The sequence below is a fragment of the Aptenodytes patagonicus genome, chromosome 7, assembly GCF_965638725.1.
Source record: "Aptenodytes patagonicus chromosome 7, bAptPat1.pri.cur, whole genome shotgun sequence".
NCBI lineage: Eukaryota > Metazoa > Chordata > Aves > Sphenisciformes > Spheniscidae > Aptenodytes > Aptenodytes patagonicus.
This window is the reverse complement of record NC_134955.1, coordinates 63,866,970-64,011,148: the sequence shown is the minus strand read 5'-3', so window position 1 is coordinate 64,011,148 and position 144,179 is coordinate 63,866,970. Positions and strand designations below refer to the sequence as shown.

Below are 144,179 nucleotides of genomic sequence, written 5' to 3'. Positions count from 1 at the left end.
TCTCAGCTTGTTCCTCCTTGCACAGCATCCACGTTGAAGTTAGCCTTGCAAGCATTAAGGATGAGATGTGAAATGACCTTTCCACTAGGTTGGAAGACCCCAGGGTGCCACCACCATTCCCCGATAGCTGGGGAAGACAGGGAGTTTCGGCACGTAGCAGTGAAACTCTGCCCTGGCTCTGAAGAAATGGATGCCATGGCCAAATACCCTCAGAGATGAGAAAGCAAAGTCAGAGGATGGTGTGGGGCTGGCAGTGTATGCAAAGGAGGCACGGGGAGCTACGCCAGCTGGTCTTTGCCATGATCCATGCTTCAGGATCCCCCCTGAGCAGCTGGGGAATAAAGATAATTACAGAGGCGGAGGGTATATTTCAGCCCAAGAAGGTCACCCATGCAATCTACTCTTCGTTATCAAGCAATCCCATTGTTTCCCATCTTTTGGTTTATACCAAGTGCCAAAATGATGGATTCATTTGTGGGAATCAGCCACGTGAAATCAAGCCTTTGTTTTTGCATACCTGGGGTTAAGTCACTTCTCTGTGCATTAAAGCAGGTTTTATCTATCTGCCTACCAGAAAATAAATTCACAACTCTTGACCAAGATCGATTGCCAGGTTGGGGGGGGCTGCACGAGCAACACCTTGTTCCATTTCATGCGCACACTTAACGTTTGGTTACATTAATCACACAAAACTGATCACTAGGCCATTTCTTCTGCCAGGCAGAGGCAAAACCCCCTTGCTCCGTGGTTACAGACTGCAGAACACTCTCGGTGCTGAAGCCACAAGCTAAGATAAATACGTTGCATAGATATTTCAAACATTTGCAATGGCTCGAAATCCAACTGTTTCCAGGACAAGTTTCTGTATGAGTTTCACTTGTTACAGACAAGTGTCTGTAAGGCATCTCCACGGCTTTTATCCTGTGCACGCTCCATCTTTCAGATGACTACTGTGGTAAATCAGCACGAGACATCTACTGTAAAAATCTGCTGCATGACAATTAGATGTGTTTGCCGGTGCCACTCATCCTCGTTATATTTAGCAACACGAGCACCAGGTGGACCAGCAAGGGCTGACCCGCTGCAAGGGAGAGCGTGGATGATCTCACTACCCTGCAGCCCAACAGTGCGGGAGGGGAGGAGGAGGCATCAGCGGAGGCCAAGGCGAACAAAGGATATATGTCGTTTTTCAGTTATTCTGCTGTCTTTTTAATTGTTTGGTACAGGTCACAGGGAGGCCACTGGCCAAGACGAAGAGACATCTCTGCCCCCTCTCTGGGGAACATTTCTCTGCAGCATCAGTAGCCTTGATCCAAGTGGTACTCTCATTAGGAGCCCACATCTACAGGCGGCAGCTGGATATCTTTAAACAGGAGAAAGAGCATGGTCCAGCAGTTGCACCCCCAAGAGATGATGGGATGGGGCACGATGTTGGAGGAGGGAATTGAAGCCTGGAGAAGGGTGAAACGTGCGCGAGGAGTTATGGACACAACACAAGCCGTCGAGTGCCATCTGCTGCTATCTGGAGATCATGTTAGCTCTGCGAAGGGCACGACAGTTAGGGGTCTGCCTAATATGGAAGGAAAAGCAGGAATGAGCTCAGTCGTGCCGCATCTGCTCTCCCAGGCTAAGGACGAGCAAGGAAGGGGTCTGGAAATTGTATAGATCCACCAGCTGGCTCAGCACAGCCCCGATGCAGAGTGCAGCCGTGCCCCTGCGCTGGGGAGGAAAGTCTTTCCCAGTGATGTTTTTCTTGCCACCAAATGTTAATAACACGGTGTGAGGTCCTTGCAGACAGGCAACTGCTGCCCTTTCTCCTCCCGCTGCAGACCTCTCTGAGGTGACGTTTTTTGCTGCTGCAGGGACGGCTGGTTTTCATGGCCCTCACTGACACCGTGCAGGGCCTCCAGCAGCGGAGAGGGCAGAGCAAGGCTGGCAAATGGCTCGCAGGAGCAGAGGAGCAGCTGTAGCTCCCAAAATAGTTGGGTTGTGCCGTTTCGGTCCCAGTGGGCCAAACCCAGCATCCATGCAGAGCAATCGGGAAGCTGTTTGGGCAGTGTTCGCTGCTTGCAGAACCCTTCATTGTCTTCTCCTGATGGATGGAGCTGCTGCACCAGGATGTGACCTATGGGTCACCAAGGGAACTTCATCTCAAAGAGGGTGTGTGACACACGGTTGCCTGCTCTCCTCTCCCATAGCCCACAGCACCCCAAATCATGCCTTAAACATGGCAAGGCTTTGCCAGAAGACAGAGGACACACCCTGCAGCAGCACCGTAGCCAAAATCCTCTTGCCTGTGCCTGACTCAAGGAAATGCAACCCCTTCCCTTGACTTCCTCCTTGACCTCTCCCTAAATGCAAAGCAAGGTCAGGCTCTGGTGTCCATGCCTTGTACACACAGGGCTGAGGCTGCCAAATCACTTTACTCTCAGGCAATGCAAGATCTGCAATTTTTGAACAAGTGCTCCGGTGATTATTTCATTACAGCATCGTGTGAGTTTGGCCCCTCCTGTCATTCCCTTAAGAAAGACTGACTCGGTTAGGAGGGCAGGTTCATTTGTCAGTGGTGTAACAGCTGCAGCTAAACCCAGTTCTCATCTGCGCCACGCAGCTGACCGACTTGTTCACAGGTCTACCCTGATCCCCGGCCGCAATACCATAACCTGCTCCATGCAGTCCTCAGTACTGAAAACGGTGATTTCTTTAGAAATATGGGTGCATCACAGAAATGATGAGACAGTTTCTGGGTGGAAAATGCTTTGTTTTCTGATGCCAGATTCCCCTTGTGTACTGCAAAACCCTTTCTTCCTCCTCGAGAGGTAAAGCAAACAGTAAAATTGCTTTTTTTTCACCTAGATGGGTTTTTGGGTGTCATGAGCTACTTCACAGCATCATTTCTCTGACCCCACCGGCAGCAGGACAGGTCTGGGCAGAATCCGTCCCCGACACTGGGGATGGGGGATGCTGGGGGAGCAGTGCTGGGCCTCAATACGGAGGCAGGGGTGGAGAAACCAGCATGCGCCGTCTCTGCCAGCAGCACCTGCTCGCGTGTGAGTCAACTGCGGAGCGGGAGCCTCTTGAGAGAACATAAGAAGGAAAGCAGATATTTAAGAAATTAGTCACAATCATAATGGCTTAATCAAGAGCCTGTTGGAGGCAGTTGGGCTCTGTTTCACCAGAGGCTGCTCTGGCCACCTGGGCCAAGATGCAGGGATGAGGGGTCTCGTTCAAGAGCATGGCTGGCTCTCGGCATCCCTGCACCTCTCCCTGCCTTGTCCCTCACTAGCGCCAGGGAAACCCTCCCGCCACGTACCTGCCCACGCAGCATCTCCGTGAGCCAGCCCAGGAAACTGATCCAGCTGGAAAATAACACAGGGAAGGAGAAAATTTTCCCCGCAGCCAAATCTGATCTCTGCCGCTGTCCTCACCAGACCCCGGTACCCTCCCGCAAGCACAGGGCAGGAGCAAGTGGCTGGGAGAGAGGGGTGGGAAGGGTTGGTTTGGCAGAAACTCAGTGTGGCTGGAGCTAGGGAGCCCAGAGATGGGTGGCTGGCCTGGGCCGGTGCATCCAGGCAGGGTGTCACACCACCCCATACCACGCCGGTACCTGGCCCACCACACTGAGCCATGCAGGCATCACCTTCAGGCCTTGAAAGTCTCCAAAAGAGACAACGCGGTGGTGGCCTCCCCTCCCTCGCACTGCCTGATGTTCCTTTAGCTGTTGCTGTTTATCATAACAGCAGGTCATATATGTATTTATAATGACAACCTGGGTGTCGCTACAGTACAAACCAAGGGAACAGAGGGATGAGATGCTGAAAAGCATTTGCATGTTTATGCTGTTCGCATTTGGCAACTGATTAGGTCTTCAGTGCAAAATGGACATTGAAGGTAAACTAAGTGCATCTCCCAAACAGGAAAATAAGGATTATTGCATGAACAAAGAAAATTTAGACTGAATCATCTGAACGTAAGAATTCAGAGGCTGAAACTACTTTGTATTAATAGCTGTCTATTTAATTTCAAGTACTGACTGGAATATGACCTACTAATAGATAGGAACAGGGGGCACACTGCTATTAGTAAATTTAGTTGAAACATTTCTGCTGAGACATTTTTGCTAGCAGAAACAGTAATTTTTACATAAAAAAGTGTTTCTCTATTCCATAAAAGAAATCCAGGTTTTCCTGAGGAAAGCCAAAATGCTTCAATGCAGCTAAAACATCATTTTGTCAAAAAATATCTCAGTTGGAAAAGGGTAGGAAGAGTTAAGGAGAGGATTTTCCTAGTCCAGTCTAACCATTAGCGACTTTGTTGCTTGATATCTTGATTTCATGACCTCTAATAAAAAGTTAAGCTACAGGACAGGGAAGAGTCCCTGCACGATGAAGTTATTTTTTCTGTCGCTACAAAATGCCTCAATAAATGTTTGGCACAATGAAAGAAGTTCTGATAAGAGATATTGCCAATAAATTCCCAGCTGCATTAGGATGTAAACATAAAAGACAAGCATTACCAAAACAAAAAAAAGAGTAACAATTTATGTTAAGAGCATTCAGGATGGAAAAAGTAATTGCTATAAACAAAGCTAGAGGTTTGAATTAGATCCTTAGTTTGGTTAGCCCACCTACTTCAATCTGGCTCAGGAACTGAAGGCAGAATCTGGCTTTTTCAGTGTATATCTACCATTTGCATATCAGTTCTATGAAAATGTGCTATCAAACTTAAATTGTTACTTCTCATCTGTTGCCTGAATGCGAACCCTTTGCATAAAGAAGTAAGACTATGTGGCCACATTTTCCTTACATTAAAACAAACGAGAGCAAGGAGGGAAAAAAAGCCACCAGCAAAACCCACTCCTTCTGTTTAAAATTATAGATGTAAGCAAAGAGCCCAGGGAGCAGCCCATATTAGGCAAAGTGCACTCTTTTCTTGTAAAAAGTTTGAAGAATTGAAGGTCTGCTGTCCGCACTTACAATCGTCAGCGCGCTTGTGTACTGCAAATGAAAACAAGAGAAGATGCGAGGATACCAGAGCAGAAGGAGGGACTTTAAACTCCTTGCTGTAGGGACTGAGGGGTGGAGGGGGTGACGAGATGTGCACAGAGGGAAATCATGAGGTCACCCCGGTTTTGGCTTGGTACCCTCAGCCAAGCTGGGGTTGGCATCCCCGCCACTGCACCCGCTCTGCAACCGAGAGGGGACTTTTTGGCCGGGGTCCCCAGGAGAAGGGGTAGCCCCAAGGAGAACCGCATCCCGGGGATTTGTTTGGGGTGCCCACCTCCGTGCCGCAGGTAGCGGTGATGGGCCACACTTTGCTTGGCAGCCCAGCAAACTGCGCACCGTGCTCCTGAAGCACCATCAGACAGACTGTGCGCACCCAAGACACAACGCTCTGCCTGCGATGACAAAATCAAAGCTCGTTTTAGCTCCGAGAGCCTCGCCGTACGTGACAGTGCTGGGTAACCTAGCGAGGACATTGCGAGTAATCAAACCTGTTCGAAGCACGATGTAATGCTATACCTGGGTCAGGATCCCAGGTATGATTTCTGCCAGCTCTGCAGCTGAAAATGTGCTTTCTGGTATCTGGTCTCTCTCAAGCTTCAGGGATCAGATTGGTTTATGAACCTGCTTATATTAAGAGCAAACAATTTATCACTGCAGATTTTCCATGGAGTCGCCTCGCTGTTGTTCTTCTGGTTTCACAGCTACCTGCCCCTGAGAGCTCGAACCTCAACCCACGGCTTTTGGGAGCGCTGCAGCCTGTGGTGACTCCGTGGGCACCTCTCCCTCCTTCTGCCTCCAAGGAACACCTCAAATCTGGCATTTTTAACCTTTCTTTTTACTTTTCCTGTAATTATTCCTGCAAGGTGGCTTCAATCACAAACATTGCATAAAGGGCGCCGGTGCATAACATGAGCAGGGATGGTACGCTCTCTATCCTTTACACGCAGTTTTCTTCTTTACGTGCCATGGCTTTTGGATTGGTTACACCACAATCAATAAGGTGTGTTTTGTTCCAGATAGACACCACATACCATACAGTATGTTTAAAATTGCTGCATCAACAAATCGAAGTAAACAACCTTCTCTCCTCTGTGAGATGATGAAAAACATAAATTATGTAGTCTTTAAACAAATGGTAAAGAGTTTCCTTATTAGGCTTCAGGGTCCTGTGTGTGTATATGCCCCGTGCAAAATCCTTGTCATTCCTGGGTCTGTAGGTCTGTATAATGTTCTTCACAGATGCAATTGAGTGGTCAGCATACCATGCCTGGGCTGGGGGATTTGACATAGACACACACACATGCAGATATATATATTTATAAACTGCAGTGAAAAAGTTAAAATGTCTGCTGATTCTTTTGCAGAAATTTTCTTGAGGGTGAAAGCTTGCCTTGCTTTTGGGAGATTTCCTCTTCCATTTCCCTTCTGTAGCATTTTCTCCATTTCTTGGCTTGCATAGAAATGTCTCCTACATTCAGCATCTGGCTTTACCAGGTAAGAAAGACGCAGGCTGGGGACACGACCTTGTGCTTCCCAGCCACACATGCTCTAGTCCACCTCCATATCCCCCAAATGATGGATCCAGTCACATCCTCACCCACTGCCATTCCCTGCCCACCACCTTCTCCTGGGCCACAGCCACCAAGGCACCTGAAAACCAGGGAAGACCTTGGTTGAAAACTGAAGAAGGACACTGAAAACATTGACAAAAAATGTATCGGCAGCTTTGATCAGCCTCTCTGTGGCAAGCTGGGCTGTAGCAGACATCTGGGTGAGCTTCCTGGGGGCACTGGGTAGGAAGAGCAGCGAGGAGCTGTGCTCGCTGCCCCAGGTTGGCAGGGCTGCCCACTGGCAGAGGACTGTGGCAGCTCACTGCAGCCCTGCGGGAAATGGATCCTTTGAAACAGGACATTGCTGTGACCATCAGCTACCCGAGAGTGCCTGCGACTATGAGAGTCATAGCGCCGGCCTCCCCTACGTAAATAATTTTGCTTAAACAAATAGCATCTAGTTCATTGTACTCGTTATGGGAAATATCTTGAATAAGGCAAATACTGAGGTTATCAGAGAGATATGTCTTATCTAAGGCAAATGGCAATTTTTAGGGGGGTCATCACTGTTGACTGATTAAACATGATCCTGATGGGATGTCTGGCATGTACTTATCCATAGAAATGCCTCACTTTTTCTGGGTAGCCTTTGAGAGCAAAACCCCGTCCTGGTCTCTTGCCCAACTTCTATTTCCCGTGCAATTACCTGTTATCTCAAAGCAAATGTACGACAAAGGAGGAGAACCAACAAGAACTTTGCAAAATGGGGTGCTGAACCACAGCTAAGCCTCCAAGGATTACAGCAACACAAATAAGAAGTGTGCGTAACCAAACGTACTCAATATCTCATCGTCCTGGCAGTTCTCCATCTCCTTTCTACACCAGCTTTTCACCCCATCATGTTGCTGTGTCTAATTTGAGATGTAACTCACATTAAAGCTACAAAATCTTTCAAGTTACTTTAACTGAGTCAATGAACATCCATCCTAGGATCATGCCATGAAACTGCAATCTCTGAGGATGATCTTTTTTTTTTTCCTCTTATTTCTCATGTACAGGTAAGGAACTGTTCGTATCTTTGAAACTATAAATAGGACTGGAAAACCAAGTACTGCACAGGTAAAATAGTCGGATTAAGGATGTCTTTAAATACATCATAGAATCATTAAGGTTGGAAAAGACCTCTAAGATCATCGAGTCCAACCATCGACCCAACACCACCATGCCCACTAAACCATGTCCCTAAGTGCCTCATCTACACGTCTTTTAAATACTTCCAGGGATGGGGACTCAACCACTTCCCTGGGCAGCCTGTTCCAATGTTTAACCACTCTTTCAGTGAAGAAATTTTTCCTCACGTCCAATCTAAACCTCCCCTGCCGCAACTTGAGGCCATTTCCTCTCGTCCTATCGCTTGTTACTTGGGAGAAGAAACCGACCCCCACCTCGCTACAACCTCCTTTCAGGTAGTTGTAGAGCGCGATAAGGTCTCCCCTCAGCTTCCTCTTCTCCAGACTAAACAGTCCCAGTTTCCTCAGCCGCTCCTCAGAAGACTTGTTGTCCAGACCCCTCACCAGCCTTGTTGCCCTTCTCTGGACACGCTCCAGCACCTCAACGTCCTTCTTGTAGTGAGGGGCCCAAAACTGAACACAGTATTCGAGGTGCGGCCTCACCAGTGCCAAGTACAGGGGCACGATCACTTCCCTACTCCTGCTGGCCACACTATTTCTGATACAGGCCAGGATGCCATTGGCCTTCTTGGCCGCCTGGGCACACTGCCGGCTCATGTTCAGCCGGCTGTCGACCAACACCCCCAGGTCCTTTTCCGACAGGCAGCTTTCCAGCCACTCTTCCCCAAGCCTGTAGCGCTGCATGGGGTTGTTGTGACCCAAGTGCAGGACCCGGCACTTGGCCTTGTTGAATCTCATACAGTTGGCCTGGGCCCATCGATCCAGCCTGTCCAGGTCCCTCTGCAGAGCCTTCCTACCCTCGAGCAGATCAACACATCACGTCAATTTTCTTCACTGGTTGCTAACAATTGCTCTTTGCAGTAGCTGAGCTGTTTGCTGGCATTGAGAAGTCCACCAGCATGACCCCCTGAGAGACCTGGTGGCATGACCTCTTTTTGAAAGCTGGAAAAAGGAAAAACTAGGAGACTAAGGTCAAAATTGCTAACTTCCCAATTACTAGGAGTGCTCAGCTTGAGATTTTTCTGAATGCTCCATGTTTGATAGCATCAAACAGACTTTGTGGTTTGAACATAAAGACTTTGCACCGGCTGTGAGCACTCCTGGTGCTTTCCAGGACATCTGGAAATCTGAAGTCAAGTATTAATCCAGTCTTTGTGCCCTTACATCCCTACTGAAGCACAGCCAAATCAATGGATGTCTTCCACCCGTCCCCTCTCCTCCCTCCCCCAGTGCATGCATACACAAATGCTCAGCAGGCCCATGAAAGGACAGGAGTGTCACGAGCAGAGAGCAAATAATGCAATGATCATTGATGTCCAGGGCCTTCACCTTGGCTCTCCACTTCACATGGAAGGCACTCAGGTGCTCTAAAGTGTGGTAGCAATGTAACACAGTAAAATAAATGAGTGTCTTATGCTAGAAAATGAGGATTACATTAAAAAATTGCATGCAAGTAATTTGCCATGTATTTTGTGCAACTCACATGATGGGAAAATCACCTCTGCCATTGCCACCAGGCAGGGTTCGTCCCTCACGCCCTGCTCAGCCACCCAGCCCCGGGCTGTGGGAGAAACTGGGGAGCACAAGGGACATGGACATCAGGTTGTTCACCATGGCATAGGGATACTGGCCGTGTGGGAGATATCCCAGCTGCATGACAAGTAAAGCCTTGGCCAGATGGCATGGGGTCTTGACTGAAACCAGTCTCTGAGTTTAGTTAAGGAGATTGTTTTCAATTAAATGGGCATTTTCTAAGGTGATGAGTAATTTGAAGGTGATTTTTGGCTTTGATGTCTTAGTACGTACTGCAGTTGGCTTCTTTAAATCACTGCTTTTTAAAACCGCTGAGGTAAGACAATATACAGTTTCTTCTCTGCTTTCAGCGCTATCCGTCTTTCATGGTGCCACATGATTTTTATCTGATTACTCCTAATTTTACTTGTCCCGCCTGGTGAGAATTCCCTGAAGTAATAGCCCTCACATCCTCACTCGTGGCTTTGAAGTAGAAAGGTTCATGATCTGGAAAAGTGGGTAAAGACTAACTGGGAGAAAAAAAAAGCAGCTCATGCAAGGAAAGCTAAAGATAAGCATTTAGAAATCTTAAATACTTGTCATTTTACCTTCGTCGAGATTTTCTGCCACAGGTAATTCAACGCAATTTAACATAACATTAGGGACCTGACTCCAGTTTCATTTACATCACTGAAAAAACAGAATAAATCCATTCTATTCACAGGAATTAAACCATTTTAAAAGGGATTGGAGGTCACCAGTAGGCGTATGAAATCTAGGCAAATTTACATGATGTAGGAGTCCCCAGCTTTTCAGCCACAGTGTAGCTATTAAGTGAACGATCAGCAGTTCATTATATTAGTGTTGGCACACAGTACAACGTAGCAGATGACTGGGTAACACATTTCAAACGGTCGCTGTGAATCAGATTTAGCTCACGCTTTCATTGAGGGCTGCTCACCGTTATCTCCTGTGCAGATCTTTTCAGGCGTCAGCTTCGGGGGAGCGTGCACTGAAATGCTCTCTCCCTCTAGATCGATAGATGGGGAGAGAGATGGAGCAGGAGGTCGTTGATCAGCGCGCCTATGCCCAGCAGGACCAGGCTGGGAACTGCAGAAAGCAGTCCCCACGTGGACCAGCAGAACTTCAAAGCCCCATTGCAGCATCTCCTACCCAGGGTGGAAACCACTGCCCATCCCTGTACTCCCAGGACAGTTCGTGCTGGGGCAGGACCAATAAATAGATGCTGTTTACATCTCCACTTCCTCACTCTAAATGTCAGGAGGGTTATGGGTATATTTTGCTTTTGTGTGCAGTGTTCATGAGGTGCATCCCACGTTTCCTGCTCTCGGTTTTGCCCGTGCATGCACTGATTGTGTGGATGCTGCCTTATCTTTATTCCAGCTAAGCTTTTTTATCTGGACTCTGCTGTTTATTGCTTAACACATCCCCGTATAGTCATTTGGTGGCTGAACACATGCCTTGTGAAAGGAAGGAAAGAAGTGGAAGGGCACTTCCAGCAGATTTAGAGACTAATTACAGTAACCAGCAGTTTGTGCCAGACGCTGTACAGCCAAAGCATTGAATAGGATTTCAAAACCTACAAAAATCCAAAGATTTTAGGATGATTTTTCTGTTATTTCTCTATCCCCCATTACTGGCTCAAAATAGTGCTTTTCAGTGTACAGACCCGTACCAGTACTACTTTTCCACACGGGTAAAAGAAAGACCCGACCACAAGTGCACAGGTCTCCAGCAGAGATAAGAATTTGCAGCTCTGTGCCCCCAAACAGCTCCCCAGCAGTGGTGGTGGCTGGACGAAGCACTCTCCTGAACACTCAGGGAGGAGGAACAGTGCCCATGACCCAGCAGTCTGCCACGGAGAAGAACTGCTAATGGCATTTCTTATCTCTTGGCAAAAGCTGCTGGTGATCGCAATTTCCATTTCCACCCATTCCCACCTCCCGTTAGACCAATTTGTCTCCTGCAGCAAAGTAGAAGAATAAAATATTTGCGGCGCCGGTATACACGGTCACCTCAGTGGCCAGCAAAGCCAGACGTGAAATGCAACTTATTTAGAAAGTCATTGCCATGATTTAGAGACATTCTGGCATTTTCTTTGCTTTTTCCTCACTCCTCCTTCATCCCTCTGTTTTTTGCGACCAGGACTGCTGTCTTCATTTCTGGCTTCCACCACAGGCAGAGACACCCACAGTAACCAGTTCTGCCCGGCACGTCGCTCAGCCCGAGCCGATACCTGCACAGCTCCTGGAGCAACAACGTGCACCATCTGGAACTGATGGTCAGGTCACAGTGCTCCCTCCACATCCATGGGAGGACTTGGAAATAGTGTAAATGTTGCTGTGTCCAGTATTCAGGTCCCTGGCTCCAGGAACAGGGCTCACAATCCCAAATCAGGCACCTGCCCCCTCCAGACTGCTTTCTGACCCGTCCCAGTTTGCAGGCCCTCCCTTCCCAGGAGGTGCCCTGGAGGGAAACTGAGGCCTGCTGCCAACAGGGTTGCATTGCCTATACTACAGATCCACTTCCATGTTGTTTGGTGGTGAAGTCAGTTGTGCCAGCTCAACGGATGGATGGGATGGTGAGAGTGTGAGAGCATCGGGGAAGCATCTGGGGATGTGAGGACTACGGTGACACACTGTTGTCACTTCCACTGCACCAGACAAGCCCCAGCTGTGGATCTGGCCATGCACCTTGGGTTTTTTACCCCCCAAAAGCTGGATGCAAAAGACGGCTCTCCTGAGGCAGCAGCACCGCTCCTTGCTTTCCCCCCACCAGAGGGAGAGCAGGCAGCTGGGGATCAGGCCCCCTAAAGTGAGCCACGCTGCAGAGCTGGGACTTGGAGCCCCTCAAAGGGTGGCGGTGTTTGGATGTAGGAGCTTCAATCAGTCTGCAGGGAAGACAGAGCCTGTTTGCAAATCTGGATTTCAGCAGGACTCAAAAATCCTGAAGTAAAGACATCCTGCGATTTAAATAGGGCATGTCTTACTTAAATGTTCATTCAGGAAAGAGTTTAGCTCTTAATCCTTCCTTCTCAAGCCAGAAGGGAAGGATCAGTCCTCTCTGTTTTCCTCCTATTATATAGCACCCTCTGAAAGATCATTAGACCCTTCGTGATGTTTAGATATAACGGTGACGGGCACATCACGAACTCCTTAGAAAAATAAATTTGCTTTGACTGTTGTAAGTTAATTGGGGATTTATTTTCTCTAAAGCCCAAAGCCTCACCTCTTCAGTGTCTGGGTTGGTTTGAATAGGACTCGGAGGCCCAGCGTTCAACTTGGGCTTTGAATAGGATCCCACAAAGCATTTGCTTCGTTCAGACCCCGAATGCGATGGCGAGTGCCCAAAAAGTGAGTCAGTGAGGTTCTGTGAATCTGTATCAGACAGCAACAATCATTTGTGGAAATGTCTTTTGTAGCAACAGAAGAGTCTATTTGATGGTAGCACTGACTAATGTAAATGAGGATTAATTAATGTTTTCCTGCAGTGATGTTGGCACTGATAGCGCCTTATTCATGTAATTTAATTTCTATTGACAGGCTGCTAATGGAAATGGATAGCAATGGGTGTCTCTTCCATCAGGCGCGCTCTGCCACAAAAATAATTCTCTGAACTGGCAGTTGGACTCATTCGTTGCTGGAAACGTGAGGCAGTAAAAGAGGACGAGTCAGAAATGGGAGACAAAGGGACTTATTGTCTGATTCGTAGCAGTCGTCTCTCAGGTATTTGAACCAGGATAAACTTGGGGGTTTGGGTCTGGTTTGGGCTCAGCTGCCCCTGAAGCTCAGCTTCGATTCAGCCCCAAATCATGGATGTGCAGCTTCACAGTGGGAAGGAGCATATTTAAAGTGGGCAGGGGGATGTGCAGGCAGTCCCATAGCTCAGGGCTTGGGAGGGGAGAGGCTCAGCTCCTGACCTCCACCTCCCTCGCAGCCCAGCACCACGGCCGGGGGCGGAAGGGTACAGCAGGGTTAATATGCACTAAGTCGGGTCCTTCCCTCCCCACAGGGAAATCCTGCACGTACAGATACAGAGCAGTCCCCGCTTTGAACAGGTCCCCAGGAAAGCCACCGGTGTTATTCTAAAGCAGTAACCAGAAACGACTGCTGGTGTTCAGGGATGGTGTGAGTTCAGCAAAAGACTCAGGTTGGGACCCCCTTATGAACTGAGAAAAATGGGCCAGTTTTCTTCTGGTGTTCAACTCCACACTTTCCGCAACTGTTCTCCTTAATATTTTGAAGTGCAGTTGGGGAACTGTAGTTCATCAGAAATCACGGAAGTAGGAAAGCAGAAAGAAATAATATCTGATGAAAAAACCACATTCCCTCTTACCTAGCTAATTCATGTACAAAATTAACATACAAATATTTTTTTCTGTTTAATGTAATTAATTCTGCACATTGCTTACTTCTTGAGCAAAGATACATTTTCTAAGTGTCCTTTTGACCATAGGAACTCATGGTTAATTTCAAGGGACCATGATTTTATCCTGTACTGAGGAAGTCCCACACAAGGCTGACTGAAAGGTTCTCCGGGTGAGTGGGGAATTACCACCCCATCAGAGCCCGACACATGCCATCGCCCCTCTCCTTGCAGAACTTAATGGCAAGAAACCATCTTTCAACATCTCTGTATCTTCAAGCACCACCAAATTTCTGACACTGAAGACATTTTAGCTGTTGAAGGTCTTTCATATGGTCACCCTGAAATAGTCAAGGCCACGTTTTGGGTCATACTCGCGCTCATATGACAGCCAGTAGAAAAATACTTTGAAATGTCAAATGTGCCTGGTCATAGTAAGTGGGAAGGCTGGAACAAGAGCAACATACCAACCTGCCACAACCAACCTGGAAACAAGGCACAGCAGCACCTCTCTGAGAGGCAGAAGCAGCCAAAGCAAGAGCCCTGTGGCCAGTAGCTGCCCCATAACTCTGCTTGTCCCCACCTGTACCGGCCTGCAGCTCTCCCTCTAATCTGATCAGCCATTTACATGCTCACCATTAGCATTTGCTTAATCCTCATACCTTCACTGAACTCTATCCTTGTCCCTTCAAAGGGAGAGCAATAACCTCTCCCCTCTGGGTATGCTGCTGCTGCTATCCCTATTCTCTAACCAAACTGGAGGCTCTAATTTGACGCTTCTGCTGTGCTCTGCCCTGACTGCAGCAAGAACAAGGAGAGTCCAGCACCTCAGAAAATGAATCTTTGCCATCTAAAGTCAAGCAACCAGAACCAGAGGATACTGAAGTCATGAGAGGCTGTGATGTCCAAGTGGACTGCAGTGCTACCCCATCCATCAAGGTGTGTGGGTCTGGGTGAGATCAGCTGTGCTCAGAGCTGCGCCCTGGGTGGTGGCAGCAAAACTGTGGTGGCCCAGCCTGCACAAGCCCTCCCAGGATCCCACCAGCTGAAACCATTGCTGCAGTAGCAATTTATTCCCCACTGCCTTCTGGCATATCTCCTCACTGCTGTGAGCAGGGAGGAACCCAGCTGTGGGGACCAGACCCCCCCTGGTTCTCACCATGGGCACATTCAGACGAGGAGCCAAACCCACTGGAAGTCCCCCAGGAGGGCACCCACACCTGGCTGGGATACAGAGGCATTCTCCATCCCTCCTCCCACTGATGCTGAATCAAAAATAACTGAGGCTCTCGTTAGCCAGGAGTTAAAGAGCAGAAATGGCTCCTCAGCCCTGTGCTCAGGGCAACCCTAAGGAAAGCACTCTGCATTTAAAATTAATCAGATGCTGAAAGAGTTGGGGGAACAGGGACAAGAGCACAGGGCTTTCCTCTCCCTGCCATTATGCAAGGCCAGGGCTGTATGGAGAAATAATGCCCCTCATCAGACAAGCTCACATAGAGAAAACAGGCAGGTTTCCAGGCCTAAAAGCTCTTCTTCGAGTTTGAAAGCAAAGCAGCAATTCCAGTCTGGGGATATCTGCACACAATTACTTCAGTTTAATTTTGTTAATTACTTAAGGTAAGTGAAAAGAAGAGTTAGCACCTGCACAGAAGAGAGGACTACTAGCAAAGTGATAAGGTTAGAAAAAAAAGAGCAAGAATTACTGCCTAAGGAAGGGAGAGAACTTAGTTCAAGGTAAGACCTGAGGTAAAGTGTTAATAAAAGCCTGTGGAGTCCTTGTTTTTTTGCAGTCAGCAGAGTCTGGTTTCCAGGTTCACCTTTGTCATGGAGGTATTTCTCTCCTTTGCCCTCCTTTCCTACAAGCACCTGCCTGCAGAAAGTCCTAAGCATCCCATCTGTGACCAGACAGCTATAGTGCTCCCCTAAAAGGTGAAGGGAGTGGGGCTTGAACCCGTCCCCTCTTACAGAAGTGCTCTAATTAGGCGACGGTATGGAAAGTGACTCCAGCCCACCTCCCTTCCCCTCCCTGCCCAGGGAGCTGAGCAGCAGCCCTGGCCCCTTTTAATGGGGATGCCAGATGGGGGTTGTGCAGTATGGTTTCTCTTTCCTTTTTCAGTGCCTTACAGCCACGTGCTGCGGCTGCTGCCTGGACTGGGCCCCTCGTTGCCGACAACATCCTAAACCTCAGTGGGGCTCAGGCACCAGGTAGGCAGGGGCAAGCAGGAATTCCCACCCAGATCGCAGGCTTGTAGGGGACGTGTGGGAGAGTGGGCAACGCATTCGGGTGCCGGACAGAAACTGCAGCTGTGTGCCATGGGATGCTTGATGCTCAATGCTCAATGCTCCCGGTTTGTGCTCTGGCCGTGCCTGCACGTGCCCCTTCTCCGGGGATTTGGCTGTGCTGGGGACTCATTAGCTGATTTTACAGGGCTGCCCTGAGGCTTTGCTGCCAGGGTGCAGGCATGGGCAGTTTGCACCCAGTGCACAGCACCCATGGGACACCACAGCTCGGAGAGCTTGTGCTGAGGCTGAGAATCAACCTGCTCCCGCCTGGGCAGTGGTGGGTGCCCAGCAGCACCCACGTGTAGGTCTTGAAAGCCATTGCCCTGACAGGCACTGCTAAGGAGATTGGGCAGGTCTGGGGTGGGCAGAAGAGGTTCAACCTTGGGTGCTTCCTCCTATTTTTATCACCTGTATCCTTCGCTGAACCTAGCTCACAGCAGCCCCATGCCAGGCTATGGCCCGCCCACTGGAAGCATGGGGTTGCACAGAGGCTGGCAGATGCCACGTTGCTGGAACCGAAACAGTTGCACAGATGACGGGAGGCGTTTTGTAAAAATCACTTTTGTGCTGTTATGGGTTTCTGCATTTTGGGCATTGACAAACATCCTAAAAACCACTTCCATACATTTGATCCCTGGGAGGCTGAGGGCTGAGCATCTACGTGCAAGCCTGCTTATTTTCTGCTGGGGTACCAATAATTATTTTTTATTTCCTCGTTCATTTGCTGCTTGCTAAGCCCATGAACTGACCTCCGTGAACACGGTCACTTAGATTGTCTGTTGAGGAGACGTGACCAGCAGGACTCACTTTCTGCTGGATCCATCAAGACCGCCTAGCAGTGTCTGATGAGCATGCTTGCTGATCTTCTGATAATAATAGCGTGTCACCCTACATCTTCAACACTCCTACCCCACGCAGGCTTTCCATATCCGTTTACATTTACAGAACACAGTAATTATCTGTTTTACACATGAAGATACTAGCGGCAGCCGGCATTGTTCAGCTCATGGTGTTTCACCGCAGGTTGTAGTCTACTCTCGCAGCCCAAGAGGTAAACAAACAGCCTATTTAATAAGTACCAAATTCTGTCAATGCCAGTAGTTGCTATGGTGAGAATTCCCAGTGCGGTGCTGCAGCCCTTGGTCACTCCAGGCAGACAAACGCGGGTGTTTCAGATCACAACACTGTTTACCAAGGTAGGTCTGAAATGCATCGGAGGGCAGGGGCAGAGGTTGCTGGAACGGGAAGCCTGCTAAGGAAACTGCCAGAAACAAACACTCGTGGATGGGAAGATTTAGGAAAAATCAGAAAACTGGCTCAGGTCGGCAGCACCGGATTCAGCGCTGGCTGAGAGCTGTTTGGTTTCTGTTGCATCGGTATTTTTCAGGGTAACCCAGAGCGCGTGGGGATCCAGAGCACAAAATCCCTTGGCACAGCAGCCAGCAAAAGCACCACCAAGCAGCTGCAGATGGAGAAATATCTGTTCTTTCAGCCCTCAGGGAAGGCTGTGCAGAAAAGATGAGAAGGCTGATAGCATGTTGCTTGATCTGCCTGCTGCATCCTCGCTTTGCGAGGAAGATTGCAGGCTCCAGGATTGTCAAACTGTCAACTTTCACTCGGTTTGACAACAAACTCACTTCACGTATATGGTTACATTTAAAGAAAATAAGAGGAGGAAAAAAAGAAAGCTGTTGGAGCAAGTAATGTCCACAGATGCTTCCTAGAAGTAGAATGTTATTTTGCGATCTGGCGCCAACATTTTAGCAGCCTATAAAAGGTAAAGTTGGTACTACAGCCAGCCATTTGTACTGTACAAATAAGAGCTGTGAATATATTCTGGAAGTAATGTCAAAGAGGACCAGATGGGAAATGAGCAGCATTCATTCTAATTTAACAAAGACAGCTAACCCAGAATATGTATTAACATGCAGCATTTTTCATCTGCCTCCATTCAGAACAGATTCTCGGTATCATTTCCAAGCAAAGGAAATGAAGGAATACTTACTCCTTGGTGAATTACTGTACTCTCATAATTGGAAAAGTTTGGCATCTGAAGCTAGGTGTAATATGTTCTGCCTGGAAATGTATGCAAGGACACAATACACCCACAAAACCCTGCGTTTGGGCGTGCAGCCAGCTCCGTGTGTTTTGGTCCATGCTGGATGGATCCAGGGTTTCGGAGGCCCCGGGCACATTGCTGGCCTGCGGAGAGAGATTTCATACGGCATGGCAGCGAGGGGAGGCTGCGCCGGCCGTACGGTGGGTCTGACACAGGAGCTGGGGGGTCTCTCTCCAGAGGGGGGTCAGTTTGCACATTGAAGTAACAGCAGGTCCAATTCCCTGTTTCCTTGCATACATACATTGCGGCTTGTGTGTGACATACACTTTGGACACACACTTTGAGGGCTAAAACCAAATTTGGAGGCTACCAAATCCTAAATGTACACTTTTAAAATGCAAACTCATTTTTGGCTCTTCCAGGACTGCATCAAGTAGGGTGAACCTGTTTGAGGGGAGGGATCCCAGGGTACAATAAACTGTGGGATTGCTTCATGTGTTTACTAGAACCTCTGATCCTATTTTTAAACAAAACACCATTTCCATTCCCTCTTTTTTTTTCTTAAATATTTAGAAGGGATTAACTACAGAAAACAAGCCACATCCTGAACATTTTTTTGCAGCTTGAATTCAATCTTTTTGTTCAGAATTGCTCATTACTGGAACCCCTCTCAACTTCCAAGCTCCTTCGTGTAACATTTCTTTTTTTGAAGTCCAGAACTGCTGCAGTTCCCCCAAACCCCCATCCTGCCACATGACAAAGCCAAAGTTTTATAACATTCTGCTCAGTGGAGCTCTGTGTTTAAAACATAACATTAATTTATAATAGCAATGTAATTTCAACATGTGGTTAACGAACAGGTATCTGCTCCACTCCAGAGCACTCTTCCTTTGTCCGGGAGAAATGCAGACACAACCTGTGCCGGGTCCCAGAGCTTTTTCTCTGCCGCTCAGCAGTGTTTTCTCAGTTTGCTACGCAGCCCCCGGGCCAAATCCTGCCCAGTGAGTGGCCCTTCCTGAACCGAACTCGGGGAGCCCTGCTGCACAGCCTCTCTTAATAACAGCAAACTGAGTGAAAGCCTGAAAACCAGTTGAGGTCAGACTGGATCACCATCAAGTTTCCACCTGACCTTGAAAAATCTGATCAAAATGCACAGCTCTAACTGCAAGTTGACACTGTACACAAAATGCTTTTTGTACGACTGAAGCATCTGGTTTAATGGATCCCTTTGGTCCCTTAGTTTTTTCTATGCAGAATCACATTTGGAGCGGCTACATGTAACTCCTGGCCAGTGATCTGTGTCTGCAGGGCACAAATCCTCTTTCTTTCTCTCTCAATAACACTTACAATTCATCCAGCTGGTATGTGAAGAAGCCACTTTCAGAAGCAGAATGGGATCTCCAGCTTTCCAGGCAAAGGCTCTGCCCTTGATCCCAGGGACAGCTGTGCTGGCCCGGCTCCACGGGGGACCTGGTGCACCGGGGGCAGATCAAATCCAGCAGCAGTCCCCAGCTAAGGTCTGCAGCCAGCGCCAGATCCGTCCTGGCAGATTCACCCAAATCCCCGCTCCCCCCCAGCTCTGGGATTCTGCCCTGTAGGTCCCTGCCCTGCTTCCTACGGGGTCACTGCACTAACATGTATGTGCTGTGTAATTCTCCATGAACAAGATACGGTGGAGCCTGCTGAAAGCAGTAGCAGCCTGTTTCACCGCCTGCTTCATCGCTGCTTCGTGTGCTAAGCAGGTGTAAGACAAAACTGGCGATCATCATCGAGTGAAGCGAGGTACATGCTTTGAGGCTTGCTTGTTCACGGCTTTGAGAGTTTATAAAGCAATACTCAACAATGTGAGACTGCTGCTGTGTGAGTATGCTAGGGATCATCATGGCCAGGAACAAAAACGTGGGCTGGATAAAAGTCTTAACCTGCGATTACGTGCAGTACAGTGCACCAAATCCTCTACGCCCCACAACCTTTTTTTTCCATGCTTTCAGCCTCTGCAAAGCAAAGGTGCAGGTTGTGTCCTATTCATTAGGGCTGGAGTAATGACTTACAATGGCTCCTGAAATAGCTACCCTTGCTGGCTAAGGAAAAGAAAGCAGCATGAATCTTCATAGGCAAGAAAGGCTAATAATTTCTCTCCCTTCTCCCTTCCTCTAAAATCCTCCCTCACCCCTCCTCTCCCGGAACAAACACACTTTTAAAAAGGCTTTTAAATAATCTCATGTTCCTTAACAAAATTACAGCAGCAGTTTCCTCCTTTAATAGCACTCTTCTTCTTAGTAATCTTGTTTTAGCTACAGTTTTTGATGGGAGAGCACTGGTACATGAATCATCTGTTGCCCTTCTTGGTTATTTTGCCTGGCTCCAGGAAGAAAGAATTCTGTTTTGGAGCAAGGTCTCTTGTTCAGAAGAGGAAGCTCTCATTTATGTCTGCTTTTAACTAGGAGTGATAAAAATTTTATTTGAATGGTTAATCAGGGCATAAACAGATGAATTGTGAATGTGACTCTGATCCAGCACAATGGATGGCATGGTCCTGGCTCTGAGTCACTTACCTCAAATGAATTGAGCTGTCTTCTGCAAGCTGGAGGTCTGCTCCTGCACATCGCCTTCTTACAGAAAGCGCTGGAAGGCACTGGCTGAAAGAAGGGTCAAAGACTGACCGAGATCTGAGTGTTAATGGAGACAGGGGGCACAAGTATTGTAGTTCAAGAGCTCTGATGTGGATGATCACTTCTCTGACAACCTCAGCTATACGTAAGCCCAAAGAGAGAATTTTTTAGCAAGAGATCGGATTTTATTTATCAAAATATAAGGGACTGGAGGCGCCAGTGAGGGAGAAGAAAGATTGCATGAACATGCACATCAGATCAAATTATGCATCAAGCAGCGACTCAAATAAATGCATTAGTAACTGGAAAAAAAAAAATCTATAGGAATGTCATAGCTATTGGTCTTTTTTTTTTTTTTTTTAAATCAGTGTCACTGTGTAAGTATGTTACTGGGCCTTTGCGCTGGAAGAGCTTCTCAGGCCTCCCTCTGACAGCAGATTATCCAAGATGTCAGTGGCTTAGTCTGAATCTAGATTGGGTTTCAATTAGATAAACTTCTAACTGCATCTTGGAAAATTTCCCTATGAATTTTTGATGGGAATTAGAGATCTGACGTGTTGGCAGTTGGCTAGAATCAACATATCCAGAGTGGGTTTTCTTAGCATTGGTCAGACCCGTTCATGTATGAAAGGAGGAAGGGAAAATTCCTTCCATGAATAAAGCACTAGCTATTTTGGTCACGAGTGGCATCAGCTACTTATAACTCTTTTCCTGGAAATGAATGCATGGCTGTGCAGGTGGTATCACCAGGAAGGTTTTGACTTGCTTGAAATTGGATGGATGTTCCAAGAAAAAGAACTGGTGATCAGACCTAGCATTCAACTCACAAGGCAGGAAGAGCATCTCTGTGCCCTGACCTGCTGAATTAATGCAACTAGGATCCTCAAGGACTGGTTTCAAAAGTGAACAGGTAAATACAAGCATCAAGTACTTGGGCAGAGGCGCTATAAACTAGGGGAAATACCATTACTCATAAGAAAATCATTGGAGGGATGCTGAAGAGGATAATGGATCACCTGATGAAATAATGCAAACAGCATAAGGAATAAATACGAAGCGATTAAAACCTTGATACATAATCAAAATGAGAACTGAATTTGAGTCAAATTCTAACGAAAGAGAAAGAACTGCTTATAACATGCAAGAGGAATGCAGCTTGGGTGAGAATGACCATGAAACAACAGAGTTCACAAGTCGTAGGAAAGGAAGGAAGGAGAACAGCAAAATAAATACAATGGACTTCCAGAAACCATATTTCAAAAACCTCATAGAACTGATAATCATGAGAAACAAGTCTCAGAGAAAAGAGAATTCAGGAAAGTTGGCAGCACCTTAAAGAAACAATGGTAAGGACATCAATTCAAACAATCCCAGCAGAGAAGGGAAAGCAAGTGTTCTAAGAGACAAGTGATTTGCTTAAATCATGACCACTTCATTGACCTCTAATGCAAGAAAGTGCATTCAGAAAATGGAAAAGAGATCCACTTGCCTGTGAATTTAAAGGCATAGGCTGAAGATGTAGGGACCAAACCAGAAAAGTCAAGATGTAAAAAGAAATATGACCAACAGGATCAACAGGACATTAAGAAAACATAAAATACATTAGCAGGAACATGAAGGCCATGGAAGAACTACCCAACAGGGAAGGAAAGCTAGCAATGCGTGATGTGAAGACAGTGGAAGTGCTTGCCTTTTTTACTTCAGCTTTCAGTAAAAACACCACTCACACACAATTAGTGCCACGGATGACAGAGAAAGAACTCAGTCTAGAAGGAAGAAAGAGTAAGTGAAGAATACCTAGCTGAATTAAATATTGTGTGCTTAGGCTGCTTGTTGGAGCAATCTCATGGCTGTTAGTGGCTCTCTGAGACCCCACAGAGAACCAGCAAGGTGTCAGAAGACTGGAACAAATAAAGAAATGTCCTATAAACATCTGGAAAATAACAAAGAAGTGAGTAACAGCTAACACAAATTTGTTAAATCACCCAGATCTTTTTCCTATCACTGGGGCAGCAGGGTATGCAAGAACTAGTAGATGCAACAAATCTATCCTTTATTAGGGATTTTGACACTCGCATTACATTCTCATAACTAGAAAACACAATCTAAAGCTCCAAGGGTAAAAATCTGCTCAGTGGAGGGCAAACCAAACTAAGTCAACAACATCATGCTGTTGCAAGAAAGAAAAAAAAGGAACATTAAAACAAGCATCATGCTTGCGCGCATAGCCAGGAGTGACTTCTGCCTGGTCTGTGATGTATTCCTCCCACTTCATCCAGTGCTGCTAAGATCTCACTGGAACTCCATGTCCAATTTTGGGCACTGGATTTTAAGAAAATTGAGGAACAATGGCAGAGATACTATAGTAGGACCACAAGAATGATCAAGGGCCTAGAAAATATGTTCTAAAATCATGTAAAACCAGAAAAATACTTTTTTTTTCCCCTCATTGTAAAGAAGACATCAGAGGAAGGCAAAACCAGAGTCTTCAAATACATAAAGGGTAGCAGCAGAGAGGAAGGGAATATGCTGTGCTCCACGTCCGTTGCAAATAGGTCAAGAAGTGGTATCAAAGCACAGCAATATAATAGCATACGTTTTCTGATAGTTAACCACTAGAACAGGTTATCAATCACAGCTTTGAAATTTCTATCTGGGGATGTTTTTAAGAAGAGGTCGGATACCCATCTGTAATGCAAGAAGCAGGCACTGTTTGTCCTTCCTTGTGGAATGGGATAAACTAGATAATCTCTGGATATCCCTTCTGACCTTACTTTCTGTGATTCATGCACCAGGAAAGTCATAGGTAGAGGTTTCTTTGAGGATGACTGCAACGAACCTTAAGAGCAACGGACAACTGTGGATAGTGGATACAGCATGGTTCAGTCAGTTTTGAGAAGGCTTCTCAGATGGGTTGTCTTCTGAAAATCCACAAAGAAGATAAGCCACTAGGAGAGCGAGAACTTCACTTTTAAGGGAGTGGATTGAGCCTCAGAAGTCAGATCAGCTGAGCTGGTTTTCTAATTTTTTTCCCAAGTGACCAGTTAACCCTCCACCCTCACCCCAAGTCTTAACATTTTAGGCAGGGCTTTGAAACATGGGAGGTGATCAGTTGGGAGGAACTCCCAAAGGTTCTGTTCAGCAGATCTCCTTTATTTTTTTTAATATTGCTGGCCTTTAGTACCAAGCTGTACAAACTGAGACCAACTGACTTCTCAGGCCAGACTCAGCATATGCTTCTGCTGGCCGAAGACCAGGCCCCAAAAGCAGAAAGCATGCCGGACAGCAAAGTTGAAACGATAGGAAACCACCTTCTTTTTGGTCTGGAGCCCATAGAGACCAGCACCAGCTTAGAGCTGTGCAGCCACTGAAATAGGAAAGGGTGGTGCCAAGATCTCAGCTCCTTTCCTGGCACAACTTCCATCAAGTGTAACTTTACTTTCCTAGCAGTAGTCAGGAAGGAAGACAGATACAAGCACTACCTTATGCCTTCTCCACTTGGTCTTCTCTTGGGCTGTACTAGCAGCTCAGTCCTAACTATGAGAAACCACTCCCAGGTCTTGTACTAGAAGATATTTAAAAACAACATCTTTGCAGTTCAAGTCTGCTTTGCTTCCGTGAAGAGCACATGTATGCATGTATACACTTGTGAAAGACATTACATGAGCCATACAATTCCAACAGGACTGTGACTAAAAAGTCAAGGGAGAAGACATGTCTTTACCCTGCCAAGTCCACAGCAAAGCTCAAAATACCTTGCTCTAGCCAAGTTCCACAAAGAAGAGAGAAAGCAAAATCCTTCTCCTCTGGTTACCCTCTAGATCTCTTCCTGAGCAGTCTTCTCCATTTGTACTGTTAGCCACGGCCCACAAGGCTTCTCATGGAGGAGGAAGGAGAGAAATTAATTCTTCACAGCTGGTTCTGTCCTGCAATGCCTTGCTCTCCGGACAGGCAGCTGTAGCCTTTCTGGCCAGAAAGGGAGAGTTAACTCCTACCCTGCCAAGTTTCAGATGGACAACATCCAAAATGATCTTCTTGCCTTTAACTTTCCCAAGCGGAAGCATTCTGGCCTGGGTAAATGAGATATATGCCCATATCCATATCCACACGCATGCTAACAAATGACATCCCTATACCTCTGCTGTCTCTAAGGCAAATGGATAAACCCTGCCCCTTCCTAGCTGCTATGATCCTCCGGGGATATTTTATGCAAATGATTTAATGAGCATACTTGCAAAGGATTTGCATACAGGCATAAACTTAGCACAAGCGCACAGCCAGAGCACAAAAGCAAAAATTCTGGCCCAGAGGGCTGGGAACGAGGAGTTGTGGCATGCTGGCACTCCATCCTGCCCGAGACTGGTGGTGAGCGCGTCCCTCTGCTGCCAGAGGGACCGATGTTCTCCAGCAGCGTCCCTTGTGCAGGATGAGTAACGGCTGACTGCAAGCTCAAACCCCGGTTAAAGTCAAGCATGAGTTTCCTCAGCCCTATTTCCACCCCTCTCTCATGCACAGCCCCCCATTCTCAATTGCTACCCTCAGCAGGGGTTGCCAGAGAAAGGAGAAGGAGCCGCAGCAGGAGGAAGCGAGGGAGCAGCAATGGGAGGATATTTATGGGGTTTTTACCTGGATCTTGACAGACCTTGTTTTGGTGGGGAGGGAGTGAAAGAAGAGCACCTCAAAGCTTGTGCTCGGCATAGGGAAATTTATATCGACTTCCCCTGAGCAGCAGGCAGGTGCCTGCCTGCACAGGACTGCACGGACGGCCCCACGACTCAACGCAAAGGCACAAGGACCCTTCTCTGGAGAAGGTGAGGTGAGGATGACCCCACAGTGGGGAAGAAAAGGTCCCGGCCTCACTCGCCAGGGAAAGGATGGCTGCCGGCACAGGGCGCAGCCAGATGCAGGACAGCCGGGAAAGACGGCGGGTTGGGTGACAGCAGGCTGGGCTGCAGGTGTGGGTGTAAGAGGAGACACGTTACACTTGGCAGCCAGGGCCTCGAGCGGGCCTTGGAGAGCGCAACTGATTGGGAATGAGTTATGGAGCTGGCTGCCTCCAGCGTGCTCGCTCAGAGCGGGGGAAGCCCGGTCCTGTGAGCTGTCCTGCGGCAGGGGTCCAGAGCCCAGCAAATGCTGGAGCAAGAGCGGGGCAAATCCTGCCACTGCACCCCTGGATGCAGAAGAGTTTGCTGGCCTGTTGGAAGTGTCCAAGGCACCCCCCAAGGGCTGCATAGGACCTTTTGCTTTTCATCTTATCTAACTTTATCTCCCCCAAAATGCTAGTGGGAGGCAGCCCCCGTGGGAAGGCAGGGACTACACAGGAGGCTGGACTGTCCCCCTTCAGGGCTGGTCCTGCAGGGACGGTCTGACATGGGTTGTCCAAGCTGCAAGGGATGGCTCCTCTTAGCCTTGCTCAGCATTCACCTCCAGATCTGGCCACCAAGCTTTTTTAAAAATTCAAAGTGCGTATGTTAAGAAATATTTTTGCCGCGCTCCCCAAAAACCGTCACTATCTGTGCATAACTATAGTGAAACAACTTCACATACTTGCAGAAGAAAAGGGTGATTGTCCATGGCACTTGAGAAATAATAGTAACCACAGTGAGAGAATTAAGGAGTTCAGGCTGAAAATGGGGCTGCAGCACCAAGAAGAATAAAATGAAAATTTCCCTGAGCAGAGAGAATGCCTGGAAATAGCTGCACCTCCCCTCTCTGCTCCTATGAAGTCAGGTGAGAAAAGGCATTTTTAAATGGCACCAGAGTTTTTGAGTACTGTAGAATATTTACAAAGGCGAAACCAAAGCACAAAAAGAGCATGCAGCGTGCTCAAGGTAACAAAGAAATTCTGTGATACAGCAGGTAACCGAGCTTGGCTCTGTAAAGACTGAGCATATGCTCAGATCATCTTTCTTCTGTATTACATTTGCTTAGCCTGGTGATAAAAATATATGTCTTCCTCCACAGGCATATTGACCGCATAATGCTGAACATAGATTATGAGGTTTTATGTTTGTTTATGATGATACATGCAAACAAAATACCTGTCTTGCAAAATATTTTGGCTGCCATCCACCGCAAAATAATCGTTAGGTAGAAAGCTAGTCTAAGAAACTCCTTCCCTTCAGCCACCAGAAAAAGTAATTAAAAACTAAAGCATTCGCCTGTCCATTTGGAAGCCAGCAAGCAGCACAGCTGGGCAAGGGTAGGGGCCCAGCAAAGTTTCTGATCAGCAAAACATAGTGACTTTAAAATAACACCTCAAACCAAGGCCCTGGCCCTCCCTCAGCTCCCCCTGCTTTCCCTTTGCCGCCTTCTAAAGGTGGTTATACCAGAGGTTATCTTAACCAAAAAAATGCTTGAATGCAGTTGTGTTGGGAGGCACAGTTTCAAAGAGAGGACACATAAAATAATTAAAAGCAATATTCACCGCTCCACTTCAGAGAGCTCCTGTTTGAACTCAGGAGGGATGAGAGGGAAAGTAAGGGATGCTTCCTGGAGAGCAAGTAAGGTGAATCAGGACAGCAGAGGGGTAGGCTCAGGACAGCGGGGAGATAGGAAACTGGAGCAGATTGTGGCAAGTGGGAGACGTGGGTGGGAAAGGAGAAGCAGGTCTGTAGGTGGGGAAGCAGGAAAGCAAGGGGAGCAGGGCGGACAAGAGGATTTTGGAGAGCAGCTAGCCAGCTGGCACACATATAGCAGCTGCTGCTGTGTCAGCCTAGGAGAGTAGCTGCAGCTGCACGCTGGCCATGAATAGCAGAGGAGCAGCGTGCCGGCTGGCTGCTGGAGGGACGGGAGGCAGCCGGGGCGCTGAAAAGGCAGGGGGAGGCTCTATGAAAGGTTTTCCGCACAGGGGAACATGACAGCCCTTTGATTTCTGAGCTGTTTGTTCTCCAATTGTCCACTCCGGTGGATGATCAGTACTGAAGAGTTAAAATGGGGAGAGGGGGGAGGGAGAGAAACAGAAGGAAAACTTAGGTCCTAAATGCGGATCTGGGCTTTGATAGTGTATCCATAGCATGCAGTTGTCTGGATGTATAGCTTTCATAGTTGTCAGCACGGATCAAAATCACAGGGTGCTTAAACTAAAGGAGAAATCTCTGCTCGGTTACTCCCATACTTGCTTGAGCCACCACTGGAGGAGGACATGATCCCACCACTTGGCCATCTGCTCTGTGTACCGCACATGTCACTGAGAGCACTCTATAAGCGATCCTGTGTGAACTCCTACGCAGCTGTGGGTGTGCACACCCTTTGTGCTTCTACATGAGTGTGGGTGCACGCACCCAATGCACTCCTCCGTAGCCATGGGTGCATGCACCATGTGTGCTCCTCCGCAGCTCTGGGTGCACGCACCCCATGCGCTCCTCTGGGGCTGTGGGTGCTCCCACCCTCTGCGTTCCTCTGCAGCCACGGGTGCACCCACCCCATACACTCCTCCACAGCTGTGGGTGCATGCACCGTGCATGCTCTTCCACAGCTGTGGACGATCCCACCCTGTCTTCTCCTCTACAGCTACATTTGCATGCACCATGCTCCTAGGTGGCTGTGGGCACTCCTAAGCAGCACAATCCTCCATGACTGTGAGTACGTACAGCATACTTACTCCTCCACAGCTGTGGGTGATTCCACCCTGTGCACTCTTCTACAGCTGTGGGTGATCCCACCCCGTGCACTCCTCCACAGCTGTGGGTGATCCCACCCCGTGCACTCCTCCACAGCTGTGGGTGATCCCACCCCGTGCACTCCTCCACAGCTGTGGGTGATCCCACCCCGTGCACTCCTCCACAGCTGTGGGTGATCCCACCCCGTGCACTCCTCCACAGCTGTGGGTGCACGAACTAGGCATGCTGCTACATTGCTGGGGTGCTCCCACCCCAAGCACTGCTCCTTGACTGTGTGTGCTTGCACCACCCGTGCCCTTCCGTGCCTGTATGTGCATACACCCTGCACAGTCTTACATGACTGTGGATGCACGTACACCACGTGCTCCTCCAGGGCCACGGGTGCACCCACCCTACACACTCCTCCACAGCCGTGGGTGCACATATCCCGTGGTTGTTCCTCCAACACGGTGGGTGCGCGCACCCTCCGCGCTCCTCCGTGGCAGTGCGTGCACACACCCCACCCACTTACACCCGAGTGTGGGCACGTGTATCCCAAGCGCTCCTCCGCGGCTGCGGGCGCTCCCACCCCGCGTAGGTGCACCATGTACCCCACTCGTGCTCCTCCATGCCTGCTCCCCCGTCCCCCACCACCTGGGGCTGCCGGACCCCCCCCCCCCCGCTGCCGGCGGGGCAGGGTAAGGCAGCAAGCGGGGCAGGGCGGGGGCCGCCACCGCGGCCCGCCGCCCTTTAAGAGCCGCGGCGGGAGCGGCGCTGGCCCCACCCGCCGGCCGCGGGGCCGGGCCGTCCCCCTCATTAATATGAAGGCGGCGGCAGCGGCGGCGAATGGGTAATGAAGCTGTCACTCCGGCACCTACTTGTTGGGTGTCCGCGGAGCCGAGGCGCACAGAGGGCGAGCGGAGCCCGCGGGAGGGGAGCGGCGGCGGAGCGCTCCGGGCGGCCCCGCCGGCAGCCCATGCCCTGCGCCCCCCGGCGCGCTGCGGGCGGCTCCCCCGCCGCCCATGCCGCGAGCGGCCGCCGGTCCGTGGCCGGTGGGCTCGGCGGGCTCCTCTGAGGCGGCCGCGCGGAGCAGCAGGCATGCGGGGCGCCGGCCGGCGGAGCCGGGCCCCCCGCGCCGCCGCGCTCGGCCTGGCGCTGCTCCTCGCCTCCTGCGTGCAGGTAGGGGGGCGCGGGGGGCTCCGCTCCCGGCCGCGGGGAGCCGCCGGCGGCGCGTCTCCCTCTTCCCCGCCCCGTTTCCACCTTGCGCATATCTCTCATATCTATATAAAATATTTTTTTAATACATATATGCCGCTGCGGCGGGGTTAAATCCGCAGCCGGCGAAAGTTGGAGGGGGGGAACCGCGGAGCGCCTCGCCGCAGCGCCGCGCTCCCTGCGCTGCTCCCGGCCGCGGTAGTAACGAGGCTGTCTCCCCTTTGATTTTTATTTTTAGGTGTCCCGGTCCACGGGCTATTTCGAGCTGCAGCTTAACTCGGTGCGGAATGTAAACGGCGAGTTGTTCAATGGGGAATGCTGCGATGGCATGAAAAGCCCCCAGAACCTGGACTGTACCCGGGACGAGTGCGACACTTACGTGAAAGTCTGCCTCAAGGAATATCAGGCCAAGATCACTCCGGTCGGACCCTGCAACTACGGATTCGGATCTACCCCCGTTCTCGGTGGAAATATTTTCTATTTGAACAGCAACAAATACTCCCATCAAGGCAGAACCCCCGAGACGGGCAGGATTGTTATTCCCTTTCAGTTCGCGTGGCCGGTAGGTTGATGGTCGGGCTGTTGTTATCGCCCTTTTTTTTTTGTTTCCACACCCCCTCCCCCCGTCGGTTCTGCAGCGCCTGCCCGCTCCCCCGTTAGAAAGCCGGGCCAGCTGCCGGTGCGCTGCCCGGGCGGGGCCGGCCGCCTCCCGGGGCCGCGGGGCACGGCCGGCGGAGGGGGGTGTGCGCGGCCCTCGCCCCGCGGAGGGGCGCGGGGGCCGCGACAGCCTCGCAAGGGGCTGCCGGCGGCGGGGTGCTGGCGGGGACGGCCCGGGGGTGCCGGCGCCTGGGAGCGGCTGCGGAATGGCCGGCGGCTGCGGACTGACCGCGTGACGGGCTCCCGCACAGGCTGCAGGCGCGGCTCGCAGCGGCTTGTGCGCGAAAAATTAAGAAAAAGATAGTAATAGTGAAAAACCGCCCCCGAAAACCGAAGCCCGACGGCACCAGCGCGCTCCGGGGCCGCGGAGCCCCCGCGGCTCCGCGCAGGGCGGGGCTGCCCCCGGCAGGGGGCGCCGCCGGGCGGCGCAGGTGGGGGCGCGGGGCGCGTGCCGCGGCTCGCGAAGGGCGCGAGCTGCCGCCCCTCCTGGGGCGCGGGCGGGGCCGCTCGGCGGCGGCGGCGCGCGGCGACCGTTGGCGCGGGGGTTGGAGGGGCGGGAGCCGCCGGCGGCGGCAGTGGGCGTGAGGGTTCGGGCGGGGGCCGCGGCGGGGGCTTCCCGCGTCCCAAGGGCAGCGAGCCCCCACACCTGCGCAGGGCTGAGCGCGGCGCTCTCCGCCTCCCGGGTGGCGAAGGGAGGCTGGAGCCGCCCGCCTCCAGGCGCACGGATCGGGAGGGAGCGTCCGAAGCTGAGCCCTGCTCTGATCGTGTCAGAAACCGGATCCGTGCCTCGGCTGTGTGGCGGCGGGAGCTGTGGGCGTGTGCGTGCGAGACCCTGGTGCTGCTCCCGTCCCTCTCCGCCCTTCCCTCCCCTCAGAATCTCGGGGGTTTCAGTGACTCGGCCCCCAATCCGTTACCTCAGCCCTCTCCTCCCCATGCGCCGCCTGACCGAGGGGGCACATCCGCAGGGGCTGCAGGCCAACGCTCGCCCCCGTCCTTGGAGGACGGGGGTATTTCTGTTTTTCGGGGGTGCTGGGTGCGGAGAGGGTCCTGGGCTGGGGAGTGGCGGGCGGGAGGAAAGGCCGGGCTTCCTGCCCGGCTGCAGGCAGGTAGGATCCTGCAGGGAGTTTCACAGCTGTTGCTCCTGGCCCTTCCAAGTGGGCCACGGGGTGGAAGCTGGCAAGTTGCGAGGTGCTGAGGAATGGGGATGGTGCAATGCCCTAGCTCAGGAGGGAGATGAGTATCAGAAGCCCCGGTACCTGTGGATTGCGTTTGGCACCTGGTGACTAACAGATGAAATGGCCCTTGCCGACCTCTCAAGATACATAGCTCACAGGATCTTTGGAAAACTGCTGCTAGGAATGGTCAGGGACAAAACTGCTCACTTGTATTTTGTGCTAAAGGAAACCAGTCCCCCAAAATCGCTTAACTTTCTGCGCTACCAGGGACCCTCCGACCTGATGCTCATGCACCTCTAATTAAGAACTGACCGCTATTTGAAGGTAGGGGTTTTGCTTGAGTTAGATGGTTAAAAGAAATATGGTACAACTGATATATTTCTCTGCAAGGAGACGCTTATGTTCTGATTGCCGAGTTTGGGGTGTTTTGATTGCATTTGTTGGTGCTGTGGCCTGTTGAAGTTAGAAAGATTCCTGTTAACAGGTGTAGCCAATACTGTAAAAACAGGTTATTTAGAACTCTGCTTTTAAGTTATAAGATCAAAGGGAAAATTAAGATTCTTTCTCCTCTTTATTGACCATTTAATAGAGGGTTGACGAAACCATGAACTCTTCAGTAGGAGATTTTGGTAATATTAGCACCTCAACCTTCATATGTTATCTGCATGATGAAGTAAAGGTAACTTAACTCACACTTTTACCAGTTTCTAGTATTGCTGTGTGAAACGAGGGAAGGGTTTGATAATCCTTACAATGCAGGTCCCTAAGCCCAGCCTTCTTTGGTTTTTCTCTGTTGGAATAAGCACATTCCTACCTTGCAGCTGCCGGATATTGTTGTTCTATGCTCATCAAGTCCTAAGAAAGGCCTGTTTAACCTACCTTTTGCAGCTAAATTACCACAGTGTCTCTAGCATACAATACCATGTCTGCTGCTGGTTTTTTTTATCATTGCCTCCAGCATTTTAAAGGACTTCAAATATTTTGTCTTTCTTTCCACCGTTTTTTTGCAGCTATTGTAAAGCAGCCTGTAATTTATTTAAACAGTGCCGCTGCAGTTTAGTGGGTGGCTGGCTGATTTTTGGAAGGTTTACTGAATACTCTCCCTGCCCACCCTTGATTCTAAAAATAAGTTGTGGAGTAATTGTACATTTAAAAAGAGTCTCTGTATTGCAGTCCGTGGATGCACTTACGGAAAGAAGTCCCCCCTATATGTTGTAGTTACGTCTTGAACTCTGGATGTTCAGTCTGTTGATGGCAAATGCAGCATCTCTGTGACAACTGTACATAAGCTGTATAGACTCTGCAAGGAGAGACTTAATTGTAATGCTTGTTTAATGCAAGTTTTTTTTGAAGTAGACTGAGTTCCTGGGTTAGGTTTCAACTCCGTGGGATAATTTCAAAATTATTCTCAAATAATATTCTTTTTCTACTCAAGTTTGCAAACAAGAAACAACAATATGGACATAGTCTTTTCATATGACCCTTTTTTTTTGCTATGCAACAGTAATGAAATTAATGTTCCTTTATTGAATATGCTGGGAAGGGATACGACTAAAGAAAATCAGGAATTGTGTCCTTCACTTACGAAACAAACTTGCTTTGGTGCTGGCAGTGAGCGAAGGACTTATTTCAGTAGTTCTAGATTGGATTTTTAAGACTTGAGAAATCCAACCCTAATAAAAGCCAGCATTGGTATATGTGGACTTCTTACTGAACCTCATCTGAATGATAACTCCCTCACTTAAGGAGACTAATGTATTAATGTATAAATTGCTTGAGGGAGGTTTTCTTGATGTCTGTTTGATATTGCAGTGTCCTGAGCTAGCAGTAGCTGTAAGACAAGTAGTAGCTTGAAAGGTGTTTTTTTTGCCTTGGTTTCATTATACTGATTTTTTTTTTTTTTAATTTTACATGGTAAAATTTTAGACTAAAATTTGGACAAGTGTCTCTTCTCTAAAGCTGCAGTACTGGAGTTCAGTGACTTCCACTGTTTGATACAGTGTCAGTTATCCAGTTTATTCCTATTTCCTGTCTTTTAAATACCATTAGTCTGATCTCTGATTTGCAAGAGGAGCTTGGGATATTGCCAAAAAGTTCTTAAAATTGCTACCTTGGGATACATCATCCACCGAAATCTGGCAGTGGGAGAGGCTGAGGAACAGCTAGAACAATACAGCTGTCTTCTTCACCCACCTACCTTGCATTTTTTTCTTTGCCTCCTGCTGTAAAACTTGAAGCTTAATGCTCGTTTGAGATTGTTAACAAACAAATGAGGCAATTCAATTTTATGTCCAACTTTAAAACAAAAAAAGACAGAAGAATTCAAGTAGCTTTGAAGAAGCGACTGATCACTTACACAGTTTAAGTTCATTAGTCTTGAGCACTTTTTTCTAGCATAAAGCTGTTTGTTCAGACACTGAAGCTTCAGAAATACCCTGCACAGCAAATTTATCAATAATAATTAGGTTACTGGCAGAATTTTAGATCTGCATTTAATTGAAGGCTGCTTCTGAAGATGATGTTTTAAAGTTATAGGTGTTCTGCTGGATGGGTTATGTGGAACCATTTTTATACTCCTTTGCAAGGTGGCATGAAATGGAGTTGTGTGTGTGGTTTTTTCCTCCACCCTGTTCCTTCCCTCAGGGAATTCACAGCCTTTCCTGCACCATAAATATTGGTATGGCATCCATTACTTCAGTTAATTAGTCATATAGAGGAATTGTTCTGACTAGTTGTGGATGTTGAAATCATGTATTACAGTATGCATCGTTATCTCCCCTCAGCCCCTCTGTTTTTGAGATTCTAGTGTGACTGACAGTCAGTGCAGTATACGTATGAGTACAGTATACTCTGAACTCCACAGGTGAACTTAAGAGTTCAGGGCCTTGGAGATAAGTAGCAGAAACAGGCAATTTCCGTTCTCTTTTTTCCTTGGTGCTTAGCTAGGACTCTGTGTACCTGTCTGAAGAAGGGGTAGTAGAGGTTCAGGAAGCCCTCACAACTTGCTTGGGTAAAGGGTGCCTTCCCCACTAGAAGGGGCAACTAATTTATTATTTTTGTAAGCACTGATCTTAAGTTTTTCCTATTTAGAGTGTGATTGTAGCACCTCTCTCTAAACTTCGGAAGTACTGTTAACTTTCAGGTAGATAAAAACGTGTGAAAGTATATAAATTTAATATCCAGGCTCTGTGTGAGTTTCATCCATGTGCAGTCCACATGGATGGTCTCATGCAAATGCCTGAAAGGGTTCAGTCTTGATCTAAAACATACACAGGAGCATGAACCATCAAATATGTAATGCTGTTGAGAGGGTATCTTGGCTGCAGCAGTAAATATTGAATTTCTTGGAAAGCAACCCCTCCCTTGCCAAAACCTGAGCAGGAATACTTGAGCTCATGGCTTTTATTACTTAATGGGTACAGTGTTCTGTCTGGCACTTTCAGATGTTGTCTACTTCAGTATAGGATTCTGCATCAAGCTGTCTCAATCCTTCTAATTTGAAGAACAAAGGTGGTTAGGCCCTGGAAGGCATCTAGCCTTGAAGCGCGTTATCTGGGATCCTTGGTGCCTGTAGGGAACTAGATAGCCTGACTGTAGGAAATGTTCTTGTCTATTTTTGTTTGGCTGGTAGATCTACAGTTGGTCTACCTTCTGTCTTAACACAGCCATCGCTACTCTCTGATCAGGATCTTGAGGCTTTGTAATGAAAACTTCCTGGATTAGATTACTCTGTGCTCCCTGATAGAGTAAACATGCATCCTCTCAGCTTGAATGACAACCCATTGTGACAGATATGCTTAAATGAAGCAGGTTAAAGTTAGGCCATTTAGCACTGAAAAAGGTGCTTGTACACAGCTGTACCTGAGGAACAGTATGTACGCTTTTCTCATGAAAAAGATCAGAATTTCACAGATGAAGCATCCTCAAGTGATACACAGCAAGCTTTACCTCTAAATAGTTGTTCTTTGCTCACCTGGTACAGTGATGGGCTATAATGTTCACGCATCACACCTTGTTAGCAGAGGAAGTAAGCATGGAAAAAATACTGTAGCTGATAGCCATATATTGATGAACTACATAAATGTTTAATGTCTTATTTGTCAGCAGCCTAACTTTTTTCCCCAGGTGGAAGGCTCTGCTGATAGTACAAAGCTTCTTTTTAATACTCGCCCACTTTCCCCTGCCCCCACCCCCCCCCAGGCTTGCTTACTGACTCTGCGTAATTGGCTTGTCAGTAGACTCTAGGGCTGCTGTGGTAATCGGCATGCCAAACTGTTTCTTATTTTGACAAAATACCTGCAGTCCTTGTGCTCATAAAGCCTTCCCCTGCCTGTTGCAATTAATGGACGGATGTATTGTGGATCAGAAAACATGGATCCATGTTTCCTCAGTCTTGGGGAAGTAGATCAGGGAATCATCTGCTTTCACCTACTTGGTACTGTATTTGACTTCAAACTTTTTTGATCAGAAATGAAAGATTGAGGTCGGGGGAATGGTTTATTATATAAATGACATCCCTTTAGTTTCAAGTTACACAAATGCAAAGAGTAGCTTGCAGGTTTTGTTATATACTCTTTCCTAAAAGAAGATTATCGGGTGATGTTTTAGAGACTGACTTTAGCAATGCTGGGTAGTGACAACTCCAGTTGATTTCAATAGCAGCTGCAGGTGTCACCTCTAAAAAAGAATCAAGGCCTTAATGGTGAGCACTTCAGAACCACTCTTTGAAAAAGGGATTTATTATTGGCATGCTGTGTGTGCCAGCAACTATTTGCAGCTTGCCCAGAATAGAAAGTCTAAAGACTTAAGTTTCATGTAACTATAGAAAATCTGTCTTCTAATTTTAAGCAGAAATGTTCTTTGCACTCTTAATCTTTCATACATTGATGTCACTAAATCTAGAATTTCTTAACGTCTTGGAAATAAATATGTCTCAGAGGACAGTATTCTGCTAACTACTTAAGCTTTTATACCTTAAAGTTCTGGGGGGTTTTTGAATGTCACAGAGATGGTCAGATAGTAAAGAACACTTCTATTTATACTCCTTGAAAGCTTCCTTAAATAAACGGTTGCTTATTTATTAGAAACACTGAGGCTGAACTCAAAACTTGCAGACAAATAACCTTACCTCCCAGACACTGAGAGTGATATGCTTAGACACCTCTTGTCAACTTTCTAATCTTTATTCCAGAAGGTACTCCAGCCAGCCTATCAGTGAAATGGTACTCTCTCAGCCACACAGCTGGTGCGGGTGTTAAATCTTTGCCTGAAAATGGAATAGGTTTTAAAGTAGTCAGGATTACTCTTACACTAGAGGATGTGAGCTGGAGAAGAGGGCGAGGTAGAAACAGAGTGTGTTTGATTCACTGCAGTGTGATGGAAGCTTCGTAGCACTGTCTTTGGGCTGTTTGAAGATGTTTCAAGCACTGTTTCTAAAAAAAAAAAAAAGTCTGCATATGAAAGGTTTGCTAAAGACATGACTACTTGTAGATTTAATCTTAAACAATCAGGTTTGTCTTTAACATAGTTGGTTGGGGTAAAGCCATAATTGGTTGTGTTTATATCAGACTTGTGATGTTTGGCTTAATTGGGCTGCTGTCTTCCCACTGTATTGTAGACTTTCTGAGCGATCCTGTGAAGTACAAGGAAATCTGGTGTAGATGTTGAAGCTTTGAGATGTAAAAGCTACTTTCTGTGTTTGAGGCTACTACTTGTATTCCTTGTGCAAGTCCAGCTGGCTTTGAGTTACTATTAGAGTTCACTGTTTGTCAGCACAAAAGCTGCAAAAAATTAAGCTTCTGTCAAACAATGGATGATGTGAAACAACTACGTTTTCTGGATGTAAAAAATGGCTTAGTGCATTTTTAATCTGTTTGTCATTAATCAGTTGCCACAAAGTTTTTCTTGTATGAGAAGGATTGTATTTGAGACAGATGTACAAGGTAAATGATGATTTTTTTTTTTTTAACTTTTAACATGACTTTTGTTTGTGCTATCCCTGTGGGCTGGTGGCTGGCTGGCCCCTCTTTTGAGCAATGCCATGGAGTCACTCTGTGTAGGTGATACGAGTGGAATTCGTCCTTTCTGTGTAGTCTGACTCCTTCGCTTGTTTTTCCTGTAGGTGCTGCTTTGTGTGAATGTTGGCTCTGAAATACATGCTTATGAACACACTTTAGAAACTACTCTATTAAGTTCATAAAGCAGCTATGATTGCATCGTATCCTTAGTCATCTGCAGAAGCTTTAAATTACTGTGTGCCTGAAAGCTTCCCTCCCTCCTCTTCTGAAAACAAGGCCAATGTTTTGTCAACTCTGTGTGGGTCCTATTTGCATTGCTTGCTCTAGTTCAGAGCTGCTCAGCCTACTGAAGAGACTAAAAAGGGTCACTTTCCTGCTAGCACATCAATTTACTTTCCCTTGATCCTCTCCAATCCTAGCTGCTAGTTATCATCTGATCTGGAAGAAGCTTGGGAGCAGCAATTTGGAAGGAGAGGCTACTTCAAGGAGTGAGGAATAAGGGTATACTGGCATTGCTTCTGGCTCCTTAATGCTTAGCCAGATGCTTACCCAAAGGATAGTTGCTACTGTTCCTTGGCGGTAACTCCACCATCCTCTTCCTCTTCAGCACTCTGATATGCCTTTGATGGGCTTCTTGCTAGAAGCTGCTCTGGCTTCTGGTTAGTGAGTGTCTAAAATTGATTGGTCTTTGGCCAGAGATGACTACTGGCAGTACTGTCTGCCATATCCAGTTGGTGGCTTCTGAGCTGCATGTTCAGCTGTCATGTGAGCAGGAGGTGGACATGTAGCCTGACCACTTTCCCCTTCCCCTGCCCTCAGGGTTGGGGAATGAACCAGTGTGGATGGCTAAGACCATCTGTGCTAGGTCATGTTGGGCACCTGCGGAACTTCTGCCTCCCATGGGGCAGTGGGACCCTCTTAGAGCTGCTGCCTTCCCCTGCTGTACACCCAGGGAGACCTGTCGGGAGGGAGAAAGCTTGAGAGAGCTGTGTGATGGCTCTTGTGTAGATCATCTTGAGTCAGGGAGGAGTGGCCATCCCCAATTTAACCATAGACTTTTGGTGCCTTTGCTTACTGTATAAGGAAAAATACTCTCTATAAAGTTGGGCTATAGCTTATGCTCATTTATTAAACTTTATTCCCAAGGTCATTTTTAGAGTTGTAGTTAGCCTTTATTTTGTATAAAAAGGAAGAAATGTAAAGGTTTATCTTATTAATTGCTGTTTCAGATACTAAATAAATTGTAAAAAGCATATTTGACATGAAGATCTTCTGATCGCAAGTGCTAAGAGGAACTCAGCTGAAACACATAATAAGCATGGATTTTTATCTATGGTTGAAATGACTGCTCCTCAACAGCAGTTAGAATGCTATATTAGATGGAAGGGGCAAGGCATTTCAAGGCTAAATGACAATCTTAGTCTTACTTGATTAGAGCTTGCAGAGGTTGCTAAGAAACAGCCTAATAGTCCTTGAGTAACCAATTACATGCCCCTTGGACAGATGCACAGGTGCTCATTCTCTGAAGTTTTTTTTTTTAAATCTGAGATAAGACTGGAGTATTAGTACATAAACTGCAATCTGTTTACATCCTGCTTCAGGCTTGAAAGTCCTGATTATATATCTTGTTCCCAGCAGGATGTGTTCTGGTGTTTTTTGTTCAGTACATTACTATTTGATTATTATTACACTTAAATTGTTCTTGCAATGCCTCTTCTACTTCCAGATAGTCCACTACGTCTCTAGTCTCTCCTATGCTTTCAAGTACTCTGAACATACCAGCTTAAGTAACTTTATCCAATTTGAATGTTAGATGCTTAAATTTTACATTTCCGGACTTTCAGTGAGTAGGCAATGTTAATATTGATGCAGTATCCTACAATTGGTAGGAAATGATAGTTTCAGGTAGAGCTAGCTTTCCTTACTCCTTCCGAAGCAGTTCTGTACATGCAAATTATAGTGAAATTTTGTATGAGCTGGCAGTTAACCTAAAACATCAAATAGGATTCTTTCAGTCTTTTTTCTTCCCCTGAATATGTATAATTCTGTTTATAGCATTGTAAAGTTGAAATGTCTACCTTAAAACACAGTATGGACTTTTAATGTTAAAGGTCCAGGATTCCAGCTGGAGAACTTAAGTTGCAATTAAGGAGCTTGTTCATACTTGGAAGGCTTGACTGGCATGTGCTTCAAGCAGTAAGTTGAGAAATATGTAAAAAGCTTAATTATTGATCTACTCCAATCAAGACTGAAGTAGAAGTTTTTTAGGGTGTGCAATTTTGATACCACTTACTGTTCCTATTGACTGAAGACAATTTTAATAGCACTGATCTGGTAACCTGTGCTGCTGCTTAATAGATTTTAGTGGCAGTTCCTTTCTTTTACACCATGTACAAAAGTTTTTTGGGGTGCTTTTGATAGTTCTAATTCTCTTTTATGTTACAATAACATGATTTTCTTTATATCACAACATGGAGTTTTTACTGTAACTGGCTGTATGTAATCAGCAAAGTCTAGAAGTCAGACCATGTGTACTTGGACTATTAAGAGCAAGTATAACCATCTGCTGCCCCTCACTAATGACTGGGTTTTGTACACAACAGTGAGCTGATAACCAACACAGGAGGTGCTATAAACTGTTGTTTAAACCATAGTTTTATATATAGGCCCAAAGTGTTTTAGTGTTGTATTTGGCTGTTGGAGACCTTTGTAGAACAGAGTATTGTTTTCATGATTCATGCACACAGACCAGTTCGTTCTTCTATTGGAAAGTGAGGAAGGGAATGAAGTAGAGAAACTGAAATGTTTAGTCCTTCATACACACTTAAGACATTGGTTGTCAAATATTTAGACCTGCATACACACTTAAGATGTTGGTTGTGCAGGAGCACAATATTTAGTGCTCCTGCAGTGCCTTCTGATGTTTGCTGCTAAGCTGTGATAACTTCAGGGTTGTATGGTTTATAGCTTGTAGTCACTTCACATCTCTTCTTGCTCTGTAAGAGGTGAAGGGTAAAGTGGTTGCTCAAACCTAGCTGGTGGCAATTCTTCAGAGGTTAATTTCCAGAATGCAAATCCCTTTTTTCCTAACACTGCGTGTCCCGGACTTAAAAACTGCAGACTGTCAGAATGAGATTGTCACAGGGCTTAGACAGAAGAACAAACCATTGCGTATCAACAGATCTTCTCAAGCTGTTCATATCTACTTCCAGATTACCGTGAATGTAAGGTAAATAAAATAAGCTTTAGCTGGCAGGAAAAGGTAGTCTTGACTTGTGGCAGCTTGCTATCAGTGTTAATTTGTTTGTCTCTAAGCTCTTAGGATGGATTTTTAAGATTTGGTAGTCGGTGAAACTTCAGCTTGCCAAGGGGTCTGGAGAAGACAGAACAGCGGAAGAGTCAGTGGCAAATGAAGTACTAAAGAAACTGAGAAGTATTCACTAGTACATATTCTTGAGTTATGAGTCCAGCTTTGGACTAGCAAAATTAAGTCTCCATTTTTTTTTAATGTTCGCTTGCTTTACGTGGCTTCATTCTGTTCTCCATTGATACTCATCCTTATGAGGAAAGTTGTAACACTGGTACCCACCAGAGAGGTAACTAGGGGTCAACGATGACATGAACTTGAAGACTTGCTGAGATAATCTCCCTTTCATAGCATCCAGATCTGTGTCAATGGGAGGAGAAGGGAAAAAATAGAGAAGCACTCTTAATTCACTTGCTTAGAGTAAATTTACAGGGCAAGCGCCTGCTTTCAAAGGTTGTTCCATGTACTTTGCTATACTTGTTACAAAGCTTTCCTTCCAAAGGCGTGCCAATTCGTGGGTTTTGTCTGATTTGAAATAATATAAAGCTATAGCAGATCCCCTCCAGTTTACATTAATCTGAAAGATATGATTTGATATTAAAGTTCTGATGCTACTTTGTTATGGTGGGATTGATCAAGTCTTGGTTGTCATATATTCAAATAGGTACCTTGGAATTGTAAGCTACATATACTGTTATATGCTGTGTTTATTTGCTGCTGTAAGCAGTTCATTTTTAATAGTAATTAAACACAGCGTAATGGTTGGTGCTGCAAACATGTGATAAAGTTTTACCATAGCAACAAAGTACTGTTCAGAAGATTCAACCCTGCTGCTGGAATATGATACAAGCATTTGTTTCAGGAACATGTTTATAAACTTAGTTTTTTCACAACTAAACTCTGGTGCTCTCACATACGTTTAACTAAGAGTGCGTGTCTGCAGAATCCCTATTTAATCCTTTATTCAAGTTCCTTGCGTGTGTTGATCTACATGAAAGAACTTGCACCATCTCTTACAGTGGTGACTCTTATTTAGCATGTGCAGAAATTCAAAACTGAACTGGTATTCAGTTTGGGGCTGAAATGAAGGACAGCTTATGTGCGTTATCCTCTTTCTGGATTAATGATGTTTCTGTTGCTAACTGTGAGGAAATCTATAATGTATTTGATAAGTCTCTTGTGCACATGTGAAGTTCAAATTGACTGAAACTGTCGTGCAACTCGTGTAGCAATAAAACCTAGGCATTTGTGTTCCTTACAGTGAAAAGGCCTATGATGATACCTGTGCTCAGAGCCAATGCCATTGGAGAAAAATGATGCATCTTGTTTGGAGCTATACAAATGTTTGATCAGTCAGCTGTTGCCATCACAGTGGGCCAGTGAAGCTGTTGTCTCCCCTGTTCTCTTTCAAATGTGATTTGATGCTGCCCAACTAGCTCTAGAGTTGACTTGGTTGGGTAGGACTGATGAGAGAGTTGAAGAGGACTTAGAAAACAGTGCCCTAATCTCTGTGCTCCCTTAGGAACAGAAGTTGAGTATGGGCCTCTCTTCTTCCTAGGGCAAGACATCTAGGCTCATTAGTTTGAACTGGTTTTGTGGGCATTTGCTTTTTCAAAAACAAAGGGAAAGACTGCAGTGCTATCAACAGCTAACATTCTTGAAAAGGGTTCAGATTAAACCACTACTCTCTCTTCCTGGGAAATTCGCATACATAGAACTTCGGGGCATATCTGTTTTTTCCTATATTTGCCTACCTTCTTAGTATGCATATTTCCAATACAAAAGAGTGCATGCAGGTGTTCTGTGTTTAGAACAATAATTAAAGTATGTTATGACATAGTTAGTTTAATTCCCTCTTGACTTCAAGTTGAAATTATAATGATGCATGGCTTGAAGTGCCCAGAGGACACTAATATCCATGCCACATGGAGTGTGGAGGGGAGGCGAAGAGCAGTATTAATTACTAGTTCATCTTTGAATTCTAAATATTAGCATAAAACAAGTCTTGCACTAACCATTAATGGGTCTTCATGGTTGTTACATACACTTCAAAAGAGACAATCTAGCTACATTTTCATTAGTGCAACAAGAAAGTGCACATGTAATGAGCTTAATTTATCTTGGACTTCTTCCAAAACTTTAAGAAAGGAGTAAGACGTGGATACTTGGTTAATATCAAGTTTGTCTGAAACAGTTCAAAGGTGGTAGCAAGGCTGAAAGCTTCGGCTTAAATCTAATAAAATGACATTAAGATGGTACCCAACTGTCTGCATGGTATTGTACATGTCTCTTTCTAAAAGGCTTTTTTCTCTGTTCTCTAATTTGAACAATACTTTCTTCTGTTCTTTGCTATTGGATTAACTCAGTGGATTTCTGCAAACTGCTAGTGCTAGCTTCAGCTGTGGTGGAGAGGACTGTATCTCAATAGCTGTGAAGTCATGAAAGTAAGATGTAAATAGCTTGTTTATTTCCTTTCATGTAATGATCAGGCAAAATGTCTATTGAAGCTTAATCATGTGGCCCTCTGTCTAAAACAGTGTTTTCTGGTAGGTTTCTGACTTTTTGACCACTAAAATCGGATACTAGCAGAGAAACATCTGCTGGAATTGCTCCTCTTTTCTCTTGTATATAACTTCTGATTTAATCTCAATTTCTAATCTCAATTAAAAATCAACACCCTGTGTTCTTCCTAAATAGGATGGAAGGGAAGGCTATTACTTGAGGTTCTAGCAGGTTTGCAGGGTTGATGCACTTGGGGTTAATTTCATTTTCCTTCCTGCTGCTTCTGCTCTAGAACTGTCAAAAAGAGAAATGAAATCTGCGGAGGTTACACTAGGTTGTCCCATCTGAGACAGGTACAGTACAAACTGTGGCACTTTTTTGATTAACCTCAGGTAAACTAGTAGGATGTTGTCTCTTTTTTTGTATGGTTGTAGTATAGCATACCACATTCTATTGTTTTGGTAGCTGTTATATTTAAAATAGTTTGTTTTGGTAATTGGGCTGACTTTTCTACTATCTGATTTCTTCTAAGGTATAGAAGGAAAGCTTGCTGATGGTATTTTATGTCCCAGTTTGCTTTCCAGAAAACCTCATTGGAACAGGCACATTAACACCTATATCAAAGGTTATTTAAAGATCGGTTAACTTTTAATCAGATTGCGTAAAGGTTTAGTGTATATAGGTGTGTTAGATAAATTAACTAGCAGAGGGGAACTGTGGCAGTAGGAAGGATGACTAATGCTTCTGAGTACTGGTATTGGCTGGTTGCGTTAGCTCTTTCGTGTTCTGCGCTCATCATTAGCTCTGATCAGCCACTGAAACAAAGCTAAGTGACGAGCAGGATGGTTTGTTAAAGCTCTGTTTTCAGGTGGATTTTACTTTGTGTATGTATCATCCTTCTTTATAGTGTCAGTTCTTCCACAGCGGTCATGTATGAACAGAGCATTGCAGTGCTTGGGCATCTGTGGAAGAGCTGACAGTTGGGAGAAGCTGTTCTTTGAGGCCTGTTTTCCACATGCCTAAAGCTTTTTGTGGGACGCTAGGCCTCTGTCCAGCAGATCTAAGGATCACCTCCAAGATGCAGGCAAAATCTGCCATGCTGTTTGTTGCAAATTGAAATGTGTGTGGTGGCTTTCTTTACATAGAAGAAAAGCAGTTTTACTGAGTTGTTGAATGGAATTGAGTTTCTGGAAGTCTTTTCCCATGACTTGTTAGAGACCTGAAGGAGAAGGTCAGTACCCACAGAAGACCAAAATGTTTAAGGCATTTTTTCCCTATCGGACAGTGTGCAAAAGTTTAAATCAAAAAGTTTACCTGAAATAGGTTTACCTCAATAGGTATGTCTCCGAAAGGCCTGTGTCTTAATTTCTGCTTTCCCACGCCGTTCCTTTTGGTCTAAAATGTTTCTTGAGGTCACTAAGAATTCTGATCTCAGCTCAAATTCTGAATCTGTGTTGTCTGAGCCCTGGACTGAGCCTATAGTGATTGTCAGGTACATAGCTACTGAGGCAGATCCAAAGGGCTAAGCGGATATATCTACTGTTTCCCTTTGTCAGGAGTACTTTAGGTATCCATGCAGAGTATCTAGGAGCATCTGTTAGAAATCTAGGCAATCAATCTGGCTTGCTCTGAAGAGACTGGATCTTCTTGCTGTAGTTTGTGTCTGGGATCTTGAGTAATGGCAAGGATTACTTACAATATTTGAAAATAGGTTTTACGGATAGCAGTGTTGCATCTGAGGTGGTTCAGTCAAGCTAGGGAAACTTCTGCAGTAAGTCTGAGACTTTTTTTTTTCTCTTCCAGCTTTAAAGTTCTAATACTTCTTCTTTATTGTTAGCTGGTATTTCCAGACTGTCACAGATGCTCTTGCCTTCACAGCTTTTTGTGCCAGTTGTGCTAACCTAATCTTCACCCTTCCTATTCTATTCTTTCCCTAATTACCCCTGGAGAATACAGGTGATGTTTTGAAAGCTGTTTTGTTCCTTCTTAGAGAGACTGGTTCCTGAGTGACTGAGAGGTCCGGCTTTTAACGGTGGAGGTATTTCTTGCTTGCACTTCAGCTAGTGTGGAAGAACATGTCTGTCTGGAACTGTGATACTTGGCTGAGTGACATATATAGACAGTGCAGAATCACTTTCTTAGTGGAGTAAGAGTAACTAGGAATAGCACCAGCCTTCATCTATGTTACACAGATGCCAGTAGGGATTGGTTTTGTCTACTGTGAATAGAATAGCTAAAGTTTGGAGATGAATTGCCTCATTATTTCAGTTACCTTTCTGTGTAAACCTCAGTTTAATCTTCCCCAAGACAAATACTGGTTTTCTTATAGTTAAACCAGGATTTTTATCACAAATGTGGTGACAAATTCTTGTGTGAAAAATTGCTATAAAATCAGTAAGCTTAGTATTTCACTTGACATTTGTCAATCTTCAGCAAGTTAATAAATGATAAATGCTTGCTGTATTTGTTGTGCGTTTCCCTTATCTTGCCTTGGATGACAGTATGTCCTGCTTTGTGTTACCTGAGTTAATCACTCTTAAAAGACTGTCTGGGTTACATTTTCCTCAGGGGAAGTTTCAGAAGCCTATAGTCCTCTAAACCTTTATTCCAAATAGTCAGGTCTCCCAGTTAATGGCTCTAGCTTAGCTTGTCTTTTTTCTGAATAGCATTCGTTGCATCTACTGCAACAGGTACATGGCTTGCTATGCCTGTATTGCATTATATGGTTTGATTTCTGTAATTATTCTATTTCATGTGACATTTCAGTATTGCAGAGAGCAGAATCTTGATTAGATTTTTCAATTATGACTTCTGTCATGGCTTTCAAAGAGGAGTTCTGAGGTATAACTGTAAATCTAATTCAGAACTAGGTTTTTTTGTCCAGGCTTCCCTTTTTTCCCCTCTAACATTCCTTGGTCACGATTTCGATTACCCTGGGATAGATACTAATGGCTTGGGCAGGCATGCAAGATTCTACAGTGTCTCTTAGTTTTAATGTCAGCCATCAGAAAAAGTGGAATACTTGCTTCAGAACAGCACCCATACTGAAATCAGAGTTCAGGGAACGTAAACAAATGTTCATGGAAGTCTAAGGGCAAGAATATGGAAAATTTCATTCTCCCAAGCTTTGTTTTCAACCTGGGAACTTCCTGAACTAGTTGTGATTGGTGTCTCAAGTATTTGTGCCAGTCTGTCTGTCCTTGGACCCACAAAGCTCTTAAAACCACTTTGCCCTTAGGCAACCTGTGTAACATTTTGCTAAGCTTTGCATTAAGTGCCATCTTCTCTTATTTCTTTTCTTCTGACCATGGCTCCTGTTAGCTTAATTTGATGCCCTTTAGTTCTTGTCAAGAACAAGAAAATGGATGATCTATTGCCTATGTCTAACCATCCCCAGGGCCTTTTGTAGCTTTGTAGACTTCTCTCACATACTCCAGTTGTCTCTCTTCCAGGCTGAGGAGTTTTGACCAGCTCTTTCATTCCTCTCATGGAAATAATTTGGTTCTTTGTTCCTTGTTGCCTTTCTCTGGACCTTTGATTTCTAACATCCCCCTCTTGGGGGATGCTATTCATCCCATCTCTTGGGAGAGGGAGAACAGGAGAGAGAACCACACTGCTTCCCTCCAACTTCAGTTATAGAATCACACAGTGGCATAACACTGAATGTCTTTTTCCTTGTTCCCCCCCCCTGTTCTCTAGCCTCCCCTTCTAGCCAGGGTGCACTTTCCAACTGACTTCTGAATATTAAGTAGTCAAGACATGGATGAGAGTGGGAAGCAGATCTCTTGATCAAAGAACTTGTGTTCAGCTTGTGAAGGGAACTCGCTTACCTAGAAACAAGCTGGCTTTGGTGGATTGAAGGAGTAGCTGTTTATGGAATTAACAAGTCACAAGATGTATTTTGTGAAATCTTGCTTATCAATACAAATTTGCACAGAAGAACAAAGTCACAAGTGTCATTAACTCAGGATTATATGAGGTTCTCCGAAAATGTGTTTACATTCAGCAAGGTTGGAAGCTTAAATGGCAACATTTGAAATACTGTACTCCTGTTATGACAATTGATACAAAGAATTCTTAAAGTTACTGTGGAAAGAGAAAGAAATCATTGGTAAGATTAAATTGTTTATATGTTAGTCTAAGAACTGGTTTCAAGACCTCCTAGAATGCCACTATTCTAGTCACTAGAATAAAATTGTAGTTACTGATCATTCACCTAAGTTTAAATTTATTGTTTATTTATTTATAAATAAATAAATTTATTTATTGAGCGTAATGCTTGCTCAGCTGGTTGGCAAAAAAAAAATTAATCTGTCACTCGTGATGTATTGATTAGTTTTATAAACCAATACTTTTGCTGAGACTTGTGGTACACAGGAGGTGCTGAGAGGTGGCATAGGCAGAAGGAATTTGCAGTAAAATAGAAGTGTTTCAACAAAACTTGTAAATGTGGTAGCTGATAGCTTGGATTGGTATTAAATATTGATGTTCTTCTCCTTTCTTGCTGGAAAATCTCAGCAAAGGCAAGTTATCACAGGAACCTTTGTACCTGAGTAGCTAAGTTCTCAATGATGCCTTTTTGTTGTTGTTGTTTAGTTCTGGAAGTATAAGGAAAATAATGATTTGGAAGCCAATCCTATGGTGTTTGTTCAAATTTAAGTGACCACAGTTGACAGCTTTGACTTCAGAGTTGGAACTTAATCTCCCTGAGTACAGCAGAGATGTGTATATGTTGGAATCAGGGGAGGGGGGGTGGAGTAGGGTGGGGATGAATAGCAGATAGCCATAAAAAGCAGAGGCAGGAATTACTTCTATTCCACAGGACTAGCGTTGCTGCTATGCATGTAGTGGTGAAAGGCACTGCTTTAAAATAGGGACGGGCTCTTCTAGAACCTTTAGTGCCCTGTGAGATGAGAGTAGCTAGCAGATCAGCTTTTCTTCAGATAAGTCCTGATATGACTACTGCTGGGTCAGACCTCCTGCAGTTTTTCTAAAGAAGCTAATGACTTGCTTCTGGCACTGTGAAAAATGTTAGTAAGGTGCATGCTTCCCATTTATTCAAGGATGCTGCTGCTCTGTCTGCAGTAGCTGTCTGACAGAGGGTGCTATCAAAGGTCAGGGCCAGTACTGAGGTGTGGGGAACAAATACTTTTTCTCTAAGACACCATTTGTCACAAGGTTGAATCGGCTGAGATTTGCTGTGAGTTTCTGTCTAGGGTGTTAAGTTATGAGAAGCTTGTGGAGTCTTTCTTCCGATGGTATAGCTTCTCGTATGTAGATGGATCTCCAGAGAGCTTTCTCTTTGCTCTGTATGTGGTCCGAGGTTAATATTCTCCCATGAGGAGCTCTAGTCAGAGACATGGCATTTTGGCCTTTTGAGAGCTACCTGAAAATGGGTCACTTCTACAGGCATAGCTAAAGCTAATATGTGAATTCAGATGACTTTTAGAACTCCACGGCTAAAATGTTTGCTGTCCCATGATATATCAAGACCTCCTCATGTTGAGAAACTCCTGTTGCATTCTGCCATTGCAGCAGGATCAGAGTATCTTCAAACACTCACTTGAAGATCTTCCTACAGATATATCACCTGGTAAGGTATGTCATGATATAGTAGTTTGATCACCTTGGAGAGAAGCATACTATGCTCCGGTTTCACAAAGCACTGGGCACTGCCATACAGATGTTGTAATACCCCTTTGAGTTCCTCCTTGAAGTTGTTCTATCTTTTGGATGCATGCAGCTGGTTGTTGGTAGGATTCTTCCACCTAGTTGCTGGGTAACTTTCTTTAACTGGAGGTGAGTCTCTACCTGGGTGTTAAATTTGATATATTAACTCCAATACTGACTCTAACTTATTCACCTGTTGTTTTTATTTGTGCTCCTTTTGCAATGAAATGAGTCTTAATAGTCTAGACATCTAGATTTCCCCCTGCCACCCCCATATGTGTACACACATACACACCCCTTCAGTTTTGACTTTGCTTAGTTTGGGGGAGGGGTGGAATGAAGTGTTCAAATTCACGTAGGTGGAGATATCAGCCTGTTGCCTGTTAACCATGGCAAAAAATAACCCCCTCTCCCCCCGGTTTTGCAGACTTCCTAAAGATTGTCAGGTGGGGCTAATTCATAAAGAGTTCCTCTCACACAACAGTAGGGCTCCAAAGTTTGTAAACACAGTCCTGCTTTTGTGATTGGGCCAAGAGGAGTATAACTGCAGTAATTGCTCTCAAATAGAAGGCTTCAACTTGCTCAACTGCTTTCTGCTATCTGCTGCTGCTGTTTGCAGTACTCTAACCTGGCCTTCCACAGCACTCCTAACAAAATGAGATTGTTTAGCCCTCGTTTCCAAAGGGAAGGCTTTTGTTTAGGACTTGCTATGCTGGTGGTGCTTACTTCTCAAATGAAAAATGAGGGTTTAGAGGATGGGCATCTTTATGATTTTGTGTGGTGGAATGGCCTCTGCATTCAGCAGACAAGTTCTTGCATGTGAGTGTGGCTGAAATATCCTTCAAGTTTCAAAAAACAGCCCCCTTCCCCCCCCACCCCCAAAATGGGGAACGCTTACTCCTTCAGTAAATGTCTCCATTATGTCTTTATAATGTCTGCTTCTAAAAGATCAACCTGCAGGCTTGTTCCATCTGTCTGCCCTTAAACCTGTGTTGAAGATGAGTCCTGGACCTTCTCAGAATCTTTATTCATTTCTTCCTTACTCCCTTTGCACTTCTGGCTTATTCATGAGGAAGTTGTAAGAACTTGCCTAGCTGCAGAGCTCCTGGGGAAGGAAATGGAATATGCTTGCCTCTAAGTCAGCTTTTTCCATGGCAAACAGGCAGTTTGGGGGAGGGGGAGAGGTGCTGGGGGGGAAAAAAAAAAAAAAGGAGGGGAAGCCCCCAGACCTGTGCTTGCCTTACATGTCTAAAAGTTTCTTAGGAAAGCAAATCTGAGAGTTGACCATGCTGATCAAGACTTAATGGACTTGGTTGCAAGAAGTGTTGGTGATGACTTATTCCAGAAGTTACAAAAATTAGACTAGTAGTAAGAATAGTGCTATGCTGCTGTTGTTTGACCTGTCTTTACGGTTGAAATATTCAAATACAAATGTTGCCTATCCTTGATTGAGGTTTGAAAGGAAATGGTACTTACTGGTGATGAGACCCTGCATTTACTGTGTGACTGTGGAACAAGAAGGTAACGTGGGCTCTGGATTTGTTTGGGAGCCACACTTTTTTCTACTTCATAGCTGATTCCTGATTTCTTCCGAGGTTTTTCCCTGTAGAAACTCCAGTCAGACCTTTTATTCAAATGAAATTGATAGTTCTTTGTTAGAATAAAAGTATTTTAATACACAATAGCTTGTTATTGATGCAGAAAACGCCAAGTATTAATTTCAGCTCAACCTTTAGCTTTTTGCGTTTTTCAGACTTTGAGTTGGAGAATATAAGTTCTATACCTGATTGAAAATGCTGTCAGCAGATTGATCATCTTTCTTGGGATGAGAAGTCTGACATGTCTGGTTTGCAAAAAAAAAAAAAAAAAAAAAACCCAATCCTTTTGAATGTTGATTTGCAAATGTCAAGGTAATGGTAATAGTTCATGAAAAGACAATGCCAAACCAATATTACAGGTCTTGTTTCCCCCTTCCCCAGAAAAGAGGTCGCTGGGATAGTATGGGGAGTGTTTTGTTTAGTGTAAACAGTGGAATAATGCTTTGAAGTTGCTTTTGTCAACACCAATCCTGAGGAAAACACAACTGAAGCAGCATCACCAGGATAAACAGGCTTAATTTGTATCTTTCCAAACTGCTTGGCACATCTATTTAGTTAACTCCTACGAAATGGTTCTTTCATAAAGCTGTGCTCTTCTGCAGAAGTGTGCTGATGCTCCTCTTCTGACTCAAGCCTTTAACATCTGTTTTCTGATTTGATGAGCACAAATGCTGTCTTGTGTTTAATTCTTTCAGGAAGATAAACCTAGACACCAGAGTCAGTAGAAACAAGTGTATTTTCAGTGCTGTATGTTCACCCCCGTCCCCTCCCCCTCCAATCTGTGCCATGGTCACTTTTAAAATATTTTCTAAATATTTTGCTAGTACTAGTTGAAATGAACAACAGATACTACTTTACAAAGCTTTTCTTATGTATGGGAACAGACTGGAATGTGCATGTCCTGCTGTTGTGAGGTGCTAGTCATATCAGCCTACAACAAGAGTTCTGCACAAGTTAGAAAAGAAGCAGGTGTGGTGGTGTTTGTGTATTATGCATAAAACTCATTAATTTGGGGCATTCTTAGGATACTTGTTAGAAAACTATACAGAGTTTTCTGTTAAATTTATGTGGGAACTTGCACGCACTTATATCTATATCAATAATCTCTGTGGAGAACTTCTTACCTTAAATAGCTTTTAAGCTAGCCTGTTCTTATTGAAGATATATCAAAGAACCAGTACCGCTGGATGATGTGAGGGGTTTAAAGATTTGCAGTATGGGTAGACCTTAGATTCTGGACAAGAGCTAAATTAATGCAAGTTCTGTAATCATTTTTTGAAAGCACAATTTAAGGAAGATGTTGTCTGGTGTAAGTATCTGTGCTACAGAAGAGTTACTTGCAGCTGCTGTTAGCAGAAGATGTGCTGGGCAGTCTGTTAGACTTTCTGTTGAAGAGTACAGACGGGACTAATGCAAGCCAATGGTAGAGCTTTTATAAAATGAGTATGTCCATTATGTAAGCTAAAAGTACTCTTCAAAATCTATATCCATTAGTGTTATCCAGCTTATAGCTCTTACTCTGGTTATTGGGCAGGGTTACAGTGTGGGTGAGAGTATGGATATTAAAATTTCCACTAATAAATGTTTTTGATAGTCAAACAAATGTTTCTGATAGTTGAGTGATAACTGGAAAGCTCTTAGTGCAGCATATCATGAACATATTTGGTAACACGAATGCTTCTTTGTAAGTTTTCAGCTGTTGTTTTAAAGTGAAGTGCAAAATTCAGAAGAATTTAAGCAGATCTAGTGCAAGACTTGATACTTGGGGGGGGAGAGGGGGTTTTTTGAACCAGTAGATTAAGGATCCGTTTCCTGGTTTGAGGTGTAGTAATTGTAACATGAGGTTCCATCACACTATCGCAGAGAGGAATTCCTCTTTAAAGTTACTGACTAGCTGTAGGTGAGGAAGAGATGACAGGTTGGGCTGGTAACCTTAACTGCCTTCTCTAGAGGTAGACTAGCCACAAAAATAAGTTTCTCTTCTGATTACATTCTTACTATGTCTCTTAGGGGTTTTTGAAGGGTGACTGTGTAACTGTCAGTAGAAAGCAGGAAGTTGCACAACAAAGAACTGTCCCAGCTGAAACTGATTTTTCCAGTAAATATGCATTTGTCTATCAATACCGTTTACTGACATTTGAATAACATCTCTAATCTCCTACAAGCGTGACTACAAGCTTTCCTAAAATGTTACACTCTGTATGCTGGCTCAGGTGTAAATGGCCAAGTGCTTGCCTGTTAGCCCAGAAGTAGACATGGGGAAACTGAGGCTATGGGATGCCAGTAAGTGAAAGGATTTAATAGTGTGGGGTGGGTCTCGTCCTTGTTGTGTATGCTCTTTAAGCTTTTTATAGGTGGGCTTATAGTTCTTGATGGCCACCAGTGGGAGGAAGGTAAAAGCAAATGCTTGAAACCAGCCTGTGCAACCTGGGGCTTGCAGAGACACGTCCTTGCCCTGCCTGCCACCAGGAGGCAGCACGAGCTGTGCGGGCTGCAGAGGTCAGTTATTTGGCCAGAAGTTCAGTTGTTCCACATCTTGGAAGAAGAGCTATGCACCAGTCATAGTTGCTTGTAATGTACTATTAAATTTCTATAAGGTAGTAGAGGAATATTTTCAACTCCAGAGTCTATGCCAGCTTAGATGGTCAGATTTGCCACCAGAGCTGTGGGACTCCTTATTTTAAGCATCTTAAAATTGGTAGAATGCCTCTTTATGCCCATTCATACCTTCCAGCATGCATGCTGGAACAGTGCATTGCGTGGAGCTCTCTTTACCCACAAAAATTCCCTAGCATCCTAGGCAAAGATACAAATCTGCTTTCAAGTGGAATGATGGGAAGGCATAGTTGCCTGATCTGTTTCCTAAGACAGCAAGTCCAGCTTAAATTTTTTTCTGCCTTAGCCTGTGTGGGCAGTCAGATGCAACAGCCAATTTGCAGTAGGAAAGACCAGCACTTACACAAGATGAGTAAGTGGACATCTGGAAGCACTTGAGTGCTATTTTGTACTTCTAATACAAATCAATGGAACACAGGAAAACAGAGATATGTTAGAAGATCAGTTGTTAAAAGCAGAGGAAGTGGATAACAGAGCTTTGGATCATGCACTGATTTGCAGAATTGTGCCTAGGTTAACACTTTTAATTTTGACCCAAAATAAGGAGACTTGTAATTGCCAGAAGATAATGTTAGGGTAATACTGTATAGTACTTATTTTCTGATACTATTCACTTCACATTTATTTTTTAGGTAGCAGTTTAGGAGAGGGGCAGCAGGTAGTGTTTTCAGAATGCAGTAGGATCCTGTCCTGCTTCCCTAAATGCTGAGATTGGGGGGCAGGGGAGAGCAGGGAGTTGGAGGGTGAAGCTACTGAAATGCTTCACTAACACTTGTTTTCAAAAAAAATTTGTGGAGTTGTGCTTTATTGTCATACCTCAGAAGTAGAGGCCTTAACTTCTCAGCTGATCTCCATCAGTTGTTCTTTTCCAAAAACAGTTTGAGCCCAAGTACGCCTCTGTCCATTGTAGTCACTGCTGAGCTTCGTTTTTCCCTCCTTCCTTGAGTGTAATCTATTTACCACTAAACCTTTATCTGTTTCAATGATGGAAGGTCTTCCCTAGTGTATGTCTGAAGGCTGAAAGTACAGAAGAAACATTTTTCAAAGGCATAGCTTGTGGTTTATATGTTAATGTAACTAAGCAATAGAAAAATACATGCTCAGTTTAGTGCATTTCTGAATAGACTGATTCCTTGCTGTAGTCATGAAGGACCTCAGGCAAAGCCCTTCTGCTTAGGGTGCTGCACTGATCTTTCTTGTTGTTGTTGCTGCTGCTGTTGTTCTAAAATAGGGAGATTTCAGTGTTATGATCAGCCCTTCTTGGTGGGGAGGCGAAGGGCATACAAAGCACTTTAGACATTTTTACTTTGAGATAGCTTCTATCTCTTGATGTAGCAGTAAAATAGTCCTAAGCACCCTATGAAAGATAGCTGAATTTTTACATAATCCTCTTCCTAAGATGGTGCTCTTAATTTCTTGGCTGAATGTCCCCAGGTTCATGTGAATTCTGTGCACATTAAGGCTTGGTTCTGCTGTATTTAACGAGCTTCAGTTTTTGGTGTGGCTTGCCTCTAAGCACAAAGATGTGTATGTGAGGGTTTTAGGATAGTGGTGGAATAATGTTTTCTGTTCTTGGAGGTTTTTTCCTTGGTTTTAAATGTATGTGAGAATCTCAATGTTAACTTGGACAAGTTGGAAACTGTCAAAGCTGAAGGGTTTGATAGCTACTCTTGTTAAACTCGAAACAGGTAAACGCTACATGTATGTGTAAGGTAACTTTTTCCTAAATAACTTTAGTATTTGAATATCAACATCTATCCTACGTATTTGGTCATAAAACCAAGAAAAATGCCTGAAGCCTCGCTTTAGTGAAGTAAAGCCTTCATGTTTTTTCTAAATCATTTTAAAACTGTCTGAAATCATGCTTTTCCTCTTTCCTCAGGGGAAGTATACCACCCCAAGTGTGCTTCCTTTAACAATTTATGTTTCTGCCGTGTCTTTTGCAGGTCCATTTTTCACACTACCCCTTTCATGGGAAAGAACTCTGAATTCTTGATAGATGCAGGGTGGATTTTTGTGTGTTTCTTCTTTAGATACATTTTTCTAGAAAACGGCAAAGATCTATTATATAGACTGATCTTTCACGTGCTTCCTAAAGGATGGCTCTGACTTTATTTCTTTTTTTGGTCTTCAGTTGCTTAAGTCTTAAATATCCTAGCTGTTTCCCAACGTTCGGAACCCCTCACTTCATTCAAACGTTTTAGGGCTACTTCTGAAGAGGATTTCTGTGGCTAAGCAAAGCCAAGAATTAGATGCAGTGGGAGGAGAATAATAATAATAATTCAGTCCTTGGTGTGTGTGGGGGAATGTTTTTGTTTTGCTGTTAGCATGCTTTGCCCCACAATTTTTAATGCTGTTACATTTCATGCTTTTGAGGAGATGCCTTCAAAGGCTTTCACATGACAGCAGAGAAGTGAAATTTTTAACTGCTTTCAGTTGGCTTTCTTGTAGCAGCAATATCTGCTTATTCCAAATCACTGTTTGTGTCTGGTGTGCAATGGTAGGTTTTTTTATTACTAACTGGTGTCTTGTTTCTTTTCAGAGATCGTTCACATTAATAATAGAAGCATGGGATTGGGATAATGATACAAAAGCTGGTGAGTATTTATGTAAAACGTGCAGTTTCCACTTAACTCTGTGCTGTATGTACACAGATTGGGGAGGGGGGAAATGGTATGCTGCTGCAATTAGCCATCCCTCCAAATTGGTCTGAATGCAAGCCTGCTATCTAAGTAAAGGGCATGTACAAATCCAAGCAGTGAATACTGGGTTAGGAACTGTGAAAATTTATTACTGATAGGAAAAAGAATGGTCAATAGTAATTGAAGGTTGTAATACATGGCTCTTAATAATTAGCTTTAAAAATGTTTAAAAAAAAAAAAAATCGTGGTAGGCCCTCTTAAAAAAAGGAAAATTGTCTGTGTTGCACTTTAAATTCTTCTCAGTTTACCCCTAACCATGTTGTGCAATACTTCTCGTGATCAGGTAAACAAATAAACATTCTTGCTCCCCATAAAGAAAACATGGTTGATGTTTTTGATGGAAGTGTTCTAAATCATGGTATGATTCCTTCTCTGTTTGTTTCTCCTCAAGTGCTGAAAGTTACCTTGCATTTCTGGTCTAAATGCTAATGCTCAGTATCAGAGCAGGGCTGTTGATCTGAAGGAAAAGCAAGATTATTGTATAAGTACTTCAAAATCATATGAAGATGCTGGTTGCCATATTGTTGCTAAAGTAGGACTCCAGCTTGAACCTACTCTTTGGTAATGGTTTACAAACCTGTCTTAAAATAATCAACACTTTTGGCTACAAGTGTCAAGTGAACTTCAAACTTCAATTGTGGTTAACGATGGACTATTTAATCTTGGCTGGGATCAATATAGAGGAAGATAAGTGTGTGGACATTAAGATAGCAAAAGTGTATGTCCCGAATAATCATCAGTTTCTAATTATAGGTTCCATTCTGTGCTGCTTTACTGACCATCCTTATCAAGATGCATCAAGCATAAAAAAAATCAGCAAAGCTCAATTGATATTAAGACTATGTTAGAGTTTCAAGGTCCTTTTCCTTGAAGATTGGGATCAGTCCCACTTGCATTTTCCTGACAGACTTTCCTAATTTAGAGATATTCATAACATACTCTGTCTCCAATGACAGACAAAGTAATGATGAGTTTGTAGTTTGTTCCTGAGCCTTCCCTCTGCTAAAATTAAGCTTCTCTTGTCTTGTTGTTTAATAGCTCCTTCAACCTTTTCTAATAGGTATGTTTTCTTTAGATCTCTGGTAATGGATGGCTGGGCCCAAAGAGTTGTGGTGAATGGAGTTAAATCCAGTTGGTGGCCGGTCACAAGCGGTGTTCCCCAGGGCTCAGTACTGGGGCCAGTTCTGTTTAATATCTTTATCAATGATCTGGACGAGGGGATCGAGTGCACCCTCAGTAAGTTTGCAGACGACACCAAGTTGGGCGGGAGTGTTGATCTGCTCAAGGGTAGGAAGGCTCTGCAGAGGGACCTGGACAGGCTGGATCGATGGGCCAAGGCCAACTGTATGAGGTTCAACAAGGCCAAGTGCCGCGTCCTGCACTTGGGTCACAACAACCCCATGCAGCGCTACAGGCTTGGGGAAGAGTGGCTGGAAAGCTGCCTGGTGGAAAAGGACCTGGGGGTGCTGGTCGACAGCCGGCTGAACATGAGCCGGCAGTGTGCCCAGGTGGCCAAGAAGGCCAATGGCATCCTGGCCTGTATCAGAAATAGTGTGGCCAGCAGGAGTAGGGAAGTGATCGTGCCCCTGTACTTGGCACTGGTGAGGCTGCACCTCGAATACTGTGTTCAGTTTTGGACCCCTCACTACAAGAAGGATGTTGAGGTGCTGGAGCGTGTCTAAAGAAGGGCAGCAAAGCTGGTGAAGGGTCTAGAGCACAAGTCTTGTGAGGAGCAGCTGAGGGAGCTGGGGTTGTTCAGCCTGGAGAAAAGGAGGCTGAGGGGAGACCTCATCGCTCTCTACAACTCCCTGAAAGGAGGTTTTAGCGAGGTGGGGGTCGGTTTCTTCTCCCAAGTAACAAGCGATAGGACGAGAGGAAATGGCCTCAAGTTGCTCCAGGGGTGGTTTAGATTGGATATTAGGAAAAAATTCTTCACTGAAAGGGTTGTCAAGCATTGGAACAGGCTGCCCAGGGATAGTGGTTGAGTCCCCATCCCTGGAGGTATTTAAAAGACATGTAGATGTGGTGCTTAGGGATATGGTTGACTTGGCAGGGCTAGGTTAATGGCTGGATGATCTTAAAGGTCTTTTCCAACCTAAACAATTCTGTGTTTCTAAGTAATTCATGTTGCTGCAACCCTTCAGTTGGTCCACAGCCTTCTTGAATGGCACTTCCCAAAGCTGGACAATGTATTCAAAATGAGATCTTGGGTGCTAAGCAGAGTAACCCTGAATCTTGAATAAGTTTAGATATCCTACATAGCGACAGATTGGAGGCGTCCTCTTGAATGCTTTGTTCAAAAAGTACTACATGAAGTTAATTCCTTCAAATAGTTTCCAGCTTGGGAATAATCTACCTAGGGGCAGCTAGTACAGCGAATATTGGAATATTCATGCCCTAGTTCTAGATGGCAGATCAACTCATGAGATGGTGTAGATGGAGGTGAACATGAAGAGCCTGTCTGCAAAAACAGATCTGTATGCATTTAAGTGCTGAATTTTGTTTTTTAATAAGCTACTTAATAAATAATGCTCTTCTAACTTGCTATGTTTATGCCTTAGAATCTGCAGAATCTTCTTGCAAATCTGTAGCTTTAAAATCCAGGTTTTTTAAAATACACTTGATAAGGGGACAATCAGTTTAGGCTTGTGTTACGTCTTTCTTATGCCTTTTAGTTTTTAACATGCTCTAACAAATCTTTTTACTTGCATTGATGTAATTTTTTTTCCTGAATTTCAGGACAACAGGATATATAGTGTCTTTTGGAGGCCCAGTGGGCCATCTCCTTATTTTAACAGTTTCAGTGAATTACAGGAGTCTATATTAAGTGTCAGATTGCAGTTTAGCTCTTGTGAGGAATTGCTAATGGAAGGTGAACTTCCCTTTAATATAGGCTGCCAGAGAGGTGCTGTTAAGCTGTATTGCATTTGAAACTCAGAAGGCTGGCTTGTCGTGTGAATTTAGGAAGGCTTTCTTGGCCTATAACTTGGCAGAAGACTAGCTAAACACTTGTTTTAGTTAAATGTTTCTGTAGTCTGTTTACTGGTTTCATGATAGAGACCTGTTGCTTTGCCATGCTGCAATTTAGACTTGCATATTAGATTTTTAGGAAGAATTCCTTAATGCTGAAGACTTTCTTTTTTCTTTTTTTTTTGAGTGGTCTTGGCAGAGAGTCCTCCAGTAGGTTTTGCCTTGTGAATCTGTCAAGATGCAAAGACACTTCCCTTGTATTTCTGCAAGGACTGCTGAACTGCCAAACAGGGACAGATCAGTAAAAAATCATATGTAAGAGAATAAGAAAGGGAATATGGCAACTCCTCCAGAGAAAAGACAAACAGTATCTGCATCCTGGAGGGGTGAAGAGCATAGCTGTGGAAAGCTGAACTCCCTGTCATATCTTGAACATTGAGCTGATCTCTCTGGATCAGGTTACATGTGTCTTCTGTTGCTACTGTAAGAAAGATTAATCAAAGTAATTGCCAGAGTCTGTTTATAAGCTGATTAATTAGTTTCAAAGTCAGGTTTTGCTTTCCTTTAATGGGGATGAGTAAGGCTGACAGTTAAATGCAGGTCCTGTGTTCCTGCTTGGACTTTTAAGTAGGTATTTATAAAAAAAAAACAAACACCAAAACCCCAAAAAAACCCCAAAACCCCAACAAAAAAACCCCAAACAAACCAAGAACTTGGAAAGAGAGGTTTCCAGTGAACAACTTGAAGGTTTTAGAACAGTTGTCATTCTTCCCTCCCTCTATTGTCTAGCATGCTGTATTCTTGCACCCATTGAAAGCAAGGCAAGGGTGCTCAGAGCAGATCTGTGAAGTACCATCTCAAGAACAAGTCTGCCAGAGCAAGTGTTTCCCTCAAACTACGGACCCTAAGAGGGGCTTTCAAACCCCGATTCCTGAAGTACTTCTGCACTTTTTCCCTCCTCAGCACAGCAGGGCTGGCTCAGAGGGAAAGCTTGTGGCAGTATAGCGTTACCACTTGTTTGCTTTGTGAGGGTGAAGGAGGGGGAGAGGAAACTGCGTTAGATACAAAGTCACTGTAAAGGGCCTGTTCTGTGTCATCTGTCATAGCAGTTCGTGCTACTTTCCAGGTACGTCATTTGACTTGGCAAACTTACAGTTGCATAGCAGAGGTCTTGGCAATGCCTAACCCAGCACTGCCATTATGAAGCAAGCTGGCATCTTCATGTGTGAAGTAACTTTCTATTTGACTACATGTCTACTGCGGGGATGCAGTGGTTGCCTTCCTCTTTCCTGTTAGTCTGTAGGAGACTGATCTGTCCTAATGGCTTTTTGACATGGTTGCTTGAAAAAGGCTGAAGAGGAGGTACTTCCTGAGAAGGGAACCTCCTGTTCCTTTGGGCATGAAGTTCTTATGCTACTGTGTGTGTTTTCTTGCAAACAGCTACCAGCATCACCGTTTGTATTGCCCTGTGAGTGGCTTGTTGGGAATGTCTGACCGCTGCTAAAAGTTAGTGTGTTGGTGAGCAGTGCTCTTATTTAAGTGTAGTCATGGCTCCTGATTGCACAGTTACAGTTAAATACTCTTTGGATAAGGATTCCTCTTCCAAAAATCCAAAAAGATGCTTAATTGAAGAACCACCTTTTAGCTATCATCTCCTTTTATGCAAACATCTATGCCACTGTCTGCTTTTCTAGGGAGACTTGTAGAAAACTTCCTAGTAATGAAGAAGCCCTATTGCTTCTGAGGTGTGTGGGGGTTAGAGTAGTGTTGCTGCTTTTTTGGCCAATAACCAGAGATTCAGTTATGCAGCTCACTGCCTTTACTGAGGGCTAAAAGTAACGCGTGTGAGTTCCTAATGTGAATTGTAATGGTAAACCAGATGCAGGGAGCAAACTTGTCTCATCAAAACAGTTAAATGTGAGAGACTGAATATCTTCAGAAACACTTTGGCATTGTGGGGGAGGAAGGAGGAACCTTGACAAACATGTTCCTCCCTGCGATTACAGATCTCTTTGGAAGATGCACCTTCTATTTGTGATCAGTTTTAAATTTGAAGTAAAGCAGAATTCTCATACTTTAGTACTTAAGAATTTAGTATTAGAAACTAATTGACTCAGAGCCGATTTCCTGATGCCTTTTGTGGTTCAGGCTTCAAATTATTTGGCTTGCTTATTTAGGCTGTTAAGCCCTACTTTTATTGATATAAGCTAGAGGAAAAGCTCTTAAGACTCAGAATACATTCTTTTTCAGAGGAGTTTGTGAAGAAGTTCAAAAAAAAAAAGGTACTATTGGGTTATTTCCCCTGTTCTTGACCCCAGGTATTAAGAGGACTGTTCTGCATAGGTGTATTTGCAATAGCTGTAATGCTTGTTCCAGTTGTTTAACTGTGTCTGAATCTGCATTAGCCTGAAGATGCTTGATAAGACTTTAATTATATAAGCCACTCCTTTTATCCCAGGACCTGTTCTTCAGTCCATCTGATGCACTTTGAGGAAACGCTTTTATAGCAGTGGCTGTTGCAGCCATTTTTAATGAGCCTCTGTTGCTTATAGCTGGAAAATAGCTCTATAATGCATATTTGCTATTTGTTCAAATATCTTGGCCATCCAATGATTCAGCATTTTTCCTTTATGGTTTTTCATCAAGGTTTTCAGATCAATAGTCATTAGAGACGAAAGATTATGAAAGGATGTTGAATCTAATCATGAAGCTTTTAATGGTGACTGGTGGTATGATAGATATCCTGTTCAGTCAAAAATAAAATGCAGGCAGCGTTTTCTAGCTTGCAGGTTTCTTATCCACTCTTACACTGACCACGTGCTGCTGGATGACGGAGGAGTTCACGTATAGGAATTTGAGAGTTAAAGAACAGGGAATAGACTTCAGTGTGTCTTGTCTAGCCATAAAATGTTTTATGCAGACTAGTCCAGGCAAGCATGAATTGTAGCCTATACATGGCAATACCACTTTTAATGTTAAAATATTAAAGCAGAGAGATACTTTGAGTTCTTAATAATTGGAGAACCTTTCAATGCTTAATTAAAACAGCTTTTTTTTTTAGTTCAATATTCCTTAATTTTAAAAGGAAAGATTTTTGTGGTAGAAGCAAGCTTGAAAAAAGATGTTAAGATAACAAAATGCATTGCAGAGCCCATTACTTATGTAGCTCTCCTTTTTATTTAATGTTGGAGTGACTGAAAATTGTCACTTGAGTCCATTTACATGCTGAGGGGGAAGTGCAGCTTTGGTAACAGACGCACAGGATACCCCTATGTTGTCAATAACTTCCTAGGTGAGAAACAGTCACTCCTTTGGTTTTATTTTCTAAACCGATTAGGTTAATGAGTTCTAGAAAGTAGGTGAAACTCTGAGCTGGCAATACTATAGCTGTTTCATAAATGGGTATGAAATTAATGTATACAAGTGGATCTTCTGTACCTTTTTCTTGTCCTTAAATAGTGCTTGGAGTTCCAGCTGCAGCTTGCAGAGTCACCTAGAAAAACTCTTGCAGTAGGATGTTACCAGATTTGAATAGTGAAAACATTTGAAAATGCTTATCGCTGGGGTTACTCACTGTCTACCCTTACCCTTGCTGCGCTTTGCTTATTCTTAACATTTACTGAAGCAATTGCATTATTTCATTGTACTGACTAATTGTGTCTCATCTCCTAGTACTGAAGCTTCTATACCAAGAATAAAATGGATAAATACAAAATGGATATTCATAAAAATGGAAATGCTTTGTGTTGGCAGTTCCATAATCTTATACCCTAGAATCCTCTTGTCCCATGTGACAACTAATGTTTTGTGTGCATTTGGTCTCAGTTAATGAAGCCTGGCAGTAGCAGTGCTGCTGCTTTCTGTGAGGGTAAGGCAGGATGCTTATAGAGTGTATTGCAACAGTGAGCATAATCATCAGTAGTTCCACTGAGGATAAGGATAAGCAGGATACAGAGTTGAGAATGGCCCCTTGACAATCCTGAGTTCACTTGTATATTTCTTCTTAAAATGTCAAATACTAGCTGCAGAGTGTTCTATGAAATGCTTGTTAAAGATGTTTTGCCTGTAGAGAGAATGATAAAATGGAAAAAAGCTAGTTTAAGTACATAATGCAAGGCTACCAGAGCATTTACTATTGCTTAGTAATTTTGCAGCAAACTGGGTATGTGTTTTGCTTTATTTTTAAAATTAAACTTGCACCAGAGAACTCTAATATCTCAGCTACTAGGTTGTGCAGATTTTGCAATTTTATAAGAACAAAAAGGAGGCAGAAAGAGCCTCAGATCAAGATAAAGCTGCTGGTTGTCACCGTGTGGGTGTGGTATGTTTGGCTGCCTTGAAAAATAAGCTATTTCCTATGGATTATGTTCCAGGGTTTTTTAATATTTCCTTTGGGACACTTTTTTAAATTGGCCTTCCTGTAATGAACTTTGCAAGGCAAAGGAAAATTCAGTTATACAGTAGATCTTTATCATCTTAACATTTTCTTTACTAGGTTTTCTCTTAACCAGTTGAATACTTTTGATTTGAAATTGTATACTCTAGTGTGCTATTAAACTTACCACCTGTTGAATTTACCTTTTTTTAAAAAGGTGAAGACTTGTTGATAGAACGAGTGGCACATGCTGGCATGATCAACCCAGAAGATCGATGGAAGACACTACAATTTAATGGTCCTGTTGCCCATTTTGAAGTACAAATAAGAGTGAAGTGTGATGAAAATTACTACAGTGCTCTGTGCAATAAATTTTGTGGCCCTCGAGATGATTTTGTTGGTCACTACACGTGTGATCAAAATGGAAACAAAGCCTGCATGGAAGGTTGGATGGGAGAAGAATGTAAACAAGGTAGTATTGTTTGCTTCATTTTAGATTAGCTCTAATGTATATGTAATAGGTATAAACTGCAGTAGGTAATTCTGTAGCGTTGGTGCTGTAGCATATTAATTTTAACACATACAGACTTTGTCCTTTGAATACAAATCTTTGAAAAAACATCCTCTGTGAAGAGTGGAGCCCAGGGCAGGATACAGTGCTGCTTGTGGTGTGTGCTATGGGGGCTACACAACAAACTTAGGATTCTAAATAGTGAAACATTGTTCTACTAATTGACTTTATTCAATGGTGGTGTTACTTCAAAGCAAAATGATGTATTACATCTGTTAATGTAAGATTTTATTGAACAGTGATACCAGTAATACTGTAGGCTTTAATCCTGTAAAAATGCCCTCATAAAACTTTTTCATTTGCGAAAATAGTTTTAAGTGTAATGTATGCAAAGCTGAAAGCTTTTTGATAGCTCTTAATGTGAACAGAAATTCAGGTGTAGTCATCCTTTTTAATGTATCACTCAATCAAATGTCTTTGCGTTTTGCCTTCAGTCTGAGTAATTAGTGCTAAAATTACTTGACATACTCTTCTTTCTGTTGAGGGCTTCTTGTTTTTGTTTACTGTTCCTTTTCAGTAAAAAGCCTGTTAATGAGAGGGGAGACCATTTTTAGGGCTCAAGGTCATGTGTATCTTTTGAAGCTTGGGATTTCCAGCATAATACCAGTCTAATACCAGGTTTAAAAAATAACTGTATTTGATGTATGTTTCAGTGTTGACACTCTTGCTGCAAACCTATTTGGTAGCAACTTCTTCAAGGAGTTACATTAAGTTATTTTTCATAAACAGTTGTAATGGGATTGTGTTTTGTGAAATAGCTAGCTGGAAGCAACAACTATTGGAACATGGCAAAAGACAGTCTGCTTTGCACAAGCAACAAATAGGCTAAATGATGGAAGCCCTAGCTGAACAGTTCCAGATTGCTGCTGTACTAATGGATACCTAGCTGACCAGACTGATGCCTAAACCTTTTTCTATTTACAGCTGTATGTAAACAAGGATGTAATTTGCTCCATGGGGGTTGCAGTACACCTGGGGAATGCAAGTAAGTCTGCATGCTTGAGTATCTTTTTTTGAGTACTCATCTTTCTAGTATTTTCTGTGTATGTTGCTACTTTCAACAAGTCTACTTTAAAATGGAAAAAATTCTGTTCAAAAACATGGATGGAAGTAGATCTGAAGTAGATTTCACATGTGTAAGAACTGCATATACTTCATACTGTTTTGCAATCCTATTCTATTTTTCTGTGTGCATAGGACTGAACAGATTTGCTTCATGTTATCCAAAACTATACCTTTATCAAATGAGAATAATATTTTTTCTTTTTTTTCTTTTCAAAATCCTTAGGAGCTTTGATCTCTGTGTACTATCTGTTCCCCTCAAATAAAAAGGGGAACTTGCTCGTTGGACTGCTATGGTTAGGAAATGCTCACAGTGCTAGAACACTCAATATGTATATTTGATCACCAGAATACAGTAAACTTGGCTTTTCCAAGAACAAATTTTTTTTGGTAGTAATGGAGATAACAGTAGCAACCCTAACCTAAACTTTCTACCCCAAGTTAATGTTTTTGATTCCTAAATCCAAGAGAACAGTCCAAAATGTTCCCTTAACTTTGTCATGAAGCCTGAGTAGCCTCTGTGGTAGCAAGAGGAGTTGATTGTTTCCTTGTAAAAGTTCAGGCATCCAACGCAGTAGGTCAAGGGGAAATGGGTGTTATTTTTACACCGGCTGTTGAAGAAATGGGACAGGTCTACTTGCAAGTTTAGGATCCTGTGTAAGTTCTTGTGTTTATTTGTGGTTAGAGTTGTATGCATCATTGTAAGAGCAGATTTGTGCAGTCTTTTGTAAGCGGTATTGAATCTGCTTGCTTGGAATGATGTGAAACTGAACTGGCTGCCAGAACCCCTGAGAGCTGACAAATACCAGTTGTGGCAAGCTGTGATAGTTTAAGGCAATTCTGCTTCATCCTTCTACTAGTAACTACTACAACCATCACAGAAGTGGCAGAAATAGGATGCAGGTTGCTTAGCTTTGCTGGGCATAGAGCTAAGCTGGGGTTGAAGTGCCAGTTTGTGAGCTGTGGGAGCTGATGTGCAAACAAGTCCCATCCTGCTGGAGAGCCTGAGGTTTCTGATAGTGGGGTATGGCAGATAACAAAGTAAGTCCTAAATCATTGCACCACAGAGTGGTTTCTTACTGCCCTGAAACTTCCATCACATGCTGCTGACTTGTAGATGATTTGGTACGTTGTAGCTCTCAAATCTGACTGAAAACTGTAAATTCCAGTATATGAAGTACAGAATTTCAGTGCATGTGCAGTTTCACTTCTGAAGAGCTATAAAACCTCGCTTAAAAGATTTTTTTCAAGGCTGATGTTTAAACCATGCCTTCCTTTTTGTAAGAAAGAACGTTTCTATTTAATGTTATTTGGCAACTTTTTTCATATCATTAAATATTTTGCTTGTGATTTCAAGTATTGTGTGCCCCTACTGCCGTTGGTGATTTTTTTTTTAAGGTTGCAAGTAGAGATTGTGGTTGAGAGCTGGGCCAGTATCACTTCTGCCTGAGTAAGAAGTACTCCTTCCCTTGAGCCTTCCAAGAGCACATTTTTTTCTCTTGAGAACCTACTCTAATGAATTTTGATTCATGTAAGGGTTTCTGGAGTCCTGTAGGTATCGAAGGAGTGTCCTAGGAGTCTGTGAATGTTTGCTTTTTGAATGCAAGGAGCCTTTGAATAAAGGTGAAAAAGCAACAGGCTTAAGCAAATGCAAAACAGTACCCTTTTTTTTGGGGGGGGGGGGGGTGAGAGGGGGTGGTGCAGTTTCCTTTTTAGCTTTCATTTCTTTGTGATACCAGCTGTATCTGGGAAGACAGAAGTTGGAGAGGAGCATGAAGGTTTAAAGAAGGGAATACAAAACCTTTGAAGATGGGGGGCTGGGTGGCTATCGTACCTTTTTTAAGGTGTCAATAGGTCATCTCATATGAGCAAAGCCTTTCCTTACAGCATGTTGCTCACATGAAGAAGCATCTAATGTAAGCCTAGGTGCCCCTTCTAACCTGCCCAGCTAAATAAAGCTCACAAAAATAACACTGAGTCTACTGAAGGACTCTGACCAGAAATGTCACTATTTTGTTGGATGGATTCTTTCATCTGAAAGAAAGTACTGGGGGAAGGAATAAGGGACTTAATGTTTCAGATGGATTATATGTCATTTGCCTTGTTTCTTAATGCCTGTCTGCTGAAGCGATAGATCTGTGATCAGCAAGTTGAAGGAAAACAATGGCCTTTCTATGTATGGCCACTCTATTTCCAGTATTGCAGAAGGTTCTCGGCAACCTCTTTAAATATGATTTGGTAGCTTGAGCTTGTTCACACAGATATCTTTAGCTTGTATTCTGTAATAGTTATTAGGCTACATTAGAAATGTTGCTTTTAACCCAAATGGATAATACTTTCTGTAGAAAAATGATGCTGAACTAAAAATAAGCATGGCTTACAGACATGACCTTTATCTTCAGCAGTACAAAGGAAGCTGTTATTTAAAAGAAACTGCCGTGTTTGGTGCTATTGAATTATAATCTAGATTCCTTCATTCTGGTTTTTGGACAGTTGCCATTGTCATTTAACAGGTGAAAACAATGTCCTTTTTTAATTCAGAAAGAAAATGAAAATGTGAGAAAAACATGGGTGTGAGATGTATGGAAATCTACTGGTGCCAATAGCTACTTGGTTGCCAAAATCTTCAGTGGCATTTATAAATAGAAAAGTTGGAAAATGGTTTCCATCTTCAACTTGTATGAACATGCAGGTAACTTAAGCAAAGGCTCTGAGGTTTCAGTCTAACTCTCATAGCAATGATCCACCCTCCATGTTTTAATGTTCCAAAGTAATTTAGAGCTGTTCTTGGATTAAATGTTATACTAAACCCAGATCTTAAAAGGTAGCTATGAATGACTGCAGACTGTTAATAAAGGATGCCATTAGTGGTAGTTGTACATCGTCTGTTGGGCAAGTTCATGTACCCCTTGTTTTGAGGAAGTTATGGTGTTGTGAAGTTTGCCATTTCTTTTGCTGAGCTTTCATCAGAGAAATGGAAAATAAGTAGGTGATGACCTGATGTCTCGAAATGACCTAATATGGGAAACGATTTTGTGGTGTGGCTGGGTCAAGGTGATAGATTTTTGTCATTGTGGAGGCAGTTCAGAAAAAGCGATAATTTACTGAATAATGAGCAAAATTGCATCCTTGAAGAAAGCAAAAGCAACTTAGCTGGATCTTGCAAAGATGGGAAATTGCAATCTTAAAATAAAAAAAACAAAACCAACCTTTATCCATATTTAGGCTCAAATTGTTTGGCCGCCATAATCTTTTTTTTTCTCCTTTTAGCCTGCAGTGGCAAATGTCTTACTGATAGACTTCACCTGCCCAGAGTAGTAAGAAGTATTGTCAAAGAAGCAACACTGCCAAGCCATGATGATTATTGGTGCTTTTTGTATGGTTTTGCATCATTTTGAAGTACTTTGTTAAATTCCATTAAACTATCTAGAGAAGAATGAAGTTTGATCTAATGGCTTATAACTGGCTTAGGCTCAATCACCTTATGAAGTTATCAAAGTGAATATAGAGAAACCACAAGTGGCAGTCTCCTTCCTTGATTAAAACTGCTGACTTGAGTATGTTTGGTACCACTTGTAAACTGTCAGTAGGCTTAACAGCTTAACCTTTCACTTCCTTGTGATCCAGAGTGGTATGGGTTTGGCAGAAGATCTGCCAGATACGGCAGTCCAGATATGCCTTCGTATCTGGGCTACATTGTCATATTCCTGCCAGGATGATGGTATTTTCCGAAGTCTTTCTACTTTTCCTGTTGCCTTTGAGTGTTTGAATTTCTCTTCCAAAGCAAAACAAAAAGGGGTCAAATCCCTAACACTGCTCACCTTGTGTTCAGCTTCTGGAGCTATAGTAGGACCTCAGTTATGTCCTGGGAAATGCAAGTCTTGCTTCACACAACTGCGATACAAAAATTTCTTTAGAATGTGTAGACTAACTGAAGTGAATTAGAAATGGGGTCGTTAATAGTACTTTAATGTGAATTCATGCAAGGTGAACAAAGCAAGCATACAGTTTTTAAAACTTTTTAAGTGAATTAGTTGTTTAATCTGTGTGCTTTGAACTATCTTACTCTAGAATTACTTTTGAACTACCTGTGACAAAATTTTGGTTTTACAATGTTGGTGACTTTGTTTCTATTTAATCACATATCTTATGTTTGTCCTGTTGAAACAGATTTCTCAAACTTCCTGTGCAGTGCCATGCCTCTTGTAGTCCTTGTATTCCACTTCAGCCCTGCTTGCAAGGTTGATTTCTTGTGTTTAGCAGTGCCTGCAGGTGCTGTATGCCTCTCCCAAGTGGTTTTGTTCCCTTAATCTGTCACTGTAAGGGCCAGAACCTGCTCAACTATTATTCAAGACTTTCTTTACAGAGACGCAGGAACAAAAGCCTGAGTTGCAAAATGAGCTACAACTACCTGGAGTGTTGGGGCTGTAATAGTGTTCTAGAGATTATTTGTTAAATGTTAAAGGCTTGCATAGTCTTTCTATCCTTTTCAGTAGGAGGCCTACCAATATCACTAATCTCTCACTCACATTTCATGACAGTTCGGTGGATAACATGGTTAACATCAACATTTGGGAACTCTGCCTAAACTTTAAAAAAAAAAAAAAATAAAAAAAAGGCAGCTGGATTCTTGTAAACTCATTCTTGGGTACAAGGAGATCTGGTGAGGCATCTCAAAGCAGGTTGTTACTGAAAGACTGTAGAGGACTAAAAAAAGATCTTAGAGGACTGAAAAAAGGAGGAAATACCATGCCTGCTTCTAAAAATGGGGAGAAAGTAAGAAATGAGCAACTTCCATACTAGCTAGATCAGATAGAAATCTCAAAAGAACACTGAAACAGGTAGACCATTTCTAAACATCTAGAAAATGCTCACAGATGAGTTACTGGCTAACCGGGACTTGTCAAGAGCAGATCTAAATGATATGACTTCGTTCCACAATTGTTCCAGAATGGAATTATGAGAAATCTCGTAAGCACTCAAATTAGGGGAAATCTCATAAGCTGCTCTGAACAGTAAACTAGAAAGTCTTGTTTTGAGCAGTGTGCTACCTGCTGTGGCATCTGACCATTTCAATTCCTGCAACTTGGACTAGCTATGGTCCCTAAAGAGCATAGGGCTATTGTTTGGCCCTGCAGTAATGCACTTGTTACCTGTACCTGGACATCTTCTCCTGTCTCCTTTTTGATGCAAGGTGTTGTATCACAGCTTCGAGTTTCAAAGAACTTGAAAAATTACTACAATTGCTGTGTGTCTTATGTAAGTTCTCTTGCCTGTTGTTATAACCAGTATGCTTTTATTATGGTTTTTTTATGTCCTAGTGGTAAGCCTCCTGGGATTGTTGGCAAGTATTTCACAAGTAGACAAGTTACACAAAAAAGAAATCCCATGTTTTGCTTCTTTATTGGTCAAGGAGCTGAGGCACACTCTGCACTTTCTACTCACTAACCATCCAAGGAAGTAAGATACAGAATATATCCTAAAGGTGGATGCTGCTTCCAGGAGAATGTGAGCGGGTGTACAGGAAATAAAAACATGTAGTAGTTTAATCTGTGTCTACAATAGTATGTAGTACAGACAAATTAGTAGATGAAAGCAGCGTTGAGAACCCAATATCCATACTAAAAACACTTAATTTTTTTTTTTAATTTTAGATTAGCTCTAGTCTGTTCTTGTGGACTGAAGCTGCCTGTTTGCAGCTGGAACATATTAGGTGTGCTCCTGGCATACATTGTCTTACATTACCTTAGTTTAACCTAAAAGGAATCCAATTCCTTTGTTTCAAAACAGCTCTGTGATGTGAACTAACACACCATCAACAGGAATGATCAGGCAGTTCACTTAAAAAGCATGCTCCTGGTGTGAACTAATGCAAATATAGACACACCCTTAGAGCCACTTACTGCAAGTTAACTGAGCAACCTTTCCCCATATGTTCTGGGTAAACAATTTTGAACCATCCCCTCTATCAGCTCCTTCACAAAACTCTAAAGTACTGGAGTGAGAACGTTAGCTTTCAATGACTTCCTTTATTAGAGGAGAAAAAAGTTTGTAGGGAAAGGTTTGTATCTTTTGGTCTACTAAGAATGCTGGGGGTGAGAGGAAAAGACAACAAGCTTTCAGGTAATTAAATGATTTGAGTTCATTAATAAGCATCTTTTCCTTCCCTATTCACAAAATCATCATGCCTATTTCAAAGGTAGGAAAGTGGAGAAAGCACTTCTGTGACAAATCTTAGTGAGTGGGTACCATGCTACCTATAACATTGAATCCAGATGCTCAGAATCGTAGGATCTCCTAACAGCTAGACCATATTGCTGCCTGCTGTGCAACAATTAAACTCTTAAAAGATTAAACAGATTTTCTTATAGTTATTTTAAGTAAATAATATAAAGCTATTGTTCTGGCCTATGCAACACCACCCTGTTCACGTCATTAGAAAATTTAGTGGTTTTCCATTTAAGAGGGTTATTTCTCCCCCACCCCTGAATGATGCATTTTGCTTCTGCTCTTAATGTCACTGTTTTGCTTCGTTTTCCTGTGTTGAGTGTTTTGGCCACAGCTTCCAACTGAAATATGAGTGGGAGAAGCTCCCTCCAAAAAGCCTGCTTAAAAAATGATGTATAAATATGGCACAATGATCTTCACTTCAGCTTTTGTAGGATGTGCAAGATACCAGTAAGGTGTAACCTGTGGTAATGAAAGGCTTATACCACATTGCCTATATCCTCCGTAGGACTTTCTCAATTTAGTTTTAGGCCCCATATTTTGACCTAGACTTGAGAAGTAGCTTGGTTTTGATTTCCTTCGCATTGATGGTTTAGGTGTACTTGTGCATTAAGTGCTGACAAACCTCTGTAGCGAGGTGTAGAACAGAATTTATTTAGGTATCCTCCCATTCTCGTTTATTACGAGCCTTTTCTTAATGTTAACCAGAGTAGATTAGTGATTGGATGAGACCTGTGATAGGAAGTTTCTGAGGCGAGCTTTCTGTGTAGAAAGTCTAGGACTGTCAAATAACCAGAAGTGATTGAACCAGGAGAATAAACCATGTGTGAAGATAATACAAAACAGCTGAGTTAATATTGACTGTTGAGAGCACCCTAACTTTTTGGTATGTAACGGGCATCTTCCTTTTGGATAAGATTTTGGATAATCACACAAGGTGCTGAGGGACCGTGGTTTTACAGACCATCATGATCTGGGTAGATCTCTTTGCCTTTCTGCATCGCTTCCATAACTGCTGTTGTAGGAGTTATCATAAAATCATGGAGTTTGGAAAGTCCCACCTCCTGCCCAAAGGAAGTGTAGTTAGACCAGATTGCTCAGGGCTTTATCCTCACAAATAATCTATCTGATTGCATACAGCAACATGGGATCTTTTGAACACCTTGTGCCATCTGATTTGGAAATGCTCAATTTAAACCTAGCTTTCACTAAATAATTATAACACAAACATCCTCAGAGGAAAGCAAAGACCAGTATCAGTTTTTTCCTTAATTATAACTGTTTCAGAAGAACATAGGGAAAGCATAGTTCTGTAGAAAAATCTCCTATTTATTGAACTTGACCAGTTTAGCTTTTTTAATAGCCCTAGGAAAGGCAAAAAACCCAAATCTTCTATTTCTTTCTCCACTTCCCCCCTGCTCCTGCCTCTGACTACATAGGTATCTTTGAACTGTGCGTAATGACGGGTGCTTCTGTAGGATTCCTTGATACTAAATTTACTACTTTAAACACATTGAGATTTACTGTAGAAGGTCTTTCTTCCTTGTCCCAGAATTTAGCTGTTGGAAGCCCCACTTGCTTATTGTAACCAAGTGTACACTATGAGTTGAATTATTGTGGCTTTATCTACTTGTCAATGACAATAGTATTTTTCCTGCACAGTTGCAGTTTCTCTAATCTCAAGACCGAAATGTTATCTAGAAGCTTTGCTAATGTTAACTCCTGCCACCTCTCCTTCCTCCAGCCTTGTATTTAAATTCTCATTTTCTATTGCCACCAGACTCTCCTAAGGAAAATGGAAGCTGTGAAGCATGTCTGTAGAATTATCATGATCTTTTCTGCAAGTTCTTGGTTTCAAAATAACTAGCAATTGTTCTTCTGTTCCTATTGCACTCTCTCTGTGTTAATCCTGACCTGAAGGGACGCTTTGGTCTGGGAGCAGATGCCTGTACTTCAATCTTCCATCAGGAAGTTACTAAACTGTAACAATCTATTTATGGTAGCTGCTTTTGTACTGCTAATAACCCAGCAAGGGCTAAGATTAAGCCATCTCTGATTTTGTTTTGCATGCGTTTGGTTGTAAAGATGAGTTAGAGCCAATGAAGTCAGCAGAGGGGAAGGACACAGGAAGTAGAATCTTGATTCCAATAAGAATTTTCTTTGTCTGTTGAACAATGGGAATCCTTATGAATTCTCTAAATTTGGCTTTTTTATTTTTTCAGATGTAAAAAATTTAGGATTGCAGAAACTTCCAACAAATTATTCTCAACTGGGGGGGGGGTGTGTGTGTCAGGGAAGAAGTAACTTTGGCCCACCATTAACTGCACTAGCAGTTTCCTTTTGGCTTTTACAGAAGTGGTTGTTACTTGAAAAGGAATTCGGGGGGGGGGGGGGGTGTAGATGATGTTGCTTCTGTATCTGTACCTTTTGGGTTTCTTGTAGTGGCTCATTAACCTTTTTTCGTCCTTGTGTTGTGGCTTGATATTTTTCTCAGGAACGACAACGTGCCCATTTCTGAATTGATTTCACTGTATTGATCACATCTTGCTCTAGGGGTGAGCTGAGATCCATGTAAACATTATCTTTTTAGAAGGAAGTGGAATTAAAGCTGCTCTAGCACCTGCTAATGTAGGATGCGACCAGACTTCCTGTTCAAGAGGAAATCCTAATTTACTCTTCCTTGTAAACTGAAGGCTGATCAGCTTACCACATAGTAACCTTTTGACTTGTAAACACTGTGTTCCTTTGGACTGCTTTTAGCCTATAGAAACTATTTCCCTCAGGCTTGGTGGTAACTTGAACAGTAAACTTTGGTGTGGAATACCATGAAAAAGCAGCAACCCTTTTCTGCTGAATTAATTTTAATGCAGTCAAGCATACCTACAAACTCAAGTAGGTACTTAAGATGCCTTCAAGTTCTAAGAAGGTGACTGTATTTTTCTTTGCACTCTTAATCACCAGCGCAGTGTTAAACAAAGAAACTTGTTATCCTTTGGGTATGGAAAACAAATTGAGTTACTGTGATTATTTGCTTTGTGATGCAGACTTTCAGCCCTTGAAAATGCATGTTATATGTGGGTGGGGAGTTGGCTCTGGTTAGGATAGCCATGGTGAATCACTGGCAGTAGTGCCAGTTTTGGCATGGATGAAGATTTGGGTTGGGGCCAGTAAAGTGAGTTACAGTGCTTTTTTTTTTTATTGTTTATTACCAGCCCCTGAAAAGATTTTTCTGTCCTTGAGGAGGAAGGAAGAGATCAAATTTAGCAGGAGCAGTATTTGTTTCCTCTTACTGCTAATACAGCAAAAGAAAGCTGCTTCTGAAATATGTATGTTCTCCAGGCTTCTGACAGCCTTGCTTAGATGAGTGATTGGAGGCCTCTGGACTAGGTACACAGCTGAGGCTCTCCTTAGGGATCCCACAACTGTGAGGTTTTGAATGAGGGGCAGATTCTGGGACTAAGAACTCAAAGTAGTTCTAGAACTTATATAAAAAAAAAAATCATCTTGCAAAGATCTGCATCTATATTCCTTCTGCCTATGTAAATAGTAGAAATTTAAATATGCTGCCAGCATAACCTGTTCTGTTCCTCTGGGGATTGATACAGCGTACTGAAATGGTGGAAGTGGATTGATTCACAAGGAACCAAGACTCCTCGTTTTTACTTCTTTTCCGTGTCTTCTCTCACCGCACCCCAAACACTTAATTTATTTCTGTTCCTTTATGGTATTCAAAGCATGTTGATAATAGAATGGTGGTGTTAAATGTAAAAAAAGTTCAGTTTCCTTTCTAATGCTTTTTTCCCCTGAGGCATTAGGGCTCCACTGGCATGCATGTGCCCAACTCCCATTCAGTGTGTTTTTATGCATCTCTCTTGCTAGTATGGCTCTTAAATTGTTTATAAGAAATACTCTTAAAACAGGCAGAACATTTTTTTTTTTGTTGGCTCAAAAGAGCAAGCTTACTATTTCTTTCTGATTCAAACGTGTGTGAAATATATGTTAAAAAAAAAAAAACACCACCTTTGTTTTCCTTTTTTTAAAGTTCAGACTTTAACACTTTTCCTGTAGCATAAACAGTCACTTCTGTTAGTAGACTTCTGTTACAGATAACATAAAGATACTGGTCTCTGAAGAAATCTTGTGACAGAATTTCAACTCTGTTTAAAACGAATTATTAATGGCTTTTGTTTCTGTTCTCTCTCTCCTCCTTTCTCCAAAGAGCACCCTTTACATAATGTCACTAGAGAACACTGAGGATATAATAGAATAAATCTGTAAAAAGGGTTCTCTTGAGAAACTAAGTCCTGAGAAAATTGACAAGACAGCTGCATCTCTGGCTGCCCTGGTCTTTCAAGAGACTGTAGCACTCCAGAACAAACTAGCTAATATCTTGAAAGCTGTCTTCATAGAGAGGAAAAAGCTATGGTGCTTGATGCACTAAGCCAGCAGTCTCCTTTTGAAAAGCAATTTCAACTTTTTTATACCAATCACAATTTTTATCCTAGTGTGAGATGATTATGTGAAGATGGGACTTCTTGTGAAAGAACAACTAATTTATGTACAGTTCTCATAACACATAATGCTTGGTGTTGTTTGTTGCCATGGTGTGTAATATGGTTGAGCAAGATGAGTTCCAGTAAGGATGTTCAACAGGACTAGTATGTCCCTTCTAAACAGGAGAAATAAAGTTTTGTTATCTGCACATTGAACAGTTGACCTTGTTCTTGAGAATGGTAAGTGTAGTGTTATAAATACCTGTAATGCTGATAATTAAGCATCATGTTGCTAACTTTTTTAACATGTGAACTTACATCTTAGGTGTCATTATGGTTGGCAAGGACAGTTCTGTGATGAGTGTGTCCGCTACCCAGGCTGTGCTCATGGGAGCTGTAATGAACCATGGCAGTGTAATTGTGAAACCAACTGGGGTGGCCTGCTCTGTAACAAAGGTACTTAACATTAATGTACAGGAAAAATGAGTAAAGTTGCATGATTAACTGATAACTCATTAACCATTTTTTTCCTGCTAGTGTGCAACTACCTGAGTATTTCTGTGCCTAATTCTTTTCTGGCAGATGGTGCCTAAACATCGTAAGTATAGGAAGTTTAAGGCAAAAGGCTTGGAATGGTCCCGACTCTTCTAACACATGCAGTTGTCTCTTGCTCATCCTTCCCTGTTCTGTGGATAGTAATGAGATGACAGGCTAGCTAATGGAATATGGGGATGATGTGGGTGAATGATGTTCAAGCCAGAAAGGCATCTGTATGTCTGACTAGGGATTAAAGTGGTGAGATTTGTGTTCCCTGTCGATTGACACTTTTCTCTGTCCAGATCTGAATTACTGTGGAAATCACCATCCCTGCCTGAACGGTGGAACGTGTATGAATACTGAACCAGACGAATATCGCTGCGCTTGCCCAGACGGCTACTCTGGAAAGAACTGCGAAATTGGTACTTCTGGATATTGCATGTATCTTCAGAAATCTGAAACTGTTTTAGGCATGGCTACGTTCTAGTTAGCCAGGTGGCATTTTTATATGCTCATTGTTGCATTTTTTTTGTAGAGCGGAGGGGCTGTTTTCTCCTTTCCAGAAGCTAGCTTGGTTTCTGAGAGGGGAAGTGTGGAAAGTGATGGTGTGCAACTTGTCCTTTCAACTTGATTGTTACTTTGTGTGACAGTGGGGATATGCAAGCTCTGTCTCTCCTGTCTAGTGCCTTAGGCTGGCTATTCAGAAACCCACTGAAGGCAACAGAAATGCTGCAACAGTTTCCCTTGGATTTAGATAAGACTGAGAGTATTTCTTCCCTTTGGCTTCTTCCCTTCCTTAATCCAAGCGTGCAATTGGGCCATAGTCTCATGGAAATGGGTTACAGGTGCACCTTTCCCTGTTTGTCCCTGCTACCCGTTTTCTTGTCTTCTGGCTTGCTTGCAAATGTGCATCTTATACAAGCTGGCAACTAAGGAAGGTAGTAGTGATGGACACTTCAGTTTTAACTGTGGTGTGGGATTTTGGCCCAATTTTTAGCTGCCTGAATGTGTTGACTATCCTTTTTGATCAACTGAAACTTGATTTTTTAAAATCATCTTTTAATACGGGACTCTTAATACATTTGGATTAATGATGCAGATGTTAACTACTATGGAAACGTGTTCAAGCCCTCCTACAGAGTCATCTTGAGCAGTCTAAATGAAAAGTTAAGTATTCCCTGCTCCCATTGGCAAAATGGAGGAAAGCATTTAAACCATATTTCTGATGAAGTATGCCTTCTTGACTAGAGTTTAACAGATCTGTGTCTATCCAACATGAAAAACTGCTTCTTATCTCAACCACACCTCAAAGATAGTGTATTGCTTTTTTCCATGTATATCTCTGTATGTGTTACACAAACAACAAAATTTTCATGTACTGCAGACTATTTTGGTATTTGGAGATGTTTCCTGACTATTCTGTCTCTGGAGATAAAGGGGCAAGTGTGCAATTTCTATTTCTTTTATATTTTGCTTTAAAGTTTTCATTTTTCTCCAAACATCAAATCTTTCGGTTCAGTTTTGTCACCTGTCGTATTCAGTTGGGTGTTCTGCAGTGACTTCCTTTGCCGTGATGGATTGTTAAATCCTTTTTTAAAATGTGATATTCCTAGTCTTCTCACTTTGAAGTTTGCTATTCCTTGATATAGTTGTAAGTGGAGATGGAAAGAACCCATTTTTTTTCTTTAACTTAACTGTTTGGCCTTAAGTTCACTAAACTATTATCAGTAGAAGGTTTTCACATTTATCAGGATGTAGATCTTCTTTGAACTTCTATAAAGTGCTGTGTGGTATTAATGACACTATCAAAACTTGAATTTTGCTTCAGCTGGTAGAATGTGATGCAAAGTTTTGGCTAAAATGGACGACATCTTGTCTTAGCTTGTCCCGAAAGTTGTGGGGAAGCACCTTGGCTTTCCAGATGAGGAGGCAGTGATAAAGGGAGCCATACATTTGAGTTCTATACTGGTTATTAGCAGTAGATTGGTATACGAGCTGCTTTAGGTACTAGTACCTAACATCCTAGGCAATGTAAATTCAGTTTGCAAACTAGATAACAGCCCTGAAAGAAAGATTCCAAAAAATAAATGCTAGTAACAATTAGAAAGTCTTACCTAGTAAGCGGATTGTTTTCTTCTTTCCAAAAGCTTCCTTGGCTTCTGAGAGAGGAAAATATCAAAAGTGATGGCATACAACTTGTCCTCCCTCAACTTGATTGTGGCTTAGTGCAGCTTCTGCAAGTGTTACAGCCCTACATGGAGTGACAATAAACAGTACTGCCTATAATTGCAAGTAGCTCTATACTTTGCTGTTTCTAAGGAACAGTATTAAAATGAAGCTAAACAGACCTTTGGTACTTAAACTATTACTACTGTTCAGACCTCTGTATACAGTATATCTGTTTTGTCTCACTCAAGGAAAAAAAAAAAAAGTGCTGGAGCACTCCCGAGGTGGAAGTGCGTGGCTGGAAGCAGTAGGTTAATGGGGAGCTTCTCTAGCTCTTGGGATATTGAGATATGAGTGACTTGTCTGCCTTCAGGTTTTCTGGTCAGTAGATATGAGGGATGATGCACCTTCAATAAAATCCTGCTTCAGTCTCCTACTGGGAATCTTACTCTCTGCGGCTGGGAGAGGGAGGCTCCAAACTTCTGTACAGGCACACCTCTACTGCTCATGCTCTTGGTCACTTCAATCAGAATGCAATTTCTAACCATGTAAGTTCTCCTCAATTGATATTGGAAGAGTACTTAGCAAGAATTTCTTTCCCTCTTTCTTCCCAGCGGAGCATGCTTGTGTATCTAATCCCTGTGCTAATGGTGGAATTTGTCACGAAATTTCATCAGGCTTCAAGTGTCACTGCCCAGCAGGGTGGAGTGGACCAACATGTGCTATTGGTGGGTATGCATTTGCTGATGACTGACTCATTGGGTTGGAAGGGTTGATACAGCTTACTTGACAATCATTCTCTGTGGGTATGGAATTTAGTGGTAGTCTTCTACCTTACCTGTCTTTTAACAGCTATGCATTGGGAGCCTCTGAAAAGATTAATGGTACTGTGCAGCCAGCAGTATCTATTTGATGCAGTTGAGATGTACAGGTTATCAAAAGCATAGCTGGACCATATACAAAGAAATGCCCTGTTGCCAAAGCTTGTAGGACAATTTCTGACTCTTTAGCTGCTCTAAAGCAAAATACAGAATGGATTCATTTTAAGTGATGTCAATGTGAACACGAAAGGTTTTCCCCTTAAAGTAGTAGAAGAGTAGATTACTCAATTAAATGCTTAAGTGCCTGGTTTGGAAGACAGGGAAGTGGTTGAAATGTATTATTGACCGATGTAATTGGTTTGTATGTTGCCTGTGATTTGGAACACAGGATTTTTATCCATTTTTCAACAGCAACTATCCTAAAAAAAAGTACTGCCTAAACTTGTGTCATGATCTAGGAACATGACTTTCAGTGAATGTGTTAATCGTTGACAGATTAACTGAATCATCTTGCTGTTTGCAGATAGGGGAGAGAGGAGCTCTGAAATTTTCTGTCTCAAAGATATGAGAAAAGCCTAAGTAAAAATTACGTTAGAGATGTTAGTCTGTTCCTAAGCTTATTCATTTGTACATTTTCCCCCTTCATCTCAAAATAACTTAAAAAAAAACCCAAAAACTACAGGTTAAGCCAAATTTTAAACCATGTAATGGAAGGCACCCTTTGACTTTCCAGATATTGATGAATGTGCATCTAACCCTTGTGCTCAAGGAGGGACCTGTATTGATGGTGTTAATGCATTTGAGTGTATATGTCCACAACAGTGGATTGGAGCAACGTGTCAGCTTGGTAAGTAATTACCTTCTAAAGTTTTGAAGGCCAGTGGAGATTATTCCTAAATAATGAATAACTCTGTGTAAGTGTGCTTCTGATACAATTTTTATTGAAGAAAACATTGAAGATGTGTGCTGCTATTGGTATCTTAGATCTTCTTTAGTAGATCTTAAAGCCAAGTTTCAAGTGAACCTGTAACTACTTAAGCCCCAACTTAAGCTTACTTATAATAGTTCTTCTAGAATGCCCGATAACTTTTCTGTTTCAAAATACAGCCTTGGTGATGGTAGCTCCTTCTTCATGGTGGCAGAACAGTGACTTATTATAAGCTTACGGAGGCAAGGAAGGGATTTGCCCTGACTAACATATTACCTTTTTGAGTTTTGGCAAAGGGGAAAGTAAGAGAACATGCATGTGCTACTATAGACAAGTATGCATTAAAAACCTGTAGTATGTAAATGGTTTTAGTGCCCTACCGATGTATAATAATGAGCTTCTGATGCTTTGATTGCATGGAAACTTTGCTTGGTGCTGTGGTAATCTGTTTCTGGGTTTGTACTTTATTCTCTTCTTTCTTTTATCTTCTTTCACAGATGCTAATGAGTGTGAGGGGAAACCCTGTGTTAATGCTTACTCTTGCAAAAATCTCATTGGTGGATATTACTGTGACTGCATTCCAGGATGGACAGGAGTAAATTGTCATATCAGTTAGTATTTCTTTAGTGTATATATGTTGACCATAGGATGCTTTATTCTTTTAAAAAAAGGCTTTATGATGAATGATAGTATACATGCATGTACAAGAAAAAATACCTACTGTCAGGATTTTCCTAACTTCCAGTAATATAAATTGAAAATACTGTTTGAAAATTGATTTAGAGGTGTAATTGGTATTAAAACGAGCTTAGATATACACTTGCATAACTCTCATAAATCTCTCCCTACTCACTCATCCCTGATTCTGAATGATATGATGTACTGATTCAATTTAAAATACTTCTTAGCTAAAATGTTAGATATGAAATTAGCTGATAGCATTTGCTTTAATTTCTATTACACTGTAATAGAAAATTACATATTACATATTTCTATTACATATTCTTTAAAACAAGACTATCTTAAGACATCAAGCATACTTGCTTTCCATTGAAACATCTAGAAAAATCCTTTCTGAAAATCTTTCATTTTGTGTTTTTATGCTAGATCTATAGTTTACAGCTTAGTCTTCCAGTATAAATTCTAATGCCTTACATATTTTATCCATAGATATTAATGACTGTCATGGACAATGTCAACATGGAGGGACTTGTAAGGTAACTCTTGTTTATTACATGCCATGCTGAAAATAAATCTTGTTCTGGCTAGTTAGGAGTTTTATAGTTTGCAATTACAGGTTGGTTAAATGAGGTTAAATGTTAAAAATGTAGTGTTGCACTTGCAGGCTCTTGCACCATTTCACAAAATTTTACGTGGTGCTACTACTGTTCATAAATCCAAAATATAGAAATAACTTGAATTCTTGTGTACAAGTTTTATCAATAAACAAATCTTTCTACTTTTGCCTTTCCCCCCCCCCCTTCTGTGAAGGATGAAGTGAATGGTTACCATTGCTTATGCCCTCGTGGTTTCACAGGAAAAAACTGTGAGACAGAAACAAATGAGTGTGAAAGTAATCCATGCCAAAATGGAGGCCGTTGCAAAGACCTGATGAATGGATTCAGTTGCCTGTGTTCACAGGGCTTCTCAGGAGTCTTCTGTGAGGTGAGGGCAGTGGTGACATTACTGCAATACTTTTCATGGGTTGAATTCTTGAAAGAAACATATCTCCGGGTTTAAATGGGAGTAACCCAAGGCTAAAGCATTACTGACTAACGTAGCTGTTACTTGACACTCTGAATAAGCAAATTTGTTGTGCGGTGCTGTCATAGTAGCTGCAACACTTGAATTTGCAGCCTGATAAACTGCAAGTTGTTGCACATAGGTGTTGGCTCTCCTAAATGTTGTAAGGCTGCAAGTTTTCCTGAAGCTTGAAACATCTTCCTTTGCATTTTTCAGGACTTGTGTCCTTTTGTTACACTAGAATGTTTTATGTCTTCATCCTAGTAACTCTGAACTACATAATTGAATTACCTTTCAAGTAATCCTACTGCTGTTGGTAGGAGTATCTGCATAATTAAAGGCAGGCAGATACCCAAGTATTGGCTCTCAGAACTGTCTGTTTGAGATCATTATAGGAACATGTAGTTCTAGTGCTTAAATAAGGATTCAGAACTGAAATACTGAAGTGCTACTGACAATTCATAAAGTACTTCATGATAGTGAAGATCTATTTCTTTCTAGGGAGGACATTAGACTTTTCGATGTAAAATTATATTGCCCTAAGTATGTACTTTCTGGCTTTCGCTGATAGCCAAATTCATGTAAGTGTTATGGTTAGCAAGGCAGCATCAACTGGAGGCATTGGATTAGAATTTGGCTGGATTTGCTCCAGAATTTTTCATGGAGGACATTAGAGTGATCTCTCTTAAATGCCGAAGTAATTTTATTCTGTATTAGTTGCATTGTTAAAGAAACAATATCCTCCTTTTATTCAAAATTAAAAAGGGTTGCAGATACTGACCAGTTTTATTAAACTGGTGCAGTACCTAATAGCTCGTGTACCATTTCTACATAAGGATCATAGCTTGAGTGCTTTACTCTTGGCTGATTCATACCATACTGTGTAATTAAAGTTTTAGCAAATCTGTCTGAATAATAGGGGGGAGTTGGCTGCTTGCCTTGCATGTTGCAGGAAATATCTACCATTGATTCCAGATGCTAAAGTACCAGCTACTGAACTTGCATTGGGAAGGGGAAATTTACACTAATGGAAGGAAACAAATGGAGACATCTGATAGAGGAGATCTGAGAATCTTTCTCAGACCTTAGCTATTTTTTTAGTTTGCTTTGAATGTTCCATATCAGAGCATGAAATAGCTTGCTGAAGATCTCTCTATTACAGCTGGAATTGTACGTGCTCCTCTGAATTAAATACTTAACACCATTTGTGTTCGTTCTGTTTTGGTTAGCTTTGAATTTTTCTCCTATTTAGCTACAGAACTACTGAAAATAGTGACCAAATCCACTATCGGACTTAAAATTAAGTCTGTAAGGTTGAGAAAGCTATCTCACAAGAGAGATGTGAAAAGGGAAAAATTTGCTTGAGGGGAGGAAAGCAATCCTTAAGAATAACAATTTGGAGGAAAGATACTGTGATGTAACGATATCCCTTTTCAGGCTGCTTGTGGATCTTGAGGCCAATGTAGGGTATCACCAATCAGTGATCTTGTGTGTCAATCTTAAGATGCAGAAGAAGCAGAACTGCTTTGCTACAGCAATTTGTCTGTGTTATACTATGAAAGCTAGGTTTAAATTTTGCTTTTTTTAATCAGATGGTAAGAAGTGTTCAAAATGTACCTAGTATTTCTGTGTGTATAATTGGCATGGTGATAGTATTTGTAAGAATAAGGCCCTGAGCAGCTTGGTCTAACTAGACCTACTTTGAGCAGGAGGTGGGAGTAGCTGACCTCTAGAGGTCCCTTGCAAGCTATGTGGTTCTATAATAAATTCTATGTGTTAATTGAGATGGGAAGAGAAGTTGCTCTAGAAAACAGGATCTTTTTTTTTTAAGGTTCTGTGTATTTTAAGTGTCTTGCAGACACAAAGTTGACAAGTGCACTGGTATTTAACTTGCATTATAGCACTTAGTATGTGGGTGTGAAGGACAGAGAAGTGACTTCTTATGATCCAGAATAGCCACAGTAAGATGTCTCTTAATGGCTTGTTCTTGGCTAACTAAGTTATTGCAAATGTGCTTATTCAACCTCCTGCAAAGGAATATCTTTTTAGCAGTATCAGAAATGCTTTGTGTTAGGATTGACTAAAGTAACCTGAAGTTTCTCTCTCTGTTGCAGGATGGAATGCAATATATATATGATTCATAAACCTTCCTAAAACTTGAGGTTCCTTGTAAATTAGCTTCATCTGTGTCTTTAGCAATAGAGATAATGCTGCTTGCTCCTGGGAAATGAAGCAGCTGCTGCTAACTATGGTCTCTCTTACAGATGGATATTGATTTCTGTGAACCTAACCCTTGCCAGAATGGGGCTAAATGCTATGATCTGGGAGGAGATTATTACTGTGCCTGCCCTGATGACTATGATGGAAAGAATTGTTCTCATCTCAAGGACCACTGCAAGAATAATTCCTGTAAAGGTACCTGCTGTTGTCCAGAAACTTGTCTTAATGTATCGGTGGTGCATTAAAAAAGAAAAGTAGTATTTCTGGAAATAGCATAATGCAGAAATATTTTTATAGTACTCGCTTGGACTTTGTGAAATAGTGAGGCAGTGAGAAGAAATGCTTGTAACAGTCGTTACTTATAAAGAGCTAGAGGGTAACACATAGTTAACATAGCTTTTAAATTGTGATTGTCTTAATTTTTTGATACCTTTTTTTAAAACTAAAAACTGATTGGTGATGCAGATTATTAGCCTGATGATATACTTCTTATTCTTAGTAATAGACAGCTGTACAATAGAAGTCTTCACTAATGCTACCCAAGAAGGAATCCGTTTCATTTCATCTAATGTTTGTGGGCCTCATGGACGGTGTATTAGTCAGCCAGGAGGGAATTTTACTTGTGCCTGCGAAAGAGGTTTTACTGGAATATACTGTCATGAAAGTAAGTAGGAGTTTCTTCTAAATTATTTTGCTGCTCTAAAACTTTCTTAAAATTTTTGTTATGAAGATTTACAACATAAAATAAAACATTAAGATTTTAATAAAGTTGCGTAGAGCATTGTTTCAGGTGTACTGCTTGAAATCCAGTTTCTTCTGGGAACAGTTGTCTTTGTAGTGGTTCACACTTCCTCTTTGAAAGAAAACTGGTTTTAGTCCAACTTCAATGTGAATGTGTCTGTACCCACTACCTTTGTGTACAGTCTTACAAGAAGCCATGGATTTCTGCAACATGGGGATGATAAAGAAGGGACAGACACGTTGACAGCACAGCTTAGGAGCATGTGTATTGCTGTTCCCGGTATTTTTTTTGAACACCTGGATATTTTTGTCAGGTAAACTTAATGCTCTGATTTGACTTGCTACATGAGGGAGAATACATCTAGAAACCTTACCAGGCTTGAAAACAGATGTTTGAGCTGTTATTATGTATGTACAAATGGAGTATAACTTAGTGCTGCTTTTCCTAGAGACACAAGTGTAGATCAGTCTTCTAGGTAGGCGAAGACAGCCTTGAGCAATAATTGTTGACTTTTTGTCATAGATATCAATGATTGTCTTGGGAAACCTTGCAAGAATGGTGGGACATGCATCGATGAAGTTGATTCATTTAGATGTTTCTGCTCAAGTGGCTGGGAAGGAGAATTGTGTGACACAAGTGAGTACTGCCAAGCGTTGCAGGGTCAAATACTACAGCTTTGCTCTAACAGTTAGCGATGGTTGGTATGTGGTTAATAATAATGGGGTAGTTTCTCTGTTCTGTAATTATAGTCTACCCAGTGTTGTTTGCAAAAGTATTTTCAAGAAAGTTTTTGGGTAGCAGCTCTAAAAGGCTCTGTTCCTTCAATAGGACCGTAATCTGATTCTTTGGTATAGTACAGGATATATCTCAGGAGGAGAGAACTTTTTTCTCCTGAGGAGAGGCAAAAGTGAATATACCCCGTTAGGGGTCTACTCATTATATTGCTTTTATTGCTATTGGCATATGTACTTCTTAGTACTTACTGTACATAAAAGTTTGTCCCTTTCCCAATCTACTCATGTGCAGTAGCTTCCAAACTTGAAAAGCTTTTTAGCTTTAAGCCAGTGCAAGCTATAATGTGCTTCCACCTTACTGAAGGAATTTATGAATTTAATATCTATTCCTTTAGTAAGAAAAGAACTGCTGAAGCCTGAATTTTTACTTAGTGAATATCATGAGTACGTCTTGAGACGTGTTGGGCCTTAGTTGACAAAGTGTACTAGGCCAGTTCATGGCTAAGTTACCTCAGAGGAAACTGCAGTTGGTTCTTTTTCTACTCTGAATGAAGCCCCTTCTAAAACATGAGGACAACGACTTGCTGAGACTTACTACAGGACATGCACCAATTGAGATGTGGAATAAAGACAGAAGCTTTTGGCAGCTATCACTGTCAAAAGAGCTTTTTGTGTGGTCTAGATAAAGTTAGGTCTGGAATAATTATGTTCTACCTATTAAAACGTTTGTCTCGAGTGAGAAGAATTTTCTATAAAATTCATGTATATGTATGTATATGTTTAATGTGTGTATACACACACACATATATATGTATGTGTATATATGGTTAAGCCATCTAATGGCTTTAATTCTCTATTTTGAGACATAAAGCAGGAGAGGGAGCCTTAACTGTCTCATGTGGATGTCCTGGGTTAGGGCTCCTTTTCAGGACATTGTGGTCCCTACTAAAAAGTTTTCTCTGAAGTTCAGAATACAGCTGTTTGCTGGAAAAATGAAATTACTTTGGTGCTCTGCTTAGAAGCCATACTGAATAATACTTTTTCTCTTAAGCTGTCAGAAAATATTTCGTAATTCATGTTGTTCTGTATTAAATCAGTGTTCTCCTTGCTTGTATAAAGATAATCCCATAATAACTAGGAATGCTGTCTTCCTAAATAGTACACAATTTATTTCCGTTATAAAGACATATTTTATACTTTCTCATGGCCATGGCTAGGCTAGATCATCTAATTTGAGTAACTCCTTTTCTAGATTTCAATGACTGTTCTCCTAACCCATGTCACAATGGTGGCCGATGCATTGATTTGGTAAATGACTTCTATTGTGAGTGTAAGAATGACTGGAAAGGCAAAACTTGCCATTCACGTAAGTGTTCTTTACTTTGATCTTTAGTTTACCCAAAGATTTGTTTTCTTTCTTCTCATGAGACTAGAGTTCCTGAAATTTACAATAAAACAATTACAGTGAAATAATAGGCGTATTTTCATTACCTCTTCCAGTTTCCCAGCAACAAAATGGAACATTTAAAAAATGTATTCCTTCATGTAGTGAAATAGTGTTGTAAGAGATGCCCTTAGATTCCTCTCTTTTGGTTGTTTACTGTAACACAGCAAGTGGAACTATGCGTTTCTAGTACTGTTGCATTTAAATATGAAGTCTCTTTAAAAGTAATTTTGTGATTAAAAAGTACCTGGTCTTAAAATTCAGCAAGACCAATGGAAATCAAAACTGTTTAATTGTGATGTATAGGTGAATACCAATGTGATGCGAATACTTGTAGCAATGGTGGAACATGCTATGATGATGGAGATACATTCCGCTGTTCATGTCCTCCAGAATGGATAGGAAGTACTTGCAACACTGGTAAGCTTTTTAAATTGTCTGCAGGTAAAGACAGAAGTACAAGTGTTTAAATAATACTTAACTGTTTAGTAAATAGGCACACTGTTCTTCTAGCTGGCTAGTTCAAAGCTGTTGCAGTTGGCTGGTGACTGAAGTTTCGAGTAACTTCTTCCGCTCACCTGACATGATACTGATATTTAGGAAGCTGTTCTCCGCAGGCTGCTTACATAGTCTTTTACATAGCTTCTCCTGAGCAGATTTGAAACAGTTGGACTTGTGTCTTGAGTTGTCTATTAGTCCTTAGAGACCCTGTATAAAGGTTTTCTTAGGAACTTAGTCCCCCACTTTGCCTGGAGGTTCATAATGTGAATAAGTTTGTGTTGAAGAGGTGTATGAGCAGACGTATTCAGGAAAAATGAAATTAAGTAGTTCTTCCTAGGGAATTTGCAGGGTTACTGCCTGCTTTGTAGGGAGCAACACTTGATCTTTTAGGGGATTGAACGTAATCTCCATGGCACATTTTTCTGAATATAAAACTTCCATTAGGACCAAGAAGTTGGATGAAGGTAACTTAGTATAGTTTTTCTACTTTTTAGATACAATTGTGGCATTTAATCAAAATCTGAATTTTGAATACTAGTATTTTATTATGAAGTACACTTCATGACCTGGGTAACTCACTGTCAGAGTAGGAATTTAGCAGTATTTGAAGGATGCTTACACAGATGGGGGAAAAAATAGATAATCTTTTCTTATAAAACTTCATGGTTAATCAAACAATTGAATTGGGATGACAGTGAAGATAGGTGAGAGATTATCATGTGATGTGACTGTTTTTGGAGTCTTTTGACCCTCTTGTTAAGTCTTGCACTGTTGACTTAAATGCTATTCAGGATTGTGATATTGACATATCCAGATGGTAGATACTTTTTGTTTTCTGTGCTAAACAGAGACCTTTTCTGTTTTCAAAGCTAAAAACAGCAGCTGTATTCCAAACCCTTGCATGAATGGTGGAACATGCGTTGGCAGTGGAGATTCCTTTTCTTGCATCTGCAAAGAAGGATGGGAAGGACGGACATGCACACAGAGTAAGGCTTTTCTCCTTTCTTCCCCTGCATTCCCCTGGGATATTAGGAGTGTCTGGCACAGAGCTGTTAAATGAAACAAAGCAAGTTTATAGAGTTCATGTGCCAAAATATCTGAATCATTCAGGGTGGGAGGTAGGTAAAGATGATGATGCTCGAGTAATGAATGAAGAGCTTGTCATGCTTCTTTTTGCATCTAGTCTCTGCCAAAATAAGACTTTCAGCCTCTTATAGAAATAAAATTTTTGGGAACACGTGCAGAGCAAAAAAAAACAAAATCCTTGCAGAAATACTAATTTTAATAAAGAAAAGTATGTGGAAAGGCAGGCAGTAGTGTATATTCCATCATTTTCCTCTGAGGATAGCAGTTAACTACTTTGACATACCAATACAATGAATTGGTTAGGTGGAGTAAAGCTTGCAAGTTTGATTTTCCCCCCCTGGCCCCCAAGCTGTAACAAGGGGGGGGGGGGGGGATCTAAACTTGAGCTCTGCTTTTACTCCAAATCTACTGTGAACTTACTGTTGTATTGATGTATGCCCTAATTAGCTGTTTTAAAGCTGACAGTGCTAGTGTAAATGCAAACAAATAATTCAGAGCTGTTTATAATGGGAAAGATCTGTTTAAGAAATCTGGCTAGTTGCACGTATACATATGAAGTGCCAAAGTAGTAGTAATCCTTTAGAAAGCTTTTAGAGCCAGGGAGAATTATCCACTACCAATGCAACTGATAACAGAAATAAAATAGGGTATGTTGCCATCATGCTGCATATCAGTCTGTGCTGTTGATGTATCAAAATACACTGAAGTTGTAAAATCTTGCATTTGTCAGTCTATTCATAGAATTTAAGGTATTTCATTGGTCTGTTAGGTCTAATTGATGTACTTTCTTTACAAGTGTGGAAGAAAACGTTCAATTCTGTATTATTGTTCTTTGCTTTCCTTATCAAATATAGTCTCTTGAACTATACTATTATACATTAGAAAATAAATATGCCACTAGTTACACTAGTCTGTATTCTTCTTTTTTATAGATACCAATGACTGCAACCCTCATCCATGGTAAGTATGCGAACACTAGTTCTGTACCTATTGTGAAAATAACAGTGAGCACAGTAATACGGATTTCCATTCCAGATTAGAACTAATTCAACCCTAAAATAATTGAAGCCAGCCTCTGTAAAAATCTTAAAACAATTTTTTGCCATGCGTTATCTATTTCTTGACAGCAACAAAGACCAGAAAACAATCCTGATTTGATTCATATATGAACAGATAAAAGTATTTTAGTGTAGTCTTCATGCCAGAACTGACTAGTAAGTTACTCTGATATGAAATGAATCGGACTTTATATATGTTTCAAGCATCTACAATTGAGTTTTAGAATAAAAAAAGAGAAACCAAAACCTGTTAGTTTACAATAAATAATTTTAGGTAATATAAGATTGTTAGATCAAATACTATGTATAAATGTGTTTTAAAAACTAAACTAATTTTTTTGAAGATACAATGAGAGTATTTTAAATATAGAGGTTGATATTTATGGTTGAAGGGGAAAAATACTGATATGTGGATGAAGCAAACCGTCTACCTTATCTTTCTCTGCTGTCCATTCTGATGCAATAACCTGTACTTCTTGTATTAAAAAAAAAAAACAACTTGCAAAAGTTTGGGCTTTCTCCATACTCATTTTACAATGCTGTTGTATCTCCTTGAGTTCTGTTGATATACTTACCCATGTGTGCACGCACTTTTGTAGATGTTGCTGTTTTAACAGGTGACTTACTAAGCAATATTGTTTATCTAACACTGCTTTCTCTGTTGATGGGAATAGATCGTCGCCCTAAACAGCAGCAGAAGGTTTAATTAACAAAGCTTTAATTAGAGACCAATGAAACAATGTAGATGGCTTATTAAGTAGACTAATAATATGAATTAGCAGGGACTTTTTAATTCTGCATTGTTGAATAGTGAGAAAGTACTATGAATAAGGACAATAGAAATTTGCATTTGAACACGCCGCATGAGACCTGTTGTTTTTGCTCATCTTTAGACTGGTGAATCTACCCTGTGAATGCTTGGTGTAATGATTGGTTTATTATTTTTACAGTTACAATGGAGGCATCTGTGTTGATGGTGTGAATTGGTTTCGATGTGAATGTGCGCCTGGGTTTGCTGGTCCTGACTGCAGAATTAGTAAGTACCTGTATAGGTAAAGACCTGAAAGGTTGCACCATTGTGATGCACAAATCGGAAAGAACACCCTGTGACCCTTTTTGCAATAGGTTAGCTGAATTCCAAATAATGAAGCAGAAGCCACCTGTCAAGTCAGCCAGGTACTGATACCCTGTAAATAATGGCAACTTACGTTCCTTTCTTTTCATTAAATGGAACTGAAATGAGTTGGCTTAAATTATACTCAGAGACTTGGTTGCTGGATTTTGTCAGACATTTCTGAAGGTTCTGGGGTGCTGGCTTCATAGAAGCTTATTAAGTTTTAAGTATTTTTCTTGATAAGCAACTTGTTGTTAAAGATGACATATATCAGTAGGTGTTCCATTTAACATTAGAAACTGAAATCCACTGAGACATTGCAAATGAAAACAAAAACATCAGGAGTGTAGTGCTGGCATGTGAATAACGGAGAAGTATGATAAAGGTCTTTCAAAGCTATAAACCAAACCTGTTACATGGCAAGGATAGAAACTGAAAAGAAGGGGGAACAAAAGACCCTAAAACTGTATTGAAGTGTTGTGGAAGAGTCTTTTTTTTTTTTTTTTTTTAAATGGAATATTACCATTTTGACTTGCATGTGATAGATACCTTATTTCTACTTTATTTTATTTCTGTCTCTTCGGAAGATCAGACTTTGAGTCTTCTGTAGCCTCAACACTGTTGGGCTTAGTCCTTCCACTCCATCAGTATGGTGGTGTGCTTTCAAGTTGGGATTTCATCCTCATTCTGGCAGATAGTAAATGAGCCAATGCCTCTAGTCAGAGGGTGACTGTAGCACTTGTGGTAGCATCAGCTTAGTGATCTCTGGATATAGAACCAGGGATGACAGGTAATCTAGATCTGGACATGCAGTGAGGGATATTGAATTCTCCTTTTCCAGACAACAAACGCAGAGAGGACTACTTGTAGTCAAAGGCAAATATTGTGCATTTGTAATGGGGCTGCAGACTTTTTTCTTTTAGACTGGTATAGACAAAAGGAGTAGCTCTGACAAAAATGCCTTTTATGGCTGATAACAGAGTTAACAGTCACTTTTTTTCAGCGTACAGAGGCTGGAGAATCTTAAACAAACATAACTTGAACAGAGGAGGAAAGAGTAGTGAAACCCTGTAGTAGTTTAGATGCTTCTGTATATGCATAAAATTTAGAGCACTTCTGAAGGAAGCTTAGAATAGAACTAAAAGCCCTTCCACATCCATTTGGTATTTTCCATTGCCTACATGGGTAACAGTCTCACTACTACCATTTACCACATTCACTTTCTAAGTCCAGCCCTTTAAACACAGAAGATGAGCCGATACTGTGCATCAGTCAAGAATTGGTGGTTGAACAGTTTTTCTGAGGGGTTGGAGTGGGCATTAATTTTCAATGGAAGGAAACCTTTCAAAAGATGTTTTGGAAGAGAATGGTTATGGTTGAAAATGAAGCAGTTGGTGCCTGTGGCTCACAACTTGACAGGTTGGTTTCTGTTGCCTTTGGTAGACTGTTGCATAAATTAGTATTGGCCACTTCCCCAGCATAACAAATAACACATTGCTGTGCGTCTGAATGGACTATGCTTCCCTGCCTTTTTCAATAGATTTCTATGGCTAAGCCTCTGAATCTTTGAAGGTTGTTTTTTTAAGAGGCTTTTGTGCTAAGTGTGTATGTACTAAATTAATCTACTCACTATTTCAAGGTTATTGAGAAAAGTAGCATCAAATGTCTGTTACAAACTAAACTATTACTCTTCTTCCTTATGGTGAATTGCATTGGCAGTAAGTCACTTTTTTCAAGCACTGTTGAGCCAATTCATTGCTCAGCTCTTGCACTGTGATAACTTCCTGAAAGCATGTGCTTTTCTAGGAATCCTAAATGTCTGAGATTAGTGGCAGAACAGGATGTGGGACTTCAGTTCTGTAGCTGAATGTGGAGAAGACATTAGCACCTTCAGCTGTCCAACACCTCTGCTCTGTGAGATGAGTCAGCATATGACTGCTGCTTTGATCACCAGAACTTCAATGAGGGAGCAATTATGAGAAATCTGTTAGAGGGTACTGCTGAAATGGTAGAACTATCTAATTAGGAGATTGGTTCTGAAGCCACGCTGTCCTTTGCTTGTTAAGAAAGCAGGTATTGTCAGATTACATCTCAGTAAATGTTTAATTACAATGTTCTATGTCTTTGCCATTGAGTTTTACCTATTTTCTATCTAGATATTGATGAATGCCAGTCTTCCCCTTGTGGATATGGTGCCACTTGTATAGATGAAATAAATGGATACCGATGCACTTGTCCCCCTGGAAGAATTGGTCCTAGGTGTCAAGAAGGTATTCCTATATCTCCTATCAACCTTTACCCAAAAAACAGTAGGGTACACTGTAGCCAGTATAGAGTTCATATACAGTAGTCTGATGTGTAAGGAACAGTAGCTAGTATTTTTTTTATTTAAATTTGTATAGTTTCAGTAACTCGAAGAGGTGAAGTGTCTGAGTATACCTTTTTTCTTAGTGATTGGAATTGGAAAGCCTTGCTGGCTTAAAGGAATGACCTTTCCCCATGGCAGCAGGTGGGATCAAGAATGCAACAACTGCCACTGTTTGGATGGCCGTATTGACTGCACCAAGGTAGGCATTTTGACTTATTTTCTTAAATCCTTTTGGCTGAAACAAACTTGTTGTTCTTCATACACAAGTTGATCTTTGTTTTTTTCTATCTAGACTCTTGCATAGGTCTCCCCCAAACTGCCTTTGTTTAAAAAAAAAAGGGGGGGGGGGGGAAGTGTCTAATAACTTCCTGTAAAAATACTTACAGGATTGTCTTTATAATCATAAGCTACTGTCCTGCTCTCTACCTGCTAGAACAAGCTCTCTAGAAGCAGACAGGCACTTTTTGCAGAAAAGGAGATGTGAACTGGAATGGAATAATGATCCTTGAAAGGATAAATAAATCACTCTGCCAAAGCTTTGCAAACACAGTTTTAGAGCTCCTAATTTTGTGAAACATTAGTTCCAAGGTAAAGGACATGTAGGAAGAAAAGTTTCTTCAGTGGATAATAACCGCCTTTTAGTATTGTTCTTCAGTAGGTTTATGAATTGACAAATTGCAACCTTTGTATATTTGTTATGGACTATATACTGGTGGTTGTGACTTAGGAAAAATAAGACAAGCCTAAATGCAGATTGAACATGTTAGTGTATGTGCTCCAAGCCTTTCAGCCCTCCTGAGATAGCATTTCTCAGTGGATTTGTGGTACCTGTGCAGCTTTCTATCACAGCTGGAGAGAGACAAGATCAGTGCTGCTTAGAAGTTGTAGGGCTAGGTGGGTGGCTCCAGATGAGCACTAATAGCACTTAGAACATTGCCTCACACAGCAGTCTCCCACACTTCACTGGAAGCACCAATTTTAAAAACCTCTGGGTCTCATTAATCTATCTAGCCTTAATCTTACTTTGTTTAGCTAGGTATGCACTGTAGGCAAAGAAATAACTAAATCTTGCACTTAGTCATTTAGAAATGCTATTTTAGACCCTTTACGGTGGTGTGATTTCAAGTTTGAGATGTCTTCAGAAGATAACAGTACATGAAGGGTAACTAGAATCTCGGAAACGGTGGTGCGGTAAATGCAGCTTAGCCATGTATGGTGTTTGGTTCTTTTCATGCATAATGGAACAAATATGCTTTCTTGCTGACAACTGTACTTTAAGAAATCCATAAGTTCCTAAGCTAATAGCTGTATAGTATTATATAGAATCTTAAAGGTTACATCATGAAATGGAGCTGTGTTTGGAAGCTTGCTGCACCTCAGTAATTTAGGGGCACCAGCATACTGTTTTCTTCTGGGAGAGTGGTTGAAGTGACAGTGCTTATCACCAATGTGCATCAGCTCTTAACATCTTCAGCATTCTGTGGCAAGGATCTCGGTATAATTATTGAAGAGAAGCTAAACCTTGTGGAGGTGTTTCTCTTTTATAGAAGCCTAGATGACTAATTTAAAATAAATGCTTGACTTCTGTGTAGCTCAGTTATGTGGGACAAATCCGTAAGCCTTTAAGGAGATATGCCCAGTCACTGGTGTCTTGAGTAATCTTTGCACAGTTTTTACTCTTTTGTCTGTACAAAATGTACTTGTTTTGTGGAAGAGCAACTCCATCTGTGACTAGGACTACAGCAGTATCGAAATAGGGATTTTTTTTTTTTTTTTTTTGCGGTCAGTAGTAGATCATGACCATCTTATGTGAATTGCTTATTTTGATTTGATGCATAAGAGCAATTAACTGTAACAGTACTTTGTTCTTTTTAATTTCTAGGTGTGGTGTGGGAAAAAACCTTGTCTGTTACATAAACACTGGGATAATTCAAATAACCAGTGTCCCATGGGTCAAGAATGCCAGGAGAAGTATATGAAATGTTTTCAGCCACCATGCACGGACTGGGGAGAATGCAGTGCCTCTGAACCTCTGCCTGCCAATATCAAGTGTCTGCCTAATTCTGGATACTTGGACAATGACTGTGCTAGAATTACTTTAATTTTTAATGGAGACAAAGTCCCCCAGGTGAGAACAGATTTATTAATGAAGGATGGCAATATGTGTAGGAATATATTCCATGTCAAAGCATGGAAGATTAATGTTTCTAATATGACTCCTTGCTGTCATAAACTTGCAAAATTTATTATTAGACTCCTCTGTTGCTATTAATTGTGCTTTGTCTAAAGGGCAAGGAGAAATTAGGGCTTGTACTGAATGTTTTATTTTCTTTTTTAAATCTCAAAGAACTACTTTCTTACATCTCAAGATTGGCTCAGACTGTACTAGGATAGTCATGCAAGCTCAGTTTCTCACCCTTCATTCCAAAACCCTGTTCTTCATTTTTCTGCCCTTTCTTGATGCCCTCTTTGCTGCCTTCATCAGGTCTCAGTAATTGCAAAACTCTGAAGATGTTTATTTTTATGTACTATTTTTTTTACTTGAACTAAAGTCATACAATCTCCCTTGCTTCTAACAGGGCACTACAACTGAAAATATCTGTTCTGAAATCCGGTATTTACCAGCTACTAGGACTGTTTCTAGGGACAGAACTCTGATAATATTGTGTGATCTGTCTTACTCCACAGAGAATGCAGTGGAAGTTGCTATTGTAAGTATAAGACTCGTATTAATATATATAGAAAAATGTTTTATTATTAGATTGAGCTGGGGAAGGGGTTGTTCAAGCTTGTTTCACTTCAATGCAGGTACTGCAATCTGTGGCTTAATCTGACTGCAAAGCAATTTTTGTGATCTCGCAATTTCCTATAATGCTGGATAGCTGAAACTGCAGGTTTTATTAATGACAGAAGGCTACCACAACCTCCTGATAAATTACTCTAAAGACTAATTCAGCCGAAATTAGTGAACAAGTGTCTACCTGTTCTGTTAGAAATCTTGGGCTATTGACCTTCTCGGTAAGGAGATAAGGTTGCAGGTTACTGGACTTGGATCTTGTGAAGAAGTTTCTGCTGTGCATTTAGAGTATGGCTGCTTCAGGGTGTTCATTGAATACATAAGTGCTCAGTGGGAAGTGGAAGAAGGTGCAAGTTGAGTAGATGAAAGTAACTGTTGCCCTACTGAGCTAAAGGCTTGCTTTAGAAGCATTTACAGCCCAATCACTCAATGCTTGTGTATTGCTTAGTTTCCAAGAAAGAGTTAATTTTCATAGTGAAGTGTTTATCCAGGCAGAAGCTGTCTCTACCAGTACTGTAGAGAACATGCTGAGCCATGATGCAGGAAGCAAAGTGTATAGTATAAATAGAGCAGACTGTTACTAGTCCAAGCTTCTATCTAGATAATCCACATCTTGAAGTGCTCCAAACTATGACTAAGTTTAGCTCAGCAGTGTAAGTAACATGGAAGTTAGCTGCCTTTTATTTGAGATATGCTAGATTAGCAACAAGGCAGTTACCCACCAAGTCTGACACTGCATCTGCAGTTTGGATAGAGCCAGCCATGCTATTGCTATTGTAAACTTTTAGGGTACTGTTTGTAACTATTGTCAGGTAAATTCAACCTAGTGAACTCAATTAAGATGTAGCTGGATTTAGAAAGTAGATTTCTATGGTTAGGTGATTGCAATAACTTTCTGTTATTCCCCTTTGCTCCCTTTAGTCTTTTGTCCCACATCGAGATGAACAAGATAATAGTCTCATACAGAATGCTGCTAATACAATAGTAAATGCAATCACTAAGCGGCAAAACAGCACTGTTATGTTGGCAGTAACTGAAGTCAAGGTAGAGACCATCGTTGTTGGGAACTCATCATCAGGTAAGGTTCCCAATGCATACATCCTGTGTGTGTGTAAGCATTTTCTGTTCCCCTACTGTCGGTCTTTTCTTATCTTTCTTTACATGTTGGGGAAAATGATAGATCGGGTTGTTTCTTTAATTGCTATTACTAACTGACGAGAAAGTGGCTTTAAAATCAAGATTCTGTGCTTGTGTGCTAGTTTAAACTTAACCTCATCCCTAGCGTAATATCCCCACCTACTCTTGCCACTGTTTTGGCTCTGACTTCCAACCCCATTCTCCAGTCTAAGCCTACCTTTCACAAGATCAGGAGGAGTTCTCGTGTGCTGTTCAAATCTTTTTCCAATTCTCCTACATTAACCTTAACCCAACCTTAGCCCTTGATGCTGCTGCACTATAGAAACTGAGGCTGTGAGGTAACGAAAATATGGGGAGGGGGAAGACACAGTGTGATACCAAGTCTCTTCTGAAGTGCCTATATATTATTTAGCTTAACAAGAGTTAAAGATGTCTAGTATCTTCCAATACTTGGCGATGACAATGTAAAACTTTGCTCTCTCTTTCAACATGTGTTTCTCACTAGTGCACAGCTGGTTTAAAATGTAATGTTCATTCCTCCTAATGAGGATATGGTGTGATTGGAGACACCTTTATCTCTGAATATTGGCTCTCCAAGAGCTATGCCAAAATAAGTGGTTGAAGATTTTGCATGCCTGCATTCCTGCCTGGGGGAGGCAGGAGGTGGTCTTATGGAAGACCCCTTGTTAGGCTTCAGTTCAACCTCCAGTTCAACTAAGTCCCAGATTGGAAATATTACAATGGTGGGAGACTCTCCCAACTTCTTTCTAGACCTCCCCAGCATAATCTAGAAGATCTTCACCCATAGTCCAAACAATTAGTAAATTGCCTGGTTCCACTTCCCTTGCATTTCCCTTCTAGGGAATGCCTTTCATCTGTTAAAGCCTTGGCAAATGTACTATTTCCTCAGCACCCCTGAAAGAGTGTACTAGCTTTTGTTCTTGTCTTGAACAGAAATTGTGTAGATGATAAAGAATCGAGGTGAGATTCTGACATACCTCAGTCTTTCTTCTGATTGTGTGTTAAATGCTAGGGCAAAAGGGATGGGGATTACTTTGCCTCCCACCTCAATAAGATTCAAAGATTCTCCTAAGAAAGTGGATAGACTTTGACTTCTCTTGCAGCTAGTGCTAGAGAATGGTTTCCAGACTCCTCATTTTAATACGGATGCTCAGTATTGATCGCTGCCCCCTAGTTCTTTAAGTGGAGTTGTTACTGATGTGAACTGTAACCTGGACTCTCATGTTCTTTGATTTGGTTTGTTTTATTGTTACCCCTTAATTGGGTGAGGTAGGTGGAAACCTATCTCAAAATGTGGTGTAAAGCCCTATGTCTGTGTTGAGAATCTCATTTCTGTGGGATGCTCAAGTGTCTAGATGGAGATGATCATTTAGACAATTCATTAATTTTCCTCTAGCTTTAAGAAAAAATGTTCTTAACTTGGAATCTATATACAGACAGTTGTCTGTATAAGAACCTTCTATTAAGTAAACTTGGATCCACAGTCATATGATGAAGTAATAGATGTGATAGCAGTGAGAGAATGCAAGCTTTGTATTCTAATCTTGGAGAAGCTGGTATCTCCTTGAAGAGCTCCTTTCTCCTTGAAGTATTTCCCCCCCCATTCATGGTTTAGTATTAAATTGCTTATGAAAAATAAGGAGAGAATAGCAGTTACTCCTAAGAGTACAATCCTTCCCCAAACTGCTAAAATACAATTTTTTAGATCCCTTGAGGCCAACCATGTTTGCAGTTTATTCATCCCCCTTTAGCAGAAGGAAGTGTTTGAGAATGTGTCATATTTCACATAAGAATATGTTCAGAAGGCACTTCAATGCTAGAATGAATGACCATGGGTTGAAGCAGTTGGTTGGTTTTTGTACAGCCATTTGCAGGTTATTCTGTAAGCAGTTGTCTTAAAACTGCAGAGGGAATTTACATTTGGATCAGAGGTTAGAGTGGTAGGTTGACAGCATTTGTCTGCAGAGCTTTTGAGCAATCCTGCTGTCTCTACAAAAAGCAAAGCACCTCATGTCTTATTACCTCTTACCATGTGTGAATTCTTGCTTATCAAGAAGAGTAGAAAAATGTTGTTATTCTGTCCTAGCAGTAAAGCCCGTAGGTGGGTGGAAGTCCAAACATACACAAATTTTCAGGAATGGTTTCCTAGAGAAATAATCTGGGTCTGTGTGGCTGGAAGAGCACTAGTGGGGTTTGTGATTGGGAATGTGGAGAAAAGCAATTACCTCAACTCCTTTTGTTTGTTCATTGAGCAGTGAAGACTCTTATCTCTAGTGACAATATTCTGTTTTACTCTGAAGTAAAACTGGAATGTCCTGAAGAGTGCATGATTGATTCGGTTACATAGCTCTAACCTGAATGTTTTTGAGATAGTTGATACATAAATGTCTGTGGACTTGATGGTAAAGAACTCTTCTTTCTGATAGTAAATGCAGGACATATTTCTGATGCAAGTGCCAGTACTTCTAGGGCAACTTAGAGGCATAGTACTCTTTATAGCCTGCCTCCTACAAGGATAGACTTTTTTTTTTCTTAAGAGCCATTACTGAGGTTTTCTGGGCCAGCTTAGTTTAGGTGCTTGAGAAGGAGATGCTGCTTATGTAACCAGTTTGTCTGTTGGAGGGGGAAAAACATCTCAAATGTAGCATTTCCCCCCTCGTTATTAAGCAGGGAAAACTCTAACTTAGTTTAAACTAGTAAAGAGCATTTCTAGATGGACTCATGCATTCAGACAGTTACCATTGTGCTGTAATGACATCTTATTTCCTTTTCTCCTAGAAATCTTTCTAGGGCTAACTTGTAGTTATGTACAGGTACTCCTCTTGCAGATGTCCAGTGCTATATATCTAGTTCTGATAACTCAAGATTTTTTTTTTATTTGCCCTCTAGATTATTTGGTTCCAATTCTTTGTGCGGTATTTAGCATTGTGTGGCTGACTTGTATAATCATCTGCGTCTGGTGGACTCGGAAGAGAAGAAAAGAGAGAGAGAGAAGTCGTCCTCCCAGAGAAGAGGGTGCCAATAACCAGTGGGCGCCTTTAAATCCCATAAGAAATCCTATAGACAGATCTTACAGTAACAAAGACATTCGTTATGAATGCAAAAACTTCATATCTCCTCAAAAAAGAACTTGTGATGCAGTAGAGGAGTATGTAGAGTATGAGGAAGAGGAGGATGAAGAGGAGGAAAGAGATGAGGAAATGGACAAATTCCTCTCTCACAAACTCGCAAAGCCTTTGCCGACAAAGGCATCTGACACATCAGAGAGCAGTCCAGTAAAGAAATCCCATCAAATAGGCAAAATGGACAACAGATCTGTAAAAAATGTGAATGCATCAAACTTTGAAGGCAGTAGAGACTAACCTGTATTTGGAATGTAGGCAGACTGCGCCTACGCTTACTGAGGAGGGCAAAAATTGACATCTCCACTTTGCATCAAGGACTAAAAATATCTGGAGTCGAATGTTCATAGTTTCTTTATTTTGCGTAAAAAAAAATAAATAAATAAAAATAATAAATAAAATTTATTTTGTTTCTTTAGCCTTGTATAAATTATTCAATGTCAGATGAAAAAAATGAGTAATCTTTGATAGTTGCTATTTTTGTAAAGTTTACTTATAATACACTCGTGTGGCAGAGGAGAGGTTGTATTTTCAATATGTGTAAAGTTTATTACAAAAGACTGTACACTGTTTACAGAATGTATTTCTTTTTACTACTTGCTCTAATTTAATGGTGGCTTTAAAACCTCCTGGTTGAGGAAATTGTGTGAACTTTAAACTGCTTTCTTGACTTTGAATCTCTATTAATGGCAGCTCACTGCACTTGTTACGTTAGTAGCTTCTGTAAGATTTTTTCCAAATTTGCCTTACATGCTTTGTAATAGGAACAAAAAAAAATCATAGAGATCTTTCAACTGTGGTTTAAAAGTGGCCTTTTTATTTCTGTTTAATTACTTTAGAATTGCAGTATTGAAGCATGTGACAAGTGCCTTGAGATTAAACTTTTTCTATAGCAACTGTCAAAGACTGCCATATCAATATAGTAAAATTGTGAGAACTCTAGGTTCCCCAACTGACACAGTTTATTTTCTAATAGTGAAAGTGCTTTGTTGTAAATATGTACATATTAAATGAATCACTCTGTATATTTGATTTAATAACTTAAATATTTTGGTCTTTTTTTTACATGTCATTCCTTTTAATTTATGTTGCAGAAAAGGAGGTTTTATGGCAGTTTATAAGACTTTTTTTGGTATTATGTCCAGATTAGAAAATGATGTTAATACAATCAATGTTAGGAATCTGTTGGTCATTTGTATTTACATAGGAACATAACCACTTACGTGTAAATAGATCCAGAAATGTTTGTTTATCCCCATGTTCAGCCCATCTCAAGAACACTAACGGGTGCATCTACTGTACAGTACCAACATAGCGAGGCATTGTTTTTTTTTTTCTTTTGTGAATGTTAATTACATGTGGTATTACTTTTTTGCGTTTAAATACAGGCCTAATGAAGGGAACAATATTTTCCTCAATCTTGTTTCTGTTGTGCTTTATTCATCTTTTGCTCTAAAGAAAAAAGGGTGGTGAGCTCAGAAGATGGGAGTACCTCATTAGAAATGGTTATTTGTAATGGAAGGCTTAGGCGTTTTTTTTAAAGGCTTTATTATTGCTATTATCTGGGCAAACTGTAAGTTTATTTTAATTACTGAAGAAGCATAACACTACATACACCTAGTTACCCTACCAGTGAAAGGAGTGGATGTTTGAGAGTATAAACTCTGGCCCATGAACAATGTAAACATGAGTTTTTTTTGAAACCAGTTCTTTTATACAGGAACACAGGATTTGCTTTGCAGGATCTTCTGTTTTAGTACATTTTTGTTTGACATGTTCTTAAAAAAAAAAAAACTTTCAGAAAAGAAACTATTTATTAAAGCATTTTATAATGATGTTTGTTGTAACTTTTTTACTTGTGCTAAATATTCAAAACTTATTTTGATAACCTGGTTAGGAGTTAGTTTAGAAAAGGGTACTATCCTTCTCATGTTCCCCAGTATAATCCTGAGTATTTAAACCAAAACCACTTTTTTTCTGCTACTCTTGTAACTTTTTGTACTGTAATGCTGCTGTCTTCCATAATCTAATAAAATGATTCCCTCATTGTGTGTAAGATACTTCAGATTGTGTTTGCTTTCTAAGTGCTTGGAGTTCTGATGTGATGAGGCTAAACAAAGGAGGAATGAAAGTCCTGATTTAATACACGGTACTTCCCGTAACCTGAGCTTACAGCCTGCATCCAAGTGCCGATACTTCCTGAGCCAACTTGGCAGCGTTGTCCTCTGCCCACTACTGCACCACTAACGGTTTGCGTGGGAGGGGGCACCCCACATGTGTTCTAGAGACAGACACCTTCGGTACCCAAAGCGGGACTCTCCCTGCGCTGCCTCTTTGCAAAGTACGAGGCTGTTTCTGGCTGATGGTTACTGACCGTGCGTACCATGCGCCTTTTCTGAAATGGCTCGCCTCCCAGTTGCTGAGCAGAGGCTTGTCGAAGCAGTATTGTTTTGCTTCCTCAGGTGATAAGAGGGCTGTTGGGCATGCAGGGGCTTGGGGTGTTCTTGCCAAATTGAGTTGGATTTTTAAGTAATACCTTCCTCCTCTGTTCTGCGGCCATTCAGACTTGTCATGCTCCCATTTCAGTTTAGTAGGTCTATGCCTGTTTCTTACAGTGACTCGAATGGCTTTTGTATAGAATATTTTCTGTAGTGAAAGGTGAACTCTTACATAAGATGATATGGAATATAAAAGTTGAATTTTCCTAGTAGCTGTCGACCTCCAAAGCAGAATTCTAGATCCTAGCGGAGTTTTTATTCCAGTCATCATACAGTTACTTTGTTGTTGTTTTCCTTGGAGTATTGGCTTGTCTTTATGTTGATAAATGAGAGCTGTTTCTAAAGTCAGTTCTCAAATTCTGTTGTGATCTTTGATTTCCACTTTTCAAGTATCTGTCTCCCACCCTCGAAGAAAGGCTGACGGGGGACGGGAAATCCAAAGCTGAGATAAGAAACCAACACTTTTTCAGTGATGACTTTCTAAAATCAACTCCGTGGTGCCTTGGGAAGGTTTAGTGGCTGCCATTAGCTCCTCGGAAACAGTGGGAGCAATGTGATTAACCGTTCAGGACGGTGCCAGGTTAGAAAAATGTCTTTTTGTAAGATGCACTGTTCTCAGAGGCTGCAGTATTTGTGACTACCTGCTGCAGAGAGCAATTTCCGATACTCACGATGCACTTAAAATAGCTGAGAGAATGCTCTTTGTTGAAGGCTTTACATGAATACAAATAAACGTAGTGGGTGTTGCTGCTGTAGGCAAAAGGAGAAATAACAGATTTTTATATAGAATAAGGCTGTCGCTGTTCCGTCGTGCAGCAGTGAGCTGGCTCACTGCTCCTGAAGGTGCTAGTTCTGCTTCTTCGTATTCCTGAAATAGCATATAAAGTAACGGGGTCACAACAGTGGTCGCCACCCGCTGTTCTAAACAAAGGGTCAAGAGCATTCCCCAACGGCTGATACTGTGTCCAGGACTTGTTCCCCTGTGGATTCATGAAACCAGCACGGACAAGCGTTCAACTTGGTAGTGCTGTTTGCCTGCCAAAAACAAGAATTATGCCACCTTCATGTGGTTACCAAGGGCGAGTTATGTAGACTGAGATACGTGAAGCAAGGTGAATAAAAGAGTAGGATGAACAAAAAGTAAACTTTTTGACTTGCACGGTTTAACCTTGATCTGTTTTACACAGATTTTTATTTCTATACCACTCTTAAATTAATCGCATGTCTTCTCCACTTGCTCCACATCACTTTTTTGTTTCCTTTTGACTTATTTTTACATGAAATGTTGAACTTGTACATCTCAACTTCTTGCTGGTGCACGTGTGCTCAGCATTATGTTACTTCCAGAATTGTATCTGTTACAAGAACTATGTAATGAGGAAAATTAGTAAATGGGCTCTTCCTTGAGATTTTTCTAAGCAAGGAGTAGTTCCAGGTTAATTTTTCTTCTCTGATGCTCTTTTCGAGATCTGATGCTAACCTGAAACACTTGGTGAGCTCGATTCTTTTGGCTGTTTGCTGTTGTCTGGTTTGTTCTCCAGCAGACCATGTAATTAGTCCCCTTGAGGTCAAACTATACTTGGATGAAAAGTTAGTTCATATAACAAAATAACTCACTGCTGCCCCATGCTTCTTCAAGAACAACCTAAAAGTTGAAAGGCATTTTAGTCACTGCCTTGAAAGCTGCAGAGGACACTAGTTGCAACGCTAGTTGTGAGGCAGCTTGAACAACGAGGGATTGGGGTAGCATGGAGTTAGCTTGCACAGGAATTTGGGTTGGTTCAATTCAGTCGCAGGTGTGGTATCTGTTCTTGAGCGCTGATGGGCTATGTAGTCCTTTGGATGCAACAGAGAAAGGATGAGCCTGAAGAAGAGTTCAAGTAGCTTGTGAACTTTCCTAGGCAGTTACCATCCCCTCTCTTAGGCAGTCTGGCTGCGACCTCTGGGGGCCTTACTGTGAGCAAGGAGGGTAGAGGTTGGCTTTGCTTTTTCTCCTTTCTCAATGGTAAAGCAGGTGTTTGAGTCACTCCTAGTAGGAAAAATTATGTGAATCTCAGACTTGCTCTGTTCAGTGCTGCAAAGCAGTCCCTAGCTAACCTCTTGTGCTTATTTCATCACAGATGGCAGAATAAAGAATGGACTTATAAAACAGTAAAGGAAGGAAAGGTCCCCTTGGGAGTGAGATACGACTAAATCCTTCCCGTGTTCATCCCTTTTACAGCACCCATTCTCATGCACACAGTGTTTCTACAGGGATATGCAGAACTTTTGCTCTGTATACGAGTGATTTTTCAGCATGACAGGGACTTAGTCTAAGTGCAAAAATCTCTCTTCTTCAAACACTTGATTGTAAATACCTGCTTGCAATCAGATGTTTATAAATGAATGTCATAGGTAATATTCTTAAACAGGATGTCTTTTTTTTTCTTCTGCAAGCATCACTAAGTTTCATGGTTCATTGGGTCACCTTTTCTCTTGCAAAAGCCGGTAAAATCTGAGTGGTTTATATGAATCTCCTTTTTACACTGTATATACTACTTCTGGAGCAAGAAGAAACAGACATTGTACAGGGCGGTGTCTGTGTTCGTAGCACCAAGTCAGTCTTACAAATGAGCTGGACAGGGACCCAACTCTCCTGCCTCAAAGTTAACAATCCAGGTTATTTGCAGAGAATCAGTATGATTTGCATGAGGCATGTGATTTCCCAATGATTGAACAGTGCTATCTTGATGATTCTTCCAGCCGATAACAAGTCCCATAGTTCAACCTGTTCCTACAACTATGCAGATGGAGCACATCCTTCTCAAAGGGTACTTCGCAGTACCGTTATGGAAGGAGTATGTAAATTGACTAGCTTGGCTGAAAAATGACCAGGTCTTTAGAAACTCAGAAGAGGAATCTCAGTTAATTTCTTTCCCAACAAAGCTGCTTCACGTTTTTCTAGATGGACAAAAATATCACGAAAACCTTAAACAGGCAGTGTTTCGGAGGTGTTAGGCTTTTGTTCATATTAATGATAGTCCATCCATATTACTCTTTATAACCACAGAGACACAAAGAATGAGTGCTTTTCTGAAAACCAAACTAAGATTTCTTTTTTTTCGGTGATGGATAAGGCAGAAGGATCACTTCGCAGGTGTAAATGTGGCAAATCCCGTAAGGATCAAGACTGTGACGAGGTAGTCACACTCTTTTCTGGCCTATGGGTTCCCAAGAGAGACTATCGCTTTCAAATGTTCTGTCAAAAAAAACCACAAAACCAACCAAAGGCAAGTCCTTCAGTCCTGTTTGGTAGGGAAAGACTTGTTAGCTTTTAGATCTTTCTCAGCTGCCATCCTATCTTTTCTCCCACCCATCTGAAGGAGGCTTGGGGTGGAGGGGACTTCTCCCTGTGGCAGATTTGCTGTGCCGATAGGCTACAAATGAAAGAAGGTTGAGCAGGGAGCTGTGGAGCAGGTTTGGAAACTGCTGTGGCAGCGGCATACATAAGGCCCTTTGAAGGCTTGGCCATCTGCCCGGAGGCATAACTCTGGGCATAACCTCACCTATTAATTAACAAAGCCCTACCTGTGGGTGGAAGTTGATTGAGCCAGCAGTCGTACTGGTGCAGATCAAAGGTCCATCTAGTCTAGTATCTTGTGTCCTGCAGTGGCCAGTGGAAGATGCTTAGAGAAAGTGCAAGAAAGCAGCAAATTGCAGCGTGAGCCCTTCTCATACCCATCCAGCTTCTGTCAATCAGTGGTTTAGGAGCTTCCTGAGCCAGACATGTCTGATAGGCACCTCTTCTCCATGGCATCATATCATCCCTTTTACACTTTAGGCCTCCCCAGCATCCTCTGGCAATGAGTTCCACAACTGCACCATGAATTGGCTGGAAACGTGCTTCTTTCTGTTTGTTGTGAACCTGTTCCTTGATAAGGTGACATGAATACAGCAAACACTTGTTCCCTCTCCACCATCTCCACAACATTTGGGATTTACAGTGCAGACACTCCTCTCTCCCTAAGTCTTGGGGTTCAGAGTCCCAGTCTCTTCCGTCTCCGCTTGCATAGATGCCCTTCCACGTCTCCAGCTGTTTTTCCTGTATGAGCTCCATGCCCTTCCAAATTCTTCTCTGCCACTTTTGAGTCGGGATGACCAAACTGAACAGCATCTGATGTGTGGGCACCCCACACAGACCAGCACTGTTCTCCACTTCATTCAAATCCTTTCTTGACAGTCCCTGGTGGGCTGGGTACTTTCTGGCCCCTGCTGGCTTCAAGACTGATGAGGAAATGGAGACGGTTGTTTCATGCCTTGGCTCTGCATGTGCCTGGTTCTTGTTAGAGCGAGGGCGCAAAGCTGTGTGAAACCTGCTGCTGAGTGCCGGGGTCCCTGGAGAAGCTCGCTCTACCCACGACTGTCTGCAAGGAGCAGCACTGGGAAGTGGGGTGAGGGGTTCCACATGGGGCCTGAGCATTCTGATCCTGTTTGGGGGGGGAGGGGGAATATGCCAATGCCCAGGACTCGTGCACACAAGGCTAGTGGAAGGACTAACCCTGTAGCCTCCCCAGCAGCGAGGAGGCTGAAAAGGACATGAGCATCAACGAGTGTGGAAGAGGACTGTGTTTTGGGGAATCAAAATCAGTAGGATCCAGAGATGAAAGTCAGGTAGGTACCACATGCGTTGGTTCATCCCTCTTCGATTTCTCTGCTGCTGAAGAGCTGTGCAACAAGTCACAGCTGGCACAGTCTTTCTCAAAAGTGGTGTGGCCACAGCCCTGCACTCTCCAAGGTGAGGCCAAAATGGTCACGTTCATGCTGTACCACCAGCACTTGTGGTTTGCTGTTGGAGAGGCAAAAGGGAGAAGGAAGAAGGGTTGGGTGGCTGGTGGCCGTTGTCCTGTGCCCAGCCCTGGGCAGACATGTGGATGCTCAAGCCAGGAGGAAAGCAACCTGGGCGGCTTCACCACACCATTATCCGGCAGAAAGCGGCAGCTCCTGTTCATCACTGGGCTGCCCGTTATTAAAAGCTTGCCGATGTCTTAAGAACTGCTGCAGACAGCTCGTTGTTTTAGGAGCAGAGGAAATACCCTGGCAGGGCTTTTGTAGATCCTGGTACCTGCCAGTGCTGGAAAAAGCAGGAACATAAACAACTCCATTCAGAAATGGCTCAAAATTACAGTTTTGTATATTTAGGAACTGTAGTTTTATATAAAGCGGTAAGCGTTACATCGTTTTAAAATAGTATATGATAGTTGTCGGGGAGTACCTCCTTTTGTACCCTTGTTAGATGCAGTCCCCGGACCTGACCTCTCTATGGATAAGAAATTCAGTTTGTATCTCTCTCCTTTTGCCACGTGGCTTATTGAGTTCTTCCCTCTTTGGTGGTCCCCTCACTGATGTATGTCTACGTGACCGGGCTACACTCCAAAATCCTCCGTGCATTACTTACAAGGAGGTGTAAAGGGGCATGAGAAAGGGCCATTTGGTGCCAAAACCCCAAGTCAGCCTGTGCAGGAGATGTGCAAGCCAGCCCTTGCTCCGGCCAAGGTGACATCCCTGACCTGGCCTGCCTTCCATGGGGCTGAAACTCCCCCAGGCAGGGCTGGCCCCTCCGCAGGGCACTGAAGGTTCAACGGCTGCAGCATTTTCTAATCTCCACTTCCTAAAAGCAAATGGAAATGGTGAGTGCAGCAGCTTCTCAACAGGAGGCAAAATAAGGCATTGCTGGAGTTGAACGTTTGGGCCAGTTAAAATGTGAATGTGGATCAGCAGGCTCTCCTCTCTATTTCTCTCCCCGCTCCTTTTTCTTTTTTTTAAATCAAATGACAGCCAAAAAAAAAAAAAGATGAAAAAAATTGGTAGCAAAGAGCTCTGCTCTCTTGCGATGTCCTTGAGCATGCGCTGGGAAGTGCGAGGGTGCTGCCTTTGCTCCCTGGACCCTGGTGGGCTGCTGGGGGGTGCCTGGATGCAAACCTCAGCCTGGCAAGGGTCCCCAGCATGGCGGCGCGGGGACAACCCTCGTGCACGGCCCTGAGGCGCCACGGATGCGGCGGGTCGGCAGGGAGGTGTTCTGACAGCCCGCTGACATCGCTTTCAGTACAGATAAACCAGCGAGGTTATCTCAAGTGCAGCAATATCCTCTAAAAAAGTGAGGAGGAGAACCTACTTTGCACTGTGTCACCATGGATAAAAACCTGTTAATGAGCAGCGGTGGTGGGAGCGGAGACCCAGCACCTTCTAGGGGCATGGTGCAGCAGCAGCCTGGGTGCGCGGGACCCGTAGTGAAATGCAGCGGAGGGACTACATGGCCAACATTTTCCAGCCTGGGTGTTTAAATTTTGCTCTATATTTAGTGCCCTAAATGAGTGCTTTGATTTGCAGTGTTTCCAAGCACCTGCTGCTTCCATTGACTCTGGTGGTCTATATGGGTCCCAGCAATCCTCAGGGTTAAGCTGCTCTATCTACATGCCTAAATTTGGGTACTTGGGTTGGGAGCTGCGGGTGCTATATTCTGCTTGGGTTTGTGTTTCTCCTGCTGTGGGGTACGGTGCTAAACTGGGGTTTGTGGGCAAAGTGTTTTCAAAACAGGGGCGGCTTTGATTTGCCAGTTTCTGGTTCAGCTCATCTGAGCGATTAATCATTTATTGGAGCAGAGAGCGATTAAAACTTCTGGGAATAAAAACTGAATTAAGGCAGTCTAGTTTTTCCTAGCAGCAGATGCCTGATGCACACACAGCTCGGTCGCTGTGGTCCATCTCTCTTGCAACAGGAGTGTTTTTCATGGCCTGTCCCCTGCAGACCCAGTGGAAACACTGGGCTCTAACGCTGAATGCAACCATCCCGCTGTCAAAAACGCCAGCTGGCTGCGACAGCTCAGTGGGGCACCACTGCTAGCAGAGCTGGCACTTGCCTTTTAAGGAGCCCTGGTCTGGAACCAGGCATAAACACTTTTCCCTTTCATGCTCCTTTCCAGGGCAGGTAATTTATGTATCTAGGTAAGCACTGGCAACCATGTCCATGTTTCTGTCCCTTTGTAATATCCTGTTGTTGCTTTCCAGAGAAAAATACCAGCAGACATTCAAGGTTACTTCCTTGGCATGCTCTGTGTGTTTTCAGCCTGATTGTATCTGCACTGCTTAGACGTTTCCTGACATGCTGTATCTCCCCTGCTCTTGCATCACAGGCTGAGCATTAACTTTGCATGCTTTGCTGCAACAGACCTTTCTTTCCTGACCATGGCCCCAACTATTTCAGACCCTTGCTTCCAGCCACGTTCCCTCTTTTCTGCTACTCCCACTTTCCCAGATTGCTCCTCAGATACTTCTTCACGGTGCTCGATAGACGTTGGATGTTGAGGCAAGTCTTTACCCAGAGCAGGAGATGAAGAGTGAATGTGGCAAGGATCAGATGCCCACATGGGCGCTGGAAAGGGCCCTTAACTCTCGTACTTCAAGAGAAATGACATCTCTCAAAGGTGGTTTTAAAAAGTGACTCTTATCGTGGGCTGACTGCTCCAAGGCTGCGTCCAGACATGCTCTGGTTCTCTGCAGCACCTGGACGAGATGGAGCAGCCCTGGGATCCTCACGTGCGCCTGGTTCACTGACCTCACACTGCTCTCTCTGCTCATCCAGACCTTGAGAAGCATGAGTCCAGGTTTGCTGTTCCTCATTGTTCCAGGATGCTTCTGCCTTGAAATTCATTAAGGAGATTAGAGCCCGTACCTGTCTCTGCTCCCAGGCCTGGGCTTCGGCAGCACGGTCCAGCCCCCAGCACAAAGCCTGTATTGCGCATGATGCTGCAGATGAAAGCTGTTGTTTGTTTACAAGCTTTCCTCAATTAGAACTCATTTGCTGCTCACACACTATATTTAAAAGCTCATGTTTAAATCAGCGCTGATGATTTAGGAGTGCCTGTTTTGTTTTCTTTCCTAGATACATACGATAATTCCTCCACCTGTTAAAAATCTGTTGCTAATATTTGCTGTCAGGTTTCTTTTTCTTTTTTTTTTTTTTTCCTGCCAGGATAGCCAGAGGCCTGCGAGTGTTTGTTTAACTGTAGCTGTTTATTTCTCATAAATTTCCCTGTCTGCAAATCCATTTGGGATCAGGCAGGAAAAATCTTTGCGATCAAGCTGGATTTGATCAAAATAGAAAGTTTCAGTTTGGGCATTTTGGCAGCCTGGGATCTCTTCAGAGCCACTCTCTCGGTGAGGCTTTGCGACACACGGCCCCAGAAGTATGGAGGGGATAAGCTCATGTTCCGGTGCCACTTTGTAGAGCGGTGTTCTGGCCGGTGTCAAGGGTCCCAGGTGGTGGGGGAGCGGTGGGAGCTCTGCCCCATGGGGTGCTTCCCTGAGCCCCCTCCAGCCTCAGGGGACCGCTCCAAGCAGACCCACTGCACCCTCCCGCCAGGGCTTAGGTGACCTTTTAGCCTTAATTGTTGCAGGTCAGCTAAGTGGGGAAAAATCTGATTGGATTTTTTTGTTGTTTCTCAAAGTTAATGTTTTTGCAACTTTCCTGTCATTTTCTTTCTATTCTGTTTATTCTTCGTTATGCCTTTTCGTTAATTCATTACAAACTTATTCACCTGATGTCTATGTATACATTTTTCAGAAAATCAAATCAATCAAATCAGATTTACCCATGGGAGGATAACTTTAGCCTTTCAAGAAAAGTTTTGTTGAGATTGTAAAGCCCTTACTATAAAAATGGTCCTGTGTTTGTGTGCACTTATTTCATTTCACCTTTCCATGAATGAAACTTGTGAGAGCTTCTTAGCCAGTTTCCAATGTAAACTTAGGAAACGCGGGGTAAGCCCAGGATGAGAAGACAAACCTCCCTGCCGTACAGGTGAACTGATACAGCAGACTTCCAGGGAAGGGGAGCACACCCAAGATTTGACACCTATGGCTTTGGGTTTCATCAGTCATTTATCCCAACTAAACCCATCCTGCCACAGTTTTATTTGTAGAATTTTCCGCTTTAATATTTTTCTGTCCACCTACTGAATTTTTATGACATTGAATGTTTGCAGAGACCAAGATGGGTTTTCCAATGGGCTATGAACTGGGATGCTGACAGAAATGTTCCCACACAGGTATCTGATTGGAACAAGGCATTTCTTTCTTCCATGCCCCTGGACCTTCCCTATATTTCATGCTTTAGCCAAGGGCCAAGTGCTGACCCCCGTTTCCCACTTCCACACCGTGGAAGTCAGCAGAATCATTCTGGATTTTCTGCGATGTGCATGAAAAAAATTCTTCTGTTCCTTTCATAATTTTTAGAACAACTCCAATGACTTTGGGGATGCAGTCAGGAAACATAATCTTGAGTAAGATAGAAACAAGAAAGTTGAGTCCTTGTTGTATCTTCCATGCTATTTCCATCTCCAATGTATTTCCTCTCTCAAATTGCTTCTCTCCAGAGTCACACTCTGCCAGAGATAACTAGGTGGCGGTGAGTGAAGAAAGGAACGGTATTGTCTACAGCTTTGAACCATGAATAGCCCTTGGAAAAACAGCAGCAGAGAGAGATACAAGTTCACGTTGATAAAGCGGGTTGCCAAGTGACAGCAGACTTGATCCTGTTTCACTGAAGTTGGCGGTGAACTCCCACGGACGTCACTTTTACTGCTGCTCCCAGCCCATCTTGGGTACCGTCCACCACCAGACTGGGCAGAGCGTGGCTGTGAGGATTTCTGTGGGGATGGGGCTGGCTTTGCTGGTTGAGCTTCCTTCTGCTGCAGCTGCTGGGACCAGGGTAACGTGCACCCACGAGAAGCAAGGTGGTTTAGCTGATGTACAGCACCGTGCTGATGCTGTGCGGTGTCCTTTGGCTTTGTGTTGTTGAAGGAGTGAGCCCACATGCGTACGCATATATACACCATATTTAGGTATATCAGGGCCTCATTAGCCACCAATTTGTAAGCAAAAGCCACAGCAGACAGCATCTGGTGCCGTTGACCGGTCCCCATTGATGAAGACTGAGGCCCTCAGCTCTCTATTGGTATCACAACTCATTCTCAGTTCTGGCTCCATCAGCAAAAGCCACCCCTGACTGTGTCGATCCAAACCCTGGTACGCTCCTCAGGCGGCACAATGGGCTGATCCCAGGGAAAGGGCTCACCTCCCCGGCCCTCCACCAGACCCACCACTGTGCCTTTGCCAGGTGATTGAAGGGGACGAAGTGATATAAGGCCGTTTTGATAGCTGCCCGCTTCCCTACTACCCTTTTCTGCCCACTCGGCGCACATGACATGAAACATCGGGCAGCCCTGCAGCACGGTCGCTTACTGCTGTCACTGAGACCATTCGTCAAAGCCCTGTGTAATGTCAGCCGACAAAGGGAAACCGTTTTATTTCGGTGCCTCCGAGGGGGCTAGATGAATAGCTGAACTGCAGCGTCCTAATGGATTTTGGAGAGGGGGGGAAGCAGGACGGGACACGGCAACAATTCGCTGGGAGGCGTGTGGGGAAATGTTGTTGCAGCGATGAGGAGCGGGAGATGGAGTAACAATGGCTCCGGTTTACATTGTGCTGCGCCAGCGCTGTGATCTGCTGCCAAGATCAACCCGGGAGAGAGGAACTTGAAAATAACACGAATAGTGTGGCAAGAGAGATACCCTACAGCATATCCTGCTCCCTCAGACTTCGCCTTTGAGTCAGGAGTGAAATATTGGTGTTATTGTGGTGAAGTGAGACTTAAAAATAGAAGGAAAAATTGCTGCTTTTTTTTTTTCTCCAAGGGGACATTAATTGTTTTTAAGTTGTGCTACTTCTAGTTTGAGTCAAGAAGGAAAACACTTCAAGGCATTGAAAGGGCTAGAAAACATGTCACTCATCAGCTGCGGTGTGAGGGCTGCACCTTATCTCCATTGCCATAGCGATGCTGCTGCTCTGGTTACTCTCCCCTGTGGGTTTCACGCCACTCCCCATGTTACCCTCCATGCTCAAGATCTTTTCATAGGAAGCCTGGTTAGTACCACGAGCCTTGCAAAAAGCTAGTGCCCAAGCTCAGCTTTGGGCTTAGGGTCACATTGCTGGTTGCCCATCTGCCTGCCCTGTGGGGGAATGGAGGTACCAGGGGTTTCTGCACGGGAGGCGAAGCTGTCTTCCAGGCAAAAGCGGGAAATTGTCCTCTGTCTTGCAAGAGCAACACCCTGGAACCAAACTGGGTTTGGGGAGTTACCAGCTTATATTTCTGGTAGTGTTTTAACCCATTTGGTTTTTTTGTTATTGTGGGAATCAGTGGGCTGGGGCTAGGGTGGTTGGCTAGTAAAGGTGACAGGTCTCTGGGTCTTCAGAGAACTGCATTTACATGAGTGTGTGATGGTGCAAACCATCATCAGGTCTGGTCACAGCAGTGCAGATGCCGTTCATCTGACATCTTCAGGAACAGCACATCCCTCTGTGTTAGGCTCCTGTCTGGGCACTGCAGGATGCTGCTGACATTAGACTTCTCAGAGGTGCCTTTCTGGGTGCACAAAACTTTCCCTCTCTACCTCTGAACTTCCCTGGGAGCAGAGAAGCCGGTCTGGAATACCAGCACTGCCACTGCCCCAGGATGGCCGTGAACAGCTTCCAGCCACCCTCCCAGGGGGTGGCCCCCCATCCCGGACCTGCTGCCACCCTTCAATGAGTGACTGCTGCTGCACGGGGACAGGGCTGCTCCCCTACAAGGAGAACGCTGCACTGGTTTGTATAAATATAGCACACGACATTTATGTCTGAGTTTACCAAATCCAGCCCTTTCCCACCAGTAAACTGTGAGAACCAGCAGGGTTGTTGCTTTTACGGCCAGAAGGAATTGCTAAATCTGGATTTACCCAGATCACTGAGCTCAATGGCTCGAGCTTAGTAGCTTGTTTCACTAAAGCCCACATTGCTCTGAAGACACTGGGAGGTGGAGTGCCTCTTTCTCTTTGTCCCAATAACTGGTCACCATCATTGTTCAGTCATGTGCTTTCCTTCTGGTTCAAATATGCTTGTCCTTAACTCTCAAACCACCTATGCCTTTGGTAATGTTAAAGATCCCAGTAGCACTAAATATTTTCACCCCTTTAAAGCATATATATCAGGCTGTCTCTCAGTCCTCTTTGCTAAAATTAAGGAGAGACTCAGCTTCCTAAGAAACTGGCTCTAAGGTCTGTCCTCTTCCCCTGTCCTAGTATTGCTGCTGTGCCTCTTATGTCCATGATGGATAACATATATCCCCGGCATTCAGCATCGGAAACCTGGTCTCCCACAAACAGTTTCCAAATCTGAGGATGTTTCATTTTTTCTCAGGCTCTAGAAAGGGCCCTTGACCAAACCAGGTGCTTCAGAATGAGTTTAACTAACGGAAGACTCCTCTGTGGCTGAGATCTTCCTGGCAGCAGGTCCTGGGAAAGCACCACCATGGGAGGTGGCCACCACTGAACAAGGTTTCTGTGGGAGGGTGGGGGATGTGGCTGCACCTTGCCCAAGTGCACAGCTCTTCCAGAAGCTCAGAAGAGCCACCATGCAACGGCTTGTTTCTGCAGCAGATTGACTCAGCACAAGGAAGTGAATAAAGAACAAACAATGGATTTTAAAAGACGGAAAAACAGCCTCTTATCGATGTGAAGTCTGACAAAATACCCAAGTGCTGTTCAGAGATGGCATGACTTGATAAAGGTGATGAAAACACAACATGGGGGCAGAGAAACAGCTCAGGGGCTGGTGCTGCACTGGACATGGGGGTTGGCATCCCGGATGGGATCCCTGGCCAGCTGGGACAGGTCTGATGATAGTGCTGTGACAAGCGATCAGTGGTGTTTTGAGTGCATCACGTGCTCAAGGAGGGGTATTGACTCAATAGCTGAAAGAGGAGCAGGCTCGAGTCGTTAGCATAGAGTCTTTTCAAATGCCTTTAAAAAGGAAAGGGAGAAAAACACCAACAGCACCCAAACATTGGAGGAAAAATGAGTCACCGCCTAAAATCTAGACTATTCATGCCAGGTTATGGCAGCGCTTTTAGGCCCCAAAGCTCTGAGAGAAGGCTGGGGTGAGGAGGTTCAGGATGTAGGACCATGACTGCCAGAGCTGCTCGCTGGAGAAAGAGGTTTCCTTTCCACAATGTGTTTTTTAGCTCAGCACCCAAAGCAAGCCTCCCATGCAGCCTTCCCTCTGCATTCAACCTGTGGGGTGCAGAGTGGACAGCCACCTTCCTCCTTCCCTCCATCCCAGGGCAAAGCCCAAGAGCTGCGCTCACCCTGCCGTGCCCTTGGCTTTGCCCCAGGTGGAGAAGAGCCAGGAGTACCTGTGGTTTGCACCAGGGACAGGGAGAAAGCCCACTTGCCCCCCGGCTAGCTACTGCCTGGCCTGGTACCCGTTAAGACAGAAAAATTAGAGGTCAAAGGGCTCCTGGAACCCCAGTCTGAGCTCAGGTTTTGGCCACACATGGTCTCACCTCCAGTTTTAGAGGTAAGAAACCAGACAAAGAGCACATTGGGCCTGTACCGGCCACACTTCTGGAATTGTCCTTCTGTCCACAGGAACCACTGTCCAGCTGCAGCTCCTTCCCCGAGCTGGGTTCAGTTCATCACAGGACAGAAACGTACCCCAAAGCCTGCATACCCCATTAAGGCTTACTTGAAATCAGCCTGTTGGGCTTTGCTCACTTCATGGTGTTCAGACAAGAGCCTGTTATGCTTTTTAGGTCTGCTTTTTCCTTTACCTCCAAGGAAGCTAATGGCACAGCTCCCTGTTCCCTCGGACTCCAGAGTGGTGGTGAGCTGTAGCAGTGACATCTCGACATCCTGGAGCAATGACATGTCAATGTCCCAGAGCAATGACATGCTAACATCCTGAAGAAATGACATGCTAGTGTCCTGGAGCAATGACCTGTCAACGTCCTGGAGCCAGAGGTAAGAACCAAATCCTCATTTGAGCCATGGTAATATTTATTTTACCAGAGGACCATGAGGCAGATCAAACTCATGACTTGTCACTTTTAGCACAGAGCGACTTCATATAAAAATGCAGGACTGCCTGAGAAACTATGCTGATTGCATTATTATTATTATTTTATTCTTTCTCTCTTTTTATTCTTCCACATGGTCCCCAATCAGCTCAGTTCATTCCCCATTTCTATCCCCTGGGCACAATTACTGATCCCCGCTGAATTGTCTTTCCTGCTACAGAAAGTCCTCTCTTAATGCAGAGACTTCATGGAGTTTTATTCGGTTCATCAGGGGACAGAAAACTATGCCACAGCCTACCTTTCCCATCAGAATGCACCTGAAATTCCAACAATGAGAAAAAAAAACCCAAAACAAAACTCCCCACCCACAACCCACCAAGAAAAACCCAAGCTCATAGTCAATAGTTCCAAGGAATTCACAGGGACCTCGCTCACATTCACCAAACAAATTCCTTGCTGGGAATTATTAGCTTGGTTGGAAGTAAGTGTTTTCTTGCCCTCTGTGCAGTGTTGTGTCTCAGATGACAATTGAAGAATCATTTGCCCACAGGTGGCTGACTCCAGAGATGGGCAATTTACCATTTCATCTAGCAATCCACACAATTATGTCACTAAAAGGGGTCACAGCATGGGGCCTGTTTGGTTATCAAATCATTTCCCCTTTAAAAAGTAAAGTCTTTGCACGCCCCAGGAATACTCACACCTTTCTACTACCCTGCTGTAAATCATTCAGTCCTCCAAAAAAGGAACATTTAATATTTGTTGGTTTTAATCTGGACAGGAGACCAAGCAGCCTTCTCCTGCAAAGCTAATTGAATGCCACAGAGCAGTCCATGGCTTGTAAACACAAGAAACCTGTCTTCCTTATGACTATAAATTATAAAAAAGACCCATCTCAGGCAGAGGAGGGTAGTGATTCAGCAAACGCTCCAGCAATCACCTAGACGGCATTAATCAGCTCAGCTCTTGTGTCGGAGGTGATGTGTGTGGTTGTCTCAGAAACCGAGTTTATGGCAGCAGCTTCTGCACACCTCTGAGTCAGCCACAATTTTGAAAGCTCGAGGTGCCAAATTTCCCAAGTGATCTCAAGGTGGTTTCCCAAATGGGGAGTCAAGTGCGGAGGGTTTGGAACCCACACATCTGCAATGGGACTGGGACACCATCCAGCTGTGAATCTCCTGTCAAGCCAGCCAGCCAAAGGGCTCTTTGTGCAGGATCTCACCTGAGAGCGAGAATGTCCTAGGAGAGGAAAATGTGTAAAAAACTTACTGCATGAGGCCAGTCTTTAGTGCAGCTTCTTTCTTCTGCCTTTCCCCCATGTATCCAGAAACTGAGTTACTTGATGGAGAGTCAACGAGACCTTCTGAGAGCACCTGCTTGGTTTCTGTCCATACACAGAGATGCTCCCAGGCTTGCTCCTTGGGTCTGCGCTCGTGTTTGGGTCTGGAGCCAGCCATGGGGGAGGGATGCCCAGCCTGTCTTTGACCACAGAGCATGCCCAGCTAGTGCTGCTGGTATGGGACCAGCCCCTGGCATGGGACGTGGCCACGCAGCATCACTTTCCAAAAATGTTGTGGTGTGCAGCCACTGTGTCCACAGAAGCCCTCAAATTTTGGTGGTGCAGGTGAAAGAACCTGTTTGGCAAGTGCTCTATGGCCCAGGAATTTGGGTCCCCTCTAATCTGATCTCCACTTCGTGCCTGCACTGGTCCTGCGGCTGTTATCCCTTCTGCAGAGACTCTCCTTCCTTGCAACTGTGTCACCGTGCCGGGCAATCTGCAGCGGGGCTTCCCGATGCCCCTTTGACATCTCTGGGAGTGGATTCATGCCAAGAGCAGCCGAAGAAAAGCACCTCTGAATATTCTGCTTTTCAGCATTTTTTTCTCCCCACCGCAGTGTGTCATGAAGCTGGATATCCCCTGGGGTCCGTCTCCAGCCATCTCCTGTTTCCATTTCTGCCTGCACCTCCCCAGGGACTGCAGCCAGGTTGTTTCCTTTCAAGGGTCAGCAAGAAGTAGGGTTAATACAGTCACAAACCTGCAGCACAATCCTCCTGAGCCAGAACCCAGGCCACAAACAGCATTGGGCATTATTTACATCAAACTCGGAAAAGGTCCTTGCTGTGCTGCCTGCAGGCACCCCCTTCACCGCAGGATGCTAACAGGGTCACTACACCCTGCTCCCTTTCATGGTCCTCACAGATGTTCCCCAAGAGACTTTCTCTGCAGTCGTTTTGATGCTAAGTCAAGTGGATATCGATGTATTTGTGGCAGGGGCAAGATCCCCTGCGCTTTGTGTTTGGATACCTGTGGCTTTTCGATTTAAGAATGTCCACGTTTGGAGGTGGTTGATGTTTTTTTTTTCTCGCAGGCTTTCCCATTCCCCACAGCCTGTAAGTGGCTTTCTGCCACCTCTGCAGCTCCTCATCCCTCCACCTGGCAGTGGCACTGGCAATGACATATTTTGCAGGTCTGCGGGGGAAATGAGTAAAGCTACGCAGGATGAGAATTTCCTTTGGGGGGGGAATTTATGTGATTTTGAAACTTATGTGAGTTTGAAATATTGATTCCAAACCAAAATCTAATAAAAAAAAAATGTTTGAAATCTCCTTCCAGAGGTACAAGTGGGAATTCAGATGTCAGAAGAACATTCTCCATCAATACAATCAATGCCCCTCATTCCAGGCTCTCTTTTCTGAACTGCACTGCTAGTTGTAATAGAATATGCATTAAAAATTAATGAAAAGTTGTTTCAAAAAAAAAAAAAAGGAAAGAGGCTCTTGGAAAAGGCCAAGAGAATATCTTGACCTCGGCAGGAAAGTGCCAGTGTAAATTCTTGCAAAGTCACTTTTGGTTGAAAGCTCTATGTTCCCACAGAAAGTTTCAATTTTTTTAAGAAACAGCACTTTCTTTTCTTTTCCTTTTTTCCCCCCCCCCCGACAGAAAAGGACTCAACCTGAATATTTGCAGGCAGCTGTCTAAATAAGCTATGTCAAAAATGTCTTCTTGTGACACTGAAGAATGAGCAAAAGTATTTTTGGTCACTGAAGTGGATGTACTTAATATCACACATTTTCCCTCTACACTTTCCCCAGCATATTTCCCAAAGCTGCTGGGCAGTGCATGTCTCTGCTCGGGAATTTCATCCTGGGGGTTTTGGTCCCTCTCTTGGGCCCATCTGAACCTCCAGCTGCCATTTCATCCCATTCCCTCTTGTCTGACCCAACGTGAGCTGATTGCTTCTTCCCTCTTTTTTGGCAGCCTGATAACCTCTTCAGGGATCGCAGCCATTTGTTCACAAAGTGCGTATTGGTGCCCGCAGGCAAATTTTAAGTCCCTAAATCCCCTCTTAGATGCCTCAGTGGTGCACTGAATCTGGTTCAACAGCCTCTTAAGCAACAGACCCTCCATAAAGAGCCAGGGGATGGGCACATCCCTTTCTTTCCACTTCAGTTTGCCCTCCAGGATCAATAGGAGCATCCCAGCTTGCAGCTGATTATTTTTTTAACACTTGGAGACATCTGCCTGGGAAAGTAGCCGCCTCCCCAGGATCCACACGCCTTTGTACGTCAGATGTAAGTAAATGGAGAGCAATTTTCCAGAAAAGTTGCTAGGCATGTGTGTGACAGCTAGAAATTGCAGGGAGGCCCTGATGGAATGGGGAGAGAGGCTGCATCCCATAAATGGCCTTTCCCGGAGGAGGAGGAGGAGGGGGAGGGCAGCAAGGAAGATGGGTGGGGGAAGCCAGTGCAACCATAGTGCCCTTTCTCCTTCTGCAGAGAGGAAAGGCAAACGCCATTCTCAAACGAAGCTGCGAGCGTGGGGAAATCCTGCATTCATTTCCAAAGTTATGGCAGATCCGGTGACTGAGCGACCCAAGCCCCGCAATTTTCTCCCCGTTCCTGTGCAAACAGCTTGTCCCTTGCTCGCCACGTCCCCCCGTGGCTTGGCCACAATTGCAGGGCTCTATGGTGGCTTTCCCTGCCTACACGACTTGCGCTCGCACACAATGCGACAAAGGAACCTTGTAAAACCGGGAGCGAGAACGGTGTTTGGCCCTCCGACCCCTGACCCTCCAACAATTTAGTTAATGATTCTGGTTATCAGATATACTGGCTCAGCAGTGCATCCATCACCGGGCTGACAGGGATTCAATCCTATAAGGGGAGGGAATGTGCAAACACATTCAATCCTGGCCTGGCCAGCCCCCAGTGTGCCTCTCCCCCTAAATCCAAGAAAAAACAGAGTGTTTCCATCGGGGGAAGATCTGCTGTGATTTATTGTAAAATAATATACAAGAAGGGCCTGTAGATGCTGGCAACGCTTCACATGCAGGACAAACCCATGAGATGCTGCTTAGCTGCTAATGCTCCTTGCAGTATATTGGGAGAAAAGCAAACAAGCAATGGTGCTTTCCTTTCCACAACAGTCTTTGCCTGTTCCTCTGCAATATTTTAATTGCACTGGGATTAATCCTGCAGCCCAAAACTGAAGTCAGCAGCTTTCTTTGCTGAACCTAAGGCTTATACCTTGCATCCGTACTGTTTCAATGTCCCGGCTCTGCACTAAAGCCTCTTGTCCCATTTGTTTTCAGCCCCTGCCCAGGACACCGTGACCCCCCCTGTCCTGCCCAGTTCTTCCACCTCCTTTCGGTAGATTAGTCTGCAATAAATCACAGCAGTCTTCACATGATGGAAAAGCTCTGTTTGTTCTTGGATTTGGGGGAGGTCGGTAAAGATTCTGTCAGCCACAGCAGCCCCAAGGGCACCAAAGTGAGGAAGAGAGAATTGGTGCTGTGACAGCAACAGCCCAGGGTCAATTTCCCACACTTGGACCCAACCCAAAGATTCCCAATGCTTGCCCCTGTATTTTTGATATCACAGTATTTTTACGGTGAGCAAGGTCTGAGACAAAATGCTGAAATATGGCTGCTAAGCTCACCAGCTTTTTTTTAACAGGCTTGGAAAAATCTGGAGACACTTCCTCTGAACAGGCCGTGCAGAAATGAGCCTGAACCCAGAGCCTCTAAAGACCAGTCCCTCCTTCTGCTCAAATGCCATCAGAAATCCCCACTCCTGTTTCATTTTCTTGCCTCATCCTGTCACACGTGCATGGGGTGGGTGGCAGGGAGGCACAGGGCATCGCTCAGGATGTGAAATTTCACCCTCCCAGCTCCTCCGTATGGAAGAAACTCCTCCAGAGGAGAGGTCCAGAGGAACCACCATCGAACCCTGTCCATCCAGGAGCACCTGGAGACAACCGACCGCAGAGCAGGGCGTGCATTAACCAGCCCGGCGAGCATCTGTTTTACATAGCAATTATTTCAAATAAGGCCAGGGCTAATTAGCTGCTCCTGGTTGCTGCTGCCTGAAACAGGCCACCCTCCGTGTGAAGGGCTGCAGTGCAGAACAGACCTGGCATTTGTCTTCGCTCCTGATCAGAAACCGGACAGGCAGCGCCAGCCGGGCCTCGGAGGGGTGGCAAACACCATGCTGAAGTTTATAACTTGTTTGGGACCCCTCAAGCTGCTCAGAACCTTGGCTTAGCCTTCTCAAAGCTCACTCATAAGCAGATAACACGAGCACAGGAAAGCTGGCTGTAGCAGGTATAAGGCAGCACAGGCACCTCCTGGCTGATGGGCGCTCTCTAGAGTAAAGTGCCCGATGCCAAGGCACTCTTCCTGGAGGCCCTGATGCTCCCTGTACTGGCTCACGGGTAGTCGAAACCCCCTTCACTGGGGTTTACAACATGGGCAGGTGCAGCATCTGTACGCAGCGCTGCTTGCAAGGGACAGGCTGGCCCCAGCCTGGGAGCAGTGGCCAGCCAGGAGGGAAAGCTGCAACGAATGCATAGGTTTCCCCCTGCACTCTTTCCCTTCCCTCCATGCTTTTATGGGATCCCCAAGGAAGTTGAACGTGGCCGTCAGTGCAGGGAGGATAGCCTGACCAATTTCTGGGTAGCGCCGCTGTGCCGGAGTCTCTGGTCTTACGCTGGCAGCCTTCGTGCTGGCTGGGTCTCGGAGGGACCGCTGCCTTAGGGAAGCCACACTAGCACTGCATGATAAAAGCAGATAAGAGAGTTCCTGCTGTGATTAAGGCATGACCAAACAAGTTTCCTAATCCCTTACCTACGCCTGCCGCTCCTTGAGACAATACTGTTATCCCTGGCGGGAATTTGCAGGCAAGCAGGAGCAAATGAGAGCTGCAAGCCCTGCTGCCCTGTGGCAAATAAACGTCACTATGTACCCTTGTCCTGTGCAGGGGGCTGGCTCAGGGGCTCGGGGCCGGGAGATTTCCCAAGGAAATGCCCTGGCAGGGCAGAGCATCCTCACTGCATCAGGCTTGGAAGGGACAGGGAGAGGGGAGTTCAAAGGTACAGTGAAAAGAGAACAGGATATGAACCAATGCTGAAAATATGACAAAAAGCAACTACGAGTGCAGAGAAACAGTCTCTCTTTGCCTAGCTGCAATTTGCAATTGGATGCTATAGGGGACCTGAGGCTCACAGCAATGGAAATGTTCTTCACTCCACCAGCTCTTCCCAGCTCCACCATGGACGCCGCGGCTGTTCCAGTGTGGTGGTCCAGCACGCCCCGAGCTAGCCGCAAACCACCATGGCCTGACCACCTTGTCCAGCAGAAGTGTGCATGGAGAAGCTCTCTGCAGCTTTGCTTGTGTGGTCTGGGCTTTGTTGGCTTGGCTGCAAGAGAAGAGCCTGGCTGGCAGACTGGCTCAAGCTGTGTGGGTGCAGTCCCTGCTGTCTGAGGACAAGCAAGGCTGAGGACCTCTCAGCAATGTTTTCTTGTGGGACTGTTCATTCGCATGGGCACTGAGCTGCTCATACTGAACATTTGGCACATTGTTGCCAGGCTGGTATTGGTATTTTAGGGTGGATCATGTGCTGACCCATGGGGGGAGACTTTGCTGCATTGGGACCTCACCCACAGGGTTTTGCCTGCCTGATTTCCCTTTCCTAAAGGGATTATCGCTTTCCTTTTAAGTGAGCTAAGGGCTTTCTGGTGCTTTATAGTTTGCTTAGCTGCTGTCCCAACAGCAGACCAAAGCAGAGAGCTCCAGACCGACTCAGGACCGTGCCTCTCCGGTCTCTTCTGTACAGTTGCTTGAAGGAAACACACGTGATTTTAGAAGCAGACATTGCACCACTATTGTATATTCAAGTCCTACTGTAAGCATATAGGCACTTACCATGTGATTCTTACCCTGTTTATAAGGCAGTGAAGTCATCGGGGCTACACCAGTGGAAAACAAGGGCAAATGCAGCCCAAGCAAGGCCCATACCTGTGTGACTTGGTGTACAGCTGAAAGTGGTTTCTGAACCTCTTGTTTTTGCAAGCTCAGTGTGTCTGCGCTCATTTAATTTTAGTGCCCAACCTGCAGTCTGGACAAACAGCATAACATCATGTCAGGGTGTGCATTCAGCATGTACTGTCAGTACAAAGGAGCAAATAACGGCCCGTTAGACCATGGTATTTAGCAAAGCCCACAAGAAAGAGCTTTCCAGCTATCTCAGAGTACTCATTTGCATTGAGAGAGCCAGGTTGCTTCTGTGAACGCTTCCTGGCCTGCCTGAACAGTGCCACCCCAACGGCTCTCAAGAAATATTTTAATAGGTACCACTGGATAAAACTTTGTAGCTGCAAATCAGAAAGGTGACCAGAAAAATTACTGTGAAGTTCTTTTTTTTCCCCATTAAGAGTTAATTTGCATAAATACAGAGGGATCACCCGGAGGTTTTACTGTTCTTCAAGCTAGTTTCTGCAAAGGACCCATGAGGGAGAGACGATCTCTTCCCCTGACAAACAGAGAAAGTGCTCTGGTAAATACCTCTGCAATTGTCCTGAGGTGCAATGGTTGAACACAGGCTTTTTCATGAATCTCCATGAGGCGCTCAGTCCTGTGAAGACCTGCTGGGTGAGCTACCTCCTTTCATCCTGAGAGTCGGGTCAATGGTTGTGGTAGACCATCTCCTGGTGTTTTGCTTCTTGGGAACTGCATCTTGGCAATGGGCTGGGAGGTCAGAAGAAAAGAAAATCATGTGTGTCATTTGGCCAGCTCAGACCCAGGAGATGAGAAGATGTGTGGAAATAAAACACATTAATGATATACTCAGACGGTGGTAGTGATTTCTACTTTACTAAGGAACCACCTACCAAGTCTCCTGATCTCTACTACCGCTCAGCAGATAGGCACCTTTAGTGTCAGAAGAATAGCAATGATAATTTATCATGATTAAAGGTGCAATAGGTCTCTCTAGATGTAATTATGTGCTCTCTAAAAGGAAGACACTATAGCTAAGCCTTGCAGGCATGTTTACCGGACCACAGAGGGCCCTCATCAGAACATCCAGTACTAATATATTATCACTAATGATGACAACCAACAGTTTCTTCTCCACATGAATTACAATTACACATTCTCACTTGGCTGGAGAGTCCAATTTTTCACAAGGAAAATTTTTCGCTCATACAGGACAAGAAATATTAGCGATACCTACAGGTTGTTCTTTCCTACTTTTTTTTTTTTTTGACTGTTTTCCACCTCTAACTTGTTTCAAATTGTTTCCAACATTATTAAATTGGTATGAATGATCACCCACCACTTTTCTCTTTCACCAACCCCCATGTGTGTTTAGATGCTCCACATTTTTACAGTTAGCCTGAAGGCAATATTTGTTCTCTTAAACCAGCCATCACAAGAGGGTTTGCCAATCTTCATTTCACCACCAACACTTTTTCAGTGTGGCATTTGACATCTGAGCAATGTGTTCCTCTCACATCAAGTTCCCCTTTACAAACGTTCCTTCTCTAACAGGCATATTTTAAGGACCACTGCCCTGATGTCCTATGCTACGTCCTACACTTAACATAACAAATTGCTCTGTAAAGATCATAGAAGGTTGAAGCAGCTTTGGAGGAAGACTGCCTATCTCAATGCAATCCAGTGGTCTGGAGGTGGCTATTACCCATGTGTAGTAGCGATACCGTAACAGAGCCTCCAAAAGCAGTGCACCTTAGGAGGCTCTGCGAAGCAAAGGTAACAGCACCAGCTCTTCTCATAGCTGGAGGTGAAATCTGTTAAGAGGCACTAATGTGAAGGGAGCCAAAGAAGCATTTTGGCTAGACCCCAAAACAGGTGAAATGATCCAAGAAGGAGGCACTAGGAAAGCCTGAAACTGTCTGAAGGAGAAAGTCATGGCAAGCTCAGCAGCCTCTGACAGGCAACACTGATGTCCTGAGCTGCTGTGACGGATGGGGAGGTATTGCATTATCTGGGCTGAAACCATTTCCCCAGTTCGGGGGAAGCCCAATGCCTCTGTGAATCATATCCTGAAGTGCACAGACCAGAGCTCAGCAGTGTCTGCTGCTGCATCCCTCTGTCTGTCTGTCTGGACTGCTCCTGCAGGAGGACAGAGGGCTGGTATCACCTAGGGAAAGCCCATCAATACCCGGCACAGCAGCCAGCACCTAGTCCAACTTCACTGTCCCTGCTAATGAAATTCCTTCTGAACAAGATTTGTCTCCCTGTATCTGCAAGACAGTCTCCAGGCATAGCAGGCTTGCTTTGGGGCACTGCTCCATCACTCATCCGTCCCCTGAGGGATGAAGACACGAGTTTCTCTCCCCATGCCAAAGTTGTCTTCTGCCGTGATGCAGAGCCTGCATCTCAGGTTTACTCTCAGAAGTAAACCTGCTCTCAGGTCGTGTGGCTGCTAATTCTAGGCCTCTTCTAGTAAACCTCCTCTTTTATTTCTATCTTCCCCCCCATCCCCAAATTGTTACTTGGACAAAAAGCTGCTTAATTAAAATAAAAAAAAAAAAAAGGAAAGAAAGGAATGTGCCGGTGAGCTCAGGAAACACTTTTCTTTCTTTGAAATGTCCTGGCTAATGACAGCTCTCAGGCCCCAAGGTGCACACCAGAGAGACCAGGAGGTGCTAACAGCAGCCAAGGTACTTGGCAGTGGGGTCTGAGACCTTGTTCTGCCCCTTGTGTAATGTGCTGGCTCCTGCCCAGGATGCCCAGAAATGAGCTGCCCATTTTGGGCAGCCTCTTCTCCACGGGGCAGGAGGAGATTGCATTTAGTTGCCCTGTCTTATCAGGTTGAGGGATTGTGCCTCGGGACTGCACACGTATATTCACCACTCAATCAAAGAGCAAGTTGCTGCCTAGACCGAGCCCGGGAGCTGCATCTTTCAGATTCAGGTGTCTGTCCTCTGGAAGAACTGGAGGGGAGCCATCACTGGACTCATAGCTTGTTTTACCCCACACCCTATTTTGATGTACTGCAGAGAGCTCAGACCCAGCTCTGAGAGCAGACTGAGGTTTCTGAGTCCCCAGCATCCCCAGCCACGGCTCCAGTCCTAGCTCCAACTGCAGCGCAGTGTTACACCTCTCTACTCTGATGATTTTGCTGCATCCTGCTAAGTACCTGCCTTTCTAACACTTTCTTGATTAACAAACCTCTGCAGCCATTTCCTACTGTCATTTGCAGTCACTTTACTCCACCGAAACCTGCTGGCAGCTTGTCACCAATTTCATCCAGGCAGCTGGGTCTGACCCTCAGAAATCAGGGCATTGCAATCAGTAGGTTTCATTGCCTATAAAACAGAGCTGAATGCCACCCGTGTTTTTCTTGGAGTCTTCACTTGGCTCGAAGGTCCTGCTCCAGCCCGCCACGGAGCCTGTCCTGCACAGCGGTCCCCTCCTTCCCGCCTGGACGGGACACGGCACACTGGAATCTCATTCATGCATCTGCTGTTGCACCACTGCTGCCAATCCAACCCAGGCTTTAGGAGAGGAGAACATGATCACTTCGCAGGGCACTGGTGGAGTCACCGCACAAGCAGAGAAGACCACCTAATCCTCACATTCCTGCAGGAAAGAAAGCCCCCAGTGAGCTAAACATAAATGGCCAACGGTGTGTGTTATTTTTAAGTCCAAAAGCCTGAAGGCAAGGTTTAAAGGCGAGTCTAATGGCATTTTTATCATGAGCTGTCTTAAGTCCCCTTGTCTCTTGCCTGGATTGCGTCAGCCAACAGTGACATATTTTGGTGCGGGAGCTGTCTCTGTCCCTGTTCTCAAGGCGCTTTAAGCCTCCATATGCGGCTGGAGCGGGCAAACTGAGACACGGCACAAATGCTGGCTTCCATCTCCATATCTTGTCATCTGGGATTGACAGAGACCACAAAGTGGCCTCATGAAGGGATGAAGTCAAACGATACGCCTGCCTGATGTTTTGTGTTATACCCTGTCTCTCCTCCCTGGAGCCAAGGGGAGGCTCGCCATGCCCCGCGGTGATTTCCCTGCCCGCCAGCTGTCTGTCACCGACCACCGGCGAGAGGCCCTGGGAAGCCCCGCTGCACCGCACCACCTCCGCCCTGCCGCCCCGAGCAGGAGATGAGGATGCGAAAGCCCGGCACTTATCCTCCTTCCCCTCCCTGCTCTGCTGGCCATGCAGAGCTGGGGCTGCACCAGCCCTCCCGAGTGCCCGGGAGCATCGCAACTCCTGCTCCCACACGCTCTGCTCCCACAGACGCCAGAGCACCGTGTGTGTCCTGACCGAGACAAAAATCAGCGACTTCACACTATGGATATGTCTAAGTCCCATATTTAGCCGCTTTGTCGCTGTGTGGGGCAGTGTTAGGAGATAAAATGAGGATTGCAAATGCAGAAGGAGGAGCACAGTGTGCGCCCTCCAAGGAGCCCTGGGGAGGCAGCCCCTGGTTCGGCACCGGCCAAAGGCATGCACCCAGCACACCCAGGCACAGCAACTGGGCTCTCACTGGGCTTACTCTGCCATAACTGAGCAACCCGGGTACACACTGATATTGTATGACATTAAGTAACGGGTTCCTATTTAACACTTTCTCCATTGGAAGCAACTGTAGAGGCAGTTGAATGGTCCCCAAAACTCTACAGTGTCTGCCACACTGATGTTTTCATATTCCAGCAATCATTTGTGACAGCAGTGCCATTTTTGTGAGACGGCTCCAACCAGCTCTGCCATAACTGCAAAATATAACCAGCTTCGACTTTTGCAATGTTTCATACTCTAAAATTAAGATGAATATTTTTGTTACAGTACAGACGGCTCTTGCTGAAACAAGCAGCCATTCAATCTGGGATGAAATCCGGAAGGTAGGTGGGGGTTTTTTTGGAAGGAAAGATGACTCCTGGGGACAAAGAAACCCAGGTCTTTCCCCATATAGAAAGGATTGGGGCCAAAGTTAGAAACCATCATGCCACAATGCTGATGAATGCGAGAGGCGATGGGAGGCAGCCTCAGGGCTGAAGGCTAAGTGCAGATTTCAGCCCATCTTCCAGGATGGCCTCACCTGCATACACACCAGCACAGGCTGACATTTGATCCTGAAATCCCGAAATCCCTGGCCTGTACACCCTGCTGCTCCTGTCCATGCTTCTCAGTGTAAAGAAGACACAGAGACATATGACACAGAAAACCACCACTGGTACTTTGTTTTCTGAACACAAACCTGTTCAAATGAGCTGTCTTTTTTTGTTCTTTTTTAGCTTTGGCTGTGACACCTTCTTGGTTGCTCCTATTTTCAGTGACCTCATGTGCATTTTTTCTCTTCCTAGTCCACGTTTTTCTGTCCCATCTTCTATCACGTGAAGACCCTAGCTTTCACAGACAACAGAGATAAAGGAAATAAGATATATATCCCTCTACCCACCAGACCAGCTTCCAAAATTCCCTTTCCTCCTCTGTTGTACCAGGCTGGCACCTATGGGGCACCCGGCACAAATGGGACTGATCTGAAAGCAAAGTCCCCTGCATGAGCAGGGGAAGGGCCTGATCGTATGCGCCAGTCCCCGCATCTCTAGAAGTGGGTATCGAGAAGCAGCAGTGGCTCAGGGGTGGCAGCGCAATGTCCATGCAGAAGCACTTGGGCTTGTAACCACGGCCTCGTCCCCGCTGAGTGAGGGAGTCTGGGCAGACCCCAGTGTCTGGGCATCTTCTTCAGACTCCCTTGGAACAGTCTCCTGACTTGGTGCAGAGAAAACAAAGGAGAGGAAACACCAGCATCAGTTTGGGGATGGAGGCAAGGGATCCTTGTTTCTGAAATTTTTAATTAGTTGGGTCGTAACAGTGGAAACAAAATCAGTTCAAAGAAGCCAAACTGATTTTATCAGCAATATGATTATGAATGCACTGCCTTCCCAGGCAGAGGAAAGGGTCTCATCTTCAACAGTTTCATTAAAATAATGACTTCTACCACCTCTCCCTCCCCCCAGCCCTCACCGTAGGTCCTCCCTCTCCCATGCCGGCGACTGTGCTGGGATATGCCCCTGATAATCTTCTGCTATCCTGGGGGCCTGGGAGGCAGGAGAGCCATGGAAAGAATCCCAGCGTTTCCATCTGTCGAATTCCCAAGCGGCAGAAACCTGACCCCGCACGGAGCGGGTACATGCTGCATTATTGCTGCTGTGGCAGAGCAAGCAGCCTGTGCTCCTTGTCATGCATTATTAAGTGAGCTCAGAGAGAGGGAAAGACACCAATGAGAGGGTGAGTGATCCTGAAAAGTGAAAAAGTCAAATCTATCCCCATAATAAAAAAAAATTAAAAAATAAATCCAACCCTGAGCAGCCTCAGTAGCCAATGCGGCAGCTGCTTTCATGGGCAGAGCTGACCGGACATGAGACAGACACGACAGCCATGCTGATGGTTTGCTGCAATAGCGTGGGGTTTTTCCATTATTTTAGCAACTTCCTAGAAAGGGAAGGAGCCTGTGTGAAAAATGCCGCAGTAAATGTTAAAGCCTGCAATGCACTTGTTTCTGTCCTAATGAGCTCAGGGCTGAGGGAGTGGGAATACTTTGCCATTGCATGAGCTGCCCCAGAGCCAAACCCCCCAGAAGTGGTGCAATCCCATACAGCGATGTACGGGCTGCGAGTCTGGCCAAGTGCTCCTGGGGTGGCATTGCTGGCACCTGAGGCTGGGGGACACCACGGCTGGTGCAAATCAGCTCAGCTTTGGCTCCCCAGGCAGCACATCCCCTTGGTCCTGAAGCACATTTGGGAGTGGTGGCAGGGCCCCCTGCCCCATGCAGGGCCCTGCCATGGGCACAGCACTCCTAAGCCATCAGTCGAGACTACCCTGGGACCCACATTTAGCTGTGCAGGTGCATCCCTGCAGCCATGCTCCCAGCCAAACTGCTACACCGTGAAACTGCATGGCATGAAATGCAGTGGAAGAGAATGGGTGTAGGGTTTGTCCTCTGGGACTCCATCACCCACAGAGGTGGATGGGATTTGATGGGGGGGGGGAAAGGGGGACCCCAGAAGTCACCTGCCTCCCAACTGATCACCATCACAGCAACAGCAGGAGGGTTTCAACCAGCAAACATAGAGCTCACCTGCAGGGAAAGGCCACTCACCAGTGGAGGTCCTGGACCACAGATGAAAACTTGACCAGGTATGTGATTCCTTTCCAACCTTTTCCTGAGCCTGTTTAAAGATGCTTTTATGGATGCTTTTGCGGATCTTTTGCCAATTTTCCAGCTCAGTGGCAACTATTCCTTATATGGAAAAACAAGAGCATAGAGGAACTTAATGTTTCTAGCTGCTTTTAATGAATTTAATAACTTTGGCAAGGAAGCAGAATCAGCCCAACTAATCCTTCATGAACCCAGAGCCCGTAACTTGAAAGCCTGTCTCAAGCAGAGCAAAAATGGCCACTCCTGTTATTTGCAGAAGAGGCAAAATTGCAAAGGGCCAAGTATTGCAAAACCCCAGGCTCTGCAGAAGGTGATTTATAGTTACCTACAAAGACGTGACTAAGGAGCTCAGGAATCCCAAGCTGAACAACAGTCCATTGATAAGCCCCAAGACACTGCGGGCCAAACTCTTGGCTACCCCCCAGCTGACCCCTGGCAGTGTCCTGGGCTCGCCCGAAAGGCCAATGTGTGCAGGTGAGAGGCAGCTGGGAGCACAGGAGAGCACTGCTGCAGGCCAGGGGCTCCGCGCACCGGGGCTGGTTTGCTTTTCTTAGCAGAGGATGGACCAAATCCATTGCTGGAGGCAAGCGGCTTCATCGCTGTCAAGGGGCCGAGGGTCAGACCTCTGCTAATAAGGCTTTTTTTTCAGGGATGTTTTCTTTCCACTTGTGCTCCTGGAAATGCAGAGGCACACAAATAGAAAAGGGCAAATCAATAAGCATTTATGAGCCTTGAAAAAGCTTTCTTCTGGATCAGGTAAAATCTTAGTTGTGCTCTTTATGTGGCTGGGATGATTCATTATGCTGCCCTCTCCCCCACAGGCAAGCAGAAATCAACAGGAATACTTTCCAAATTCAGGAAGGATGCTCTCCCTCCCTCCCTCTTTTCCCCAGTATTAGTATAATTTTCTGCAGACAACTCAAATTGTTCTCTCTGAATACGTGTAAACTCCTGATCATACTTGGTTTGCAGCAGCAGAGCCTGGTATTCAGGCGACCAGTCTTCCTGGCCATGGATATGTCCCTGATCGACAGCTCATTTCCCTGTGTGCCAAAACACTCCTCTGGTCCCCTGAGCTTCGCTTTTGCTGTCACTGGAGTCAGAGGCAAAACTTCCCCTGGCTCCAGCAGGAGCAGGAGCACGTTTCATCCAGAAAATCCACGCGTATCACCATATGTTGCTTTCTCTCCCTATTCTGTTTTCCTTTCAGCCCTATCTGCTTCATCAGAGAAAGGGAGCTGATCATGGCAGCCACGCGGGGTGTTTGCACAAAGGCGGTAATTCAAGCCCTGGCGCGAGCTGTTTTGGCAGCGTAGCCTAGGCACCGCTTGTTGTTTCAGCTGACCTCTTCGGCGGCGCCTGCCCCAGCCTCCTGGCTGGATGCAGGTGGCTCTTGCACCAGCCTTCCCCCCGGTGCATTTTTTAAAACCATTTTCTTGTGACTTGCTTGTGGATGAAGCGGCTCACGTCCTGGTTAGTGGACACCTGAAGGTCCTCCCACCAGACGGTTTGCACCTTGCGTTATTTTTAAGACCCTGTGGGGCCAAGAGGTGCTGGGCAAAGGCAGCAGCCCCGAGAGTGACACTAAGAGCAGGTGATTTGGCCACTGTGGCTCTTTGCTTGGGCAGGAATGCCACACGCTGCTCTCTATCCTGCTGCACATGAGCATGCACCCGTCATGCTCGTGGGACCTGGCTATCGGTGCCTCCACCATCTCACTCTGAGGACAAGCATTGCAATTCAAAGGAAATCATGACTTTCTTTCACGTAACCGTCCCCTTTGTAAGTGAATCCTTGCACGGAGGGAGGCACCCAAGCCCTTCTGTTCATCCTTTGCAATGGCCTGGGATGGTGCTCTCTGGCTTTTCCTTTGTAGGGACTTTATTCCAAACCTGTTGCCATCATCCAAGGTCTTTGTAGTGAGTTTGCTGGCCCCTGATGGGTTTGGAGAAAGTGCGGGGTGAAATTTCCTTTCACTGCATGCCTCGGTTCGGTTTCTCCCTACTGCGAGAAATTCCAGGATGGAGAACAGTCAGATCAAAGAGAGACAATCCCAGCTGAAACATGCACGATTTGCATATTCCATTAAAAAAAATCAAAGGGGAGGGTGTGTAAAATATTTGCGCCCTGGAGCATATACAATGTATGCCCTAACAAGATGCTCCGTGTAAGGCTTATACTTATTTACTCTGATGCCTAATAACAAAAAAGAAAAAAAAGAAAAAGAAGCTGTTGTAATTTTCACATCCCAAAGGATTCTGGCTCATCTGATACGCAGACCATCTCCTTGAAAGAAGCTCAGATACCCCTAAAAAGCTAGGGCTGACTTTTGGCAAATTACTGACTTTTGAAGGTCAAACTAAATACATTCCTTGTGCAGTGGGAGGTCCCCCATTGATAGAAATCTTTATTGCTCTGGTTCTGCCGTTTCATTTAACATTTGATAGGCCCCAAACACAGGGGAGGTGAGTGGAGGTTACATGTGCCTTTCTCTGCCAAATTCTAGAACGGCGCTGTGACAAGTCAAAATGGCAAAGCTGAGTTTGTTTTAGGCTGAGAAAAGCACGGGTTGTGAATTTAATTCTGCTGCTGGCTCTGCCACCAGCCAGCTGGATGACAGTGACAAGGTCACCGCTCTGTGCCACTGTTTCTCCATCTATAAAAAAATGTTATCGCTTTGGTATCGTTTTGAGAACGACTGGTGGAAAAAGAGCTGCCTGAACTGCATACTGTTATCGTTAGCATTAATATTCTTATTGCCTTTTATTACTACCGTGGTGGCTATTAACACTGCTAGCCCATGTTGCACCATCCTGGTGTCTGAGCACAAGCACACCCTTTTGCAAAAGCAGGGTGATGCTATTTGCATGGGGAGATGTGACCCGTGTTGTTTATCCTGAGCCTAATGACTGTGTTCTTCTTTTTACCTACCGTTTCCAGCTTCAAAGGCTGCAGTGATCTGCACTGCCTTCCAGCAGGAGACAAAAAATAAAAGACGCACTGGTCTGTGCTCCCCATGGAGTGGTGGGTCGCAGGGCTGATCTGCCGATCCCCATCTCCGAAGCCTTTCTTCCAGCGGCGGGTACAGTTTACACATCAGCAGGCCCCAAGGGATGCAGCGAAGGCTGCAGGGCAGCATGCAGAGAGGAGAGGTGGGGGAAGATGATGGGCGCACGCCCAGATGGGAAAACACCACTGGCAAGAGCAGAGCATCTCCTCCCACCCGTGGCCGCCCCGGCCCTTCTCTGGGCAGGGGCACAGCCCACGGCTGTCCCCTGCAGAGCTACGGGCGGGAGGCAACACTCTGTTTCTCTTCCCCACAGGGGTTTTCTTGTGGGTAAAGCCCTCCTGCGCCAATGCCCCACACTTGCCCGAAAACCCGACCTGCCGTGTGCCTCATCCCACAGTCCCACAGCCGCTGTGCCTCGCTCCAGCTGTCCTCCCCCTCACAGGGGCCAGGCATGGTGGCCATGCATGGTAATGCCCTAAGAAAGACGCCGGCTTCCTCCCATTGAGTTTTTCTGGCTGTTGGCACACCACAGCAGCGCTGTATTGATTCGCTTAAAGGCAATGGTCGAGTCCCTCATAATTTATTGAAAACCATCCGGGTGGTTTTTGCTGACTCCCACGCCTTATGTGGCTCACATGAATAGTGATCAGGTGCCAGCAACGAGTCGTTTTTGAGAATACAATCCCTCTCACAGAGCATCTTCCAAGAAAAAAATAATACGCAGGAAGAATGCACCTCGAGACATCAAGCATTTTAGCGTTGGTTTGTTTGCTTTTTCCCAACAGCCTGCCTTTAAGGTACATCATTTCTGGCATCAGGTTTCCTCACATAGAGACCATTTAAGTACTTAAGGTGCTCTCTATGTACTCAGCCAAATGTTTTGCCAAGAAACCTAGAATTTCTTTGCTTTAAAGGCATAAAGTCTTCCATCTGAATCTTAATTATAGGGTTGAATACACAATGAAACTTCAGCTAAGCCCCTACATGTATGGAATGTAACACCACTTCACTGCGCCTCACCTGAAAGACAACTTGTAAAAAAGCCACAGATGAGTAATAAACTGGAAGGACACTAATAAGAAAAGAGAAAAGATTAAAAAAAAAAAAAATCCCTCCAGTAAATAATTAGTCTTTTTCAGATTACACTCCTCCTGATAAAAGACAAAGAGGTCTATTAGGAAGTGACTCCATCTGAGAACCTACTTCCAGAAAATGTGGTTTTAGTGGTCTAGACCATCTGCTCATGGCCACAGGAAGGGTGGGTCTGAACCCGTCTGCAGTCAAATTGCTCCGACGCGGGCGCTGAAGCTCTCTCGAATCTTGCTCCTGGGCTGGGTGTCCCAGGGGAGGCAGCAGGGGCAACAGAGTCCCAAACCTCCCCTGGGAGAAGGAAGCCCAAAAGCCATCGCTGCTGGGACTTGTCCTTGGTGCTATTAAAGATCTGCAGTGCTGGAGTCAACAGGAAATTTGCCCGGGTTTCTGCGGGCTTGAGGTCAAACCCATCTGCAAGGTTTGTTTTGTACCTGGGCAGGGGCTGAGGTGGCTCTGGTGATGTGGCAAACCCGGCTGCTCCTTCAGGGCTGCCCTGGGGCCCTCCAGAGCACAGCAGAGCCATGGGCAGTGGTCTTATGGCCATGCTCGGGCTAGCTCAGATGTCAGCGGCACTGTACCCACCTGACTCAGGCTCCCCACCACACCTCTTCTGTTGCCGGGGCTGTGCCACAGGGTCTTAGTGGGATAAAACAGTGTGAATAAAAGGGATTGCTCAGCTCCAGGGAAGAGGAAGGGGTGTATGGGCCCTCCTTCCTGGGACGGAGAGAGGACAGGCAGAGCCGGGATGGTGCATGGGGTGGAAAGCCCTGGAGAGGCAAGTTTGCTCTCCACGGCCATGGCAGCCAGCTTCGCCTTTCCCCTCCTTGTGGGTGACATGCCACATGGTGCAAAGAGCTGAGCGGCAGAGCGAAACTTCCCGGATGAATCCCTGGCATGGCCAGGTCATCTCCTCGGGGACAGAAGCAGGAGGATAACAAAAAACAAGATCAAGTTAGTGCTGCCATTACTTCGAAAGAAACGTGCACTGCATTTCCTAGCAGGGGAAGAAGCCTCATCAAAGCATACCTGAAAGGAGGGAGCATGCTTCACCCAGAGCACATAATCTTCATTTTTAACCTGTAATTTATTTTTTTTCCATTGAAAGTTCAAATTAGCTACTTTAGCTCCATCCCTAATTAAATGTTTTTCTTTTTTTCCTTTTTCCAAATGGCAAATTCCTGCAAATTCAAACAAGTTATATCACCTGGCAGAATTAATTTTTAGTCAGGACATGCCTGTCATTCCAAACAAATTAGATATCTGAAGGGGTGGGTTTAGCCGCATTTCTGTGCACTAACCAAACCAAGTGGTTATGATCCACACGGGCCAAAAACGATGTTCTTCAGGCGACAGCAACCCCTATGCATACCAGCACCTCGCTGAATCAAAGAGTAAACACCCATTGTACCCGAGCATATGCCGCTGTGGGTCTCTGAACCGATGTTTAATGACCTTGTCAGGGAATGTGTGTGCTGTTCTCTTATATTTTTAAGAAAGCATAATGGTGCTTTTGTCTTCTGTTTTTTCCTGTGTGGCAAGTTGCAGCTAGTCTTCAAACTTAGCTTAAAAACTTCACTTATTACTTCTGGACAGTTCTCTTGCCAGTTCTGTGCTTTTATTTTTTTTTTTTTCATCTTCAGCTGGGTGTCTCAGCAGATATTGAACTTTCTTTTTTAGTGCTGTAATTGATAGTTTGCAAACCAGTTGTGTGTCTGTGCATGTGTGTATCTGCAGACTCACAGTCTCCAGTTCATTCAACAACCATACGGCAAGAGCATAACTTCTGCCTGAAGACCTAAAATAAACACTAGTGCTCTGTTCAAAGGGCCCTGGTGTTTAGTGTCTCCTTATTCAGGAGGGAAGTTCACTAGGTGGCTGCCTTTTGGCATGTGCCAAAGTCCTACTAAATTAAAGACTCTACAAGCTTTTGTAGACACTGAGAACAGTGAAAACGCAGGATTCACGACCAAAGTGAAACTTTCTCTCCTCCCCACCCGGAGGCTTTCAGGAGAACTTAGGGCTCTTTTTGCCCGTGTTTGTCCTGGTGTAGGCATGGGTGTGCAAAGCACATGTACGGCTCATCAGCCTGCCCTAAATTCACAGCTACAGAACTGGAAAGCTGCTGTGTCCGGCATCTAAACCTGCAGTTCAGCTACAGAAAGGAACACTTCGTTACAGATAAGATAAGAAATTGTGCACATACACCCAGAAAGCTGATACAGAAGCTTCATAGAAATTTCTTGGGGCCTGTCATTGGGATTGGGAGGTTCAAGAGGATGTTTGGGATTAGGAGATAATAGGAACTATTCATCTGGAGCAATTAGAAAGAAGTCAGGGCTTTTGACGACTTTTTCAGTGCAGCTGTGGATTTTTTATAATTCCTTACCTCCTTCTTCTTAACCAGCTTTAATTACTGGAGAACAATGTTCGTGGCACAAGAGCAGGATTCATCTCACAGCATTTTAGACATTTACAACACTGCTGTCTTACCAGAGCTCCCTTCGCAATCATGTAACACGTTCTAGAGAAGGATGGATGTAATTGATTCTGGGCATCTATTTTAGCATGAGATAAAACCTGCTTGAAGCCATTGACTCTAAAGAGACAACAGCAGGCTAGATGGTAACCAGCTAGATGGAGGTACCTGGAGCTAGGGAGATGAATTTCACCCTAGCTACTATTTAAGTGTTGAACAGGTCTACCAGCCAACTGCTTTTGCTGCAAAATTTGTAGGAAAATTAGTCAGGGAGCTGGAGGAATCTGGCTCTAGGCAAGGAACATTATCATCTCCTGGCAGGAAGAAAAGGCACTGGGAAGTGAACAATTAGGGAAGTATATGAATATTAAAATCCTAATGGCTCCTGAGGTGCCTGTTAACTCTGCTAATACCTGAATGGAATGGAAGACACACAATTGGCCTTCTTAAAGAAGATGAGTATGAGGAGTAAGGGAGCCTTTGATAAGCTGATTTTACTTCATGCCCTCTAATGCCTCTCAGGAGCCAGCATCCCGCTGGAGGGCAGCTGAAGTGGGGAGACGCAGAGCTCTTAGTCTCAGCCATGGAGGATTGCTCTTCCAAAACCACCTGAGAGCATCCTCAAGCATGCTGAAGTGAGGGAGAACCCTGGGAAATCTCCTTAAAGGGTATGAGATTTGGTGCAATGAAGTCTCAAAGAGTCAAGCTCAGATGATTTGCCAGGAGGCAGACCCACTTGCTTTTGCTCCCATTGCCTGAAGGACAGCTGTGCAGGAGGCAGGGAGGATCCAGAAAGGTGGGCTGAGGGACCCCTTTCTCTCCTCATTGCTCCACCACATGCCACAAACGTGTATGAAACACAACCAGCTCTGCAGGGTGGACACTGGAAGGAGATGAGACGAAGGATGGAAAGACACAAATGGGAGGGTGGGAGTAAGGCCCTGTGAGGGTGATTTACCCCACGACATGCTGGGAAGGGGACTGAATTTCATCACTCATGCCTCAGCTGAGTGCTTCACTCCCAAAGACCCTACTCTTCACTCTGGATCAGGAGTTGCTGACCGCATCCCCATGCTGCCCCATACTGCAAGCCTCCCAAGAGCCTGCCCAGGGGCACCATACCATGCTCCAGGGATGGACACACAGCTGAGCCCCAAGATAGCCAGGAGATGTTACTGTGGGCAGGATGTGTCCCTTCGCCCAGCTGGGATGCGGGTGGTTCAGCAGCCCCTGCATCCAGCCCCATGCCTGTTGGTCCCACCCCAACACTTCTCATGTGCTCACACGCCATCTTCCAGGGGTCACAAAATGCCACACCATGCAGTCTGCACATGTGTGCGAGCACATGCTTTCATACGTCCCTACAGATAGAGCTTTATAGGTTTATGAATACAGAAAGCTCCTAAGTCTTTCCACAGTGCTATAGAAGACCATTACATATAATGTCAGAGCATTAAGGCCAGTGGCTCAGGCCCTGCACAAATGCCCCACATGAAGATAACGCTTCCTATCCCAAAGCTCTTACAATCGAAACATAAGAGCAGGGGCAACAGGTGGACACAGACAGCCAGGCTGGAGTGAAGCGCACGGCAAAAAAGGAAACCAAGAAATGCATGCAGTACTGATGAAGCTGCACATCCCTTTTATCAAGATTGCTTTTGCTCATTTCTTGCAAAGTATTGCATCAAAAAATGAACATGTTCCATTCTGAGTTGTACAGATAATGCTGAAGACAAAAATGGATCAGCCATAACTATATGCTCTAGTATGGGCAAACACTGGCAACTCATACAGGCTTGTGTCCTGTACAGGAGATCCCAAATTAGATATTTTTGTTTAAATGACACTTCTGCCCTTACAGCTTTTCTCGCCAGCTGTCCTATGGAGGACTATGTTCTATATCCGTTTGTTTACCTACTCTGCTGTAGGAACCGTTCCTATGACAGCTCCTATTAGAGAGAACACCTGCAAGTCTGAAAACCCGTGATCCTTGGTCCAGAAATTAATTGTTCATCTCTATGGGATGAAGCCTGAATCATTTAAAAAAGGGGACAAGCGAGAGTTTCCAAAAAGCGGTTAGAACTGCATATGGGGAGTTGCATCTAGAAGATGGCAGCTTCAGATAACGATTTCCAAAATTCCCCTCTGCCAGCATGTTACGTGATGGATTTGAAATGAAAGTCTGCAGTTGCCTTCCTTTGTTAACTACCTGTCCGATGATAAGTCTCCAGGACCCCTGGGCTTGCTGTAGCAGGCACTATGCAAACACATAGAAAGGACATAGCCCAGAGTTTACAGTAACATCACAGGATGGGCTTTTCATTCTATTCTGCTCATTATTCTTTTTTTATTCTGATCATGAATAAGAGCTGGGAAAAGGTTACCTGCAGCTTCACACAGCTCATAATCAAAGAGCAAGGCCAAATCCAGAAAAACGTATCTCCCACTCAGACGCTCCTTCTGCATTGCTGAAATTAAACTGAGGTCCAACACGGAGTTCAAATTCTGGCAGTGTTAGATGCCAAACATCCAACAGCAGACACTGTAAAAGCAATCAAAGATTGCTGCACCAGCAACACTCCAGCAGTGGCATCTAATATTGGTGTAACCTTCTTTGGCCAACAGACAAATGCCCATTGACTGCACCAAGGAGGCCAACCTGGACTACAGCATCTAGACTGTAGAGATGCTGTTTAGCCCTTCTCTATCTGGCAGAGGACTGTTCTTGGGCAATGCTTGCTAGAAGATTGGGCTTAGTGTCTAGCAAGGTTGTTCCTGTCACTTCCCCAAGAGACATTCCCATAATTTCCTAGAGTACAAAACCAGAAAAAGACTTTTTTAATGGGTTACGTTATTTTGCCATATCTGTGGGTCTTTCCACACAGCAGGATGAAGCATGACTGCTGCACACATTAGCACATCTCTAGCAGGGATGCCATGACATGAGCTTTATCAAACACAAGTAACAGGAGAACAAACCTGCTGGGGACCTGAGTAACAGTCAGGTAAAAGCAGGGCCATGGTGCTTTCATTGCCCCGTTCCTCCTGCTAGTTAGATGAAGACAGACTGGGCATATTACAGTGACCGCCTTGCTCTGCAGCCTCACTCAGGCTTTCGTCTCTTGGCTAATAACTCCTCCTTACTGGGGGCTTTCTGTGCTCCCTTATTTAAAGGCTCTCCTCCACCACCTTGCTTGTCACTCCCCATGGCTCACTCACCACTCCATGGTGGGAGTAAGTGGCAAAGAAAAATACCACTTGTTTAAAATTCTGATTTCTGCCCTTTGGCTCTACCCTGGTAGGATTCATGACACAGCTCCTTAGGTTTGTGTCTGCAGCTGAGCAGCCATGCCCAGGGCTGACCTTATGCACTTCATGCTGGTGGGTGATAGCAGGCTGAAGAGCAAACGAAACCTCTGCAAACAAACTCTTCTGTCTTAGAAGCACAAATCTAGGCACATTATTTAACATTTTGGCTCTTAAAGTGATACAGCTGAGTCTCAGAAGCATGGGGCACCTTGACAGGGGCTTGTCCCAGAGGTCAGATTTCAAGAGTGACCTGAGAGGTCTTTTCAACTCTACTCCCCCCTACAAAAGCCAAGTTGGGAAAATGAGACTCATGTATCAGAGTCAGAACCACATATCTGGATGCATATGGTGGCCCAGCAAGGTGCTAAAGCAAACACTGGCAGCACTACCCCTTGACTCACCCTGTAACACAATACAGAGCAGTTCTTAGGACTGATGCTTTGCAGTGCCGTCACCCAAGGAACCACTGGACTCTGCTGGTAAACTAATCCTTGAGGTGAGGCAGGGGGGCAAAGGGGAGAGGGCCACACTGAGAAGGATAATCCCCATCTCCTTTAAAAATTAAAAGCTGTGTTCCACCACTCCGACACCGGGTAGCACTTTGCTCTGTGAAACACTCACAAAAGCCAGGAAATTTTAGGTGTGCAAGCTGCCCAGCTCTTAGCTAAGTGCCACCCGAAGAGGCTTGCCTGGGTGCCTCTGCAGAAGCAGAGAGCAGGCACCATGGAGAACCACGCACCCCATGGTCCCAAGTGCCTGGCCTCAAAGGGGGCAAACCCCCTCCCAGAGACCCTCAGCAATGGAAAGACACCCAAAATCATATCTCCTGCCCATGGGTGGTAAGAGCCTGCTTTGCTCAGATAGCTCCGTATTTTCAATTTCCAGTATTTTATTGGCACCTACTCCTTGAGAGACACTTCCCCATCAGGTCTGGGACTTCTACGTCTGTGCAGCAAGCAACACTGGAGATCTTGCAGCCCAGGATGACAGCCAGGGCTCAGATAGGACCAGAGTTGTACGTACATCCCGGGTAGCTGCCCCTCTCCAGCCTTTCACAGGCTGCCACCTCACCGGGGTTATATTTAGTGTGGCATCTGCGGTGACAGTCATTTTTCCAGTATTTAGGAAATGCTAGTGCTGTCTTCTGGTTGGCTGCCAGGTGCTACTGAGAAACATGTGTTGGGATTATTTTCGGCTCTCCCACCACCAGAGTGTCCATCAATCACGCCTGTGGGGCTGCTTCAAGTCTGTCTGGACCACGGCAGCCTCGCAAAGTCCTCCTGCCTCCCCAGGGTGGGGGGAGCACAAGCATGAGGAGGCTCAAGGGAGGCATGCAGATCATTTTTTAAAGAAATTCCTGTCACGCCAGGCTCGGCTGAGCCCACCCAAGCCCACTGCAAAGCCTGAGGAAAGGGATGACGTTTAAAAAGAGTGGGCCTGGGCTGGGGGCATGCTCTGGCTTCATGATGAAGGCTTCCTCCGAAATGGTTCCTGGGAGGAGAAGCCGAGCGAAACTCTTTCCTTCCCTGACGTGCTGGCTCGCAGCAGGGGTTTCAGCAATCGGGGTGCTGCTTCACTTCATATTGGCTTCTCCCAGGAAGCAGCTCTGAGTTTGCTTTCTGCAGGGGACTTCTTGCTATTTAGAAAGCAAAATGCACTAAGTAATTGCTCATAACTAAGTGAGGCATCGGAGGCCGGCAGAGAGCGGAGGGTTTTACAAGTGTTGTTATTACCAAATTGATATGCTCTGTTAAACCCTTTCTTTTCTTTTAAACGGGATTTTTTTTTTCAATGTACTTTGGCCACAGCAGCATCAGAGTGTCTCGAACAAACACTTCTGCCAGATCTTGATGCGCTTTCTCCCGGATTGCGACAGCCTTTCCCCAGTGGCGTCTGCAGGATCCAGACCTGCCTCCGCACCTCAGTTCCCACCACTTCCCGCTGGGGCTCTTCCTTCGGGCTCTTGGTGCTCCCGTAGTTTCCTTCTCAGCCTCTCCCCTTCCTCACAGCTATGCTTCCTTTCCCTTTCTGCTCTCCCACGCACATCTCCTTACTGTGGGCCGCCTGCATGCTGAGGTCAGCCCAGGAATGTACCTCGGGGAGGGCTTTTGCTGCGCTCAGCCCTGAGCAAGGTCTGGCTTGCCCATGGGCTCGGCGCTGCTGGCGAGTCCCTGCAGGCTGGGGCGAGGGGTGAGCGCTCGGTCCCAGACCGGGGCAGCCCATTAGCTGGGGAAGGGCTGTAGTGGCGGTGGCTGCCTCACCAGCATTGTTCCATGGGCTCGTGCCTTCAATGCAAACCCCTGGGAGAACCGATTGCAGTCACGAAGGCTGGTTTCAGGAAAATCCACGCCCAGGGAAAAGGAGAGGGTTTTCCAGCTGGCTGAAAACGGCAAAGCCCGTTCCCCAGCCCAGCATCCCCAGCAGGGACTACAGCCATGGCCCCGAGCCTTTGTTCCAAAGTGGCCGCTGACATTTCTCCCTTTCTCCACCAAGACTTTCTTCCTTCCCTGTTGCGCCTCAGTAGTCTTAAAACAACATTTTAATCTCCATGCTTTGGTCTGCTGCTCAATTATTTTTTTCACTGGAATATATACATATATCAAGCTGCTGGTAACTGTAAAAATGTCTTGTAAATAATGTCATTAACAGTTACAAAGTGATGGCTGTGAATTAAAAATTATTTACAGAGGAAATCTGGACACTGTTTAGAGCAACTGATAAGATACAGAGTTTTGCAATAGGTGCGTGAGACAGAAAAAGACATGAAATTTCCTAATCACGCTGCTGGTGATGGATGGATTCGTCACTGTGTTGTATCTCTTGTTTCAGCCGCTGCTGTATGTGGGCTCAGAGAAGCATCTTTTTATGAAATCGCTTTTGGAAGTGTTTAGGTTTCCCTGATGGTGATGATTTGTTGATCTGCATTTCATATTACTGCAAAAGCAGATAAGGGATGGCTGATTTGGTTGCTGGGAGTGGGGAGGTCCTGTTTGTGCCAAGAAAGACATTAGATGCAAATCCTCTGCAGCTGATGTTTTTATGATTCAAGTGGGTTTGCAGAGGTCCCTTTAGCTACGTATGGTGTATGCCATTGTCACAAGCCAAACACATTGTGCTACTCCCGGCAGAAATCGCTGAACCACACAGTTGCTCTCTTTAAAGCATCCATGAAAGTGTTGGAGCAGTGTCCACATCACCTTTCCACACTTAACAGTGGCTCCCACACTTTGTTCTTGAAGACAAATGCTACCAGCCACTAGGTCTCCATGAAATGTTCCTTCTCTGGCCAGGCAGGCAGAGGCACATTGCACAATCAGGGACAGCAAGATCAGTAAAAGGGTGAATTTTCTACCTGTCTGCCACATCAGAGCAGCACAAATGTCCACCCCTCCACTTGCAGGTCAAAGCAGTGGTTCAAAGTAGAAGATACCACCCAACACAGGATGGGAAGGCATTTGGAGCCGTCCAGTCCAGCCCCCACAACCACGTGAGCATCAC

General features: G+C 44.1%; 1 protein-coding gene across 1 annotated transcript; it reads left to right on the top strand.

Moving 5' to 3' along the window:
- The first annotated feature begins 29,045 nt into the window (after positions 1-29,045).
- JAG2 (jagged canonical Notch ligand 2) lies at positions 29,046-101,952 on the top strand. The gene is made up of 26 exons (XM_076345593.1): positions 29,046-29,378; positions 29,653-29,976; positions 55,499-55,553; positions 63,221-63,475; positions 64,499-64,559; positions 75,683-75,813; positions 76,197-76,316; positions 78,675-78,788; positions 79,615-79,728; positions 80,307-80,420; positions 80,980-81,026; positions 81,301-81,474; positions 83,817-83,967; positions 84,272-84,436; positions 85,037-85,150; positions 86,501-86,614; positions 86,999-87,112; positions 88,063-88,179; positions 89,212-89,239; positions 90,288-90,373; positions 92,608-92,721; positions 92,903-93,018; positions 94,702-94,947; positions 95,399-95,530; positions 96,538-96,694; positions 99,664-101,952. Exons 1-26 carry the CDS (start codon positions 29,046-29,048, stop codon positions 100,134-100,136), a joined length of 3,969 nt encoding a protein of 1,322 aa, XP_076201708.1. The 3' UTR covers positions 100,137-101,952.
- The last annotated feature ends 42,227 nt before the right edge of the window (positions 101,953-144,179 follow it).

Coding starts and splice junctions, on each gene's coding strand:
- JAG2 (XM_076345593.1), top strand. CDS start 29,046: ATGGGTAATGAAGCTGTCACTCCGGCACCTACTTGTTGGGTGTCCGCG. Junction 81,027..81,300: donor AACATGGAGGGACTTGTAAG/GTAACTCTTGTT, acceptor CCTTCTGTGAAG/GATGAAGTGAATGGTTACCA. Junction 94,948..95,398: donor ATGGAGACAAAGTCCCCCAG/GTGAGAACAGAT, acceptor TGCTTCTAACAG/GGCACTACAACTGAAAATAT.